Source organism: Leptopilina heterotoma, unplaced genomic scaffold (genome assembly GCF_015476425.1).
Source record: "Leptopilina heterotoma isolate Lh14 unplaced genomic scaffold, ASM1547642v1 Lhet_99, whole genome shotgun sequence".
In the NCBI taxonomy this organism is placed as follows: Eukaryota; Metazoa; Arthropoda; class Insecta; order Hymenoptera; family Figitidae; genus Leptopilina; species Leptopilina heterotoma.
The window spans coordinates 1611014-1744027 of record NW_025111206.1 but is presented as its reverse complement, the minus strand read 5'-3'; the positions used below and the strand labels follow the sequence as shown (position 1 = coordinate 1744027).

At 24.0% G+C, this 133014-nt stretch overlaps 2 protein-coding genes across 12 annotated transcripts; both read right to left on the bottom strand.

Annotated features, from left to right (window-relative positions):
* Positions 1-2388: 2388 nt before the first annotated feature.
* On the bottom strand, positions 2389-63672 carry LOC122512433 (proton channel OtopLc). Of its 10 annotated transcripts, none has more exons than XM_043628243.1 (10): positions 63364-63672; positions 37838-38079; positions 37096-37238; positions 13202-13532; positions 12288-12384; positions 12025-12185; positions 11792-11948; positions 8639-9478; positions 5687-5785; positions 2389-5404 (listed from the first exon to the last, which is right to left on the bottom strand). In XM_043628243.1, the coding sequence occupies exons 2-10, from the start codon at positions 38048-38050 to the stop codon at positions 4710-4712; spliced, it is 2736 nt and encodes a 911-aa protein (XP_043484178.1). In that variant the 5' UTR covers positions 38051-38079; positions 63364-63672; the 3' UTR covers positions 2389-4709. The 10 variants fall into 10 exon arrangements, with proteins under 10 accessions (XP_043484178.1, XP_043484179.1, XP_043484180.1 ...); XM_043628244.1 differs by lacking the exon at positions 63364-63672 and adding an exon at positions 56943-57433; XM_043628245.1 differs by lacking the exon at positions 63364-63672 and adding an exon at positions 43447-43467.
* A 17899-nt stretch (positions 63673-81571) lies between these two features.
* Positions 81572-132343, bottom strand: LOC122512435 (proton channel OtopLc-like). 2 transcript variants are annotated; one of them, XM_043628251.1, is made up of 10 exons: positions 131772-132343; positions 119274-119547; positions 116249-116492; positions 114481-114713; positions 98172-98402; positions 92045-92247; positions 89364-89674; positions 88102-88267; positions 87669-87948; positions 81572-82709 (listed from the first exon to the last, which is right to left on the bottom strand). In XM_043628251.1, exons 3-10 carry the CDS (start codon positions 116333-116335, stop codon positions 82004-82006), a joined length of 2217 nt encoding a protein of 738 aa, XP_043484186.1. In that variant the 5' UTR covers positions 116336-116492; positions 119274-119547; positions 131772-132343; the 3' UTR covers positions 81572-82003. The 2 variants fall into 2 exon arrangements, with proteins under 2 accessions (XP_043484186.1, XP_043484187.1); XM_043628252.1 differs by lacking the exons at positions 114481-114713; positions 116249-116492; positions 119274-119547; positions 131772-132343 and adding an exon at positions 105305-105644.
* Positions 132344-133014: the final 671 nt, after the last annotated feature.

Below are 133014 nucleotides of genomic sequence, written 5' to 3'. Positions count from 1 at the left end.
AACATCACCGCGGATTGCATTAAATGTCAGATCATTGAAATATGTATATATATTATATATATACTTGTAAATATATATATACTCATATATGTACATATAAAAGTTTATATCGCTTTTAGTATTACGCGAAAGTAGATTCTTGTCTATTAAATAACGGTCACACCTTCGCAAAACTTTCATTTGATTGGCTCCCCCATGAAAAGTATTAAAATCCAGTTGAATATTAATCATGACCTTGCTCAATAAACCTGAAGAAAATTATTCAATTCTCTTATAGTTCTAGTTTTGCACAGAGATGGGATTTTTGCATAATAGGAGTTGTAATAATAATAATAATTATATAATAATAATAAGAATAAAAATAGTAATTTTAATAGTAATTATGATTATTTTAATAGTAATTACGATAATTATAATAGTAATTATGATAATTATAATAGTAATTATAATACTAAAGAATAATAACAGGGATCACAGTTAGTTTCATTTTTTTCGCCTAATCTCCTTTTTTATTTCCTTCAATTAATAAAATCCCCTAAATACTTAAAATCAAACACTTTCTCCCCTTTTTCCCTTGTTTTTGAGAAAAACTTATAAAAATAATTGTTATTTATTGTAAATTTGAAAATTTTTTAATTAGGCTTGATGAAACAAATTTTTACTTTTTGAAAACTTTGGAAAAATTTTAGTATTTTGAAACTTAAAAATCTTTTCTTCTTTCTTAAAGTTTTTAAAATTAGGAATTTTTCCATTTTTTTATTATTTACGTACAAACTTTATGGAACTTTCATCAAATTCTACTATTATCAGAAGAAAAATTACTATTTAAAGTATATTTTATTAATTTTTAATCAAATTTACTTCGATTTTAAAATTTACTCTGAAAATAACGATTTTTATTAGCAAGATTTACTATTTTCAATGCTAAAAAATTGGAGAAAAATTATTCAAATTTTCCTCCAACGTAGTACAGTTAGCTATTAAAAATTCTTATTTTTCGAGTAAATTTTACTATTTCTCAAAGTAAATTTTTCTAATTTTCAAAAAAAAATTGTCTTTAAAAATAGTAAAAATTATTCTGGAAATAACAATTTTTAATATTAAATTTTATTATTTTTGAAGGAAATTTTACGAAATCCGAAGTAAATTTGACTAATTTCTTACTGCAATTTATTTCAGATATAGTAAAATTTATGAGATTTTAAAACAAAAATAGAGTTGTAATAGAAAGTTTGATTAAAAATTATTTAAAAAAATTACAGTTTACGGAAAAAGATATCAGAAAAAATCTGATTTAGAAAAAGCTGTAATTATGAGAAAAAATGAAAAAAAATCTTTAAACTAAATTGTATACACTACACTGAACGAAATTTATTTGATTCAAATAAACAATTACTTGTCTATTATTATTAAATAAATATTTACTTGTATCAAATAATTTTTATTTGAGCCAATTAAATTGTATTTGCATAAATACTGAAATTTTATTGGTTCCAATATTATTGGTTTCCAATAAAAATAATAATTTGAATTAAATAAAAATTATTTGAACCAAGTAAATATTTATTTGATAATCGATAAGTAATCGGTTATTTGAATCTAATAATTTTTTTTCAGTGAATAATACAATAAAAAAATAAATTTGAAAATTTCCCTTCTTATTAACTGAAAATTAAAATCCCCTTTTTTACTTAATACTTGAAAAACCTCTGTGATCCCTGTAATAATAAACAATAATAGTAATAATAATAAGAAAAATAATAATAGTGAATATAATAATAAAAATAATAATTAATCACCAGGTACAATGCATTGTAAAGATATATTAAAAATTGTAAATCTTATTAAAAAGATTAATCTTAATTAACAAATATCGAACAATGAACGTTAAGTATAAATGGAATATATTAGTAACAATGTGGCATATAGTTAAATACTTTGGTATTGGGTTTTCAGGATTTAATTAAAAATTCATAATCATTCCCTTTATATACAATATATGGTATTAGTAAATATATAATAAATAATAAAACAAATATATTGTTTTCATGATCAGTCAATATTTCTGTTTGTTTCATAGATATTAAATTAAAAAAATAAATTCAAAAGTTGAAATCAATTTTGAAAGAGGACTCCAAATTCTAATGTCTCTAAAAACTAGAGTAGAAAATAAGCGTATAATTTTGCACTCCTTTATCAATAAAAGAAAAAGACTGCTATTTTTTTGTATAATTACATATACAAATAATTATTATCATTTTTTTTTTTTTTTGATAAAGAATAATCAAAATCTATCGAGTATATTGTGGTCCATTTAACCGTGTTTTATTTTTCTTTTTTTTTTATAGATCTGACTTGGGGAAAATGTTCAACTTCTCCGGTCAGAAAAAATGGTGTAGAAATTTATAGTGTTTTTTGTTTTTAAATTATGAAATCCCATCTCTGGATTTTATTAATTATGTTTAATCGTGTGCGAATCCGCGGCTTTGCTTTGCTAGGCTTAGGGCTACTGTATTATTTTTAAGATATCGGTGTACTTATACAAGAATCTTTTCATACGATACGGGCATATTACAAAGACGTCGTTGCCAAATGAAAACGTCACATTCGTTCGATTGCATTCATACTTTGCACGCACACTCGTATAAGTCTCACATTTGCGAGAATCGTGGAAGGATTTATAGGTGCTTCTTTTTTTTTTTAATGACTCGACCGGATTTCACTGCAGGGTTGATATTGGTAATTTTTTATGTTCTTTTCCCCTTTTTGTGAATGATTTTTTCTTCTTCTTGAAATTGGTCCGGTATGGCAGTGTTTATCTTTCTTTCTTTTTTTTTTTTTGGTAAATGGATTATATAAGTTTTCTACGTTGTCATTCCACTGATAACATTATATTCGCATTTTTCTTTTTTTTAAACACCCTAAGATACACGCAAGTCTCGGGCGTCAGAGCGTCGGTGAAAAGAATATCGAAGAAAGAAAATGGCACGTTTTTCATTTTCACAAACGCTCTGTCCGTATTTTCTTTTTTTTTAAATTATTGATATTTACATCGCATTCAAATCGCGTTCAATCAGATTCATTCGTCTCCATAATATATTTATATATCTATATTTATAATATATATATTTATATATATAATTTATATCGTATATTATATATATATGTCAATAGTGTCATTTCGGATATACGTATTTTAGTAAATACGCTTGTCATCGTAATATTTTTTAATATTTTTTTCCGCGATGTTTGCGCAATTATTTCGTATTCAATAATTAACTTCTCGTTTCTCTGTCATAAATCTAATAATTAAAATATTTAGACTCGAAAGCTATGTAAGTACATAATTGGAGGATGGAGATTACGCAGTTGATGAGAAGGAGGGGTGCACAAAAAATTTGCCTTTTTTAGTCCCTTTTAATCGCAAGGATTTTTTTTTCTTTTGGGACAAATAGTTTAAATATCGATTTTTATTGTGAACGATCGATTTCACTGAAATCCTTAGATACTAATCAATAGTTAGTTTCTTTTTTTTATTTTTTTTTCATGAGTGATGAAATTCATATCTAACGATGTATTTTAACTAACGTATTCTAGAATCTACCTGTTGCACTTCCTCTGCCTACTATATTTAACGATATCTATTATTCATAGTTAGCTTTTTTTTTCTTTAATTAATGACTTGGTTTCTGTCTCTTTATCGGTGATTTATACGCGATCAGTGCTTTTAAAAAAAATAACTACATTTCTCTATACACACTTTTCGTTAAAACTTCTTATTTCTCGTTCCATTTCTCTTCTTTGTGTTTTTAAACTCTTCTTATTGTTTCTTCTTTTTTTCCTCGTCCAATTCAATTCTCAATTTCTTGTCACGCGATGCTACTTTTAAGTAAGACAGTGCGATAAAGTATTTGGAAAAGTAGAAACAATTTTGTACTTTGCGATGCGCAGTGAACACAGAATTGCTGGACAAAAAGTAAAATGTACTTTAAAGGAGTGTAATATTCACTCATTTTTTTTGGGGGTCGCATAAATGCATATTTTTTATACAACTTGTCATTAGTCGGCAAGGTGTGATCACAAAATTCTTTTTCTTTTGAATAAACTTAGAGAAAAATGATGGCCTCGTCCTTTCATCGAGGACTGTAATGACTTTAATGCAGTCTTTCTCGATGTAGGACGTGGTTCGTATAAAAGTAGAAAACACGACAATAGCATAAAATTTACTAGTGATGTTTGCGTGAAAGTAAATGCGCGCTACTCTCAAGTGCTACTTTTATTTTTTTAAAAGTGTTTGAAACTCGGATTATTTCACCCGTAATCGCCTTGAAATTTTCATTTTTTTCTGCTTCAGTGATGGTTTTAATCACTATTTTTTTTTGGGGGAAGCGCTCAGCCGTTATCTCGCTGACTGAAAGAATATTTTGAAATGTAATCGTAAACTTTCAGTCCCTTTATTTTCCAAGGGCTTCTTCGTTCGTTGTAGCTTAGCGAGTCGAGACTTTCCTCCTTCGCAACAAAAATTTCTTTTCCGAAAATGAAACTCTGAACGAGTTCAGAACGAATTCGTTCTTTCTTTCAATTTTTTTCTTTTTTTGGAAATCTCTTTCCTACTCTTCCCGCATGGAATGAATCCAGTGTGACTCGTATTTATCAATAAACGAACGATTGATTCTCATCACAATGTCGTTGTTCTTTTCTTTTGTAGTTTACTCGAGACGTGCCTTGTAACTGGTCTTCCAAATTTCAGCAAGCGTCACAGCACTGTGGAACCTATGGAAAATGCAGAGTGGCAATGTGACCCTCTGCACAATTGCCCAAGCAAGATAGCCATAGAAGTCAAGTTGAACTGGATTGAGATTAACTTTATGCGCTTCGAATGAATAAATGACCCACATGGTAACGTTGCACATCAACAGGAAGGTGACAATCTGTCGACCGGGTTTGCTTCTGTCGTGCTCCGGTAAATGAACTCTCCTACGTGAGACGTCGGAAATGAAGAGCATTTGAAGTACCACCTGTGCCACAGCGAGAAGACCAGTTATCATTACAAGGAGATTTGGTTCATGAGTGAATGCAGAGAGTGAGCCAGCTATTACGCTAAATGCTGCGTAAATAAAGAGACCGAACGCTGAAACTCGAAGTAAAATATCATTCAAATCACTCTGCTCCTCGGCTTTAAATTTCAAACTCTGCACGCGAATAAATCCAATGATAATAGCTATAATCGAGAGTGCCATTAAGAGACAATGCGAAGCGTCTGCCAGATAGATTGCCAACAGTCCCATTCCAGGATTACGAATCAGTACAAAGAAGCAGATCAGACAGATCAATGAACCCACTAAGAGTAGCAATCCAAAGAAGAGTCCCTTGCTGGCACCAACGCAATCCACTCGACCATGTCCTAAATATAAATTTTACAAAAATAAGACATTTAAAGGATATATTATCAGCAAGTGAAAAAAAAAATTTACGAAACCTACCCAGATAACAATTTGAAAATTATTTTCTTTTCAAAATTACGAAAAATACGATTCGTACTAGAAATTTACCCGTCTATGTAAAATGGTAATAAATGGGAATAAATTTCAAAGAGTATAATTCTTGTTACTTGGGCAAGGTTTCTGAAAATTAGGGATTTTGAGTAATTTCGACTTCTTTCTGATCTGAAGCCGTTTTTACTGACCATTCCGAACAGTAGGCTTCCCCGTAGTGGTCCGATTGGTTTCTTCACTCTCGTTTACGGACGGAACGATTTCACAATCGCTTGGTGGTTCATCTCCTTCTGGAGGGAAATGGGTAAGAGAGAGGTTGATAATAAGACTGGTCGTGTGAGTAGGGTGCGCGTTATTTAAAAGGATTGATCAATACGGGGGGGCCTACTGTATTTTTAGAGAAAATTATCTCTTTCTTAGCTACAGAAAGATATTCGTTATCATAGAAAGACCCGAAATTTTATTTAATATTATCAAAATATGTCTAGTTATATTAGGATGGTTTTTATTTTGATGAGAAATTTGAAATTTGTTACCACTGCCTTCGGTGAATTTGTTATTATACTGAAAGTAATTTTTGTTCATTACTATGACTAATTTTTATTAGTTTACGACCTAATCTTTTTGCCCCTAATTTTAAAAAATCTTTAAATTAACACGAAAAAAATCCTATTAACAAAATAATTGCAAAACAAATTTTTTATGGTTGTTTTTTACTCTTGGCAATTATTTTCGATTAGAAAAAAGTTTTAGTTGAATTACTGCTCCAAAACATTGTCGTTTTTGCCCCGAATTTTCAAACATTTTCAATTTAATAAAAAAAAATTGCTCTTATCAAAATAATTGCCAAACAAAAATTGCACCAAATTTTTTATGTTCGTTTTTTACTCTAAGCGAATATTTTCGATTGAAAACAAAAGTTTTGCCCGGAATTTTCATAAAACTGCAATTTATTAACAAAAAATTGTTGTTAGCAAAATAATTGCAAACCAAATTTTTTATGGTTGTTTTTTACTCTTGACAATTATTTTCGATTGGAAAAAAAGTTTTAGTTCAATTGCTGTCCTAAAACATTGTCGTTTTTGCCCCGAATTTTTAAAAATCTTCAATTTAATAAAAAAAAAAATTGCTCTTATCAAAATAATTGCAAAATAAAAATTGCATCAAATTTTTTATTATCCTTTTTACTCTCGGCAATTATTCTTGATTGGAAAAGAAGTTTATTTTAGTTGCTATTCCGGAGAATTTTCGTTTCTTGCTTTGAATTTTCAAAAATTTTTAATTTAACACTAAAAAATTCTATTAACAAAATAATTGCAAAATAAAAATTGCAACAAATTTTTTATGTTCGTTTTCTACTCTTGGCGATTAATTTCGATTGGAAACAAAAGTTTTAGCTCATTTCCTGTGTCGCAAAATTGTCATTTTTTGACCCAAATTTTCAAAAATCTATAATTTATTAACAAAAAATTGCTGTTAACAAAATAATTGTAAAACAAAAATTGCATCAAATTTTTTATGATTGTTTTTTACTCTTGGCAATTATTTTCGATTAGAAAAAAATTAGTGTTGTTCCGGAATATTGTCGTTTTTTGCCCTAAATTTACAAAAATCTTCAATTTACTTTAGAAAAAAATTGTAATTATTAAACTAATTGCAAGACAAAATAATTTTTTATTAGTTTGGTAACAAGTTCTTTTTTAAATTTTGATTTTTTGAAAATTGAAGGCGATAAGCGAGGATGTTTTAGGGCAATTAGTCTAACAATTTTTTTTACCCTTCAAAGTGATTGTAAAGTGTAAAAAACATTTGTAAAATATTTGGTCTCGTAATTCAATTTGTCATATGTCTTTCTTTTTGGTTGTGATTTTGTTTTTCTTTTACTTCAATAGAAGATGTGATATAAAATCTGAATAATTTATTACTAATATTATTAATAAATTATTTTTACTCTAATTACTAGAATTCATCATCCGAATAATTTATTTTTAATGTGTAAAAAAATATTCGATTCAAATAAATGATTAATTGACAATTACCACACAGTTTTTCTGAGATTCTTAAAATGAGACAAAAAACGAATAAAAATGTTGCTTCACAACACTTTTAATTCTTTTTTTGCCTCAATCTGATATCCTTAGAATAACTGTGACAAATAAATATTTGCTTGTATTTGATCATTTTTATTTATTGGCAATTAAATGGTATTCTTTTCAAATACAATTTAACATTGTTGATTTAAATAGAAATTATTTGATTCAGGTAAATGGTTTGTCAATAGACAAGTAATCGGTTATTTAAATCAAATATTTTTTTCTCTGGATTAAAAAATTAATTAAATTAAATATTAAAATTTATCAAGAGAAATATTTACTTCTTTTGTATTTGAATGCAATTTAGGTCATATTATTGAAGTGAAAAAAAGATTTTTCGTTTTGAAGTACTTTGCGTACTTCAACATTCATAAATTTCTTTCAGTGTAATTTTGGTTCAAGATAAAAATTGCGTGGAATTATACTGTAAAAAAATTTATTTGATTCAAAATGAAAATAAATTATCAAAATTAATTATTTACTTGAATCAAATAATTTTTATTTGAGTCAATTGAATGGTTCAATTCATATTTGCTTCAAATACTGAAATTATTGGTTCAAGTGCTATTTAATTGATTTAAATAAAAATTATTTTATTCAAGTAAATATTTATTGACAAGTAATCGGTTATTTGAATCAAATACATTTTTTTTCAGTGTATGAACTTGTTATTAAATTCCGGACGGCGAGTAAAAATTTCCATTTCGTAAAATAAAAACTGTTCCAATATAGATCGTTTTCGTTAAAGAATTAACGATAAATGATTTATAAAAAAATACTATAATAAACTGTATTTAGTTTATTATTAGACAAATAAAGACTATCTAGTAGACTGTCTGATAGATTATCTAGTAGACTGTCTGATAGATTATCTAGTAGACTATCTAGTAAACTATCTAGCAGATTATTTAGTTTGCTATCTAGTAGATTATCTTGTAGACTATCTCGCATTAGAATGTAAGCTCTATCTAATTGTGAACTATTTACAAGGGCAGCGATTTGCAATTATTTACAAGATTACATTTATTTATATAGTGAATCGTAACAAACCTGCGTGAGCAAGAGCAACAGCCCTTCGTGAGAGCATTGCTTCCAAGCGACGTTCGAGATCAGCTTCGGCCTGTCGTGGCCAACGTGGATGACGACCGATGTGCTTCCACATAACGTAGATGACAGCGGCGCCAATAAGACTGTACTCAATGATAAACGGATACAAATAGGGCGCAGCATCCTGAACCGTGGTTCCCATAATGCTAACACGTTCGCAAGCATTTTTATTCGAAAAATTGGCAGTTAGTGCCTCGGCATAAATTCCAAAATTCGATCCCCAGTATGTGGTCTCATTACTCGAATTACTGGGAAGACTTGGATTGACATCGTAAGCCTGTGGAATGTTATTCTTATTGATGGACTGCATTGAGTCGAATAATCCAGGGACTAAATGAGAAAGTGTTGTGCTTGATAGAGTGCTTGTGCTTGTTGTCGTGGTTGACGGTGTAGTTTCCCTCCAAGTGTTATTCTTAGCTGGTGTCAAGGTTGTCAGTAATGTTGATAAGGTGGTTGCAGCTGTTGTTGGTTCTCGGGTGGTTGTTGTGGGGAATGGTGTTGTTGATGTTGTTGTGCTGGTAGTGGTTGTCGATGGATTTGCCGTGGACGATGTTCGCCAAGGTGTTGTTGTTGTTGTCGTAGCCGTTGTTACAGCACGCGCCACTGCTCTTGCCGTTGTTCTCGCAACTCGTCCCAATGACGATACAGTTGTTCTCACGGCTCTGATTGCTGTCGGTGGTTTCACGGTCGTTGAATAGGACAATTTTCGCAGTTGAGCCATGTCTCGTGGTTCAATGCCGAGAATTGCGTCGGCATTCCTTATTGTGTGCTCGCTGATGCTGGCTATAATTTCAGAAGATTATAATTCAATAATGGTAGAAGTAGAAAATTAAATAGAAAAAGAAGAAAGAGAAAAGGGAGAAGAAGAAAAATTAAATAGAACAAGTGCAGGGTTGACACAGGTCAGGGAAAAGTCAGGGATTTTTATTAAAGTACTGGAAAAAATTTAATTTTGCAGAAGATACAAATAATTGCAGAAATTAAATTATTTCCAAAAGTAATCAAATTCTTCTCCAAAATTCAATTTCTTCAGAAATTTTAATACAATTCTTTGCAAATTTTCAATTATTTTCTAGAAATTCAAAAATTAAAAAAAATTCTCATCAAAATTTCAATTATCTTTATAAATACTAAAATTCTTCCCCAAAATTCAATTTTATTCAAAAATTTAAAAAAAATTCTCGTCAGAATTTCAATTATCTTTATAAATAACAAAATTCTTCTCCAAAATTCAATTATTTTCAAAAATATTGATAAAATTCTTTGAAAAATTTCAATTATTTTCTAAAAATTAAAAAAAATTCTCTTCAAAATTTCAATTATCTTTATAAATACTAAAATTCTTGTTCAAAATTCAATTATTTTCTAAAAATTAAAAAATTAAAAAAATTTCTTGTCAAAATTTCAATTATCTTTATAAGTAATAAAATTCTTCTCCAAAATTCAATTATTTTCAAAAATTTTATTAAAATTCTTTACAAATTTTCAACTATCTTCTAAAAATTAAAAAATTAAAAAAATTTCTCCTTAAAATTTCAATTATCTTTATAGGTAATAAAATTCTTCTCCAAAATTCAATTATTTTCAAAAATTTTATTAAAATTCTTTACAAATTTTCAATTATTTTCTAAAAATTAAAAAATTAAAAAAAATTCTCGTCAAAATTTCAATTATCTTTATAAGTAATAAAATTCTTCTCCAAAATTCAATTATTTTCAAAAATTTTATTAAAATTCTTTACAAATTTTCAACTATCTTCTAAAAATTAAAAAATTAAAAAAATTTCTCCTTAAAATTTCAATTATCTTTATAGGTAATAAAATTCTTCTCCAAAATTCAATTATTTTCAAAAATTTTATTAAAATTCTTTACAAATTTTCAATTATTTTCTAAAAATTAAAAAAAATTCTCGTCAAAATTTCAATTATCTTTATAAGTAATAAAATTCTTCTCCAAAATTCCATTATTTTCAAAAATTTTATCATAATTTTTTGCAAAATTTCAATTATTTTCTAAAAATTAAAAAATTACAAACATTTTTGTCAAAATTTCAACTATTTTTATAAATTCTAAATTTCTTCTTCAAAATTAAATTTTTTTCAAAAATTTTAATAAAATTCTTTGCAATATTTCAATTATTGTCAAAAAATTAAAAAAAAATTCTCGTCAAAGTTTCAATTATCTTTATAAATAATAAAATTCTTCTCCAAAATTTAATTATTTTCAAAAATTTTAATAAAAATCTTTGCAAAAATTTCAATTATTAATAAATAAATAATAAAAAGTTTTACAGAGATTTAATTATCTTCATGAATAATAAAACATTCTTGATAGAAGTTAAAATTTTAGATAATAATTGAATATTAAAAGAATATTAAAATCATTATTAATATGATTTTTTAAAAATAATTGATAATTGAATTCTTATAAAGAATTTTAATAAAATTTTTAAAAATAATTGAATGCTTGCAACGAATTAAAAAAAAAATTTTTTAAATAATTGAAATCCTGTAAAGAATTTTATTATTTATGAAAACAATTGAATTCCGGCAACGAATTTTATTTCACATTTTCTAAATAATTGAATTCTATTGAGAACTTTTATTAAAATAGTTAATTGTAAATGTAATATTAATTGAATGCTTGCAATGAATTTTATTAAAATTCTTGTAAATAATTAAATTTTTTCTTTAAAAATTTTTATTGAAGATTAAATTTTTATAAAATATGAAAATATCAAACGCTCCGAGTCAAAGACTCGGATTGATCAATATCTTCATGTTCTATATTAATATTCTTATAAGCTGTTGGATTTCAAAAAGGTTTGAATTGAAAATTTTTGAAAATTCCTAATTCCTATGGAAAAATAATAATGATTAAATATTTATTAAAAAAAAATTTATTGATATTTTCGAATAATTTTATAATTTAAGAAATTTGTAAATAAATGTAATAGAGTAGGTTTTTTTAGTATACAGTTATTTTTAGAGTGAATTTGAATATTTTTTAGGGTCAGGAAGAAAGTCAAAATTTTGTCTGTATGTCAGGGAAAAACAAAATTAATTTTTTGTGGTAACCCTGAAGTGTTTTACATACCCAAAAGTCCAATTTCTTTTCTGCCCAAACTCTTGTGATAGACTGTGATATCCTTTAGAGTCTCCAAAACAAGGGTTCGTATCCAAACGCAGACATTTGTCGCAACAACGTGCATGAGTCCAAAACGTGCAATTACTTTAAATCGATGAATATTGAGCTGTTGAGAAAAAAAATTGTTATTCCACCGGAAGAAATTGATATGATTTCAAAAAGAGAGAATGAACATAAAATACCCTGGAATTCATGAAAATGAAGTACATTTGCATGAAGGTGAAAATCATCTGTAGAACGGGATTCACTCCCTTAAGAATTTGATAACATGGCGAAGTTGGTAAAACTTCGAAGAACGTTCCAAATTCCAATCCATTGTAAACCATTGTTCCCAAACCGAATGCTGAAACAAAAATTGAATTTAGATTTTTTCACATCTCTTTTTTTTTATTTTATTGGAGGATTTGAAATATCGATTTCAATTTAAATTTGATATTGAAATTACCAATTGCGCCCATCCTGAGGAAAAAGCTACCGTGACTTTGATCATTCTGTGTGGTTTTACGCTTTCGTGTAACCACCGCAGCTTCCACATCAGGATCCTGAAATAAATGCTCTTGAGTTTTGTTGAAAGTAGAAAATCGAATTTGACATAGAATTTACGTGCTTCTTGGTATTTCTTGAATTTTAAAACAATGGAAATTGAATTCGATCCAAGAAGTAAAATTAGAATCTTATTCATGATTGTTATTATTAATATTTGTATCATTGAAAGCTGATTTCTTGAAATAGTACAGGGAGACGTTTTTTTTTTTTATAAGAAAAGAAAATAAACGTTTTTTTCCCCTCTCGAAAGAATAATAATTGGTGCGGATATTTTGGTTGGAATCGGTGAAAAAATATACAGAGAAATTGAAAATATTTGAATTCCAACTGAGTTTAAAGACCGGGATTATTTATTTTGTTTTCCAAGCAGTATATCTGATTCAAAAGAGTAGTTAATCCCCCAGACGAAACCATAAGTGGTAAACTAAGTTTAATTACGTCATGTCTAGAAATTACTGTTCTTTAGAGATTCGGACTGATTAAAAAAATTAGCTTCAGTGGCAGTACAGTAAATTTAAAAATTTATTTTTTCTTTTTGTTTTTTTATTATTTTTTAGGTCTCTGAAGTTAGCGTCAATGCTGAGGGTGAAAAAGAATTTTTTTCGCGAAAGCAAAAAGAATCAAACAATTGTTTAAAAGTAAATTGTTTTTAAATTAAAAAAAGTGCCTTAAATTTACTTTCTACGTGCATGAAAAAAATGGAAATAAGTCCAAAATCTAAATAATTGTTTTCGACGCTGAGAGTCGACGCTAACTTCAGAAATTATTTTTTATTTGTCAATTTCTATTTAATTATTATTTACTATTAATTACCTTCTTTTTCTTGTCCTTTTGTCCTTTTTGCTCCTTGACCTTTTTGTCTTTCTTTTTCTTATCTTTGTCTTTTGTTTCTTTAGTTGCTTTTGGCGGTCTTGGCGGTGGTGGAGGTGTTTCCACACCCCTGGAGCAGCAAGCACTTTCCTGAAGAAGGAAGCAGAACACGTAGAGCAGAAAGAGGATGCTGACTCCATAAAGGTATGTGAAGAATCCTTCATAATAATACGTTGGTATTCGGTAAGTGACAACATCGCTTATTACGTAGGCAATGCACACAACTACTAAAAGTTTTGCGTATATAAAGCTCATGATGATAAAAAGGGACGTTCTGAAACAGATAAACAAAAAAATACAACGTACAGTTAAAGAAAAAGATCAATTTGATATTTAAAAGTTAAATTGAAAGAACTCTACAATTTACAAAAATTATTTTTCTAAAAACTTCATAGATTGATATTTTATTTATAATTATTTTTGATATTTTATCAATAATACAAAAAATGTATTTTTGATGTTTTATCAAAATAAAAAAATATAATTTTGATAGTTAAAAAGTAGTCAAAAAGATGAAAAAAAATTGTCGAAATAAAATCAGTTGGTATTAATTTAGAACAGATTTTTGGTACTACCTAAATCTTAATTTGTTTTATTTTAATTTTTAATACGTAAAATCAACTTTAATTATTCAAAAAACCTTTGTTCCAATATGATAATTTTTTTTATAGTGGAATAATCGCAGGGATCACAGTTAGTCCTCTCTTCTCTTTTCTTATCGCCTTAAATTATTAAAATCTTCTAAAACATATAATGAAAAATGTTTCTGCAAATTTTAGTTTTTTGAGACTTAAAAATCATTTTTATATTATTTCTCAATTCTCAGAGTATTTATATTTAGAAATTTTTTCATACAAGTTAACAAATTGTAATATTTTCAATATAAATTTTTCTAAAATTCAAAGTATTTTTTACTGATTTTCAATAAAATTTACTTCTATTATAAAATTTTTGTATAAAAATTATTTAAATATATATATTATATATATTTATTATTTAAATTTTCCTCCAACGTAGTACAGTTAGCTAGTAAAAATTCTTATTTTTAGAGTAAATTTTACTATTTTTGAAGTAAATTTTTCTAATTTTTAAAAAAAATTGTCTTTAAAAATAGTAAAAGTTATTTTGGAAATAACAGTTTTTAATATCTATTAAATTTTATTATTTTTCAACTCGGAAATTTTACCAAGTCCGAAGTAAATTTTACTAATTTTCTACTGCAATTTACTTCGGATATAGTTAAATTTAAAGAATTTGTAAATAAAAATATAGTTCTAATAAATAATTCGATTATAAATTTCAAAAAATTACAGACTACAGAAAAAGATGAAAAAAAATATAACAGAAAAAATTTAACAAGAAAATCTGATTTAAAAAAGGTGTAATTAAGAGGAAAAGTAAAAAAATCGTTCAAATAAATTGTAGGTATTTTAATATAATAATAAAATTAATTTGAAAATTCTCCTTTTTTTAAAACTAAATCCTCTTTTTTACCTAATATTTTATTTGTATAAACAATTTATTGTTTATTGGATATTTATTGGGTTTAGTTTTTAAAAAAAGGAGAATTTTCAAATTAATTTTATTATTGTATTTATAATGTATACAATTTATTTGAACGATTTTTTACTTTTTCTCTTAATTACAGATTTTTTAAATCAGATTTTTTTTGTTAAATTTTTTCTGTTTTTTTTTTTTTTTTTTGTAGTCTGAAATTTTTTTTTTAACCTAATATTACTTGAAAAAAACACTGTGATCCCTGTAATAGTCAATATCATTTTCAATTTTTTTAAAAAATCATGGGAAACTTGATAGAATAGAATGCTAGTTTTCCTGGATGATAAAAGAATTTTCTGGTAAATTTTCTTCTCTGTCAGTTTTTCACTTTACTTTCTTTTTATTAAAAATATGAATTTTTCAAGTTTTCGTTTTGGATTAAAAAAATCAAAAGAAAAAAAATAAAAGAGAAAGAGAAGTAAGAGTAGAGAAAATTTTCCAGATCCTTTCACTTAATTTCGGTTAAATTTTCTTTTTTTCTTGACTATTTTGTTTTTATTAAATTCTTACCGTTTTTTCTTGGCAATTGTCACCCTACTATTTCGCCTTCTCGGGAAAGTCCCGGCTTTCTTTTCATTTCCATCAACAAACGGAACAATTTCTACTTCCATTTTGAGTTTAAGTTGTGGTAACTTGTCACAAATTAATATTTATTCGCACACATTTTAAACCTTTTCCTCAAATTACTTCCTCATGGAGGAAGTATTTTTTTTAGTCTATAAAATTATATTATTTTTCTTTTTTTTTTTTTAGTTTAGAGTTTCATTTGAATTTTATTTCAAAAAATATTCACATAATTTAGAAAACTGAATTAACACATTTATTAAAAATCCTACATCACTTAAAAAAATGATAAAATTGATAAAAAAAATGATAAATCGATAACGAAATGGAAATGATAAAAATCAGCTATCCACTAGAATTATTTAACGTTATAATCATTCAAGATGAAGTTTTCTCTTTCGTGCTTTAAAGCAGACTGACGTTTCCGTGTGTTAGGCAGAATTCTATTTTTGAATATTTCTTACTAAAAACTTCCTCCAACTGGAGGAAGTACAGATGGTGTATTATTTAAGAAAAACAGGGTGTGTCCGTGGTTAGAGAAACAAATAAAAGAAATAAATTTGTAAATTAATAAAACACGTGAAATTAAAATTTTCAGTTTTTATATATATTTTTTTTATAGAATTTCTGTAAATACATTTTGTTTAAATTTAAACTTATTTAATATTTTTCTTTTTATTGAAAATTCAACAGCTTTATATATATAAAATTCAGATGAACTTTTGATATTTAATTTTATGATTGACCTTAATAATGTTTATAAAAGTATTTATCTTTGTAACTATTTTTATGAGAAATACTTAAATTTCACTATTGAGATTTTTTTATGAAAAGTAAATTTAGTTAAAGGTTGATTTATTTATTTAAATTACTTAATTTAATGAATTATTTCGTCTTTTTTACTTTGATTATTGTCTCATATTTAATATTATATTATTAATATTTTATTATTATTATTATTATTATTATTATTATTATTATTATTATTATTATTATCTATTATTTTTTTATTGTTATATACATTTTTTTCTGTCGATGCGATGTTTTAATAATTTAAAATTTTTTCGGTTTATTAAGAAGATGAGTTATAAAATTCATTACTGCTGAGAAGTTGTCGACTATATTTAAATATAAAATTTATATTTGAGTCATAAAATAAGCAATTTGTACTGAATTTAATTAATATTTCTCGTTGGTTATTCACGTATGGTATTAATTGAGTATATTTAATATTTAATTAGTGTTCAGGATATAAAATAAACTATTTGTCAATTTCTACCGAATTTTATTAATATTTCTCGTTAGTTATTCACGTAATTAATTGTCTGTATTTTGCAGTGTAGATGACTGATATGGTGATTTTATATTAAAGATCGTCTTTCAAATATCGACTTTGGAGATGCAATACCGCATGATGCATCTTTGTCAACAGGAGCTTAAAACCCTTTTGTTCTTGGTGGCATTTTAGGGGTTGAAGCGCAGACTTTATTGTGTCTCACACGAGCTTGTACACTCGACTCAAACATTTTTTTCTCCTACTCTCTTTCTCTCTCTCTGTTTCTCTGATAAAAAATTGCTCCTCCTATGGATAAATATTGTGAAGCTTCAGCACATTTTTCTTTCGTGGGAAAAAATAAAATTTTTCCCATTTTTTCCCTTCACTCAATTTACGAATTCATGGTAACAATAGAATTTGATTAACTTTTTTCCCCCGAATGTTTATCTCTGTTTCTCTCTCTCTCTCTCTCTCCTTTTTTTATGCGATTACATTATTCCAGACAGATTATTTTTTGTTCGTCCTTTATATATGAAATATTTTTTCGAACTCACAAATACTATAATTGGTTTCGTGTCTTCTTTTATATTGTGGTAAATTAATATTGTTGAGAAGAGTGGACTTTATTTTTTTTTCTCTCGATAAGAAGCGTTATTTGAAGATTGAGAATTTATTTGCGTTGTGCGTTTTATTCTTACACGGTGAAAATATAATATTCTTGAAATAATAATTCTTATTTTAGAATTATTTCTTTGGAATTATTTCTTATTTTAGAATTATTTGTTAAGAATTGTTTCCTATTTTAAAATAATTTTTTATTTTGAGAATTTATTGTATTTTAAATTAAGTGAAGAGACTATTCTGTGTAAGAAGATTCATTTATTGTAATCAAATTTTCCTGTGGATATTTTTTCCTATTCTTCTATTGAGAACGTGAAAATGTTCTTAAATAACTCGTTTCTTTGATCATTAAACGTTTTTACTCAATGGAAAATAGAGTTCTATTTCTATGGAAACTTAGATATTTTCCTAAAGTTTTTTTTCATTGCGACGAAATTTTCAGTTTCAAACAGAAAACTTAAAAATTACGATGATTAGTTAAATAAATAAATGAATTGTCAGTATTTTATAAATAAAATTAAAACATTAAAAAATACATATTTTTAACTGAAAGGAAAATTTACAATTTCTGATTTTGTCAACAGACAAAAATTTATTTGATTAAAATATAAATAATTTACTAGAATTTGTTATTTAAATCAATTAAATGGTATTTGAACGAATAATTTTAGTATTTGAAGCAAATCTGAATTGAACCATTCAATTGACTCAAATAAACTTCTTTCAGTGAATAAAGAAAAATTAATTTAATTATATTAAATCCTATTGAATTTTTTTTTTGATAGTATTTAATATTTTTAATGAATATTAAATATATTTAAATCAATTAAATACTATTTGCTACAAACAGAGAATTTATTGGTTCGAATTCATTTGAAATTGTAAAAATTATTTATTTCAAGAAAATATTTGTTAATAGTCAAGTAATCAAATATTTGATAAAAATAACATTTTTTTATGTGGATAAAATCTAATAAATCAATGAAATCAAATTTAATAAAATTAGATAATTTTCTAATTAATTACTAATAAACTTTTAAAAAAATGGTTTTAGATAATGGTTTCTAATGATGTGATCGTGATTAATAAGTCATTGATTAAAGCGAGTCTTGAAGATGAAAGAATCCGGAGTGAAATCTCGGAAAGTGTCCTAGTCAGCTTTATTCGTTCTCGGGCAGGAAAGCATCACAAGTAGAAAGAGTAGTGCATAGCACAGACTCCGAGCGGTCCAGGCTGACTGGTCGATATCTCGAAGTACCTACTTTCAGCTCCTGCTTCACTCCCTCCTTTTTATCTATATATATTTCATATAGTGGTTGAATACTCGACTCTCTATTCCTCTCTATTTTTTCCTCATCATTGTCTTTCTTTCTCTCTCTCTCTTTCTCTTCTATTGTATTATTTGCATTTTTGTCCTGCGGGAATAAACGTTCTTTTCAATTTCTTCTCTATCTCGATAACACACTATCTTCTGGATCGTTGAATTTTTTTTAGTGTCACAATCGATTTTCATATTGAGGCTTTAGTTTTTTTTATATTTATTTTCTATTTTTTCAAATTCACTCGAAGGATTAGTTCTGTTTTAATTGAATTAATAATCGTTTGTCCCGATTTATTCTTTTTTTCGTAAAATGGATGATAACCATTTGCCTTTTGATTTTTTCGAATTTATTTGATCGATTTATTCTTTTATTTTAGTATTTTATTTATTTATTGTTTTATTTATTTACTATTTGACTTTTTTATATTTTTGGAAAATTTTTAATTTATTTGATTGATTAATTCTTTTTTAATTGAAATGATAACTTTTTTCTGTTTAGTTTTTTTACATTTATTTGGTCGATTAATTCTTTTTTGATTAAATTACAATATCAGATTCGAAAAAAATATAAATGATTATAAAATTATGTAAAAAATGATTCAAAATTAATTTTATTTGAGGATAAAAAATTGCTCTATTGAGTATTTAAAAATTGTTCTCTAATATTTTAGTAGACATTTGGGAATTTAGTAGGAATTTACGATTTTTCGATGGTAAATATTGAAATTTGATACTATTGAAATCAATTATTAAATTATTATTAAATTAATTACAACTATTAAAATTAATTTTAATTAATTTAAAAAAAATTTTTTTTATTTGTTATTTTATCTATTTTATATTTTGTTCTGTATACAATTATTTCAATTCACAATTTTTGAGATGAATTTAATTATGTAAATTAAATGAAACTCAATTCGTTGCACTTTTATGATTATTCTGGATGTTAATTTTTATCACTGTTTCATTTTTAATATTTTATTATTTTTATGATTTTTATTATTGTATGAATATTTTGTACTAAGTTGGCATAATGCTCTTCTTTTCAATACCATGAAAAATTAAATGGTAAAAAAGTGTCTTCTCTCGTTAAAATATTTCTTGTGGAAATTCACTCATTTTTTTGTTTGTTTTTATCACTCGTTAACACTTTTCATCCCGACTTCTAAAGTCAACTACTGTGTATCAACTTGGTAACATTATAGATCAGGCTTCAGTGAACATTTCACGAGTGATGTTGTTGGATGAGAAGACCTTCGAAGTTTACGATCGAAAGTCTTGTGTGTGCTTGTCAAAAGCAACAACTAACGATCCTTCGCAGTCAAGGGTTGAATTGCAACTGCATATTGAATGTGATCATGTCTAACGACGCTTTCCATGCTTAGGCGTGGGGTCGTGACAACATTACTGCGTCTGCGAATGTAATTCGAGAAGACACTGCTTTACAGAAGTTTCACGCACACTTTACACATTTTGTTATATGTACACGAATGCAGAAGCATTTGCACTCCACTCTTTCATCTAGATCAATAACGTGAAATTAACACTGAGCTAACAATTCTTCAATGTGCTTTTAAATTATCTGTCTATTGACTCTTGTTCTTTCATTTTTGTTTAGAATTTATCAATTTTAATTTTTAATCTTCCTGAAATCTCTTAAATCTAATACCTTTTATAAAAGTTAATAATTGAGATTTATACTCCAAGCAACAGCGACGAAAAAATTTATTTCACTCAACAGGGTTGTCACAGGTCAGGGAATTTAGGGAAAAGTCAGGGATTTTTATTAAAAGTATAGGAAAAAATTAGATTTTTAGAATTCATAAAAAAATTTCTGAATTTTGGTGTCTTTTTTGTTTGACTCGTAAATTAATAAATTACCTCGAATTCTATTACAAAACTTTCAATTTTTCTATTTTCGACAACAATTTTTTTTTAAATAACTTAATTCTTCAAGAACTATCATAAAATTATTACTTGTAAACAATTTAATGGATAATTTTACTTTAATATTTCAAAATAAATTGAATTTAAAAAGAGTTAAGTACATTTACAATTTTCATAAATAGATGAACTTCAAAAAGTTTTTATTTGAAATTTTATAAAATTTTAATTTTGAATGAACTTAATTATAAATTTTATATAATTTCAATTTTGAATGAATTTAATTGTAAATTTTATGTAATTTCAATTTTGAATTAATTTAAGTATAAATTTTATAAAATTTTAATTTTGAATGAATTTAAGTATAAATTTTATAAAATTTTAATTTTGAATGAATTTAATTATAAATTTGATAGAATTTCAATTTTTAATGAATTTAATTAGAAATTTTAAAAAACTTAAATTTCTGAAAAATTTTAATAATTCAAATCTTTTGAAATTGGTTAAATTTCTTAATACATATTAAATTAATTATTAAAAATATTAGATTTATAAAAGAATTTTAGTTAAATTCACTAAAAAGAAATTGAATTTTTGAAAAGTTATAAATCAGTGCTGAAATTCAATTATATTCAAAAGTAATAAAATTCTTCGCAGAAATTCAATTATGTTCAAAATTTATTTTAAATTCTTGTCAAATTTTCAATTATCTTTATAAATCAAAAAATTCTTTTTAGAAATTCAATTATTTTCAAAAATTTTAATAAAATTCTGGGAAAAATTTCAAATATCTTTATAAACAGCAAAATTCTTCGCCAAAATTCAATTATTATCAAAATTTTTAATAAAATTCTTGGAAAAATTTCAATTATCTTTATAAATAGCAAAATTCTTCGCCTAAATTCAATTATTATCAACATTTTTAATAAATTTCTTCGCAATAATTCCATTATTTTCATAAATATTAAAAAATTTTACAGAGATTTAATCATTTTCATAAATAATTATAATCCTTTTTTGGAATTCAATTATTTTCAATAAATAATAAAATTCATCGCAGAATTTAAATTTTGTTTAATTCGGTTTTACGAATAATTTTTAATTTTTAATAATTTTAAATTTTTTACCAAAGGATGGAGACTATTAAATAAGTAAAGTGTTTTTGAAGAGCCCAAAAATAGTGAAGCCAAATGCCATAAAAAAGAAGAAAAAATGTTGAATTTTAAGAAACTCGGTTTTTCGAATTTTTGATAATTTTAGATTTTTTACCAAAGGGTGGAGACTATTAACAGGGTGTTTAACGGTCAGGGAAGTCAGGGAATGTCAGAGAATTTCATTGAAAGTCAGGGAAATTCTAAAAATTTATACAAAAATTAAAATCTTTGTGAATAAAAAATTTTTTTAATCTAACAAAACTTAGAAGATTTTTATTATCGTTTGTTTTTATAATTAGATATTAATTTTTATTTTTTTTAATGTCAGGGGAAAAGTCAAAATTTTGTCTGTAAATCAGGGAAAAACAAAATTAAATTTTTGTGGCAACCCTGAAATAACCAATTACTTATCTATTATCAAATAAATGTTTATTTAAATCAAATAATTTTTATTTAAATGAAATAAATTGTATTTGAATCAATAAATTATGTATTTGAAGCAAATACTATTTATTTGATTTGAATAAAAATTATTTGATTTGGGTAAAAAATTATTTGATTTGAGTAAAAAATTATTTGATTTAAGTAAAATATTTATTTGATAATATACATATTACAGTTATTTTAAAAGTATTTCAATATTCATTCTTCATAGGGTTTTGTTATTTCTAATTGTTGGAAAAAGAGAAAATATTTATATTTCCTAGGTCAACTGTGTTTGAATGTAGATTTTAGGGAATATTCTTGTAGAAAAAATGCATTGTATGTATAATGTAGGTAGTTCCAGGTTCTATGAGTGTGCTTGCATTTCAAGATATGTTCTATGCTTTTGCCATGTTTGACTACACTTCAGAAACGTGCTAACGAAGTATCTCAAATATGGAAACGCGACTCAAATACAAGTCTCTTACCCTGCTTTCGTTTCTTCTTCAGAAACTTGTTTTCGCGTTAACTGTCTTTTTAAACCATTTCGAGTAATTTTATTTCATAATTTCCATTTTTCACGCTGTTAGATATGAATTTTTTTTAGAGATTTTTATCTATTGTAAGATACGTTTATGGTGAGAAGAAAAAGATCGATTTGGCACTTTTTCCCGAAAGGTATATTTTTTCCTCTTCTATTTATTATTGTTTAATTTGGTAATTATTGTTTGAATCCCATTTAATGAAGTTAGGATAATCTCTCTAATCGTGAATCAGCAAAAATTAAATGGTATTTGCTTCAAATACTAAAAATTTGTTAGTTTAAATTTATATGATTAAAAAAAAAATTAGTTCATTCAAGGAAATATTTATTTAATTTTAGGTAAATCGGTTATTTGCATTAAAGATACGTTTATGGTGAGAAGAAAAATTTCTTTTCTTTTCATTGTATTTTTATTAATGTTAATTAGTGGAGAAAAATTATTTTTTACAAAAAATCTTGTCAGACAAGCTTTTAAAATCTAATTAAAAATTTAGAGAGTATTCAATTGATTGTTGTGAAATTATTTAAATTTTCGTACTCATGTGTTCTTGAAATACTTACACTCCGTCATAATTAATGCCTTATAATATAATTATTAAACTTTCTGAATCAAAACTGAAATTCTTGATATTAGGAACTTTGATAATTTCTTGATTATGTGAATTTTAATTGACACTTGACAAAACTCCATTTTCTGCAAGTGTGTTTCATGTAATTAGGAAAACAATTTTTTGTCTAATTGAAACCAATATTCCGTTTGTAATTTACCCTCATATTTAATTTTTGTATAATTTTTATTACTTATTTTTATTTATTATTTTATTTTTCTTTATTTTTTTTTTTAATTTGTAATTTTATTTTATTAGTGAAACCTGTAAGTAATTTTGGACTATTTTTGTTATCTCCAGGGTTGAATTTATTATTATAAGGGTAAATTTTATTCGTATTTCCTAAAGTCAGGTACAAATTAGCAGAATTTACTTCGTTCGTAAAAATTAGTCAAATTTTCTTCGTCGTAAAATTTAATTCGGAAATAGTAAAAGTTTTCAGCGAATGTGATTAGAAATTTTAGAATTTTACTATTTTCGAAAGTGAATTGTAGTAAAAATTAGTAAAATTTGCTTCGTCGCAGTAAAATTTAGTCTGGAAATTTATTTATTAAACAGAACGAGTCCATTCGTAAATTTTTATTGTATTTCCAAAAGTAAATTACAGTAAAAATTAGTAAAATTTACTTCGTTGTAGTAAAATTTAATTTGGAATAGTAAAACTTTCCAGCGAAAGTGAGTAAAATTTTCAGAATTTTTCTGTTTCCCAAAGTAAAAATTAGTAAAATTTAGTCCGGAAGCAGTACATTTTTCGAAAGTAAGTAGAATTTTTACAATTTTGCTGTTTCCCAAAGTAAAATTTAATCCGGAAACAGTAAATTTTTCTATTTTCAGAATAAATTTTACTTGTATTTCCAAAGTTAATTTACAGTAAAAATCATTAAAATTTGCTTCGTCGTAGTAAAATTTAATTTGGAAATATGGTAAAAGTTTCCAGCGAAAGTGAGCGTAGAAATTTTAGAATTTCACTATTTTCGAAAGTAAAATTTGCTTGTGAAGTAAAGATAGTAGGTAAATTAAGTCCGAAAATAGTAAGTTTCCAACGGAAGTGAGTAGATTTTGGTATAATTTGGTAAAAAATAAGTTTGCTCACACTTTTTTCCGAGAGTAAACCCTTCGTAAGTTATAAATTTCAAGGATTCGAAATTCTATTTCCTTAATTTACATCTTCCGTGTATCGTTTTCCATATTTTCCTCCAATATTTTCAAATTTAAAAAAAACCAGTTTCTAGCACCAGGACTTTTTTAGTTTTCATCCCAAGTTAATCCTCTGATTGTGGTATTTTTTCATAAAGTTTGAAATTTATTTTGTTAGAATTTGTTGAAAAATTGTGAAGTATATATATAAAATGAGAAAATATATACAGAGAGGATGGAGCTTACTTTTTAGCGGGGGTGGATCGCACGTTCTTGAGCTCCATCTCTTTATTCGCGGCATTATTCTTCTCGGCGTTGTCCTGTGAATTGGGTGGCGCATTTTGTGGATTAAGTGGTCTTGTTACCGGAAGTGTCGCCGTGTTGTCGCTGGTGGCCGACGCCTCCACCTCGACGGTGGCCACTTTACAATCGCCGCCACCAACCATCGCGATCACGGGCCACGATTATATTGCCAAGTACTCCACCTAAAGCTATACAAGAATCCTGATAGTTGCTTGAAAATCCCGTGGAGAAGATGAGATGTGAGGGTGTTTGGGGGATCGGGGCATTAGGGCGAAGCAAAATGCTTCACTCCAATGTCGACGACCGGCGCGCGCTGCTCATCCCGCCATTTTGGTGAACCCAAAACTCTCTCTCTCTCTCGCTCTTTTTAATCTCCCGCCCTTGTAACTTCGCTCAATACGCTTTTATAAAACTCTATATCCGAAACATGTCAACTTCATCAACAAAATTCCTGCTCAATTTTTTTTTTCTCTGAACATTTTTTTATTGGTATACTTCGATTCTAATCAAGATGATAACAAATAAAAATGGTAAACAAAGATGAGGAACACAAATGAAGATGTTGATAGGAACCACTGTTTGTTATATGAACTGCGTTTGATTCGCTGAATCGATTCATTCACTGAACTGATTAGAATCGGAATAGAAAGATACTAATTTTTGCTAAAGAGGAAGGTTTACTAATGGTACTAGAAATGAAGAATGATTCTAATGATAAAAATGATGTTCAATGGTGCAAAGAGAAGAATTATACCATTTCTATGATATGATGGTGACTAAAGGAATCTTGGGTTCGATTTTTAAATTAAGAGATTTTTTCACAAGAGATTTTATTCCTTCCGAAAAGTCCAATTTGGACCAATTCAAAAGACCGATTCTTCATATTGGGAACCATTGGGAAGAATAACTTTGGCAATCGTTATGATGGCTTTCGGTGACGTTTGCACATGAAAAGCACCAGTCACCGAGACAGACAAGAGAGTTGAGATGAAAGAGTCTCGCCACTCTTTGGTCACCCCTCTTTCATACGCCCTGTTTTTTTTCCTACTCACATCCCTTGGACTTTTACACTTGTGTGCAAAAAGTGAAGAGATCAGAGGGAGATTTTTTTTTTTTTTTGGGCGCGGGGAAAAAAGAATGGTCCTAAATGGAAAAAGGATGTTGCATGATGATTATGAATCACAAGAAAATCCCGCGCACTTTCTCGAACAAGGCTCATTAAACATTTGAGGGAATCATAAGCACTTTGATTTTGTTTTTTGATGAACGGTTTTCTCACCTGGTCGGAGGTTCTCGCGGTGACTGCACCCGGGTTCAGCAGTCGAGGGTGTAATACTGAGAGATGGGAGACGAGAAAAACATGGTGGGGTTAAAAGAAGGGCGGAAACAGGAGAGGAGGATCAAGAAGACTGATTTTGAAAGAGAGAGAAAGAGAGACGGAGAGAGTAAGAGAGCAAGAGAGAGAGAGAGGGAGAATTGTGTGGCGTCTGTCGGCATCACTATACCTGAATGACTTGGGAATCGCGATTGACAAAAGAGGGAGGGCAATTTTGACGAGATCGCCGATCACCCTTTAGAAGCAGTGACGGAGATCCACTACGTTATCGGAACACGATGAAATAGGGTTGAATCACGATCACCGCCCCCAGCATCCCGGAGACTGAGGCTGGCCGGGAGGTCTCTTCCCGGGCAGCAGCAGCTTCTTGCACAAGCGCACAAGTCACCCCAATGCTTTTCGACGTGTATTTCGTTTAGGTTTATATCGTTGCATTTCTCGGATTCAGGGGATGCCGCCGATCGTGTTTCCAATTTTGTGAATTCAACGCTTCTTTCTTAGATTTGCTGTTAATGAGATGAGAGGAGAAAAGATATTCATCTTATTTCAGTGGATGAATGAAACATGGGTTTTTGGGGGATTAGATGCCAGATTTTTGATGATTTGGAATATTGCGCTGATCTCTTGATCCTGAGGGGATGATTTGTTTCGATTATTTAGATTGTTGAATGATGTTGGTTGTTTGCATTTTGATTATTGGGCATTTTTGTTCGGGGGTTTTTGTTTGGATCTTAATTTTTATTTTGATTACTTTTGGACTTTGGTATTATTTTGACGGTTGATTATTCAGATTATTGATTATTTGTATTGTTGATTATTTGCATTTTGATTGTTAAGCATTTCTATACTCTTTTCTTTATTTCATTTTTGTCGGGAAATTTTCTTTGGATCTTCATTCTCATTCTGATTTTTGTTTTGGATTGTTGAATTATTTTGATGGTTGATTATTTAGATTGTTGATTATTTGGATTGTAATTACTTGGATTATTTAGATTGTTGATTTTTATGATTGTTGATTTGATTCCTTGCGTCATGAATTCAGCTTTAAAAATCATCTGTCATCGAGACTCAGTGTTAGTTGTTGTTCTTCGAACTTTTATAAATCTAGAAATTTTGATACCAGTTGTTGGATATAATTGTTTATATTTTTAAACCTGTAGGTATCATTCTTAAATCTTTGGGTATAATTTTTAAAGTTTTGACAGTAATATAAAAAATCTGAAACCGTTTACTTAAAATTATGCTTTAAAAATTGTGGGATCAAGGGTCTGTACTGGTTGTAATTGTTTTGACAGTAATATCAAAAATTTGAAACCGTTTACTTAAAATTATGCTTTAAAAATTGTGGTATCAAGGGTCTGTACTGGTTGTAATTTTTAGATCTTTGATGAATGTAGAACTTTTAGGCCGAATTTTTATGTTTGGTTATAATTTTCAAACTTTTGGTTACAATGTTTTAAATCTTTGTCTGTAACTTTTAAATTTTTGGTTATAATTTTTAATTATTGGTTGGGATTTTTAAACTAATGTCTGTAATTCTTAAAGCTTCTGTTGTAATTTTTAAAACCTTGGTTACAATTTTTACATCTTTGACTTTAATTTTTAAATCTTCGGTTATTGTTCTTAAACCTTCGGTCATAGTTTTTATACTTTGAGTTTTTATTCCTGAATCTTTAGATATTCTTAAATCTTCAGGTATTATTCTTAAATCTTTAGATGTTCTTAAATCTTCAGGTATTATTCTTAAACCTTCAAGTATTCTTAAATCTTTAGGTAATATTCTTAAATCTTCAAGTATTCTTAAATCTTAAGGTATAATTCTTAAATCTTTAGCTATTATTCTTGAATCTTTAAACCTAATATTAAAAATCTTGAAACGTTTACATCATAAATTTATCCAACATACATAGAGCATAATTTTTGTCTAACAAAGCTGTATTCCTTGCATCATAATTTCAACTTCAAAAATTGTCTGAAATCAACTATTGATTCCAGTTCTTAGATCATTGATTAAGTGTCATAATTTTTCTAAGCATATCAAATTGAGACAAAAAACGAATCAAAACGTTGCTTCGCAACATTTTTGATTCGTTTTTTGTCTCAATTTGATATCCTTAGAAAAACTGTGTTAAAATTTTAGGTCTATTCTTAGACATGTTTGGTTAGAATCCTTAAATTTTATTTATTATTGTTCTTAAATATTTGACTGTCAATCGTCACTTTCACATCTAATTGAGACCTCAAGTTTCAATCAAAATCTCAAACTTGATTATCCATTAAAGAAACAATCGTTTGATTTGTTTGGCGAGAGAGTATCAATATCAATTCCGTTAGATACATTAGGACTGTTGACACAAAGGATTCATGAACGATTAGACAAGATTTAACATAAAGTACATAATCCCCTGTATAACTACAGAATGTTTGTACTTTAGCTTCTGAAAATAGAAATTCTTTTGTATTAAAATAGAAATTAAAATACGAATTAAAATATGCCGGAAAAATTAAATTCTTGAATTAGAATTTCTAGTATTCACGATTTAGATCTTTGGAAATCTAATTCTTTTGCAATTACATCAAGTTGATAGAAAATTATCGAGTTTATATTGTCTGTAGCATCTAGTTTACAGCATCAAAATTATCAAGTTTATTGTTTATAGCATCTAGTTTATCATCATGTTTAATGATATAGAATCTAGTTAACCATCAAGTTTATCATCTAGTTTCTCTTGAATCGATTCTTTATCTTTCATTTTGACCTGAAAATCGAGTAAATTGAAAAGAATCCTAATCAGCTCGAAGAAGAAGAAGAAGAAGAAGAAGATTTTTGTATAATAGGTTGTACCGATCTTGGAACGTGATTGAGGTCAAGTATCGGTCCAGGCGCATTCAAGTCGACGTGCACTTGCACCGACGGGGAAGACGTTCGTAAAATGGGGAGGGGGGGGGGTGGTGGTTGCGAGTCGTATGATGAGAGTGAGAGAGAGGGACATAAAGGGGGCAAACTGCTCCGTGGTTCTGCGACCCACTGACCCGCTCGATAACGCTGTGCCACCCAGGTCACTGACCTTTCTCTCGCACAAAATTCACACAACGACGACGAGGACGACGACGATGATGACGACTACGACGACGACGCGGCCCGTTTCTGGGTTCGATGTTCCAAATTGTACGTATATACACATGTATATAAATTCTCCTCTCTCGTGTTGAACAGTGAGAATGTTGAGTCGAAGGCTCACAACCTCTCGTGGCCTTTAGGAGACCGTGACCGGGGCAGGTGTTGTTATTTTTCGCAGACCCAAGAATTCCAAGAGCTTCCACTTTGAAAGATAAACACTTCCTCCTCCTGTTTATTATTTCGAAAACTTTTCCCTCGTAAATGACATTTATTTTTTCATTCAGATTTGGAAATTCTTTTTTTTTTGAGATTTTATTCGAAATTTTATTTAATCTTCGCGAATGCATTTTATTTATAAACAATTATTTTAGCAGTCTTTAGCTAAATCAAACATTGTTATAAATTCTACTTTTTATTATTATTTTTATTTTTCTATTTTTTACTATTACTATTTTTTTATTATTACTATTATTATTTGAAGGTGTGTCATTGTCCGGAAGTATTCGAGTTAGGATAGTGTTTTGCTATTTGAAATTGAAATCCTCTAGAGATGAAGTTACATGAAATTACCTATAATCATAACATTGAGTAGGGAAATAATTTGTGATTTGCGATTTACTTTATATCTGGAGACATGAAATTGATGTTATGATGAATATCTGTCAGTATCATATTCCCAAGGATTGCAACAACAAAAAGCGAGTATCACGCACGTCGAGTATTGATTTCGACCTCGCTGGAAGTGCTGCCGCGATTTTACGTCCTCGGAACTAAATTCCTTTGCTAAAAGGGAGAGGGAAATTGGACAATTCTATAACTTAAATTTTTTTTCTTGCCGTATTTAGTATAAATTTGTACTTTTTTGAAATTCTTTTCCAATTCGATTATTGTTATTGTTCTATACTCTCGGGGAGAATTTTAAAGATATTTTGACCACTCCTTTTTGCGAGCTTATGGGACGATGTCGAAAGTAGAGTAGAATTTTTCTTTAAATATTTTTAAATATAAAAATTCAGGGAAAATATGTTTAGTTTTTTTATTTTTGGAAATGTTTGTTTAATATAAAGAGGAAAAATATTGTCACTGACAGTGACATGTATTCGAGTTTTGTTTTCTAAATGGAAAGGAGGTGGAAGTAGGCAACTGTTTTTAGTTTCTTTGTTTATTAATTCAACGAGATTTTTTCTGATTCTTTTTTTTCTACGCGAACGCATTGTTGTAGGAATATATATTAATTAGCAATTTTAATTAACTAGAAAAAATTAATTAGCAAAAAATTTCTATATTATTTTTATATTTAAATTATTATCATATTTATACTATTTTCATATTTATATTTTTGTTTATTACTACTCTGAAAAAATTTGTTTGATTCAAATCAACGATTACTTGAATATTATCAAACAAACATTTATTTGTATGAAATAATTTTTATCTATAGGTATCACATTTTTAAATTTAAATTTAAATTTTATTTAATTTAAATAAAAATGATTTGATTCAAATAAATAATTATTTGATAACAGTCAAGTAATGAACTATTTGAATCAAATAAATTTTATTCATGCCTTTTGTGTTTGAACGTGTTTTTTAAATTTACACTGAAAAAAAAAAGAATTTATAGAATTCTTATAATCGATTACTTGTCTATTATCAAATAAATATTTACTCAAATCAAATCATTTTTATGTAATTCAATTAAATGATATTTGCTTCAAATATTGAAATAATTGGTTCAAGTTTATTTGATTTAAATAAAAATTATTTGATTTAAGTTTGACTTTTTATTTGATTATTTCTTTGATCATTTATTTGGTTTTTAAGAAAAATTTATAAAAATTGTCGTTTGTTCTAAGTTTGAAAAATTTTTAGTTATGCTTGAAGAAAAAAATTAATACTTTTTGCAAACATTGGAAAAATTTTAGTTTTTTGAAACTTAAAAATCGTTTTAAATTATTTCTCATAATTTTTAAACTTAGGATTTTTTTTGTACTATTTTTAAAATAAATTTTACTAAACTCAAAGCATATGTGACTAATTTTTATTACAATTTACTTCTATTATAAAATTTACTCTGGAAATAATTTTTAATTGCAAAATTTACTATTTTCAATGTTAATTGTTTTATAAAAATTATTCAAATTTTCCTCCAACATTGTAGTATTAGCTATTAAATATTCTTATTTTTAGAGAAAATTTACTTAATATGTAGTAAAATTTATGAAATTTAAAAACAAAAATAGAGTTGTAATAAAAAATTTGATTAAAATTTTTTGAAATATCAATAATTGACAGAAAAAATTTGATTGAAAAAAAGCTCTAATTAAGAGAAAATAGTAAAAAAAAATCTTTAAAATAAATTGTACTCGCTTTAATACGGTAATAAAATTAATTTTAAAATTACCCTTTTTCAAAACTGAATCCCAATTTTGAAAATTAAAATCCTTTTTTTACCTAATATTACATGAAAACAAAATCACTGTAATCCCTTTATGTAGAATTAAAATTTTTTGTTTAAAAATCTATTTTATAATATTATAAGTTATTGTTCTTTTTTTAAATAAATGTTTTTATATATCAGTCAGGAAAAGTAGGAATATGCCATTAATGAAATGAAGTATTTAAACAAGTGGCAGGTGACATCGAGTGCTCATAAATCTCCGGAGAAACGTCCTTGAGCAATTACTACGCGAATGATGCTCTAGTTTTAAAAAGCTTGTGAGTTAAGCAGGTCACTCATTGAAAAAGATCCTTATTAATATTTCTAACTTTCGAATATTCATATTTAATTCTTTGTTTTCATATTAATATATAATATGAAGACAAAGAACTGAAACTTGAATAAAAAAATTATTTTCTCAGGGTGCCTACTAACCGGGAGATTCGGGAAAATCGGAAAATAGCCGGAAATTTAATTTGACCAGGAAAAACCGAGAATAAGCCAGGAATTTTATGCCAAGCCGGGAATTTTTTCATCAAATTAAAAAAAGTTTTATTATTTTAATTTCTTTTTAAAAAATCGCTTTTTATTTCAATTTTTATAGATATTTATACTGTTCTCTAAATTTGAATTAGTTAAAAAGAATTAATTTGATAGTAAAAAATCAGTCACTGATTCAAAAAGAAACTCTAATAAAAATTTTTGAAGCCTTTTGTAGATTTACTTACGTTTGAAATAAAATAAATTTAAATTTGATGAAAAAACGATTCGGGAAAATATTTTTTAATCTGAAAAAAATATACAGTTTTGATATAAAGTATTTTTATGTGCAGAAATTTATAGTAGGTACATGGTACTTTATAGTCTATAGAAATTTAGATTTCATATTAAAAATACTCTAAAAAAAAATTACTCATTTCTTCCATAAAAGATATATTCTGATGCATTCCATTAGCTTCATTTGATGGTTAACCTCCTTTGATAAGGCATATCATTAAACTACTAAAAGAGATATTTTATCTCTCCTTCAAAGCTTTCGATTCCCAAAGTAGATTCACAACTTTGAATATCCTAGTTATTTTGATTTGAACTTTAAAAGAATCACTTAATGCACTTTGTAAAAAGATACGGTGAAATAATGTTGCACTTTCATAATATTCTTGTTGTAGGAACATAAAACTTTTGTAGAATGTTAGAAGCATGACAAGCGTCCTCGCAATGTCGCGTGCTTTTCTCGGTATTTTAAATTACACTCAGTTGCAGAATGTTATAACAATAAATATAATCTTTTGTTAACAAGAACTTTATAGGTTTTCTTTAAATTCTTTCTTTTAGTAGGACAAATATTTATGAGAGATTTAATTAAATTCGTTGTTTAATTATTCTTCGTTTTTTTCAAGAATAATTTGTAATTTTACAAATTACATTTTTTTTATCCAATTATTAATTGTATTATAATTTTTTCATTTGAATAAAAGAAGAGAATTTGATTGAAATAACAAGTGTTCGATAAGAAATAAATATTTGATGATGGTTGTGTTATTTGAATTTCTTTTCAGTCATATAATAGATTTCGTGACATTTCGGTTGGAAAAAATAATTGAAGAAAAGCCGGTGAACTTTTTCCTTTCTCCTGCTAAATATAACATGAATCGTGTCAATAGATTTTGTTTAACCGAATCGATTAGGTTTTTCTTGGAGGTTGTTTATTGTGAACAAAATTTTAACAAGCTTGATTGAATATACTGTTTACAATATAGTTGAGGATATTGACCTTTCCACTCTCTAAATCTAGGAATATGTGAAATTTCACTTATTAAAAGTTGTAAGTCGTTCTCTTGTATTATATTTTTATTTGCACTTATTGGACTTTGGAGAAACAAAATTTTTGTTTCTCAACGTTTTTGATTCGTTTTCTGTCTCAATTTGATAACCTTAGAAAAACTGTGAAGCGACTTACAAGTTATAAATTTTGGTAGGTGAAATTTTAATTTTTGTTTAATTCAAATAATAAATATAGTAAAAAAAATTATCTGGTTGTAATACAGTTTTTTTAAAGATATCAAATTGAGACGAAAAACGAATCAAACCATTGCATCGCAACAATTTTGATACGTTTTTTTGCCTCAATTTTATATTCTTAAAAAAACTGAATAATTAGAATTTTGGTTATTTTATTTAGAATTCTAATTAGGGCTATATTTAATATTGTACTTCTGGTTAGTTTAATAAGATTTGTTGTTAATTTAACCAAAAATTCTAGTTAATTTATATAGTTCTAAATTATTTAATCAGAATCCTGGTTAGCTTAATCAGAATTGTAGTTAATTTAATCAGAATTCTAGTTAATTTAACCAGACTTTTGGTTAGCTTAATTAGAATGTAGTGTGAAGTATATTTGACACTATATTCTATAGGAAAAACATATTTTACCTGGAACAGCGATAATTTTCTTTAGACTAGCGAAAGTCTTAACTGAAACAACTAAAATTTTCGCTAATATAATAAAATTTGTAGTTATTCCAGACAAAATATTTTTTTTTTGCGTGTAGTTAAACTTACAAAAATTCCTATTTTAGTTAATTAGAATTATCTGGTTAATCTAACTAGGAAAAAAGTAAGGGTTTTTTTTAAAAAATTTCACTTTCAGTTAAACCGACCAGAATTCTGATTAAATTAACTAAAATTCTGGTTAAATTTAGAGGAATAATTGAGGGTCCCAATCAAAGAACCGGTTATAATTTTTTTAAGCTCAAAATCATTGCCCTGTATGAAAAAGTTAAACTGTTTTCAATCCCAATTTTTTTAAAAACATTTTGGTAATCTTTATACAAATACGAAATGTTTTCAAGAAATTGAAATTTTACAGAGTGTCTAACGTTCAGGGAAATTATAGGAAAGTCAAGAAAAAGTCAGGGAATGTCAGAGCATTTCATTAAAAGCCAGGGAAATTTCTAAAAATTTATACAAAAATAAAAATTTTTGTGAATAAAAAATTATTTTAATCTAACAAAACTTAGAAGATTTTTATTATCGTTTGTTTTTGTTGAATTTTAAAGTAATTCGGTGTTTCGAATTTTTGATAAATTTTGATAATTTTAGATTTTTTACCAAAGGGTGGAGATTATTAAATAAGTAAAATGTTTTTCAAGAGCCCAAAAATTAATGAAGATAAATGCTATAAAAGAGATGAAAAAATGTTGAATTCTAAGAAATTCGGTTTTTCGAATTTTTGATAAATTTTGATAATTTTAGATTTTTTACCAAAGGGTGGAGATTATTAAATAAGTAAAGTGTTTTTTAAGAGCACAAAAATAATGAAGATAAATGCCATAAAAGAGATAAAAAAATGTTGAATTTTAAGAAATTCGGTTTTTCGAATTTTTGATAAATTTTGATAATTTTAGATTTTTTACCAAAGGGTGGAGATTATTAAATAAGTAAAGTGTTTTTTAAGAGCACAAAAATAATGAAGTTAAATGCCATAAAAGAGATAAAAAAATGTTGAATTTTAAGAAATTCAGGTTTTTGAATTTTTGATAATTTTCGATAATTTTCGATTTTTTACCAAAGAGTCGAGACTATTAAATAAGTAAAGTATTTTCCAAAAGCACAAAAATAATGAAGCTTAATCCCATAAAAGAGAAGAAAAAATGTTGAATTTTAAGAAAATCGGATTTTTGAATTTTTTCGAATTTTTGATAATTTTAGATTTTTTACCAGAGAGTCGAGACTATTAAATAAGTAAAATGTTTTTCAAGAGCCCAAAAATAATGAAGATAAATGCTATAAAAGAGATGAAAAAATGTTGAATTCTAAGAAATTCGGTTTTTCGAATTTTTTATAAATTTTGATAATTTTAGATTTTTTACCAAAGGGTGGAGATTATTAAATAAGTAAAGTGTTTTTTAAGAGCACAAAAATAATGAAGATAAATGCCATAAAAGAGATAAAAAAATGTTGAATTTTAAGAAATTCGTTTTTTCGAATTTTTGATAAATTTTGATAATTTTAGATTTTTTACCAAAGGGTGGAGATTATTAAATAAGTAAAGTGTTTTTTAAGAGCACAAAAATAATGAAGTTAAATGCCATAAAAGAGATAAAAAAATGTTGAATTTTAAGAAATTCGGTTTTTTGAATTTTTGATAATTTTTAATAATTTTAGATTTTTTACTAAACGGTGGAGACTATTAACATGGTGTCTGACGGTCAGGGAAATCAGAGAATGTCAGAGAATTTTATTTAAAGGCAGGGGAATTTCTAAAAATTTTTGTGAATAAAAAATTATTTTAATCTAACAAAATTTAGAAGATTTTTATTATCGTTTGTTTCTATCATTAGATATTAATTTTTTTTTAAATATGTCAGTTACCATATTTTTGTCTAAAGAAAGCAGAAATAAAATAAGTAAAAAGTCAGGGAATTATTTTCTCAATCCTTGTTAGTCACCCTGTTTTAAATCCTTTTTTTATTTAGAGATCGAGAATTTTGAGTTTCAAAAACTTATAACCGGTTTTTTGATTGGGACTCTCAATTAAACCAGAATATTTTTTAGTGTAGTTTTAGTTAATTTTATGTCGAAGATAATTATTTCAAATTAAGAACAGGAAACACTTTGTAATAATTATGATTCGTTTTATTTATAACAAAATTTGTTTATACTTTTTAAATCTAAGTTAGTAAAAAGTTATGCTTATTAAATGATGAAAAGTTGTCCACCTTTAGTAAATGATAATAAGTGATAATTTTACTATCAATTAGTGAAATTCGACTAATTGTTAGTAAGATGCCACTAACAATAAGTAGATTTGTTTTATTAAGAGTTCACAAAACAGTTCTGCTAATTCATTTAGTTAATCAGTTGACTAGCAATTAGTGATTTTCTACTAAAATATTAATAAATATTCAATAACAATTGGTCATATTTTATTTTTACTAATTCAGATTTAGAGAGTAAAAATATAGCATCTTCTAATTTATCATCAAATTTTGAAGATTATTTTGGCTTTTCTTCGGCTGTCAGTAAATTCACTAATTTTCTTAGTAATTTTACAAGAAATAACTGAATCATTACACAGAAAAAACGGTAATCTAGTTTTAAGAAGCTCCTACTTAAATAGGAGCCAAGAATATTCTCCACTTAAATTAAGTGGCCTCACTTAATAATTAATTTAAGTAGGGAATATTCTTGTAGTAGGCGCTTCTTAAAATTAGATTATCGTTTTTTCTGTGTTCAGATTTAGAGAGTAGAGAGTAAGAAATCATCAGACGTTTCAACATCAACATTAATGTCCTCTTCAGTGATATAAAATCAAAAAAAATTATCCACAATGTTTCCTGTTAATAATTTAAAAATAATACAACTGGATGAAATTTAAAAATTTTGAAAGTTTTGATTGAAATTTAAATTTAAAATCAAGTTTGATTCTGAACATACATTTCTTTTCTCAGTCTACAAATGGAATGTTAATATATCACAAAGATTTGTTGTTAAATAATATGTGAAAACTCTCGTGCTGTTAAATGTTTTTCAAGAGGATACTCACTTGGCATTCTTTGGCAATGTGCCAGATGTGGGAAGTGTGTGCGTAGGCGTAAAACAAAGGGGTTGGTTATTCGCATTTTGTGGTACTAGGGGTTGTCTGGCGTGCGCCGGTGACGTGTGAGAACCATAACCGTCGGAATTTAGCTGAAAAAGACAAAATAAAAAAAAAGAGATTTTAGTCTCAAAAGGTTCAGAAACATTAACTCCTCAACGTCGTCGTCGTCCCTTTTCTGTTTAATATACACGTACACAATGTTGTATACTTGCACCTCAAAGGACCGTCTTTTTTTCCAATTTTCTCAAGTCACTGACTTTTTTCATCATATACTTTTTTTTTATTCTCTTTTTTTTGAATTAGCCATAAAGTTGTTCTTTTCATTCTAGTAGGCACTTGAAGTAAATTTGATTTTCTCTTTTTTTTACAAAATGTTTATTGTTTCATTTTCTCGGAGGGAATTGAAATTTATTTTCAAGCAGAAAACTTTTCTGAAAAGAAAAAAGAACAACTGTTGTTTTTTTTTTCTTTTCGAAAAAATTTTTCCAAAATAGTAAATTGTAATTTTTTTGAATAGTATTTTGAAATTCCAAACTACATCTTGAACGAAAGATTATAATCTTTTTGAACAAAAGATTATAATCTTTTGTTCAAAATTTGGAATTTTTTTCGAGACGTATTTTTTTTCTTTTTGTGGAGAGAAAAATTGGAAAAAAAAAATTTTTTTAAGTGACTTTAGAGATTTTACCTTGACAACGGTGCCGATTAATGAGTCAGGTGGCATTTCTGGTGGGTCAGGGATAACGCCGGGATTCGTGTGGGCTGGATAATCGTTGTGCAAGTGTGCTTCCTTAACAGGAGTGCCACTTCCGTCGAGACGTTCCATATCCAAACTGTCCGTTGGTGTTGGTTGCGAGAGCAAACGCTCCTTCATCTCGTGAAGATAAGGACAACGTTGCATCTCTTCAATATCACGGACTTTTTGTTGTTCTAAAAAAAATAGAAAATCGTGAAAATTTATTTACTTACTAACAAAATAAACAAGATTTATTTCTGTGCATTGTATTTTCATTAGAAAATTATTTTGGCGTTACATTTATTTAAATTTATTTATTAAATAATAGGTATTGTGAAAATATTATTTTTATTACTATTTATTATTATTATTATTATTACTATTTCTTTACTAAATTATTATTTATTATTTATTTATTTGGTAAAAAACAATTAATCGGTTATTTGAATAAAACTAGTTTGAATGAAATTAATTATTTTTTCAGTGACATTTAGTGGAAACTATTCCTGTAAAAAAATATAAATTTTACAAAACAGAATATTTTGTTCTTTTATTGTATTATTTTGTTTATTTCAAAATTGAGCTCTTTAGCTATTTATTTATCGGCTGATTATATTTTTGAAAAACTGTGTTTTAAAAATATTTTTTATTTTAAATATCGAATAGGCAAGTGAGTAGTTATTTTTCGATTAATACTTATTTGAAATTTATAAGCTATATAGCAGGTTATAAATTATGAATGCCTAAAACTTCCTCTTATCTTCTCACTTAAAGCCCCTATGAAAGAGGTCCTTTCAGATTTCAGAGTGCCTCTGAGTCTTGAAACTTGTTAGCGAGTGTAGAAGATTTATATTAGTTTTTAGATATAAAATGAAACTTTTTCATTTTCCTGTAATAAGTTATTAAATATTTCACACAGTTTCCGGTTTCTATATCTATATATTATATTATTAAATTAGATTAATATTTATTAATGTAAAAATATTTTTTTCGGAGGAAGAAGTTTAATTTATAGTAATGATAATAAAAATAAAAATAATATGAATAATTGTAATAATAATTATTATTATTAATTTTTTGTGAATAATATTTTTTTCATTAATAATTTTTACTATTATTATTTAGTCAGTAATTTAGTTACTCATTTATGGTACTAAGGACCGAGGAAATAATAATAATAATAATAATAATAATCATAATAAATAAAATATGGTTGATACTAAAAATAGAAAAAAATAAGAATAATGAAAATAGCAATATAATAAAAATTTATTATAAAACATTATCTATAAAATATTTGAGTTTATTTTTCTCGCATAGAAAAATATTGCATAATTTTATCGTTTTTCGTTAAGCAACAATGTACACTTATTTCATTCCTCGCAGACTCTCGCACCATAAATGAAAACTAGTTTGAAAATAATAAGTAGAACAGCTGAATCATTGATTAAACTTGAAAAACTGGTGCACACATTTATGACACTTTATATATCCCCTATTGTAAATATCATTTTTATTTTACTCTTTCATTCATTCATTCACTCATTATTGTCCTTGAAAGTTACTATTGCGTGCTATATATAACAGGGAACTCAGGGAAGTAAATATTTACTGTAAACAAACACGTGAAATTTTTGCTCTATTCTTATTTTAATGTTTTTTAATTTTAATATAATTATATCGAGAATTTATCGTAATATTTCCACTTTATTTATATTATATATCTTCGATATTATGAAATTTTTTTCGCTTGTTTTATTTTGTGCATAGGAAATTTCAAATTAAACTATTTTCAATATTTTTTCAATATTTAATTTTGTTTTTCATTGAATCGTTTTTTAATTATGTGGTCAATAAATAATTTGAATTTGTTGTTTTTTACTAATTAAAGAATGAGGATTTGTATACTAATTACAGTTATAATGATTTTATTAATTTTTCGTGAAAAGAACTACTAATTTTCTAGGAGAAAATTAGTAAAAAGTTGTAGTAGAAAATTACTAAAATTTGTAATAGAAAATTATAGTAAAATTTATAGTAGAATATTAGTAAAATTTTCAGTTGAAAATCAATAAGATTTATAGTAGAAAATAAATAATATTTATAGTGGAAGATTACTAAAATTTATAGTAGAAAATTAATATAATTTGTAGTGGAAAATTACTAATATTTATAGTAGAAAATTAATAAAATTCATAGTAGAAAATTACTAAAGTTTTTAGTGAAAAATTACTAAAATTTATAGTAGAAAATTTCTAACGTTTGTAGTGGAAAATTAATTACGAAAATTTATAGTAGAAAATTATTAAAATTTGTAGAAGAAAATAACTAAAATTTGTAGAAGAAAATAACTAAAATTTGTAGAAGAAAATTAGTAAAATTTGTAGAAGAAAATTAGTAAAAATTGTAGAAGAAAATTATTAAAATTTTTGTAAGAAAATTAGTAAAATTTGTAGTAGAAAATTATTTACATTTGAAGTAGAAAATTACTAAAATTTATAGTAAAATATCTATTAGTTGAAATAGTGAAAATTTACTATTTCAATAAATAAACATTTTGCCTTAAAATTAGTATTTTTTTCACTAAAAATTAGTAAAATTCTTACTAGTTAATTGGTGAACGAAGTTTCACTAATCGTTAATGAGTAGAAAACTACTAATTCAGATTTAGAGTGTTGTTTATTATATTTAAATTTATTTTTAAACTAAAATTTCTTGTACCATTTAGAGAATTCCTGGTTTTTGATTCTGAAAACCAGGACTTTAACCATGTTTTCACGCGCTTCGATTTGCTGACAGGTACCACTTCCTCCCCCATTTCATTTCTTGACAATACTGACAATATTTTTGCAAAAAAAAAGCAATTATTTTTATTTTTCAAAAATTTTTTTTTTTATTTTGATATGAAATTAATAAATATTTCGCTTTCACGGAATTTTTGATTATAATCGAAAAATAAGACTTGAGCGAGAAAATTAAACGGCACCCAAGAATCACGATCAGTTTGATACTGTCTTCGACACCACGAGACATCGTGAACCTGCTTCTCTCACTCTCTCCCCATAGAAGAGATCACCAAAGAAGGCGTCGCGATTGGCAATCACGTGGTCACGTTCCCGTATCTTTCCGTTCGAATATATTTTATTCAAAGAAATCGATACGAGACTTGAAAGCAAATGAGACTAATAAAGGAGGAATCGAATCAAATTTTTCTCTTTCTTCCTCTTCTTCTTATCTCTTGTGTAGGTTTTTTTGATATATGGTTTTTATTTAAGAATTGATTGAATTTTTACAAAAGGAATAATTAGCTGTGAAAAATTGTGCTTTATTCGATTTTGATGTCAAGTTAGAAAAGTGAATTAGCAAAAATTATGAAAAGAGAGAAAAATTTCGTTGCGGAATTATTTATTTTCTGAAAAGAATGTGACTTTTGATGGAAATTTTCTTTGCGGGGTATTAAAAGAATTGGGTATTGAATTAATTAGCTTGAATGAACTCTATCGATTTCTTATAAGAACAAGTTCGTTTTAAGAAGTGTTCTTTAATTTATTATCAATTTCTTCGTTGGCGCCTTTTTTGTTCCATCGTTTTTTTTATCGAGTGATATTAAAAGTGAACCAGTAGAGCTTGGTCCGGAGTATTTCAAAAGTATATTCGTTAAATTAATTATGAATAAGGAATCATTATTTAAATTATTTTTTAAAAATATATTTTCAAGAATGTACTTTTAGAAACGTTTTTTTAAAAATGCACTTTTAAAAATGTATTTTTAGGAATGTATTTTTAAAAATATTGTATGTTTAAAAATGTTTTTAACAATATATTTTTAACAAGTGAAGTTTTGATTACTACAATTTTTAGAATACAGTGGAACTCGAGTCGTTGAGACATGTTGGGACTCATGAATATTTCAAAAATGTTATTTGACAAAATTATTAAAAATAATTGTCATTTGACATAAAATTAATTTCATATAAATATTTTTAATGAAATTCATTTGACATAAAGTACTTTAGACGTGAAACTCATTTAAAATAAATTACATTAGACATGAAATTCATTAGACATGAAATTCATTTGACATGAAATTCATTAGGAATAAATGTCATTTGATATACCATTCATTTAGCATAAAATTTCTATTTAGCATAAAATTCCCATTTAACATAAAAATCACTTGACATAAATATCATTTAACATAAATTATAATTGACATAAATTTCATTTGACATTAAATTCATTTGACGTAAAATTATTAATTAAATAATGTTTAACATAAATGTTAGTAGACATAGAATTCTTTTGATGTAAATTTTATTTTGACCATAAAATTCATTTTGCAATAATTCAGTTTGACATAAACTTCATTTGATGTAAAAAGTTATTTGATATAAAATTTATTTAACACAAAAATTACTTCACATAGATTTGATTTTTTAAAAAATTCATTTGACATAAATTTTATGTGACGTAAAATTCTTTTGAAATAAAGTTTGTTTTGAAATAAAATTCATTTGACATAGTTTATTTGACATAAAAGTTATTTAACATAATTCTTATTTAACATAAAATTCCCTTGACATAAATTTCATTTGACGTAAAAGTCATTTAATGTAAACTTTCATTTGACATAAAAATCACTTTATACATAAATTTAATTTGACATAAAATTCATTGGAAGTGTAATAATTATTTTATTTCTTTTTGGATGCCACTTTTTTAAAATTTCATTTGTCATAAATTCACTGCACATAAATTTAATTTAACGTAAAAATCACTTGATTTAAATTTCATTTGACATAAAAATCACTTGATGTAAATTATGTTTTACAAAGAATTCATTTGACATAAAATTCATTTGGTATAAAAGTAAAGGTGCGAATTTTAAATGTAACCAGTTACACATTATCAAGAAAATTGTGATTGGCAAATTTTTTGAATTCGCGCCAATTGAATTTTGAATTTTATGTCAAATGAAATTTAATGTTAAATAGTTTAGAGTCAAATAAGATTTCTGGAATATTCATGCGTTTCGATATGTTCTTCTGCTTTAATAATCGAAGGTCTAGTGAAGAATAATTTTATTTGCCATTCTTTGTTTTATCTCACTTTGTTTATTTAAAGTGAGTGTTGTTGTTGATTATTTTTTAGAATGAGTTCCTTTAACTCTTGCTCTAATAAGTATTTTTCGACTAATCAGGAAAACTGTTGTCTAGGCTCTTCTTAAAGCCCTATTTCGCATTTGGGGAAAACTATAATAATTTCTGCACGAATCATATTAAGAAATGGTGAATAAATTCGAATTTTTAATTAACGTGTGTACAGTTTTAATTAACATACTTTTTTATTGTACTTAAAAAAAAAATTTCCAATCCAGTTAATTAAAATATCAACAAAGTTGATTGATATTTCGATTAATCAGTCAACTTGATTGATATTTTTGATTATTAAATCAACTTGATTGATATTTCGATTAATCAATTAACTTGGTTGATAATTCGATTAATTGAATTGAAAATTAATTTTCATTGGGCGAGGGAAGTTTTGATATGAAAACTGACCTATCAAAATCGAGTTGAGATGACGGTTGCGTCGCGACGTTTACTGGCGGTCCAACATTTTCCCGTTGCTTTCCTATTCTTATACACATATATGCATATCTACAGGAGCCTATATTTAGAAAATCGCGAGGCGGTAAGGGTAGGCTTTAATCACGATCCACATGCTCGACACATATCGCGAGAGAGGAAAAGAAAGAGAGAGAGAGTAAGTCTTTTCTATTCACATATCACCTCTATATGAACGACAAAGTGATCACGCGTTCACCACACCATATGGACCAGTCTCTATTTATTCATATGCGCGATTATGTAGAACACAGCTATATTAGGAATTACTTCGTAGAATTGTAATTTTTCATTATTTCCAGTGAGGTAAAAATATGCATTGATATTTAAATTTCTTTCTCTGTCTTTTTTAGTTCAATTTCGGAAGAGACAAATTTACACGAGTTCAAATGTTGCCTTAATTTTAGATTAATAAATTTTATGAGGTAAAATTTATTGTCTTTTTTGGATTTTAAGTTCAAAATTAGTCTGAATTGAAAAACGTTTAAGATTCTAAATTTGTTAGACTTCTAAATTTTTCAGGGTTGTCACAAGTCAGGAAAATCAGGCAATTCAGGGAAAAGTCAGGAAAAGTAAAATTGACCAGGGAAATGTCATGGATTTTTATTAAAGTACTGAAAAAAATTGAATTTTGAAGATGGTACAAATGATTGCAGAAATTCAATTAATAAAATAAAATAATAATAAAATAATAATAATAATTAATAAAATTAATAAAATTCTTCTCCAAAATTCAATTATTTTCAAAATTTTTAATAAAATTCTTATCAAGATTTCAATTATTTTCAAAAATTTTCCTCAATTCAATGATCTTCAATATATATACTATTTTAATAAAATTTTTCAAAAGAATTCAATTATTTAAAAAAGTGTTAATAAAATTCTATGCTAACATTGAATAATTATCATAAATAATATAAATTTCATAAAAATTCAACTATTTACAATTTTTTTTAAATTAATTATTAATTAGTTTTATTAGTTTTATTTTTTTTTTTACACAGATTCAATTATTTATATTTTTATGAAAAATAAAACTTATCATAGAATTCAAATTTTTTTAATACAATTAAAAATATGAATTTTTTATACTTTTAACTGACAATTCTGAAGAATTATTTTTTTTTTGTAAGTTTAATTAAAATTTTTTTTTGAAATTATTTCAAGTTTTTATCTTCTAAATATTTAATTGAAGAATTTCCGAATAATCGAAATTTTGTAAAATTGAATTGTAAACAAATGGATTTGAAAATTCTCGAGGAACTTTTGCAAAAAGTATTAAAAATAATTAATAATTGAATTCTTTTGAAAAATTTTAATAATATTTTTGAAAATAATTATATTTTTTTGAAGAATTTACTTAAAATGATATTAAAAATAATTGAAATCCTGTGAAGAATTTTATTATTTAGGAGAATAATGTTGAATTCTTGTACAGAATTTTTATTACATTTTTTAAAATAATTTAGATCTTTTGAAAAATTTTATAATTTATGAAAATAATTGAATTCTTGCAACGAATTTTATTAAATTTTTTCCAAATAATTAAAATTCTGTAAATAATTGAATTAATTATGAAAATAATTGAATTCTTGCAACGAATTTTATTACATTATTTTTAAATACCGTCAACCGGGGCTATTTTGTGCACCAAATAGCTTTTTTTTGATTCAAAGATTTATTTAAATTCAGAATTAAGAGAATAAAGAAAATCAACTTTTGATATATGTTGTGGACATCCTTCTGAAGGTTTCCTATAAATTTTGCAAAGAAAAAAATTTTTTTGTCTTAGTTATAGTCATTGAAAGTCGTGAACACAATAACTCCCGGGATGGGGCTATTTTGTGCATCGAACTTTGTTTTTCTATAATGTTGCGTAAACAATTTTTTTAATCGTTTCTGCTTCATGAAATCTTTTGTGTATATATTTGAGAGTAAATTAAAAAAAGAATGACCTAGTAAAATTTTTTTTGTAGATATATTATACAAAAAATGTAAAATAAAGCACTAAAATTTTGCTAAAATCTGGATTTACTAAAAATTAACAATCTTTTTTTAAATTGTATATTACACAGATAGTAAATAAAATTTTTTTCTTTTTTAATATATATTTTATAATAATATACTAATATAATTATAAAATGATCGTTTAAACACTTATAAATAACTTTAAAACATCATTTCAATAGGAGCTTTTTTAATGGTTTTGAATGATATTTTTAAAAAACTTGAAATAAATATTTTTAAGGTTAAATAGATAACAATTTAATATCTAATATGATTTTAAAGTAATTTTAAGAGAAACGGGGGTAATAGTTTTAAAACTAATTTGAAAAACTTATAAATATTAATTAAAGTTCATTTTTTGAGGTTACGTTGTGCAACGGTAGAGCTTTTAATCGTTTTAATGATTTTAATTAACGTATTTACAGTTTTTTGACAGAAAAGTAAGACAAAAATGTATAAAAATGATAAACAGAATCTTCTTTACTTACTAAATAAAATATTTATGAAAAATATTTGATTTTTTTAAGTGCACAAAATAGCCCCATGGAATCCTGGTTTTTCAGTTTTTTCCACTTTTCTCTTAAAATAATGAATAAAAAGTTAGCGCATTACGTATGTATCATCACAACACAATTGAAAACAAATATCTAACACAGTTTATGAGACACATTAAAACTCTAGAAGATCTGGTATAATTTTGCCGAACTTTCAAAATTTTTTAAACAAATTTTCCGTTTTTAGGAATTTTTTTTTCTTAATTGCCAAAGAATTAAATAATAACATTTAGTGCTCTCTATTGTCATGTAATCAAACTTTTATTTTACAAAATAGCAGATTAAAATAATTCATTTTAATAATTTTTTTCATTAAAAAACTCGCGTGCACAAAATAGCCCCAGTTGACGGTAATTGAATTCTTTTAAAAAATTTTATTAAAATAGTAGATGTTGAAAGTAATTGAATTTCAGCGAAGAATTTTATTATTTGTGGATTGTAATTTATTTAATTCTTACAAAAAATTTTTGAAAATAATTACATTTTTCGAGTAATTTATTTAAAATTGTTTTAAAAATAATTTTAATCCTATGAACAATTTTATTATTTATGAAAATAATTGAATTACTATAACGGATTTTATTTATTTATTTATTTATTTCAAAACATACATGGGTCCAAACGAACCCTTTCGTACATTTTATTGCATTTTTTTTTAAAATAATAAATTAAATTCTTGCTAAGGACTTTATTAAAATTTTTGTAATTTTATTTTATTTTATTTTAAAATATGTCTTTTTTTTATTTTAAGCCTGATTTCAACTGATTTTAAGACTAAAAATTGTCAAATTTTTATTTTGAGTCCAAAAAAATAGTTGTATGTAAGAAAAAATACTTTTGAGTTGTAAGTGCTGTAAGTCTGCTTTTCCAGTGTAATTTTTCAATTATTTTAAAAATTTTTAATGAACTATTCACAAATGAAAAATGAGGAAAATTAAATATCAATTTTGTTAATAATTTATTTCATCTGCAAAAGAAAAAGATTTCGTTTTATGAACATAGTTTTAAAGTACTTACAGTTAAAAAGCGTTTTTTCTTAAATTCAACTCATTTTTGAGTTTAAAATAAAAATAAGAAAACTTTAGTTCTTAAAATGAGTTTTCAATTCTGAAATTAAGTTAGACTAACTACTATTAATTATTTTAGCTGAAATGCAACTAAAAATATAAGACACATTTTTTGCAGTGTTTGTAACAATTAATAAAGTTAAAAATTAAGAAAATAACAAAGAATCGTTGTTGATTTGATCATTCAAAATTATAGAGACAATTTTTTATTACATTTTCTAATCTGATCAGAAAAATTTAAGTTTGAAAGTAAATTAGAAAAAAGTAAAAGTTTATCCCTAAATATTCGTCATTTTGAAAGAAAATACAAGAGAATATAAATTTTTCCTTCAATATACAAAATTATTTTGTTGGCTGCATGTGAAAAATGTTGCTATTTTTATCCAATAAATGACCATTTTTTTTTTGAAAATATAAAATAGTTGGAAAAACTTTATACCACTATTGTCTATGGTATGATATATATTTTCCTCTTTTTATGAATAAATTTTATTGATTGAAGTTTTGCGGAAAAATAATAAAAAAAAAATTTTTTTGCTACTCGACAAAACATATTGAACTGTAGGTGATGTACGTGAATAAATTACTTCCTTTTTTCTTTCATAATCCGATGCGCTTCAATTATTGGCTGTATTGTCAAGTTCTGAATGCGATCAATGTAAATATGTTTTTTTTCTTCTTTGTCAATTTATCGAAATAAATTTACATTAAATTTAAGGCGAATTATTTAAATTGAAATTTGTTATTTATGTTTATGGAATAATAATTTTCAAAATTTGACTGTCGATAATTCTCGTATTTCAATTTAAAATTATTGATTGCACTGTAAAAACCGAGGTAAAAACAGTCATGTACTTGAAGATCCGAAGTGCATAGAAAAAAATTAGCATAATTTTAGGTTCTAATTGATTTTTACTCTAGTTTTAAGCTTTGAAATTGGATACTTTTTAATCATTTTGTTTTTAAGTAGTAAACGCCTTCGGACTTTGTGTTTTCTTTGTTTTTCTCCACTCAGCCACTTATTCATTTCTCTCGACAAAGATTCCAAATATATTTTCCATCTTAAAGTAAAAAATCTAAATTTGTTATCCGTATTTACTTTGGACCAGATGGAAATGTTTGTTTAAAAGCAGAAAGAGGGAAGTAGATTTTATTAAGAAAATTTCTCAAGTTGAATTGCGGATACGGTTGATTGAATAGCAGAAAAAAAACCATGTAAAGGGGTTATGATGTTATAAACAGAGTTACACTTCACGAGAGAAATCTAAAAATAGACTCATATTTCCCTATATATTTTTCTTATGTGGAGCATTCCAGGTAAAATTTTCATTAAAAATTTTATTTGTTTGGAACAATTTTTTTCGAATTTAATATGAAAAATAGGAAAAATGTACTTTTTTATTTTGTTATTGGATGAAAATTGTGAAAATTGTGGTTTTTGTAAATTCAACTTCTTCAGAGGCCTCAGATATATTATACTTAATTAATTAATTAAATTAAACTTACTACATTTTCATACAATAAGAAAATAAAAAAATACTTCGAAAAAAAGAATTCGAAACATTCCAAACAAAGAAAATTTTTTTATTGAACACCTGAAATATCAGACCCAATATGTATAGTTCAATTTTTTTAAATTGTAATTTCATTTTTTTTTTTAATAATTAATATTTCCAAATGGAGAATTTTTCTCAAAATCCAAAAGTAAAATTAATTTTCTTCTCAAAAAAAAAAATGCCAATGATCATTGGTATTTACTGAATCCGTAGGAATTTATTGCAATTTAGGTTAGTCTGCATTTAAAAGACTTGAAAAAACTTTAGGTATATCCTAAACGATGTCAGAGAAATACTTTTATAGTGATTCCACGCGATTAAAGTATTTTATCCCGGATCAAAAAGGAGTGGTTTTCTGAAATTGTCAGCATAGATGCGAAACTTTAATGCCATCTATGTATATATATGCGAGTGAGCTTGATTCCTCTTTTCAACGGAGCTTTCAAGGGATTAAAGTATATATAAGGAGAAAAAGGGGCAACGTTCGCCAACCGTTTTAAATTTGTATATTATATATTTCCTTTATTTTGCGTGGAATATATTTATTTTTTTCCCTATAAAATTGCACCATTTTAGCCTGTTTCAAAATAGGGAAAATTTGATTTTGATCCTTTTTTCTTTGGCTTATAAGAATTTTCTCTATACTTCAGAGGATTTTATATATGGTTTGGAAAACGTAACTTTGAAATTTTTTCATACATACTAACAACTTTATAGTAACTTTTACTATTTATGAAGTAAGCCTCAAACTTTATGGAATTTCCATCAAATTGCAGAATTTTCAAAATAAATTTGACTAAATTCGGCACATTTTACTGATTTTAAAAAAAAAAATATTTCTATTTTAAAATTTACTCTGAAAATAACGATTTTTAGAAGAAAAATCTACTATTTTCAATGTTAATTTTTGTGGAAAAATTATTCAAATTTTCCTGCAACATAGTAGAATTAGCTCCTAAAAATTCTTAGTTTTAGAGTAAATTTTACTATTTCTTAAGTAAATTTTTGTAATTTTTATAAAAAATTGTCTTTCAGAATAGTAATATAAAAGTTATATTCTACAAATAACAATTTTCTACTTTGAATTTTATTATTTTTTAAGGAAATTTTACTATTTTTTTTACTGAAATTTACTGAAGATGTAGTAAAATTTATGAAATTTTAAAACAAAAATAGAGTTGTAATAAAAAATTTGCTTAAAAATTTAAAAAATATCAATAATTAACAGAGAAATTTGATTTAAAAAAACTCTAATTAAGAGAAAATACAAAAAAAAATTTTTTTTTAAAGTAAATCCTATTCGCTATAAAACAGTAATAAAATTAATTTAAAAATTCCCCTTTTTTAAAACTGAATCCCCATTTTGAAAATTAGTGACAATCAGTGACTGACTTTTTGCTTTTGAATCAGTTAAAAATAACTGGTTGTCAGTAAAAAAAATGACTGACTTTCAGTAAAAAATAACTGAAAAATTAGTTAAACTTAACTAATTGAATCAGTTTATAAAAATCTACTGAAACATCTGTTATATTTTTGACTGACAATCAGTTATTTTTAACATGATTCAAATTTAGAGAGAATATTAAATTTTATTATTTTCGTAGGCAATTTTACCAAGTGTCTGAAGTAAAATTTATAGAATTTTAAAATAAAAATAGAGTTCTAGTAAAAAATTTAATTAAAAAGTTTAAAAAAATTACAGACTACGGAAAAAGATAAAAAAAAATATCAAAAATTAAGGGAAAAAATTTAATTAAAAAATCTGATTTAAGAAAGCTGTGATTTAGAGAAAAAGTAAAAAAATCTTTAAAATAAATTGTATACGCTATAATACAAAAATAAAATTATTTTGAAAATTCTCCCTTTTTTGAACTAAATCCCCTTTTTATTTAGTTGATTCAACCAAACTATCATTGTTTCAAAATAAATGTTTTTTCGAGTGTACCGAAAAATAGGAATATAGAATATTTTCAGTTAGAACAGTTTGAGAATATTTTAAAATAAATCCATAGGAAACAGGAAAAGGAGTTTATAATAGATGCTAAATATTCTTAAATTCAGAATAAATTTGTAACTTATTAAAAGTTTAGTACTTTTTAGAGGTACCTTTAGAATTTTTACTACGAAATTAAAATCTTAATTTAAAAATATTCTTTAATTGTAAAATTTCAATAAATATTTCGTAAAGATTGGAGAAGAAAATACCTCTCGAATTCAGTAGTAAAGAAAAATGTTGAGTAGGTCACGATCAGACGTTATTGTCAGAAGTCTGACCACAGCGAGGATTTACCACTGACGATAAAGAATTACTACTATTTCTCCTGAATTATTTTAGGTTAGGTCAAGTATACAATTCTACATAATACAAGAACTGTAAAAATTTCTCTCCCCAATTTCAGAAAATAGAAAAGAAAAAAAATTTATTTACATTATGTAAAATTCCCTTTTATAAAAAATAATTTTCTTCCCCAAATATCAGAAAGAGAGAGAGAGAGTATCAGGAGAAGTTTCTTCTTTTGAGGTTAAGGACGTGTAGGTTCATTGACTCAAGTGTTTACAACACGCGATGTTTAGTATTGCATGAAATCGTGATGAATATTGCTCGTCTGAGAATAGAAAAAAAGTGCAGGACAAAAAAAAATTATTGGATATTGTGTTATTAAAAAAGATATTGATCAGGAAATTAATTCCCTTGTCGTCATTTTGTCGTCATAATAATTATGGTTAAAGGAAGTAGTCACGGAATCAATGGGGGAGGCAACGGTCGAAGACCCCGAAATCTCGCGAGGCGCACATACGAGAAAGAACGACTAGACTGCGTGGCGTAGCCATAGTGAACATCGGCGTGGCGACCACCTGTGAGCGTCCTAGCGCCGGCGTCGAACTCCCATCGATCACCCTACATTTTTAATTTCTGACAAATTATATTTTAGAAAAAAAAGGTTTAAAAAAAATGAAAAACACGTCCTAATTTATTCCTCGGGAAATTTCAGGTTTTTAAATTTCTCGATAACTTTGTAATTGCTCTTTGCACTTTTTGCTTGAGGGATTTGATATTTTTAAATTAAAAGGAATGTTTTTAATAAGTTGCTTTTTAATTTAAGTTTCTTTACTCAGTGGGAAAAATATACGATTGACGTAAGATTGGACTTGAGTTTAAATATTTTGTGTGGAAAATTTTGATAGTTAGGAGATAAATTTAATTATCTATATTTTACTCCAAAAAAAAAAATTTTCTATTTCTGTTTAAGGAAAATCCCTTTATGAGTTATTATCTAATTTCCTTTTGCAAAGTCAGATTATTTTGTTCGTTTTTTAAATTTAATAAATAAAATTAGCAAATTTTACGCGCGGAACGTGTAATATTTATTTTATTATTATTATGCGAAATACAAAATTTTTTATTTTTAAATTTGAATTTTTAAATAATTTCAGATTCAAACTTAAAATAAATTCAATCATTAACTTATTTACTAATTAATTATTCTTGTTTATTAATTTCTGAAATTTTAATAAAATTCTTCGTAAGAATTCAATTATTTTTATAAATAGTACATTTTTTTGCAAAAATTCAACTATTTTTAAACAAAATTTAATAATATTTCTCGAAAAAATTCAATTATTTTCTAAATTTTTAATAAATCCTTCGAAACAATTCAATTATTTCTTTAAATAGTAAAATCTTTGTAAAAATTCAAGTATTTTCAAAGAAATCTCACGAAGGAATTCAATTTTTTTATTAATTCGTTATAAAAAATTTTAATAGAATTCAATTATAATAGTAAAATTATATTTATAACAATAGTAAACTGCCTTATAAAAATTAAATTATTTTCAAAAAAAAATTCAATTTTTTTCTTAATTTGTTATAAACTTTTTCAAAAGAATTCAATTATTTTATAATATTTTAATAAATTCTTAGAAACATTAATAAAATTTCGTAAAATAATTCAATTTTTTGTAAATTTTTAATAATTATTTCTCAAAAAAATTCAATTCTTTTCTAAAATTTTAATAAATTCTTTCAAAAAATTTAATTATATTTGTATAAATAGTAAAATTCTTTGCTAAAATTCAATTATTTTAAAAAAAAAATCTTTCAAAGGAATTTAATTATTATTTATAATACATTTTTATTAAAATTTCATTATCGAATTCAATTATTTTTAAAAATTTTGATAAAATCATTCAAAGGAATTCAATTATTGTCAAAAGTGTTGATAAAATTCTTCAAAGGAATTGAATTATTAATTCAATTTTTTTTAATTTTTAATAAATCCTTCCAAACGATTCAATTATATTCACATAAATAGTAAAATTCTTCGCAAAAATTCAATTTTTTTCAAAAAAATTCCACGAAAGAATATTCAATGTTTTCTTAATTCGTTAAAAAATATTTCAAAAGAATTCAATTATTTTAAAAAATTTTCTAAAATTTTAATAAAATTTAATAATTAAATGTTTAATTTAAATTATTTACAGAAACGATTATTTAAAAAACTTGAAAGAAATTATTCATAAAATTCAATTATTTTCAAAATTTTTAATAAAAATTATTAAAAAAAATTCAAAGAAATTCTTCAAAAAGAATTTAATTAGAATTTTCGAAAATTTTATCAAAATTCTTTGCGAGAATTAAATTATTTTCCTAAAGAATAAAATTCTTTGAAGGAATTAAATTATTATTACATTTTTCGATAAAATCCTTTGCGACAATTCGATGATTTTCAAAACATTAATTTTAAAATTGAAAATATTTCAAGTAAAAAAAAAATTAGAATATTTTGTTTTTTCTGCTTTAAGGTAAAACAGGAAATTTTTTTTATTTTAGAAAAATTAAAATATAGTGAGAGTTATTATATAAATAATAAATAATGAGGGTTAAAATATATGTTTATATTAATCATGTTTTTAAAAATATTTTATTCTGAAATAGAAGAAAAAGAATAAAGTTTTTTCTGTCAGATTTTGGAGCATAAAAATTTTTCGTTTATTTTTAGGACGCAATTAACCGGATAAAAGTTATTTGTGTCAATAACAACTGTTATAAATATCTTCTTTCCGGTGAATTTAACATATTTAGTGTAATTGTAGTCAACAAGTATTGTTTACAACAATTTATCCATTTAGTTTGACATTGAGATTCGCTTTAATAAACTACGTTAGTTGAATTTTATATATGTAGAAATTTTTTGGAGTTTGATTAATTTTAACTTATTTGTTTGGTTATTTAAATACTATTAATAGAAATTATTAACTAATTATTATTAACTAATTGTTTAGGAAATAAGGAAATTTTGTCAATTTTGTAATTAGATTGGCAATTTTATTGAACTTAGAAATTCGAAATTTGTATTTTAATTTTAAATTATACAGACAATGGATATTTGTCGAAAATATAATTATAAAATTTTTTCCGAGGGAAATAGATGGAAGATACGATAAACAGTATATAGAAGAGTCTGAATTTATTTGAAATGATATTGACAGTGGCCTTTTCTTTTAGCCACTTTATGAGGGTATAACCTCCGGAGGTAATGACCTCCTTTTTGCCTCGCTTTACTGTCTCAAGGTAAAGAAAACTAGACGCATTTGAATTAAAGAAGCTTTATCAGTTTCGTATGTCACGATAATAGTAAATATTTCCAGTACATCAAATTTCTATTTCTATTTGTTATTTATCATTTATTTATTAATTATTTACTTATTTATTAAATACATTAGTAAGTTATTTATTCAAATTAGTTTCTTTTTATTTTTCGTTAATTTTACATTAGTAAAATTTTTCATTAGTTTTATTTTTTATCAATCACATACCACAGGAGGAAAGTTCATCTAAAATTGTGGAAGGTTGATTAAAATGAGGAGGCTAAAACAAAAACGAAAACGTGTCTAAATATAAATGATAATGGTGAATTGATTTTTAATTAATTTTTTAACTTAAAAATACGATTTTTTAGAAATTGAAAAGATTTTTCAAATTTGATTTACATTTTTTATTTAAAGAATTTTGTTTAGATTTTGATTTTATACTCGGGTAATAATATTTTGTGTAATAAAAACTCACGTAATGAACTGCAATTTATTATTTTAGTGAAATATATAATTTTTTTTTTTTTGAAAATCGATAAAATTATTGGTGAATTATTTATTAAAGGTGTGTTTTATTTTTGTTACAGAAATAAGTGTATTTGTGTCTGTGGATATCTCGACTGTTGAACTTTCGATCAACGAACGCCAGTGCCATTCTTCGCGTGCAGTTTATACCCAGGTAAATAAAGATCTCAATTTCAAATCAATACTGACGTTAACGTGATGATCTTTGACTGGCTCCTTGCCAATCAGCGAAAGTGAGTAAATACAGTTTCCTATGTATATGTAAAGTTCACTGTTACTATGGAGAAAATTTGCTCTCCATTTCAGTGTTTAATTAGCAATTTATAAAAAATTAATGAACGTCGTTCCCTTTTGACTGTTACTACATCGCTTGGTAACAGGTATTTTTCTCTTATTATTCTCATGGGGTAAAATGGTTCACAATGATTTTTCTATTACTTTTTAGTTTATTTTTTCTCTATTTTTTTATTTAATATTTTTTTCATTTATTATTTTATTTTCTTTACTATTTTTCGTTTATTTATTATTTTCAGTTTTATATATTTTTCTTATTGTCTAGACATTTTTCTATTTTGCTTTAATTGAAATAGAATTTTTTTCGAAATGAACCAAAAGTAATTGCTAAAAAGGCCCTCGTTAAGGTTCTATATAAAGAGGGGCAAATTGGGGCAATTGCTTCTTGGAAAATAGTTCACTTAAATTAAATTGAAAGCACGAAATAGTATTGCCCTGCAGGTGTAGATATGTAATAATATAATTGTTGAATTTGAATTTTGTTTAACATCAACAGAAAGTAATTAAATATTAATAAATTTAATTAATTCACAACTTAAATTAATAAATTATTCAAAATTCATGAAATACAATAAAAATTTATAATTTATAAAAGAAATTATTCTTTAATTTGTTTAATTATGTTTAATTAATCAACTTATTATTGATTAAATTAATTAATTATTTAAATTAGTTATCTAATTAAATAAATTAATTCAGTCAATTAGTAAAAATAAATTCAACAAATTAGCCTCCCTTAATTTTAGTAAATAGAAATGTTTACTAATTTGAATTAGCGATTGACGTTTTGCTTTTAAATTAGTAATTTTTAGTAATAAATAGTAATTTCTAGTAATTAAAATTTTTTTTTGCTTTTAAATTAGTAAATTTTACTAGTAATTAGTAATTTTTACTAATTTAAAAGTAAAATTTACTAATTCAATATCAAAAAGTCAGACACTAATTTAACATTTTTTAGTAAACATTTTTAATAATTTAAATTTACAGAGAAGAATAATTATTATTTAAAAATAATTATTTAATTTAATTAACCAATTAAATTTATTGACTTCAATTAATTTACTATAATTAAAATAATTACTTAAAATTTACATATAAATTTAGCATCTGATTGGCTATTAACAGTTTCTTAAGAAAAATAGATAAAAATTACGACAATAAGAAAATTATTAATATTCATAGAAAATTTATGAACAAATTAAAAAATAATTTTCGATTTAAATTTTTGTATGTATTTTAGAATATTTATAACTTTTTGTTACATTTAGCATTAGTTATAAATTTATTACGACATTTATCCTTAACTATAATTTAAAATAAATTTATTATTATTATAAATACACTGAAAAAAATGTATTTGATTTTAATAACCGATTAATTAACTATTATCAATTAAATATTTACTTGAATCAAATAATATTTATTGGAGTCAATTAAATGATATTTGAACCATTAATTTCAGTATTTAAAGTAAATATGAATTGCACCATTTAATTGACTCCAATAAATATTATTTGATTCAATTAAATATTTAATTGATAATAGTCAATTAATCGGTTATTTGAATCAAATAAATATTTTTTCCAGTGTAATAATATTATCATGCTATGTTTATTATTATTTATAATAATAGCAATAATATTTATAATAATAATAATAATAATAATAATATTAATAATAAATGAGAGCATTAATTAGGATAGGAAGGGAAATAATTATAATTAATAATTAAATTTTTAAGAATTTAATTATTAAATTGAAAAATTACCCTCATTTTTTAGTTTTATTGTTATTTTTATTTTACTAAGCAAAAATTTAGAACACAAAATTCTCACCTGCATTGTAATTTTTGTTTGTATCGTTTTGCGGTGTTAAATAATTTTCCCCTTTGAAACTTTTTTTTTATATTTTTCGTCCTAAACACTTGGTTGATTTTTTCACTTTCGTTAATTTTTGCATTAATTTTGTTCTCTTTGTAATTTTTTTGAAGGAAAATGTCTTCGTTATTTTTGCATTGGATAATCACTTTCGTTTCAAATTCATTAATTATTTTTACTGTGACTATTGGATTGTGAAAAAATGATTGATTTTTGTTTTTAAAAGCACACGCGATCTTTCCGGGAACTCGCGAGAGAATAATCGCCTTACAGCTTCACGATGAGTATTTGATCTTTCTTCTGTATCCTTTCTCTCATAATTGGAGTCACACGGTCGAAGTTTAAGCTTCCTTGAGAATCGAATGTACTCACACGTTATTCAATTGTAGGCGAGTCATTATAATATTTTTCGATTTATCCTTTTAATAATTCCAGTCGATTATTGGTTAGTTTGCTTTCTTTCTTTTTTTGGATTTTTTAATTTTAGACTTTATTTTATGGTATTTATTATTTTTTTTGAAAAATATTTATTAACTGAATTATAATATTACTGACTGAATTATTATAATTCTGTTCATTTTATTTCCCTAAAATTTTGAACGTTCAAATCAATTCAATTCGATTTAAATATTTTTAAAAATTATTATATACTAAAATAATTGAAAAATAATGTAAATTAATTATTTAATTACGTACTCTTTAAATTTGAATTAATAAAAAATTAAAAATGCTTACTAATTTTAAATAGTGACTGAATTTTTGCTTTTGAATTAGTAAATTTGACTGATAAATAGTAATTTCTACTTATTTATTAATAAAATTTACTAATTCACTTTTTGCTTTTGAATTAGGAAATTTTTCTACTAAATAGTAATTTCTACTAATTTATTAGTAAAATGTACTATTTCAAAAATAAAAAATCAGTCACTAATATAAAGTAGTAAACATTTTTACTAATTTAAATATAGAGAGTAGAAATTAATTTTTTATAGAAAAATACTAATTATACGAAGTAACAAAAATATTGCCCTTCATTTGAACGTTCGAAACTTTATAGAAACATTTAATTTTGTAATTTTCTTGTAAATAAAGTCACAATTTATTAAATAATTATAAACTAAAAACATTTTAAAAGAAACACAAAAAAACTTCACTTGGAGCAGATTTAAATTTCATTAGCGACATGTTTACCTGTCTTAGTTAAAACTTTTGCTATTCCAGAGAAACTTATCGCTGTTTCAAAAAAAACATTTTTTTGTCGAGATTTCGCGAAAAAAATTCATTAGCATATTTTTTAAAAAATACTCTCGAAAATAGTTTTTAAAAAAGCTTCTTAAAATTGTTTTTTTTTTAATTTTTAAATTAATTTTTTGAAAAACTCACTTTTAATTATAAATAAATTTGCAAAGAATTTAAACTATTTCTTTAATGTGTTAAAAGCACTGTACCGCCAATGGATAAATCACAATTTTAAATCAAGAGTGTGCGTCCTTTGTCTCTTGAACTCTTCTCCTCTGGTTGTCATGGAGCAAAATATATATTGAAAGCGACGCACAGGTGGAAAATTGTATTTTTCACTTTTCTTTTTTTGTCAAATATAATGCGCGACAGTATTTTTCTTTTTGACAAAAAACAATTTTAAAGTGTATACTTTATTCTCGCTGTTGTTTTTGACAAACTGACGTCTCGCGTTGAAAGGCGCGAAAGAAAAAGCTCGCGGATTTTGAGCGTCGCAATGCTTGCCAACCCCTTGAGTTGAGCGTCAGTTCCCCTCGTCTCCGATCCACCCCCCCCTCTCTTTCGTGGTATATAACCCCCATCATTTTCCATCCCCCATAATATACATAAACATACATAGGATGTGTACATATATATGTATGAATACACGTATATGGTTGTCCCTCGCGTCCAGAAAGCTATAGTTCAATGCCATAGAAATTGAGCGCGCAGCAATAGTGTCCAATTTGTCCACACTTGAATTTTCCTACAGGTCTTCGATCAATTTTCCAATTTATGAAAATAATTTATTATTTTATATTGATAAATACTCTTTAAATTTTAATTAGAAAAAATGTTTACTGCTTTGAATTAGTGACTGACTTTTTGCTTTTTAATTATTAAATTTTAGTAATAAATTGGTAGAAATTATTCTTTATTAGTAAAAGTTACTAATTATTTAAAATTGGCTAATTTATTAGTAGAAATTAGAAAAAATGTTTACTGCTTTGAATTAGTAAAAATGTTTGCTAATTTGCATCAGTGATTGACTTTTTTGCTTTTTAATTAGTAAATTTTAGTAATAAATTAGTAGAAATTATTCTTTATTAGTAAAAGTTACTAATTATTTAAAATAACTGATTAATTAGTAGAGATTAGAAAAAATGTATATTACTTTGAATTAGTGACTGACTCTTTGCTTTTGAATTTGTAAATTTTGCTAATAAATAATAATTTCTACTAATTTATTAGTAAAAATTTACAAATTTAAAAGTATAAAGTCAGTCATTAATTTTAATTAGTAAACATTTTTACTAATTCAAATTTTGAGAGTATATTTATAAATTAGCTTAAAACTTAAATATTTTTTTAAAATTAATTTGAATAATTACTCATTTTGACAATTTGGAAATTTTAGTAAAAGTTATTAATTACTATTGTTATTATTTTTTATCATAACTAGCAACAATTCGCGCTAAAGCGCGCGGCTAACTTCTTATTACCTTTTCAAAATAAAATTAACAATTTTAAAAATAATAGAATTTAAAAATTTTCTAATTTAAATTTTTGTTGAAAACACTAAAAAATTTAATTTTTGAGAAATTACAAATAATTGCAGAAATTCAATTATTTTCAAAAAAAAAAAAAAATTAAATTCTTATAAAATTCAACTATGTTCAAAATTTGAAAAAAAAAATTCCCGTAAATATCCCAATTATCTTTATAAATAACAAAATTCTTTTCCTAAGTTCAATTATTTTCATAAATGTCAAAAAAATTCTTGTCCTAATTTCAATTATATTCAAAAAATTTTCTAGTTTCGATTATTTTCAATATCTTCTATTTTAATAAAATTTTCCAAAAAGAATTCAATTATTTAAAAAAAATTTTAATAAAATTGTATGCAAACATTTAATTATTTTCATAAATAATAAAAATTTCTCAGGAATCTAATTATTTTTATAAATAATAAAATTTTCTTTAAGGAATTCAATTATTTTTATAAGAAATAATTTCACTTTTAGGTTATGTCAAAATGACTAAAATTTTTCGTAACTATAACTTCATTAGTTAAATTTGACTATTTTTACAGTTATTTATTTACTTAATTAGTTATTCTTACTAAAAAATATTTTTTACTGATAATTAGTTAATGCTAACATTAAATCAATTAAAAATTTTACGAACAATAAATTATTTTTTGACTAATTCAGATTTAGAGAGTCGTAATTATTTTCATTAATAATGAAAATTTGTTTATCAATTTAGTAATAGCAGATTGTAACTAATTTCAGAAAATTAGTTCTCAAATTTTTAATGCAGTTTCTTATTTTAAATCACTTTTTTTTAGAAATCAAATGGCACTAAATGTTAAATGAATATTTAGTTTGTAGTTAAAATTATCCTCAAATCAATATTATCTGCTACATTTTTCAGACATTATTTAGTTTTACAGACTTACAATTAGTTTTTTTAGTCAAAGTTCAAACTAAAAATTAAATTTATTTTTAAAACACAAAATAGAATGAGAAAAATTTTTAAGAGTAAATGTTAATAAACAAAATAAACTATCTAAATACAACTGTTTAAATCTGAATTAGTTAAAAATATCTAATTCTTACAATTAGTAAAATCGTGGCTGATTTTTTGTTTTAAAAATTAGAGAAAAATAACTAATTATTAGAAAATTGCTAATTATTAGTAAGTATTTGTTAATTATTAGTAAATAATTGTTAATTGTTAGTAAATATTTGCTAATTATTACTAAGAAATATTTTTTACTATAAAATAGAATAGAAATTAGTTAAATGACAAAATTTTGATTTGGTAATTAAGTATTATTTTATCAAAAAAATTTGCAATTATTGAGACAGATTTTCTTTTCGTTTCTTTATTTTTAGTCTGAAAAGAGACATGAATGCTTAAATAGTATCGAATTGTGAAGGACAAGAGTCGAGCCTGTTGCACATAGATATTCTCAACACGCATAAGATCGATAAAGCACCCGCGGAAATTTCATTGGAAAGTTGTGGACGTTGTCGCGTCGAGTAAAATCAACTCTATGTATATATAAGCTTTTACATTTGAAAGGGATCGAAAGCCAAGCCAAAAATCTCATAAAATTGGCGTCGATCCCGTATACAATTCAGCAATGCTAAATCACTATCGCAAATATTCGCCAGTCTTACTGGATTTAAAGATTAGAAGATTTTCCCTATTTCTCTCACACTCTCTCTCTCCCTTGAAAAATAAATAAATAAAATGAATTCGTCGATAGGTTTCGAGATGATAAAATTCAGAAAATTGTTTTTTTGATTATATTTTTAAGGTTTTGTTTATTGTATGAAAAATAGAAATTGGATGAAGGGCTTCATTTTGAATGTTGTTTCTTTGTTACTGGAAGAGAATCAGGGAAGAAAGTGTTTAGTTGGATCAGCGAAATTTTTTTGTTGGAAAATTGAATAATTTTTTTGGTATTTGTCTCTTTTTAAAATTTTATGTTTAAGATTGTATTTTTAAAAATTTTTTTTTGTGTTTTTTATATTTTTTTACTTTTTTATATTTCCTGTTGTTCATACTCATTGTTTTTTTATACTTTTTGTATTTTATGCTTTTCTTATTTTATAATTTTTGTATTTTTTACTTTTTGTATTTTACACTTTCGATATTTTATACTTTTTGTATTTTATACTTTTTGGTTTTTGTAGTTTTTGTTAATACTTTTCTTTAATAATACTTTTTGTTTTTTCATAATTTTTTTTCCCTATTTTCTGGCTTTTTCCAAACTTAAGGTGAAGAAAATAACATTTCCAGGTGGAGAGGGATTTTTATTTAATTTAATTTCTCCCATTTCAAAAATTTTATTTTGAATAGGAAATATTTTCAAGGCTTTTTTGCTTCGCCAATGAAAATTTAAATGAGAAAGGAAAATAATTTGGTTGCCTCAATTAAAATGTTTCTTAATTCCACAAAAATTCAGTTAATTTTGTTTAATAAAGTTTCAAAAAATATTTTGTTCATTCGAACAATTCTTTATTGGTTTGTTTAATAAATTTTGGGTTTTTTTCTAACTTTTTAAAAAATTATTATTTTTTCTTGTTTTTCTTGATTCAAAGAAAATTTGATTAAATAAATCGAATACTTTTTTTTACAAAATTTGTACAATAATTTGGATTTATTTTCCATTCTTTTGTTTTTAATATTTATTGCAAATAAACATTTAAATATTCTCATTAATATTTATTTTCAATAAATATTTATATCAAATAAATCAAAAATTATTAAATAAATATTTATTTGTAATAAATATTTACTATAATCAAATCAAATATAAATATTTAAATCGAAGAAATGGAAAATCATTAAATAAATATTTTAATATTCTAATTTAATATTTATTTCAAATAAATATTAAATCTTTTCTGAAGAATTTTTTTCCTCTGTTCCCTTATTCGAAAGCAGTTAATAAATTTTATTGTTTCACTCTTCGTAATTAATTTTCTGTTCGTCTGTAAATTATTTATTCGTTTGTTTACTAATAGTTTTGTAGAAACTGCAACATTGGGCTATTTTAGAAATAAATGAGTTTAGTTATTCAACCACAGGTGGTTGTTAATAGAGGTTTGAAAATTTTTAATTAGTAAACTTCAACAGCCACAATCGTTAAACTTTAATTTATTGGTAAATAACCATAAAACTAGTTTGCACTTTTAAGTAAACCATTAATTATTACAATTTGCAAATTTAGTTCAAATATTTCGGTACAATGCAAATTTTTTTATACAAAAAAAAACGAGGACTGTTTATTAAAAATTCGTCAACATTCAGAAAAAAATTTTTTTTTTAAGAATTGAAAAATTAATTAGAATTATGGAAAAATGGAGAACTAAATCTGCTGGGGGTGGAAATAATTTAATTTAGTAAAATATTTCATTTTTAAAAAAATATATTTAACGAGAGAGCGAGGAATATATAGCTAGTATTTAAATTAATATAAATTAAGAATTTAGGGAAAATAAGAAAAAAAAGTGCAAGCAACAACATTGTGGCATTGTTTTTGTATATATGACTGACGCGCCCGCGTGCATTGAGAGAAAAACCGGTCAGTGCCGGCAAACAAAAAGAAATGTCTTATTTTTTTCTAAATGAAAAATGAACTCACCTTCTTTGTTTGAAGAATGAAGAGATGATTTATCCAATTTCCGACATCGATAAAATAATTATTTTCCCTTTGGAAATTTGAAATATCTATACTTCACGTTATCGTAAGCACAAAACAACCTCGTGTCCAGGAGAGAGCGAGTCCCTCAATCCTTCGTATAATGGCTCCGCAAAGAGGGCGCTACTATCGCGAAGAATAACTCAATTATTCAAAATGTATAATGCAAGGAACTTATATGCGAATTGATAATGCCGGTGTTCGTATACACTTGTATTTTAATCAAGAGAAATGAATGTGTATTTGTATGCTATAGAATATTTTGTGAAAAACTTTTTGAGGGAGAGAGAAAGAGAGAGAGATGTAAACATGAGTGTGAGGCATGCGCATCAATAAAGGAATGGTCAAAATATATGTGTGTGTGTAAAAGCCCTTGCGAAAATGGGGTTGTACGCTCTCTCTCGTACTATACGAGATCCATGGCTGTAATGGCGGCAGTTCATGGGGAAGAGAAACAACCCCCATGCCATGGGAAAGACGATCAATACCGTAGTCGCTTTTCCGCGCTTCCATAGGGGGGTGGTTCACCCCCTCTCAAGTTGGCGTTCGGTTTTAGCACTAGCGATGGGCTCGAACTCTCCATAAGCGTGAATTGCAGATTTTTCATTTGTTTCTTTGTTTTTCGAATTTTTGTTTCGTGCTTTCTAAATCTGAATCAGTAAAATTCAACGGGAGATCAGTGAAATTTTACTGAGAATCGGTGATTCTGTTCTCATGATTTCAGTCAGTGAAATTTAACTGGAAATCAGTTGAAAATTATTGATTATAATGAATATCAGTCATTTTTAAATGGTGTATATTGAGGTTTTTAGTCCATTTTTTTAATTGTCCAGTCAGTCAAAATTAATTCCTATTTCAATGATTTTTAACTTATTTTTAGTGGGATTTTACTAATTTTAATAGTGAGAGATTTTACTGATTTTAATAGTTACTGAAAATCAGTAAAATTTCACTGATTTAGATTTCGTGCTCCCTAAATATGAATCAGTGAAATTCAACGGAAAATCAGTTGAATCAGAATTCTCACGATTTTAATCCGTGAAATTAACCTGGAAATCTGTTAAAAATTTGCTGAATCAGTTAAATTTTACTGAAAATCAGTTATCAATTACCGTATTAAAAAAATTTTAATGGAAATTAGTTAAAAGTTACTGAATCTGTAAAATTTGACTGAAAATTATAGTTGAAAATTATTGAATTAGTAAAATTTTAATAAAAATAAGTTAAAAATGATTTAAATATCAGTCATTTTTCAATGACGCATATTGAGGTTTTTAGTCATTTTTTAATTGGCCAGTTAGTGATAACTCCTATTTCAATAATTTTTAACTTGTTTTTAGCGAAATTTGACTGATTTTAATAGTGAGAGTTGAGTCACTGAAAATCAGTCAAATTTTACAGACTTAGATTTAGAGATTAAGACAAATTTTAAATTAGAATTTTTATAACAAAATATTAATTAAATCTGAATCAGTTAAAATTGTAACTTATTTCAATTAGTTACTGAACTTTTTTAATTTTAAATCATTTTAGATTTACTTATTTATCAGGAAAAATTTGTTTTTACTGGTAAATCAGTAAAATGAGTATAATTTTACTTAATTAAAATAAGAATCACTCTATTTTCAAAATGTAAATGAGTGAAATTTAACTGGCAAACAGTTAAAAATTACTGAATCAGTAAAATTTTAATAAAAATCAGTTTAATAAGTAATAAAATTTTCACAGGAATTCAATTAAATAAATACAAAATTTCATAAAATTTTTCGAAAATATCAATTAATTAAAAAGGTTTTTATAAAACTCGTCGCAAGACTTCAATTACTAAAAAAAATTTAACAAAATTCTTTCCAAGAATTCAATTATTTTTATAAATATAATAAAATTCTTCACCGAAATTCAATTATTTTTATAAACTTGAATAAAATTCGTGGCAAGAATTTAATTATTTATATAAATAATAAAATTCTTCACAGAAAATCAGTTATTTTTATAAACTTGAATAAAATTCGTTTGAAGAATTAAATTTTTTCAAAAATAATAAAATTCTTCGCAGAAATTCAATTATGTTCAAAAATTAAACAAAAATTCTTGTCAAAATTTCAAGTATTTTTATAAATTATAAATAATTCTTCTCCGAAGTTCAATTATTTTAGAAAAATTTTAATAAAATTCTTGGAAAAATTTTACAGGAATTTAATTATTTACAAAATTTTTAATAAATTCAATTACTTAAAATACAAAAAAAATAAAATTTTTCAAAAAATATCAATTAATTAAAAAGATTTTTATAAAATTCGTCGCAAGACTTCGATTATTAAAAAAAAAAATTAACAAAGTTCATTCAAGAATTGAATTATTTTTATAAATAATAAAATTCTTTACAGAAATTTAGTTATTTTTATAAACTTGAATAAAATTCGTTTGAAGAATTAAATTATTTTAATTCTTTTTAGGAATTCAAGTATTTTCATAAATAATACAACTCATTGCAGGATTTTAATTATTTTTGATACAATATTTTAATCGAATTCCTCGAAAAATGTAATTATTCTTAAAAATTTTATTAAAATTTGTCAAAAGAATTCAATATGTTTAAAAATTTGTTGGTAAAATTCTTTATAAGAATTCAAATATTCAATTATTCAATAAATTATTTAGTTTTTAATTTAAATAATTGAATTCTTCTAGAATTTTCTAATAAAAATTGATTTAAAAATGAATTACCGAATAATAGATTTATTATTTATGAAAATAATTGAATTCTTGCAACGAATTTTATTACATTTTTTTTAAATAATTGAATTTTTTGAGAAATTTTACTACTTGTATACATAATTGAATTCTTGTGAAAGATTTTATTAGGATTTTTGTAAAAAATTAACTTTTGTTTGAAAAATTTTATGGCAATTTAAATTATTACAAAATATGAAGAAAACGATCAGTCCGATTCGAAGACTAGGAGTGATCGCCTTCTTCATGTTTTGTAATAACATTTTTATAAGTTGTTGAATTTCAAAAAGGTTTGAAGAATTTTAATTCCAACGGAAAAATAATAATGATTATAAATATTTATTTAGAAAAGTAGTTATTGATGTTTTCGAAGAATTTTACAATTAAAGAAATTTTAAATAAATTTAATAGAACATTTTTTTGAGTACCTAATAATTTTTAGAGTGAATCAGAATATTTTTTAGGGTCAGAAAAAAAAGTGAAAGTTTTGTCTGGAAATCAGGGAAAAGTCAGGGAATAATAAAATTAAATATTTGTGGCAACTCTGTTCAAGAAAACTCGTCCCCTGAATTGAAATCAGTGAAATTTTCACTGATTCAGATTTAGAGTGAATGAAGCAAAGGAGAATTGTAATTAAAAATAGTTAAAACATTGTGATTAAAGAGAAATCTAATTAAAAATAATGTAGGTTTAAGTGCAGAGTTGAATTTATAATTAGAAACTGATTAAAGTTTAAAATTGTGTTTAGAAATAAATAAGGGGAGAGTTATTATTCTCTCTCTCTCTCTCTCTCGAATCCTTGAGTAGGTGTGAAAAAAAAATGAAAATAAAAGTGTCAACCACATCCTGGAATATTCAGTGACCTTTTGTCTTTGTTTGGCTTCGTCTGTATTTCATTGCCTGAGCTTTTAAGTTCTGGGGTAACTTTCCGCTATAATATAAGAATTCTTCCACCCTTTTTTTTCAAAGGATGTCTTGTTGGGTGAGTTCTGCCGACCCTTAAGTCAGATCTACCCTGTAATTATAGGGATTGCCTCATACTACATAGTAGTTGTGTAAGAACTGAACAGACTGCGTGGCTCGACTAAACGACATCTGAGCCCCCCACACTCCTTCTTCCTTTCAACATTAGATGATAGACGCTCACGTTATCGTCAAGTACTTTTAACCCTACGAAAAAAAATTTGTTTCCCCTTTTCTCTCTTTCTTTATTCTTTAATATGACCTCTTCAGTTTTCATCAGTGCAAGAGCAGATTGTTTGAAATGCCCGATTAATTCGTCTTGTTAAGGGACAAAAATTGCTTTATTGATTCTTGATAATTATTGTTCCGTGATGGCTTTACGGATTCATGTATGTCTCGTAATTAATATCTCGTGTACTCTCTAAATCTGAATCAGTGAAATTTGACTGGGAATTTGTTTTTTTTTTTTGTTAATCAAAAAAGTTACTTTTTTAAATAAAATTCATCATTCGGATCGAGACCAGTTTATTTCTCAAGGAAAAATTAATTTATATTTTAAAGCATGGTTACCACAAAGCCTGGAAATTCTGGAAAATCTGGAAAAGGTATGGAAAACCTAGAAATAGTATGGAATTTAAAAAAATTCTAGCAATAGTTTGGGACCAGTAAACAATTTTTGTACTAATAATTGTTAACAAACAGAAGATAAAGTTCGCTCAAAATATAATTTTTCATCTTCTGCTGATCATCGGCTGTGGTTACTTTTTATAAATTGTGAATTAAATTAATTTTTATGACTCAGATATTAATTGGAATTGTTTTAGCAATAGTTTGGGACCAGTAACAAATTTTATGACTAAAAATTGTTAGTAAACTAAAGATAAAGTTCGCTCAAAAATAATTATTCATCTTCTGCTGATTGGCGGCTGTGGTTACTTTTTATAAATTGTGAATTTAAGTAATTTTTATGACCCAGATATTAATTGGAATTGTTCTAGTGATAAGTTAGGACCAGTAAAAAATTTTATGACTAAAAATTGTCAGTAAACTGAAGATAAAGTTCGCTCAAAAAATAATTTTTCATCTTCTGCTGATTGTCGGCTGTGGTTACTTTTTATAAATTGTGGATTAAATTAATTTTTATGACCCAGGTATTAATTGGACTTCTTTTAGCAATAGTTTGGGACCAGTAACAAATTTTATGACTAAAAATTGTTAGTAAACTAAAGATAAAGTTCGCTCAAAAATAATTATTCATCTTCTGCTGATTATCGACTGTGGTTTCTTTTTATGAATTGGGAATTAAATTAATTTTTATAGCCCAGATATTAATTGGAATTGTTCTAGTGATAAGTTAGGACAAGTAAGAAAATTTATGACTAAAAATTGTTAGTACACAGTAGATAAAGTTCGCTTAAAAATAATTTTTCATCTTCTGCTGATTATCGGCTGTGGTTACTTTTTATAAATTGTGAATTAAATTAATTTTTATGACCCAGAAATTAATTGGAATTGTTTTAGCAATAGTTTGGGACCAGTAACAAATTTTATGACTAAAAATTGTTAGTAAACTAAAGATAAAGTTCGCTCAAAAATAATTATTCATCTTCTGCTGATCATCGGCTGTGGTTACTTTTTATAAATTGTGAATTAAATTAATTTTTATGACCCAGATATTAATTGGAATTGTTTAAGTGATAAGTTTGGAATATTGTAAAGAAATGGATTTGAAAATTGTCATGATTTTATCAATTTGCCATCTTTAAGTATTATTTTTTATTTTTGGTCCGTAAAGTCCGTATTTTTGAATACTTTTATACTGGTTCGAGCCCTGCTAACATTTGTTTTTTATTTATAGAAGAAAAATATGAATGTTTTTTAGAATTGTTTTTATAGATAAATTTAAAAGCAGATGAGACGATTATTTAGCAGCTAAACTTCTGATGATGAAATATGATGTAAATACAGAGTTTAGATACATACACACCTATCTCGCTGGTTTGATGTAAACATAACTATAGCAAGTGAATAAGGGTCAGTTCGTTCGCACGCTCGATTATGTAACACTTGTGTAACATGTTACAACTTTATACTTTTTCTACTTTAATTTTTAATTACTCAAAATTAGCTAACAAATTAATTTAGATACCAATTTATCATTTTTTGAAGGTTATTTAGAAAATTTCTTCAAACTGACATGTTTGCGATAATTTTTTTTATCAAATTTGTATGTCAAGTGTTTTGGTTTTAGATGCTGTATAAGATTTTATTATTAATTCTTTGTAAATTTTTTCTACATTAAATCGTTCGTCTTCTAAATTCTTTAAATTGACTTTTTTAAATTCTTTTGTTTTTTAAATTGTTTTCTAAATTCTTGTAAATTGGTTTCGAAATTGAACTTTAAGAAAAAGAATGGCAGTCACAATTCATTTTTAAAAAATATATTTTTCTCTCTTGACAAAAATTATTTATTTTTTATGCAAAAAAAAAAAGAACTGAGCTTGCAATACTAATTATAGGTTCGTTTCATCTAAAACCTATGATGAAAAAGACGGAATATATTTCCCGCGAGGGTTAATCGAGGTCGAGAGGCAGAAAACTGTCCCAGTTTTTCAGTGACTCTCACGGTTCCATATTTTCATCTCGAATTTTATTTCTAAAGAGGTTTTCTGTAGATTTTTACTTCTTCCTTTTTTCTGAAATTGTCGAAAATTTCAAAAATTTTCCCTTCTAAAATAAATATTTGGGTAGAAACATTAATTCTGACTGAGAAACAAAATCTATTTTTTATTGTTTTCATTCTTCTAAAATTCTACATTTCTAATTTCATTTAATTAATTTAATTATGAATACCTACAAGTTTTATTTTTTAAAAAGTAAATATTAAAAACTAAAAATCAAATGTACAGGGAATTTGCAAAAAAAATATAGAATTTATGTTGATTTGCGTCTGTCTCGACATTTAATGGAATGTGGTTTACTCCGTAAAAACAGATATCTTAATGCTCATGTAAAATGAAGAAAGTAAACTGTGTTTCTGATAAAATGACACGAACGAAATATCTAAAGAACTATTATTTCCTTAGTCATGCACTCCAGAAAGTGAAAGCTCTATAATACAGTTTACTTCCGAAAGATGAGATTTATGGGCCACCTGCCAGTTGACCTTGGACTCGTGAAAGGTCAACTCTTTTAAAATACTGTTAAACGAACTTTAAAATGAAAGGTCATTGGATCTCGTCTACTCTTAAATGCAAATATTCACAATTCCCTCCATTAATTAATAATCAAATGTTACTTATTCTAAAATGGGATAATTTCAAATCTCAAAAAAAACTAAATAAATAAATAAATAAATAATAATACTAATAATAAAATAATAGTAAAATAATAGTAAAAAATAAATAGTAATAAACTAAATTGAATAAAAAACAAATTAAATTAAATAAATATTATAAAACTCATCGCAAAATTTCAATTATTTTCAAAAATGTTTCTCAACTGAATGATTTTTAAAATCTACTATTTTAATAAAATTTTCCAAAAGAATTCAATTATTTAAAAATAAATTTAATGAAATTCTACGTAAACCTTTAATTATTTTCATAAAAAAATAAAACTTCCACAGGGATTCGATTATTTTCGTAAATAATAAAATTTTTTTTGTAAATATAATAAAACTCATTGTAGAATTTCAATTATTTTAAATACAATTTCAATCGAATTCGTCGAAAACATTCTTAAAAATTTTATTCAAATTTGTCATAAGAAATCAGGTATTTAAAAATTTATAGATAAAATTCTTTATGAAAATTCATTTTTAAGAAACATGCAATTATCCAATAAATTGTTATTTTTGTATTTAAATAATTAAATTCTAGCAGAATTTTCTCATAAACATTGATTTTAAAATGGATTTCAGTTAAAATTTTAGATTATAATTGAATTTTAAAAGCATTAGAGCGTAAATTTTTAGAAATAATTAAATTTTAAAAAAAATTTCAGATTAAAATCTTTAAAAATTTGAATTTTTATATTTTTAACTAACAATTGCGTGGAATTAATATTTTTTGAGAAACTTTAATTGTGGATTTTTTTTCTAATTATTTAAAGTTTTTTTTATCTAATATATATTTAATTGAAGAATTTACGAATAATTGAAATTTTGTAAATTTGTAAATTCAAGTTCGTAAAAGTTACAAATTATTGCAAAAATTCAATTATTTTCAAGAGTAATAATATTCTTCGCAAAAATTAAATATTGTTCAAAAGTAATAAAATTCTTCTTAGGGATTCAATTATTTTCACAAATAATAAAACTTATTGCAGAATTTCAATTATTTTTAATACAATTTTAATCGAATTTCTCGATAAATGTAATTATTCTTAAAAATTTTCTTCAAATTCGTCGAAGGAATTTTATTATTTAAAAATTTGTCCATAAAATTGTTTATGAGAATTCAATTTTAAGAAACAATCAATTGTTTAATAAATTTTTAATTTTTGTATTTAAATAATTAAATTGTAGTAGAATTTTCTAATAAAAATTGATTTAAAAAGGAATTTCAGTTAAAATTTTAGATAATAATTGAATATTATAAAAGCAATATAGCGTGAATTTTTAAAAATAACTGAATTTTGAAATTAATATTTTTGAAAAAGTTTAATTGAATTTTTTAAATATTATTTCAAGTTTTTGTTTTCTAATATTTATTTAGTTAAAGAATTTACAAATAATTGAAATTTTGTAAAATTGAATATTGTAAACAAATGGATTTGAAAATCGATAAAGAACTTTTTCGAAAATTATTAAAAATAATCGATTTAAAGAAGAATTTTAGTTAAAAATTATTGAAAATAATAATTTTTTTTTATCCCTGAGTTAATTATATTTTTAATAACAATTAAGACGTCCTTAATTTTTAAGTAAGGGAAATGTAATAAATTGAACTAATATTAATTAATATTGGAGCGATAATTGTAGAATCTGCATGTATATATCTTACCGCTAATTATTGTTTTCATTGGACTTTATATTCAGGTTAATTAGCCATTAGTTACGTAAATATTTAATCAGAGTTATCATTGTAATGGTATATTCAGTGACAATTAGCAAGACCCAGAATTATATTTTAATTATAAAAAAAAAATTTGATATTAAAAAAACTTTTTCTTCTGTGTTTACAATTTTTCGATCATTAACTTCTAACATCTGTAGCTTTCAATTTTTTTTAATTTGAATAACATAAAAAATTTTTTATTAAATATTTTTATTTATATTACGTTTTGGTTTTTCTGTTTCTTTTATGTTTATGTTTTTTTTGCTTTTATTTTACCCAAACTTTTCAAACTTGATAATGGTGAAAAATATTTGAAAAATTAATTTTTTTTTTCAAAAAGACAAAAGAGGAAAATGGGAAATAAAAAAGACCATTTCGACGATTATTGCAGACGAGTGTATTGCAATTTGTGAGGTACAAATAGTATAAAGGGTATAAGAATACAAACATTGCGTAGGAACTAGAGTAGAAGTACAGCATAGAAAAAGTACAGCATAGAGACGTGACATAGAGCTCATTTTGCAAATTGATCATAATAATAGATTTCCCCCAACCCACGTTTTTTTTTCTTTTATTTAAAAAAAAGATGAAGCTCTCGTGTCAAAATTTCCATGAAATTATGTTTTTAGACGATTTCAAGATTTTAATAATTATTTTTATAAGAAAACTTCTTTTTTTTTATAAGAAAAATATATTTTTCATTTTATATCACTCTCTTTGTTAATTTTATTCTCGGAGTATAGAAAAAAAATATTGCAAAATTAAAATCTATATATGTAAGTGTAAATTAAATAGAGAAAAAATTAACGAGAACAAAAATATAAAATCTAACAAATAAACGAATAAAATTTTTTCTACTATCTAGTGTAAATAATAATATAAAATATAGAAGTAAAATATATTTTTTTAGAGACTTTTACACTATTTATAAATATGGAACTATGTCTTAAATTTATAATTATATATTTATCGCACTTAATTATAATTTTTAAATTACAAAATTATAAATTATTATACAATTTAAAGAAATTAGCAATTGCATCCAAATTAACGATTAAATTTAACAATTGTATAAAGTAACAAATATTGCAAATAAAACAGAGAATAAGTTAAAAAAATTGAAAATGATTTTAAAAAAAGAAAGGAAAATCGAAATTAAAATTTTCTAAGGAATACACTAAAGAATACACTTTAGAAAATTAGTATTCTGAAAGAAAATAATTAGGAAATTTTATAAAAGAATTTTTTACGGACAATATGTATTAGAAATCAGATAGTCGAATTTTAGTAAAAAAAATTCTATTTTTTAAAAAAGCTATGGAATTTAAAATTTTTTATACTAAAACTTCATTTTTAGTCATATTGTAAAATACTTTTATATAAAATTTTGGTAATTATTTACTTTCTTTAGATAATATTCAGAATATAAGAAAAGTGGAAAATTAATTAATTGTGGAAAATTGAAAAAAGGATCAATTTTGACACGAGTTGCGCAGTTTTGACAGTCTAAGGACATTTTGTCCTTAAATTGCTATATATTATAATAAATATTACAATAGAACAACGCAATAATAAATATATATATTAATTTGTTTATATATATATGTATGTTGTATATATATTTCATATATAATAATTTTTAATAATAATAATCATAATAATAATGCGAAGAAACATGTCGACACGACTATAATCTAGAAACACTGAGATTATCCTTTTTGTTTTCGTATTTACAGTCGTTTTTTTTTCTTAATTTATTCAAATATGAATTTTTTATTTATTTATTTATTTATTCTTTTTAATTCTTTGGTTTACTAAATGGGTTCTCTAAGTTAAAAATCTAACTCACTCTTTTATTTCTTTACAATATTCAGTCGAATGAATCTCGCAGCCTCATAATATTTTAACACTCATGATCTAATAATACCGACTGTTGAGCATTATATTTTACATAATAATATCTTAAATTTCAAGTCGATTGCTGAATTATTATTTTTCCGATAGTTTCTCTCTTTTTCTCTCATTACTGATCGATTTTTGATTCCCCTTTTTTTTCTCTTTTTTTGTTACATTAGGACTCTTGACGGAATCATTTGAGGACTTAATGATATGATTAAACATTGTACTCTATATCCATTCTATCTTTTCGTTTTTATAATAATTGCTGAAATTATTCCAAGAGATTTTGCACACATAGACACATTTTCTGAGTAATTTTTTTCTTCAAGAATTGTATTCGATATTATAATTTGTTTCTAGTGAAGAATATTTCTATTTTCTGATGAGAAAAAAAATATCTTCGGTATTGTTTTATCCTCACGGAATAAATGCTTTGCTTGAATGTTCTACAAAATAGGAAATTTTTTTAAGAGTTTTACTTCACGTAGCGAAATTTTTAGTTGTTTTAGTTAAAACTTTAGCTATTCTAGAGAAACATATCGCTGATCTAGATAAAGATTTTTTCTATGTTTTTGATGAAATTTTAATTTTCGAAAATTTCTGTTTCTGTAAAAATCCAAATAAATTCAAAATCTTTCCAAAACCGTAAAAATCGAAATAAGTTGCATTTGCATTACTAAAATAAATTTGGTATTTTCAAAAAAGTGCAACTATTCTTGGAATAGTTTTAAAAAAAATGCAATTTTTTCAACTTTTCTTCCAAATATTGCAATAAAATTCCAAATTTATTTTGGTAATGCAGATGCAACTTATTTCGATTTTTATAGTTTGGAAAATAACTATAGACAAATGTTTCAAAAATTATTTTTGAATAATTTTTTTAAGATAATTAAATTTTTGAAATAATTAAGAAATTTTTAAATAATTGAATTTTTGTAAAATTTTGATTGATTGACTTTTCCTGTGAAAACATATAAATAGCTTTAAATTTTGTTTGAAAAAATGATTTAATTTTTGAATAATTAAATATAAAAATAAGTTAAAGATAAGGGGAGAAAATAATTAAATTTCTATGACAATATTGAATTAAATAATTTTTTCGACTTTTTTTTTTTGTATTTTTAATCGACTAAAAGCGACTTTTATACTATCCAAGTTCCGAGGCATGTTTTTTATGAAAAAGAAATTTCTAAAATTACAAAAATCTATTTTTTTTCATTCTTTAATGTCAAGGACAGTGAAAATAAAACTCAGAGAAAATTGAATTGTATAATTAATAGGTTTAATAATTTATTTCACTCGTATTTCTTAGTCTGGCAAATATTTCATTTAGAAATTTAATCGTGAGAAATCTATCTCAAATGAGATTAATTTTCTTGTAAAACATTTGGAATTTTCAAAAATTTATTTATATGGTTTTAGAAATATTTATGGAATTGTATATTATAAATATTTTTCTCCTCTCATTTTGTTATGCGTGTGTTATGCTGGAAAGCTAAGAAATATCTCACACATCTCAGACCTCCTACACTCTTGTTGCAATCCCAACAATCGCTATAAATACTTGTCTCGGGCGACTCTTCCTAGAAATTATCGCAATAAATCTGCGGCTTCTTTATTGAACTTGGTTTTAAGTGGAAAATTACTAAAGGCAACAAAAAATTGCTAATAGACTAATTTTTGTTAAAAAGAATTATTTTTCTTCATGTAGATTATTATTTTCGATAAATTTTTAATTTTAATTGTTTTTTTTAAAGAAAAGGTAAAGAAAAATATATTTTTGATAAAGAAATTATTTTTTATTACCTGAATTATTATTTTCGTAAACGTTTTTATTTTTTGGAAGAAGAAGTAGAAGAAGAATAATGAAGAAAAATAATTTCTTTATCAAGAATTATAGTTTTAATGAACAAATATTTTTTTCTTAATGTAAATTATTATTTTCATAATTATTTTTTCTGAGAAGAAAAATTTATTTGAAGAAAAATTTTATTTTTCTTTATTAGAAGAAAAATAATTATTTTTATAAACGTTTTTTTTTCTTTTTGACATCCAAATAATGGGTGATATGTGTATTTTTTCTGTATATGGGGATTTTATAATATTAAATTTGTATTTGAAAGTAATTTTTTTTTACTAAGAGAGAAAAATTGCGACCATTCACCAAGTGATATTTAATAAGCCTCGCAGAGAAGCAGAAATTAATTTACATATCTACAAGCATTACCATATGTAACAGTATCTAACGTTCATATGCTTTCAAAGTGTTAACGAATTAATTGTGCGTTCAATGGAAAAGTGAGAATTAAATTACAAGAGTTATTAGATACGAAAAGTTTTTTTTTTTTTTTATAAAAAATGATTCTTTTCCTTTCTTTCTTTGCATAAATAACCATAATTATTTAACTTTAATATTTCATCTATTTTACAACCAATATCAATCAAGAATACTTTCAATTTACTGACTGGCAAATGTCAAAAGTAAATTACCAGAGAGACGTAAAAATATTTTAAAAGTTCAATAAAATTCTGACATGAAAGAAGCGATATTGCAAAATTAAGGCACAATTATTTATGCAACAATAAAAAGTAAAATGTTGTTGGTTGTAATATTTTTAGTTCGTTTCGCCTTTTTTGGAATTGTGTATTTTTTATTCATTTATTTATTAAATAAGGAAACATTTAATTTTTGATTAAATTCAATATTTAAATAAATATTTACAGATAAATAAATTGCAAATTATTTTGTAATTATTTTATTTTTTATTATTTATATAATTTTATTATTTTACTCATTTTTTTATTTTCTTATTTTCATATTTTTTTTATTTTCTTATTTTTTTCATTTTCATCTTTCTTAAATTGGTTTTTCTACACAAAAAATATAAATTAGATTTATTTATTATACCTATTATTATAATAAATAAATGAATTATCAAATAATTTTTTGAATTTTTAAAATCTTTGAAACTCAAATTGTTTTTTTTTATGTAAAATGAAAACGCTTCTTTCAAGTTCAATTTTATTGTTAAATTTTTCATTAATAATTAATGATTAAAAAAAATAGGTTTCATTTTGTTTTTGGACTTTTTTTCTTTAATTCGCGCACAACACATTGAAAAAATCACAAATTAGAAGTTTTGTACTATGTGGAAGACGGATGTCCGTGAATGTGTTTTCAATTTGTTTGCAATAATTTTTAAATTGTTTTGATGAAAAAACGTGATAACAGGATATTCTCTAAGTATAAAACGAGAAAAAATATTTCATTGATTTTTGTAAAAAAAAGAACTAGAAGAAAGTATAGAATTTTTTATTACTTTTGTGCCAATAAAATTTTTTTCTCCAATTTTCTATCGCAGTCAATTTTTATTATTCTCTTTAAAAATTCAGTGTATGCTATCGTTCACTCAAGATTTTTTTCTCTTTTCTTTCTTTTTTTTTGTTTTTTTTTGTTTTATCCACTATACAACATTCTAGCAACTAATTTCCATAAAAAATCGTGTCGAAACTATTCTGTTCAACTAACTCGGTTGTAAAGTTGTACTCAAGTTTTAATATAAACCCGCAATATCGAACTAAGTGGCTACGTTGATCCCAAAATTGTAAAAATTTTTTTTGTATATTTTTTTATTTTTGGTAAATACGTTATAAAAAGTCTTCTTGTAATTTTTATTATGTCCAGGTAGAAATAATGAATATTGTTTACAGAATGAAAATTTTTTAATTTTAATGTGTAAATGGTATTAAAATTTTTACCTGGATAATAAAGACAAAATCTAGGCCCCCTAAAATGTCTTTTAAAAAGACATTGTGCGTGTTTAGTGATAAAAAAAAATTAAATTGTTTTTTTTTTGTTTAGTCAAAATACTCTACTTTTTCTAAATCTAAAAACAACTGGAGACCCTGTTTTTAAATTTTTTTTCTTTTATTCGCGGAAGTGGAGGTAATAAACTGTGTTTCTATTTTGGGTTACGAAGCATCACTATTCAGTTACTTTGTAATGTTATTAATACAGCTGATGATTGGATTATTTTTTTTATATAAAAAGAATGTGGTCCACTTGTTATTTATTTATTTTTTTAAAACTAAATTATTTTTATTTTTCACTAGGGTTGTATCTCTACCTAAAATCAATCATTTTCGCCCCTTTTCCATTTATTTTAAAGAAAAATTTCTAAAAAATTGTCATTTTTTGTAAATTGGAAAATTTTTAGTTATTTTTTATATTAATTTTTTTTATAAAAATTATTCAAATTTATCTAATTTTTTATAATAAAATTGCCTTTAAAAATGGTATAAGTTAAAACAAATATTTAAAATAAATTGCATTCCTGGTACTAAAAGAAATTTTATAGAAAATATTTAATGCTACAAAAAATTTCTAAAATTATTGTAATATTTAATTTAATATTAAAATTAATTCATAAATTACAATTAGATTATTAAGTATTATTATTAATATTATTATTATTAATATGTAATTAGTAATTAATTATTGTAAGTTTTAAATAGAATGAAAAATTAGTTTTATCTAACAAAAATTTTAAATTTTTATCCAATTTTAAATTTTTACTTAATTATTTTATAATTTTTTCTTACAATTAAAATTTTTTTTCTCTTGGTAATTTTTACTAAGTCTTACAAATTATACTTTTAATGGAAAAATTTAATTAAATATTAAATTTAATTCATAAATTAAAATTAATCATTCATATAGAAGAGTAATTAATTATTTCATTAAATTGAAATTCGTATAAATAAAAAATTGTTCCCATAATACCTGAGATATCTTTTATTTTAGATTCTCTATTACACTGTATATTTAAAAAAAAAATTAAAAGTGCTCTATCGAGTGTCTTAAAGATGATATTAAAGCCAATTTTCATTATTATTTTTGATATAATTGTATTAAAAATATAAAAATAGAATCTAAGGGAAGTATTGTGAATAAATTCTAATATTTTTTCTTAAAATATCACATTTAATTTATCGACTCATCTATTTTTATTGTAGAAAATACTGCAGAGTTTTTTAATGTTTTATTTCACATTTTTTTGTTTCGGCTAAGTAAAACATGTATAGAAATTATTTATCCGAGTCTTTTTGTTTTAAAAATAAATTCAAAAAATTGTTCCATTTAAGTTTTATTTTGAAATAAAAATTTAAACTCAAGTTTTTTATTCTTTACTTTGATTCGAAACCCTTTTTTTCAAATTTGACAATTTTATTGTCAAATTTTGTTGTTTACTTTGATTTCAAATAGGAAGTATTTTTGCAATTTTTTAAGAAGATAAATTATTCGTTTATTAGAGGGAGAATTTTTCTTTTTAACATGTAAGATTATTTTCTTTTTAAATATTCCATATCGCCAGCTGTATTCGATAACATTTTAAAATCTAAGCAACAACTCGGATAAAGGAGACGTTAAAACATCACGTATCCAATAAAAAATTGGATTTTTTTTCTTTTTGGTTTCTATCTGAATAATCAGGTAAAGCAATTTCGGATCATAATGTGACCCACAGAAAAAAATTAAAGTGTAATTTTTGCAGACATTTTTTTTCGCAAATATTACACTAATAATTATTTTCAGGTGGACGTACACAAAGAAACTTTTTTAAAAACATATTTTTCACGATCATTTTCAAGAATATATCGATACTTCCAAACTATGAAAAAAAATCTCTTTCACATTGCTTCTCTAAAAGAACAGAACTGTATTTTTTCTCCTAACTTCGCTATATTTTTTTTATACATTTTTATTCGCAAATGTTTTATATTTCGAAAGAAAAAAATGGGGACGCATGAATAGGCTTGAATTCCGTAAAAGTCAGTTTTTTTTAAAAAAAGGTTCGTGAAGTTCGTAATTTGATCGAGAAAAGTCGAAAAGTTTGTAAACTGTACGATATAATTTGGAGAATTTTAGAGAAATTACAAATAATGATTGCAGAAATTCAATTATTTTCAAAAGTAATAAAAATTTCTAGGTAATTCAATTATTTACAAATTTTTTAAAAATTTCTTCGCAATAATTCAATTACGTTCAAAAAATTTAAAAAATGCTCGTAAAAAAGGCAATTATTTTCAAAAGTAATAAAATTCGTATCAGAAATTCAATTATTTTCGAAAATTTGAATAAAAATCCTTAGCAAATTTTAATTCTTTTAATAAATAAAAAAATTCTTGTCAAAATTTCAATTATTTTAAAAACATTTCTTCAATTCAATGATTTTCAATATCTACTATTTTAATAAAATTTCCAAAAAGAATTCAATTATTTAAAAAAAAAAATTGATAAAACTCTACGCAAACATTCAATTATTTTTATTAATAATAATAATTTCACAGAAAATTCAATTATTAAAAGAAAAATTTGCTAACATTTTTACGAAAAAATCAATTATTGGCAGGAATTTTTATAAAATTCTTTGCAAAATTCAATTTTTCATGAAATTGTATAATTTTTAAAAAATTTTAATAAAATTCTTGGCAAATTTCAATTATCTTAATAAATAATAAAATTCTTCTCCAAAATTCAGTTATTTTCAAAACATTTCTTCAATTCAATGATTTTAAATATCTACTATTTTATAAAAATTTTCCAAAAGAATTCAATTATTTAAAAAAAAATTGATAAAACTACGCAAACATTTAATTATTTTCAATAATAATAAAAATTTTACAGAAAATTCAATTATTTAAAAAAAAATTTGCTAACATTTTTTCAAAAAAATCAATTATTTTCAGGAATTTTTATAAAATTCAATTATTTAAAGAAAAATTTGCATCCATTTCTTCGAAAAAATCAATTATTGAATAAACTTTTAGAAAATTCTTTTTAAGATAAGTATAAAAATTCTTTTCAGGGAAGCAATTATTTTCTTAAATATTAAAAATTTTTCACACGAATTTAATTATTTACATATTTTTTTATAAATTTCTTTGCAATCATTTAATTATTTTCATAAATAATAAAAAAAATTTTCCAAAATTTCAATTATTTTCGCAAATATTAAATTTTTTTTAGGAATTCAATTATTTTCATAAATAACAAAATTCTTTACAGGAATTCAATAATTTTGAATAAAATTTGAATAAAATTTCTCAAAAGAATTCAATTATTTCCATTAATAATAAAATTCTTTGCAGAAATTCAATTATTTTCATAAATAATAACATTCTTTCTATAAATTCAATTACTTTTATAAATAATAAAATTCTTCGCAAAAATTCAATTATTTTCATAAAATAATAAAATTTATTGATAAAATTCTATGTGAATTCAATTTTAAGAAACATGCAATTCTACAAAAACTATTATCTATGTTTGTATTTAAATAATTGAATTTTGTAGAATTTTCAAATAAAACATGAAGAAATTTATCACTCGGAGTTGAAGACTCGGAGTTATCCATATCTTCATGTTTTATAGTTATGAAAAATTTAATTTATAGTTTTAAGTAAAATGTTCTTTTATTTTACTCGAACTCGTTATATTTTTGTCAGTAATTGGTCCGTGATTTTTCATTTTTGGTCCGTAAAGTCCGTATTTTTAAATACTTTCACTGGTTCGACCCCTGACTTTCAAGAAAACTGTGCGATAAATAATGAAAAATCGTGGAAAATTTTTGACTCTTTCATGCGTCCCCAAAGAAATGCATTAAAGAACAAGTGATTTCACAGTTTTTCTAAGGATATCAAATTGAGACTAAAAAACGTAGCAAAAGTATTGCGAAATTTGATATCCTCAGAAAAACATTGATTTTAGGAAAAAATACAGTTCAATTACTTTAGAGGATCCTCGTGAAAGACGTTGGTTTAGGATGAATGTGTCGATATTCGCGATCTTGAAGAATAATTGGAGTACTAATTCTACGTAATTGATTACGTAAACGTCTTCGATTACATTGAGTTGACCCCTTGCGTCACATATAAGTTGGTTTCACTTTATAAGCTCTTTTCCAAATTTCACAGAGACAAACTGTACTGTGAAATCGATAGAATATCGCCAATGGCATTGACACGTGTGTGATTATTGTCCATGCCCAGAGACCATAAAAATGAAGTTGCACGGGATGTGATTCGGCGCGTGATTTTTCCAATGTATTCACTGCCCACATTGCCAAATTGGTCACCAATAAAAATGTGACAATTTGCCTTGCCGGCTTACGTCTTATATTCTCAGCAGTGGCAACTGATCTTCTCGATGCATCGAGAATAAATATTGTTTGACATGTCGTTTGAAGAACACTCGCCAATGCCGTGACAAGAATGAGAATTGTATCCTTGTCGGGAGTGAAGTGACTGCCAATTATTGTGAATGTTGAATAGATAAACATTCCCGTTTGTGCACCGACAAGGAGAATATTGTCCAATTCGAGATTTCGACCACCGTCGTAACGTAATTTGCGAATTTGACACATTCCAATGAGTGTGGCCAATGTTGAAAGTCCGTAGAGTGTTAATTCGCAGATATTCACTTCCATGACTGCAAAGTTGACATGTTCGGGACGTGAGATCAGAACGAAGAAGAGAATTAGGGAGATTATCGTCATCACGAGAATTAGGATCCCAAAGAATAGTCCTTTGTGAGCTTGAGCACAATCGACGCTGTAGTGATAGGGCGATTTTCTAAATTGGAGAAAGGAGAGAGAAATTTATTTTTTGCTGTCGTTTTTTTTTCGGAGAGAATTTAATAGATGAGGGTTGCCACAGGTCAGGGAAATTACACACAGAGAAAAATTTTATTTAAATTTTTATTATTTTATCTTAGTTAAATAAACGTATATATGTCTCAGAGACAATTAGGCTATTGATTTGATTTACATAAAAATTATATTCGACGTAAATAAAACTTTTATTTGAACCAAATAACATTTTATTATAATAAATTATAATTTATATAATTACATAATATAATTTATATAATTATATAATATAATTTATATAATTATAAATAAAACTTTTATTTGAACCAAATAAATTTTTATTTAAACCAAATAACATTTATTTGAAACAAGTAAACGTCTAGTTGGCTCTGAATCAAATATATATTTTTTCTGGATGCAGGGAATTCAGGGAAAAGTCAGGGAAAGTTAAATTGGTCAGGGAAAAATTAGGGATTTTTATTAAAAGTACTGGAAAAAAAATTAAATTTTTATAATTCATAAGAAAATACTGATTTTTTGTGCCTTTTTTGTTCGACTCATAAACTATGAACTTACCACGAATTCAAATACAAAACATTCTATTTTTACCATTTCTGCCAATAATTTCATTTTAAATAACTTAATTCTTGAAGAACTATGTATCATAATATTATTACTCATAAACTAATTGAGCCTCCCAATTCAAGAACTCGCCCGACGCTCGGATGAACACTCTAACGCCAGTCAAACGTTAAGAAAAGTTACAAAAATTAAAATTTGAAATTTTGATTTTTCAGAAGCACTACCTTGTAGGAAATTGAATAGCGCATCTTTTTTTCCTTTGAATTTTTTTCGTAGGATGAATATTGTCGGAAATAATGACGAAAAATGGTAAAATTTTGTTTTTCAAATTTCATTGCTTTTTAAAACATAAATCATCGTATCTTCGACAATTATTGTCGAATTGACTTCAAATTTGGTATGCAAGTCTATTTGGGTTCTGGGAAAACGATAAAATGATCCGAATGTAAAAATTTCCTAATTGTTCACTAATTTGTTAATGTAAATAAAGGCTTGTCAATTTTAGGTTAACTTACCTTCGTCGACAAAAAGTCTGCGGTGAACTTTCGAATTGAAAAAACTTCCAGTGAGACATTTGTTTATTAGTATATAAGGAAGTTTTTTGGAAAATATTAGATTGATTTAGTAAAAAATGTGGAAAATATTAAGGTTTAAAGACAGCGCGGAGAGCGCGACATCGAGTCGCGGCGTGCAAATATCACTAAACACCAACTTTATAGGACGTCAGTTGTTGAATTTGTTCTTATTACCTCGGTTATTACTCAGTACTTTAAAAAAAGCATTAAATAAATTATTGGGATATAATTATAACGCTATGTTTAACATTATAACAAACATAAAAATTCTATAAATAATAAAGAACTAGCAACAATTCGCGCGGCTAACTTTTTACTACATTTTATAAATAAAATTAGCAATTTTAAAAATAATAGAATTTGAAAACTTTCTAATTTAAATTTTTGTTGAAAACACTAAAAAAATTCAATTTTGGAGAAATTACAAATAATTGCAGAAATTCAACTATTTTCAAAAAAAAAAAAAAAATAATAAAATTCTTCTTATAAAATTCAACTATGTACAAAATTTGAAAAAAAAATTTTGTAAAAATCCCGATTACCTTTATAAATAACAAAATTCTTTTCCAAAGTTTAATTATTTTCCTAAATGTCAGAGAAATTCTTGTCCTAATTTCAATTATTTTCAAAAATTTTTCTAATTTCAATTATTTTCAATATCTACTATTTTTTATAAAATTTCCCAAAAAATTCAATTATTTAAAAAAATTTTTAATAAAATTGCATATAAACATTTGATTATTTTTAGAAATAATACAAATTTCACAGGAATTCAATTATTATTGTTATAAATAATAAATTTTTTTTAAGCAATTCAATTATTTTTATAAAAAACAATTTAAAATTCTAGAAAATAATAAGAATACCTTCAAAGAATTTTTTTATTTAGGAAAATAACGGAATTCTCGCAAAGAATTTTATAAAAATTTTAAAAAATCCTAATTAAATTCTTTTGAAGAATTTCTTTGAATTTTTTTTTAAACTAATGGAGTTTCTTTAATAATTATTATTAATAATTAATTATAATAATTAATATTAATAATTAATTAATAATAATAATAATAATTAATAATAATAATAATAATAATAATAATAATCTATTATTTTTAAAATTGCTAATTTTATTTATAAAATGTAGTAAAAAGTTAGCCGCGCGAATTGTTGCTAGTTCTTTATTATTTATAGAATTTTTATGTTTGTTATAATGTTAAACATAGCGTTATAATTATATCCCAATAATTTATTTAATGCTTTTTTTAAAGTACTGAGTAATAACCGAGGTAATAAGAACAAATTCAACAACTGACGTCCTATAAAGTTGGTGTTTAGTGATATTTGCACGCCGCGACTCGATGTCGCGCTCTCCGCGCTGTCTTTAAACCTTAATATTTTCCACATTTTTTACTAAATCAATCTAATATTTTCCAAAAAACTTCCTTATATACTAATAAACAAATGTCTCACTGGAAGTTTTTTCAATTCGAAAGTTCACCGCAGACTTTTTGTCGACGAAGGTAAGTTAACCTAAAATTGACAAGCCTTTATTTACATTAACAAATTAGTGAACAATTAGGAAATTTTTACATTCTGATCATTTTATCGTTTTCCCAGAACCCAAATAGACTTGCATACCAAATTTGAAGTCAATTCGACAATAATTGTCGAAGATACGATGATTTATGTTTTAAAAAGCAATGAAATTTGAAAAACAAAATTTTACCATTTTTCGTCATTATTTCCGACAATATTCATCCTACGAAAAAAATTCAAAGGAAAAAAGATGCGCTATTCAATTTCCTACAAGGTAGTGCTTCTGAAAAATCAAAATTTCAAATTTTAATTTTTGTAACTTTTCTTAACGTTTGACTGGCGTTAGAGTGTTCATCCGAGCGTCGGGCGAGTTCTTGAATTGGGAGGCTCAATTAATATATAATTTTACTTGAAAATTAAAAAAGGAATTGAATTTTAAAACAGTTGCGATTACAATTTTCCTTAAAAAATGAAATTCAAAAGGTTTTAAATTGAAATTTTAGAAAATTTCAATTTTTGAAGAATTTAATTCAAAATTTCAAAGAACTTAGTTTTTTGAAAAATTTGAATAATTCAAATTCTTCTGAAGTCTCAAATAATTACAGAAATTCAATTATTTTCAAATGTAATAAAATTCTTTGCAACAATTCAATTATGTTCAAAAATTTTTTTAAATTCTAAAAAAAATTTCAATTTTCTTTGTAAATAATAAAATTCTTCTCCAAAATTCAATTATTTTCAAAAATTTTCAAAAAATTCTCTGCAAAATTTCAATTATTTCCTATAAATTTCTTCAATTCCATGATTATCATAATCTACTATTTTAATAAAATTTCACAAAAAAATTCAATTATTTTCATAAATAATAAAAATTTCACAGTAATTCAAATATTTACAAATTTTTTTATAAATTTCTTCGCAATAAATAAAGTTTAAAATTTTTTTTTAAATTCCCTTAAAAATTTCAATTATTTTTAAAAGTAATAAAATTCTTGTCAAATTTCAATTATCTTAATAAATAATAAAATTCTTCTTTAAAATTAAATTATATTAAAAAAATGTTTCAGTTCTGGTCATAATTTTAATTATCTTCATAAGAAACGAAATTAAAAAATTTCAATAAAATGTTTTGAAAATAATTGAAATTATTATCTACTATGTTAATAAAATTTTCCAAAAGAATTAAATTATTTTCAAGAAATTTTGATAAAATTTTATCCACAAATTTAATTACATATTTTCATAAATAATACAAAATTAATAGAAAATTCAATTATTTAAAGAGAAAATTTTATACATTTTTTCGAAAAATCAATTATTCGACAAAATTTTATAAAATTCTTCGCAATAATTCAATTATTTTCATAAGTATTAAAATTCATAATCAGGAATTTAATTTTTTTCAATCAATTATCTTGATAAATAACAAAATTCTTTGCAGAAATTCCATTATTTTTAGGAATTTTAATAAATTTTATTGAAAAATTCAATTATTTTCAAAAATGATAAAATCCTTTACAGAAATTTAATTTTTGAAAACATTCTCTTCATGATTTCAATTATTTTTATAAATAGCAAAATTCAAATATGTAAAAAAATGTAATAAAATTCTACGTAAATATTTAATTATTTTTTTAAATAGTAAACATGTTTTTAGGAATTCAATTATTTTTATAAATAATAAAACTCCACACAGAATTTTAATTATTTTTAATACAATTTGAATTGAATTCCTCGAAAATTGCAATTGTTCTTAAAATTTGTATTAATAGTTGTCAATTTTAAAAAACATTCAATTACTCTATAATCTATTTATTTTTGTATTTGAATAATTGATTTCTCGCAGAATTTTCTAATAAAAGTTGATGTAAAAATTAATTTTAGTTAGGTTTTTAGATAATAATTGAATATTAGAAGAATTATAGGACAAATTTTTAGAAATAATTGAATTTTTGAAAAGGTTTTTAAATGAAAATCTTTGAAAGTTTAAATTTTTCATACTTTTAATTAACAATTTTGTAGAACTATTTTTTTTTAAGAAGTTAAAACATCTATTGATGTTTTCGAATAATTTTATAATTAAAGAAATTCGCAAATAAATGTATTAAAAATAATTTTTTTTTAATATCTAATTTAAAGTGAATCAAAATATTCTTTAGACTCAGAGAAAAAGTCAAAATTTTGTCTGGAAATCAGGGGAAAACAAAATTAAATTTTTGTGACAACCCTGTAAGAATAATTTTTATTTTTTGTACCTGTATGCATGGGTGTGTTGTGTTGATAGAGTCGTGGGACTCGATGGATTTGATGCTTTTGCTATGTTTTTCCACATGACGTACAAAATTGCTGCGCAAATCAAACTGTATTCGATTGTGCAAGGAAAAAGGAAAGGACTCGCGTCTTGTACCAATAGACCCATAATATTGTCCCTTCTGCATTCGAATATATTGTGAGGTCCTTTCAATCCTCTTGTGACTCTCAAACGATCCACGTAATGCCCGTGATTGTGACCCATGTGAAAACTTCCTTTCGCTCCTTTAAATATGTGCAAACAATTAATTTTTATTTTTAACAGGAACTTTATGCTTGAGCATAAAAGCGTAAATTTCAAAAATGTTTTGAGAGTCAAAATCAGCTTGTTGAAAAGCATAAGGTTCTTGTCTTTATAAATAGTAAATTGTTCCTTACCTATTCGATGAGAAATTCTTAGTGAATTATTTTCAGGATTGTAAAAAGTTAGAATCTCGTGTTTCGTTTCTTGCACTAAAACATTGAGCCATACGGAGAGATTCGTTCCGATCATGTGCATCAGTCCAAAACGTGCTATCACTCTATGTCGATAGACTTTCATTTGCTGAAATTTGAAAAAAAATCGGTTATTATTGGAATTATTTTTAGATTATAATCACAGAAAATCAAAAGTGGATTATTTTAATCTTTTTTCGGGTGAAAATTTAAACTGCAAGACTTTTTAATGCTTTTACTGTGGGGTTAATTTTCTTCATGTCAAAAATATGTTTCTAATTCAGAACCAAATTTGTAACCAATTCGATAAAATAATCCTCCAATTATTTTAATCTTTGAATGAATTATTTGAAAATTGAAACCTCAACGGACTATTTGCTGTAATGCTTTAATCTTGTAATGATTATTTTAATCCACTTTTCTGTTAAAATAATATCGAATAATTTTCTATGTGTTTAAATTTAGGAATTTATTATTTATTTCACTAGAACTGAATTGCAATTGATTTTTTATTGGTTAATCTTTCGAGTGTCAGAAAATATTTTGAGATTTTTGTTTTTGTTGAAGGATGTAAAAGGTTGTCAAAATATTGTTTAAAGTGGCATTGGCCATATAGGCAAAAAGCAACCCGGTGGAGTAATTTCTTCCACTACACTGTCAGGATATTCACCCTTCTATTTCATTAATCCCTGTGGTTACTCTTCTGATGTAATAATGCTTCCAGTAACACATTAGGTTCACCACAATATACAGAGCTACCCTCGGATTTTTTTCCACTCAACTCGAGATACAAATTGTTTGATCATGAAAAACCTCGGGGTTTCTCTTGTTTTAATAAAAAAAATAAAATAAAAGAGAGAATGGAGAAAAAACCACCAATTTCCCAATTGAAAATTTTAATATTCAAATTAAGCAAATATTATCTTAGTATTTTCATGTTTTCCTTTATTTTGCGAATTTTCACTAGTTTCCTTTTTTGAAATTGAAAATTTTTTTTACTATTTTGGAATTAACTGATAAAAGCTGTAGATGTAAAAATTTAGAGTTGCAATGAAATAAAAAGTTGTTACTATGAAATTAAAAATTGTAACTAAGAAATTAAAAATGATAACTATTTTGAAAGTAAATGTTGTAACTGTTTTGAAAGTAAAACTTGTAACTGTTTAGAAAGTGGAACTTGTAACTATTTTGAAAGTAGAACTTACTTTGTTGTTTAAAAAGATAAAGTACATTTGGATGAAAATAAAAGCCATTCGACTGGCCGGGGTGACGGCGAGCATAATATTGTGGCATTTTGTGTTGCGTTCGAGTTCGAAATATTGTCCGAATTCAAGACCCGAATAGATCATTGAACCTATTCCAAAAGCCACGGCTCCCATTCGGAGATAAAAACTACCATAATGCTGTGCAGGTCGAGAGGCAATATGAGGGCATGATGTGTCGACCGTGTCACTGTCCACCCCACCACCACTCGACGATCGTGACGAGTCCAAATCCGAAATATCTTTTTGCTTCTCTAAAATAGAAAACATTTTTAAATCTTTAAATCATAATTTTCATTCCGTTCAGTATTCTTTCTAAATTCATCACAGAAAAAATTAAATCTTATTTTGATCATAATACAGGGTTGACACTGATCAGGAAAGTTAGGAAATAGTCAGGGAAAATAGAATTGGTCAGGGAAATCAGGGAAAAGACAGGAATTTTTATTAAAAGTACTGCAAAAAATTAAATTTTTAGAATTCATAAGAAAATTCTGAATTTTCGTGACTTTTTTGTTGGCTTCATAAACTATGCAATTACCACGAATTCTGATACAAAATCTTCAATTTTTTCTATTTCTGACAACAATTTCTATTTTAAAAAATTTTTTTTTTTAAACTTAATTCTTGAACAACTATCATAGAATTATTACTTATAAATTGTTTAATGAATAATTTTACTTAAATATTTCAAAATTAATTGAATTTTAAAAGCTTTTACGATTTTCATAAATAAATAAACTTCAAAAGGTTTTAATTTAGAATTTTATATAATTTCAATTTTGATTGAATTTAATACAGAAATTCAATTTTTTTCAAAAATAATAAAAATTTCACAGTAATTAAATTATTTACAAATTTTTTAATTAATTTCTTTGCAATAAATCAATTAGGTTCGCTAATTTTTTAAAATTCTCTCAAAAATTTCAATTATTTTTAAAAGTAATAAAATTCTTCTCTGAAATTCAATTATTTTCAAACATTTTAATGAAATTCTTGTCAAATTTCAATTATCTTAATAAATAATAAAATTCTTCTCCAAAATTCAATTATTTAAAAAAATTTTTTTAAATTCTGGTCAATATTTTAATTATTTTTATAAGTAACAGAATTAAAAAATTTCAACAAAATTCTTGTCAAAATTTCAAATATTTTAAAAACATTTCTTCAATTCAATGATTTTCAATATCTATTATGTTAATAACATTTTCCAAAAGAATTCAATTATTTTTAAAAAATTTTGATAAAATTCTACCTAAAGATTCAATTACCTATTTTCATAAATAATAAAAAATTAACAGAAAATTCAATTATTTAAAGAAAAATTTTCATACATTTTTTCGAGAAAATCAATTATTGAACAAAATTTTATAAAATTCTTCTCTTCATGATTTCAATTATTTTTATAAATAATAGAATTCTTTTTCGAAATTCAATTCGTGAAAATTTTAATTATTTTTAAAAGTAATATAAAATTTTTTTCAAAAATTCAATTGGTTTCAAATTTTTTTTTAAATTCTTCTAAAAATTTCAATTTAGAATTCTTAAAATTATCTTTACAAATAGAAAAATTCTTCTCAGAAATTCAATTATTTAAAAAATTTTTAATATAGTTCTTGGCAAAATTTTAATTATTTTAAAAAATCTTCTGAATTCAATCATTTTCAATATCTAATATTTTTTAAAAATTTCTTAACGAATTTAATTATAAATAAAAATAAATAAAAATGTCACAGAAAATTCAATTATTTAAAGATGAATTTGGTAACATTTAAAAAAAACAATTATGTTTAGGAATTTTAATAAAATTCTTTGCAAACTTCAATTATTCATAAAATTATTTATTTTTCTATTGAATATTCTATTCTATATATATTCTATTGAATATTAGAAGCATTATAGTATGAATTTTTAGAAATAATTGATTTTTGAAAAGAATTCAAATTAAAATCTTTAAAAATTTGTATTTTTCATACTTTTATCTAACAATTCTGTATAATTAATTTTTTTGAAAAAGTTTAATTGAAGTTTCTTTTAAATTATTTTAAGTTTTTATTTTCTAATATATTTAATTGAAGAATTTGCGAATAATCGAAATCTCGAAAAATTGAATGGTAAAGAAATGTATTTGAAAATTTTTAATAAGAAGTTTTTCAAAAATTATTAAAAATAAATAAAATAATTGATTTAAAGACATCGATCACTTCGAATCGAAGACTCAAAGTTATAGATTTTTTCATGTTTTATACGAATATTTTTATAATAATATTTTTATTTGAAAATTTGAATTCTCATCGAAAAATGATAATTATTAAATATTTATTTAAAACTGAAGTTGTTGATGTTTTCGAATAATTTTACAATTAAAGAAATTCGAAAATAAATAGTTGTATTTTTTTTTAGTATTTAATTGTTTTTACAGTGAATCAAAATATTTTTTTGTGTCAGGGAAAAAGTGAAAATTTTGTCTGTAAATCAGGGAACAAAATTAAATTTTTGTGGCAACCCTGTAATACTGAAATTAATGAATGTTTTAAAGTATTTTTTAAAATAAAATTTCTTTTTACAGTGATACATACTTTTCTTGAAATTGAAATTTTCCTTTAGAAGTACATTTTACTTACTTTGCTTGGGTCTTCCATCTTTGTGCATCATAATGCACATGTAAAAAAGGAAGAGCATACTTCCGATGTAGAGGTAGAGGTAGAAAGATTCGTAGAACGATGGAGGAATGTAGGTGGAAATTACTTCCGACATGGGAAAGGCAATGCCCATTACAACCAGTAGTTTTCCATAGAGAGCACTAAGGGTCGTTGCTAATGCGTAGCTACAAGAAATTTTTCAAAAAAAAAAAGAAAAGAAATGGAAAGTATTATTCATTAATTTAGAATTTAGAAAAAGAAAAATTGATTTAACCAATCCATTCGTGTAAAATGTTAGATTATACATTATTTGACAGATTGATTTATGGATAGAAAATTAGTGACCGCAGAGGAATCATGTAGTCTATCATTATCCAATTAGAACATTCTCCCGTGAAATATTAAATTTGAACGGTGTCTATCGCAAATATATGTATATACACATGATAAGAATTGGCTCAATTACATTCAATCGTGTTTGTCGACTATACTGTGTGTTTAATCTGTCAAAGTGGCTTCGTAATTGTAACGGATGACCGACGGGACAAAGTCGAGGAACACGTGAAATTTACATGATGCTTAATTGAACTTTTCACACTATCCCTCGATAAAAAGGGGTTTTCTCTCTTTATTTTCTTTCAATTATGGATAATCTCTATTTATAACGGTTCACTGAATTTTTTGTCCAAACTGTTGTTCTCTTATAAAGAAAATTTTATATTCTTTTTTTAAGTTTCATATATTTGCGATGTAGTTTTGATAGATTAAAAAGTTAAAAATCACACGTGTGTTGTTTATGATTCTACAAGTTTTTTTCTCTCTAATTCTGAATTATAGTGAAATTTTACTTCCTATAGAGATAAGCATACCACTAAATTCAAAAAGTTTATTTTTTTTAATTATTGGTATCAATGATTTTTTCTTTTAATAAATTAGGTAAAATAGGGGATTTTTATTTTCAAACAGGAGATTCAGTTTAAAAAGAGGGGAATTTTTAAATTAATTTTGTTATTGGGGGCCGTACACATAATACGTCACGAGATTTTTGACCATTTTTAACCCTCCCTCCCCCTATGTAACACTTCGTCACAAATCTTGAACCCCCCCTTCCCCCTACGTCACGTCACACACGTAAATTTCACTGTAAATTTTATACATTGGACAATATATATTATATCTTACACTCTAAATTATTGAGTCAGTTAATAATACCTGATTTAGAAGCAAAAACTGATGTTTCAATACAATTGTTTTTGATTGATTCAATTAGTCACGTTTAACTAAATACATAGCACCGAAACTTTCCTAAAAATTTACTAAAGATTTACTCGCAAGCTTCGAAATATTTAAATGCAAAGCTAAGTAAAAATTGTGTAAAGATTTAAATATCCCACTTCAATTCAAATGTTCAGGAAATTTACTATTAAATAAGTGAAGAATTTTTTAAAAGCACAAAAATAATTAAGCTAAATTCCATAAAAGAAAGGAAAAAATGTTGAATTTTAAGAAATTTGAATTTTTGAAGTTTTGATAATTTTCGATAATTTTTGATTTTTTACCAAAAAGTCGAGACTGTTAAATAAGTAAAGTATTTTCCAAAAGCACAAAAATAATGAAGCTAAATCCCATAAAAAAAAGAAAAAAATATTGAATTTTAAGAAATTTGGATTTTTGAATTTTTGATAATTTTCGATAATTTTTTATTTTTCACCAAAGAGTCGAGACTGTTAAATAAGTAAAATATTTTCCAAAAGCACAAAAATAATAAAGCTAAATCCCATAAAAGATAGGAAAAAATATTGAATTTTAAGAAATTTGGATTTTTGAATTTTTGGTAATTTTCGATAATTTTTGATTTTTCACCAAAGAGTCGAGACTATTAAATAAGTAAAGTATTTTCCAAAAGCACAAAAATAATGAAGCTAAATCCCATAAAAAAGAGGAAAAAATGTTGAATTTTAAGAAATTTGGATTTTTGAATTTTTGATAATTTTCGATAATTTTTGATTTTTCACCAAAGAGTCGAGACTATTAAATAAGTAAAATATTTTCCAAAAGCACAAAAATAATGAAGCTAAATCTCATAAAAAAGAGGAATAAATGTTGAATTTTAAGAAATTCGGATTTTTGAATTTTTGATAATTTTCGATAATTTTTGAGTTTTCACCAAAGAGTCGAGACTATTAAATAAGTAAAATATTTTCCAAAAGCACAAAAATAATGAAGCTAAATCCCATAAAAGAGAGGGAAAAATATTGAATTTTAAGAAATTCGGATTTTTGAATTTTTGATAGTTTTCGATAATTTTTGATTTTTCACCAAAGAATCGAGACTATTACATAAGTAAAGTATTTTCCAAAAGCACAAAAATAATGAAGCTAAATCCCATAAAAGAGAGGGAAAAATATTGAATTTTAAGAAATTCGGATTTTTGAATTTTGATAATTTCGATAATTTTTGATTTTTCACCAAAGAGTCGAGACTATTAAATAAGTAAAATATTTTCCAAAAGCACAAAAATAATGAAGCTAAATCCCATAAAAAAGGGGAAAAAATGTTGAATTTTAAGAAATTTGGATTTTTGAATTTTTGATAATTTTCGATAATTTTTGATTTTTCACCAAAGAGTCGAGACTATTAAATAAGTAAAGTATTTTTTAAAAGCACAAAAATAATGAAGCTAAATCCCATAAAAAAGGGGAAAAAATGTTGAATTTTAAGAAATTCGGATTTTTGAATTTTTGATAATTTTCGATAATTTTTGAGTTTTCACCAAAGAGTCGAGACTATTAAATAAGTAAAATATTTTCCAAAAGCACAAAAATAATGAAGCTAAATCCCATAAAAGAGAGGAAAAAATATTGAATTTTAAGAAATTTGGATTTTTGAATTTTTGATAATTTTCGATAATTTTTGAGTTTTCACCAAAGAGTCGAGACTATTAAATAAGTAAAGTATTTTCCAAAAGCACAAAAATAATGAAGCTAAATCCCATAAAAAAGGGGAAAAAATGTTGAATTTTAAGAAATTCGGATTTTTGAATTTTTGATAATTTTCGATAATTTTTGATTTTTCACCAAAGAGTCGAGACTATTAAATAAGTAAAATATTTTCCAAAAGCACAAAAATAATGAAGCTAAATCCCATAAAAGAGAGGGAAAAATATTGAATTTTAAGAAATTCGGATTTTTGAATTTTTGATAGTTTTCGATAATTTTTGATTTTTCACCAAAGAATCGAGACTATTACATAAGTAAAGTATTTTCCAAAAGCACAAAAATAATGAAGCTAAATCCCATAAAAGAGAGGGAAAAATATTGAATTTTAAGAAATTCGGATTTTTGAATTTTGATAATTTCGATAATTTTTGATTTTTCACCAAAGAGTCGAGACTATTAAATAAGTAAAATATTTTCCAAAAGCACAAAAATAATGAAGCTAAATCCCATAAAAAAGGGGAAAAAATGTTGAATTTTAAGAAATTTGGATTTTTGAATTTTTGATAATTTTCGATAATTTTTGATTTTTCACCAAAGAGTCGAGACTATTAAATAAGTAAAGTATTTTTTAAAAGCACAAAAATAATGAAGCTAAATCCCATAAAAAAGGGGAAAAAATGTTGAATTTTAAGAAATTCGGATTTTTGAATTTTTGATAATTTTCGATAATTTTTGAGTTTTCACCAAAGAGTCGAGACTATTAAATAAGTAAAATATTTTCCAAAAGCACAAAAATAATGAAGCTAAATCCCATAAAAGAGAGGAAAAAATATTGAATTTTAAGAAATTTGGATTTTTGAATTTTTGATAATTTTCGATAATTTTTGAGTTTTCACCAAAGAGTCGAGACTATTAAATAAGTAAAGTATTTTCCAAAAGCACAAAAATAATGAAGCTAAATCCCATAAAAAAGGGGAAAAAATGTTGAATTTTAAGAAATTCGGATTTTTGAATTTTTGATAATTTTCGATAATTTTTGATTTTTCACCAAAGAGTCGAGACTATTAAATAAGTAAAATATTTTCCAAAAGCACAAAAATAATGAAGCTAAATCCCATAAAAAAAAGAAAAAAATATTAAATTTTAAGAAATTTGGATTTTTGAATTTTTGATAATTTTCGATAATTTTTTATTTTTCACCAAAGAGTCGAGACTGTTAAATAAGTAAAATATTTTCCAAAAGCACAAAAATAATGAAGCTAAATCCCATAAAAAAAGAAAAAAATATTGAATTTTAAGAAATTTGGATTTTTGAATTTTTTATAATTTTCGATAATTTTTGATTTTTCATCAAAGAGTCGAGACTGTTAAATAAGTAAAGTATTTTCCAAAAGCACAAAAATAATGAAGCTAAATCCCATAAAAAAGAGGAAAAAATGTTGAATTTTAAGAAATTTGGATTTTTGAATTTTTGATAATTTTCGATAATTTTTTATTTTTCACCAAAGAGTCGAGACTATTAAATAAGTAAAATATTTTCCAAAAGCACAAAAATAATGAAGCTAAATCCCATAAAAAAGAGGAAAAAATGTTGAATTTTAAGAAATTCGGATTTTTGAATTTTTGATAATTTTCGATAATTTTTGAGTTTTCACCAAAGAGTCGAGACTATTAAATAAGTAAAATATTTTCCAAAAGCACAAAAATAATGAAGCTAAATCCTATAAAAGAGAGGGAAAAATATTGAATTTTAAGAAATTTGGATTTTTGAATTTTTGATAATTTTCGATAATTTTTTATTTTTCACCAAAGAGTCGAGACTGTTAAATAAGTAAAATATTTTCCAAAAGCACAAAAATAATGAAGCTAAATCCCATAAAAAAAAGAAAAAAATATTGAATTTTAAGAAATTTGGATTTTTGAATTTTTGATAATTTTCGATAATTTTTGATTTTTCACCAAAGAGTCGAGACTATTAAATAAGTAAAATATTTTCCAAAAGCACAAAAATAATGAAGCTAAATCCCATAAAAAAGAGGAAAAAATGTTGAATTTTAAGAAATTCGGATTTTTGAATTTTTGATAATTTTCGATAATTTTTGAGTTTTCACCAAAGAGTCGAGACTATTAAATAAGTAAAATATTTTCCAAAAGCACAAAAATAATGAAGCTAAATCCCATAAAAGAGTGGGAAAAATATTGAATTTTAAGAAATTCGGATTTTTGAATTTTTGATAATTTTCGATAATTTTTTATTTTTCACCAAAGAGTCGAGACTATTAAATAAGTAAAATATTTTCCAAAAGCACAAAAATAATGAAGCTAAATCCCATAAAAAATGGAAAAAAATGTTGAATTTTAAGAAATTTAGATTTTTGAATTTTTGATAATTTTCGATAATTTTAGATTTTTATCATATTTTATCATATTATAAATAATATACCAATAGATCTTAAATAGATACATAATAGATATTAAATAGTTTTAAGCATTTTCAACTTGTTTTATTTCGAAAAAGTGACATTGTCACATATTATTTCTTATAATCTTTGAATTTAAAAGATTTTGACGTAACACATGAGTTCACCTCCCCCCCTCCTCCATGTCACACTTAGTCAAAATTCTCAGACCCGCTCTTTCCCCCTAGCTGCGTGACGTATTATGTGTACGGCCCCTAAGATTATTTTAAAAAATTTTTTTTGTTTATTGTTGATATTTTTTTATCTTTTTCCGCAGTCCGTAAATTTCTTTATATTTTTAATCAAACTTTTTATTACAACTCTATTTCTGTTGTGAAGTAAATTACAGTAAGAAATTAGTAAGATTTACTTTAGACTTGGTACAATTTCCTTCAAAAATATTAAAATTTATTATTAAAAATTATTTTTAGAATAACTTTGACTATTTTTAAAGACGATTTTTAGTAAAAATTAGAAAAATCTACTTCGGAAATGGTTAAAATTTACTTTGTAATTAAAAATGTTTGATAGTTAATTGTGCTATGTTGGAGGAAAATTTGAATAATTTTTATACAAAGATTTAAATTGTTTGTTTGTTTTGTTTTATTAGAAGAGGATTTTTTCTCTAAATATATGAGATTACTTTTTTTATCTGGATGTCAATTTGTGAATTAAAAATGTTTGGAATTTGGAATATATTAGTGAACATACCATCCCAGATTTTTGTAATTCCGATCATCTGTGACGTCGATATATGTGGGTGCCAGTGGGTAGCAAACGGTAGATATCGGTTGAGTTGAACATGGTAAAGCCAAAGGGTATTGGGGTAGGCGATTAGTTCTCGAAGGTGAACTGCTGCTGTGAGTAGATAAGGTTTCTGGCGAGACAATAACTGCAGATGGAGATGCTGGAGATGGCAGTGTAGCCGGTATTCCCGGCCAACTAAATAAGAACAGATAATGTTTTTTTTTAATTTCTGTTAAAAACTTGCCTTTTGTTTTTGAAATATCTTTACCAATTTTTGATTTCAACACTCTTAATTAGCAAAATTTCAAAAAAATTCCATAATTAAAAAAAATTGAATAAAAGTCTACGCAAACCTTCAATTATTTTCATAAATAATAAAAAATTTTACAGCAATTCAATTATTTACAAATTTTTATAAATTTCTTTGCAATAATTCAATTATTTTCATAAATAATAAAATTTGTACTCAAATATTTTCGTAAATAATTAAATTCTTTTTAGGAATTTAATTATTTTCGTAAGTTATAAAATTCTTTTTAGGAATTCAATTATTTTCATAAATAATAAAATTTGTACTCAAATATTTTCGTAAATAATTAAATTCTTTTTAGGAATTTAATTATTTTCGTAAGTTATAAAATTCTTTTTAGGAATTCAATTATTTTCATAAATAATAAAATTTGTATTCAATTATTTTCGTAAATAATAAAATTATTTTTAGGAATTCAATTGTTTTCATAGATAATAAAACTCATTGCAGAATTTCAATTATTTTTAAAGCAATTTTAATCGAATTCCTTCAAAAATGTAATTATTCTTAAAAATTTGATTAAAATTCGTCGAAAGAATTCAATTATTTAAAAATTTATTGAAAAAATTCTTTATGAGAATTTAATTTTAAGAAACATTAAATTAATAAATTATTCATTTATTTTTGTATTTAAATAATTGAATTCTCTTAGAATTTACTAATAAAAATTGTTTTAAAAATGAATTTCAGTTAAAATTTTAGATTATAATTAAATATTAAAATCATTATAACGTAAATTTTTAGAAATAATTGAATTTTGAAAAGGTTTCAAAATGAAATCTTTGAAGATCTAAATTTTTTTATGTTTTTAACTAACAATTCTGTAGAATTCATTTTTTTGAAAAAGTTTAATTGAATTTTTATTGAAATTATTTAAAGTTTTTATTTTCTAATATATATTTAATTGGAGAATTTACGAATAATTGAAATTTTCACTGATTCGAGCCCTGATTTAAGATAGTTATCTTATAATTAATTTGTTATTAACTTATAATTAATTATAAATTTATAATTTGTTAAAGTTAATTTATAATTAATTTGCTGTAACTTAAAATATGTATACCGTTTATTAAATAATCGTTTCGAGTATGGAAGAATTGATGAATATTAATAGTATTATTATAATAATAATATTATTCAATATTATTATATATTATTAAAATTTTCATAAATTATAATTTATTCTGTTTGTTTCGTGTTTTTATTTACGTAAACATTTTCGAATAGTTGTCGACAATAGAAACTGTAGTTTGATTGTTTGAGAATATTAAGTGAATGCATTTTGGTTGAAGAGCTTTCAATCTGCATTTAAAATCGATTACTTCCATATATTCAAGAGTGCCTGTTCACCTCATTTAAGGTCAAGCTGTCGTTCAAATATTGACATGCCTCTTTTGACACTGGTTGCAGGAAGTGGCACATTTTTTCTGACAAGTTTATTAAATAATGTCGCATTATTATGTGTAAGGAGAAAAACATTTTCAATTTTCTTCTGTTTTTGTTTTTAATAATTAATATTAACGTTTTAATACACTTATAATAGCCTGTAATACCATATTACTTTTGTTTTTCATACAATTTTTTATAATTTTTTCTATTATTTATAAATTATGACGAAAAATTCATAAATTTTCTATTATTTAAAATTATTCTTATTTTTTTCTGCATATTTTGAATTTTATATTTGTAAAATATTTTTATTATTATTATTAGTATTATTAGTATTATTGTTATTATTTTTATATTATTATTATGAAAATTCACTTTTTGAGTAACTTTGTGGCTAATGGAATATTTTGCAATAATAGTTAATTTCCAATTAAAATTAAGTTCGACATTATTAAATTAATAATGAACATTGTTAACTTGAAAGTATATCGAATTACAGCGAATTACGATTAAATCGTAATTTTTATCTAAATTTTGGCATCAATTTGAACCATTTTGGTATCAATTTGTTGGAATTTGATATTTTCGGTAAACCACTGATGTCTTTAATTATTAATTAATTTTAATTGTTTTCTCTTATTTTACATAAATATTTCGAGCCATCTATATTTCGATTAATATTGAAAATTTTACTGTCTGCGGTATTGTTTTGTGAGACAATAATTATGGTATTCGATTTCGCATTGCGGTTTCTAATCCAAATTGCATTGTTTTGCTGATAAGACGACTGAATTATACAAGGACAATTGAAGTACTTTAAAATTAATATTCTATTCTAATTTATTAATATAGTATCATGCAATTTAATAAAATAATATTAATAATATATATTAGTAATATATTTTAATAATTAATATTAATAATAACATAATATTTATTTATTTTTTTTATTTTATATACATTTCTGCAGTCCAATAAAGAAGCTTATTAATTATTAATATAATAGGTATAATAATTAATAATTAATAATAATCAATTATTAAAGAATATTAATATTCTACTCTTTAAATTCGAATTCATGAAAATATTAACTAATTTAAAATTTTTAATTAATGACTGACTTTCTGCTTTTGAATTAGTAAAATTTACTAATTAATTAAAAATTAGGAAATTACTAATTCACTAATTTAATAGTAAATTTTATTAGTTCAAAAGCAAAAAGTAAGTCACTAATTAAAATTAGTAAAAAAAATTTAATTATTCAAGTTTAGAGAGTAATTTCATTTTTACTTACATGATTAAGAAAAATCAAAGAAACGAATTCAACTGCATTATTGTATTAAATTGGCAACAATTTTTGGTATATTTTTTTTTAAATTTTTCTTTATCGTTTTTATTGTGTGGCAAAACAAAAATGAATCAAAGCGAAGAATTTGAGAGAGAAAATATTTCATTTGATTGAAAACAGAAATTAATTTACAAAAATTGTAATCGGAATACAGAATTTTTTGTTGAAAATCGATGAAGTGATCGCTCTTTGAAGTCGAGAAAAAATAAAGTAGAAGAAAAAAATTTGAAATATCAGAAAAAAGTGCATGGCATTTGATTGAAAATATGTACAACTCTCTAAATCTGAATTAGTTGAAAATAACTAATTATTAGTAAAATCGTGGCTTTAAAAAAACGTAACTAATTATTAGTAGATAATGACTACTCTCTAAATCTGAATATGTGAAATTTCACTTATTGTACGTTATAAGTCGTCTTCTCGATCAATAAGTGCATATACACTTATAAATAAGTGAATTTTTCACTTATTCTGAGTGAAATTTCACTTATTATAAGTGTATATGCACTTATTGATCGAGAAGACGACTTATAACGTTCAAATATGTGAATTTTCACATATTCAGATTTAGAGAGTAATTATTAGTAAATAAATAACTACAAAAATAGTCAAATTTCGCGATTGAATTAGTTACAAAAAATTTGAGTTATTTTTACTTAACATAAAAGTGAATTTAACTAATAATTAGTTATTATTAACTATTTAATTAGTCAAATATTGCTATTTGAACCAGTGACTGACTTTTTCATATCAAATTTTAAATTCGATTTTAAATTTCCTAATAGTTGAATAAAGAAATTATTTTTGAAAATTTTAATAAAACTCTTCTTACAAAGAATTAGAAAATTTTCTATAAAATTTTTTGACACATTTAAATTATTTCAAACATTATTCGAAAGTATTTTGCGAGAATTCAGTTATTTTCACAAATAATAAAATTCAAATATTTGTAATATCTATTATTTTATTCATATTTATTTAGATAAACGAAATTTTTATATTTTAATACAATTTCTCAAAAGAATTCAATTATTATTGAAAATTTTAAGAAAATTCAAAGCGAAAATTGAAATAATATGAATAATAAAACTTTCACTGTACTTCACTTATTTGAAATAAATTTAAGGAATTTTTTTTCTTGAAAGAAATCAAGTATTTAAATATTTTAATAAAATTCTTCGTAAAAAATTAATTATATTCTAAATTTTTGACATTTGTTTATAATAGTTAAATTATTATTTTCGTAAATAATAAAATTCATCCGAAAAATTCAATTATTTTTAACCCAATTTTAATTAAATTATTCGAAATATTTGAATTATTCTTTTTAATTTTTAAAAAATGAAAAAAGGAATTCAATTATTTTTACAAATTATAAAATTTTTCCCAGTAATTTTAATTATTTAAGGGGAGGGTACACACCCTATATTTTTAACTATATTAAAGAAATAATTTAAATATTTAACAAAATTATTTTTGAAGTAATTTTCCGTGAGGAATTCAAAATGGTCATAAAATACAATAGGGCAGAAAATATTTTGCCCTTTTTGAATTTTCATTTTTCTTAAAAATTGGTGAATTTTGAAATCCATAGGTAATTTTGTAGAAAATATGTTTTTGCATCAACAAAAGAATTTCCAAATAAAAAAAATTGATTTTCATAATTTTTATAGCATTTTTTTGAAAAAAAATCTGTTTTTAGGCTAAAAATGCTAAAAAATACAATTATTTTTCATTTTTTTTTAAAAGAAAATCCATTCGTTTATTTTTCGAACTAATTTCAGATAATAATTTTTATATATCAAAAATAAAAATACAAAAAAAATTGGGATAAAATTGTGATCTGAAATTAGTAAGAAAAATAAAAATTCAAATAGTGTCAAAATATTTTCTGACCGATTTTATTTTATGACCATTGAATTCCTTACAAAAAAAAATACTATTAAAATAATTTTGTTGAATATTTAAATTATTTCTTTAATATAGTTAAAAATATAGGTGTACCCTCCCCTTATGAAAATTTAATAAAATTCGTTACAAGAATTCAATTATTTTCATAAATATAATACAATTCGTTGCAGAAATTTATTTATTGTTATATAAATAAATAAAAATAGCAGCTACTTTTTCAAACAAATTATTAAGTGCGAAGCTTGAAATTATTTATTTTTAACTAATTCAAACAGAAAAATTAGTTTACTAAAAAAGAAACAAAAAGAAAATTCTCTAAATTGATAAAGTAAATATTAAATAAAGGGAAATGTATTGAAAACGTAAATTTTTTCTCTCTCTATCTCTCTTTATTCTATCGAAGTGTATATAACGGAATTTGCGATCGATTGACGATTAACGACCACAGTAAATAGGGTCTACGTTCTCCGTCAATTTATACGGTTCGTGCAACCATTTTCCTCTCCTCTACCCATGGGACGAGGGTCAAGGTAGCGTGAACATATCAAGAGAGGACATTGCAAAAGAGAAAGAGGAGAAAAAAAAATGACGAACCCAAGAGAAGATGGAGAGTTTCATCTCGAGACTCTAGCATTTTAAAATAATCACGTAGTTTTTGAGGAGTATGCATGAGTAGGTAAGGGTGTGGAGGGGACTCAAGAAGGGTTGATTCAGTGGCTGAGTGGCGTTCTCTCATTGTGCTGAGCGAATCTATCCCTGGCTGCTTGAAAAAAAAGAGAATCTTAAGTCTATGCCGTGACCCTCACTTCTTCTTCGTAAAGTCACTGCCCGTTTTTTCCATCATGATGATGTTCTCATCATCATGATATAGTATTAATTATTGTTAATACTATCACTACTCTCTAAATTTAAATTCAGAGATTTTAACTGATTTAAAAACAAAAAGCGAGGCAAAAAGTCAGCCATTAATTCAAATAGCTAATATTTCTATTTTCTATTGATGTTTAGTTAAAAATAATTGATCTTTCTGTAGATTTTTTTCCACTGATTCAATTAGTCAAGTTTAACCAAACTTTTCCCTTATTTTTTTTTTGTTTACTGATTATCAGTTATTTTTAACTTATTCAGAAGCAAAAAGACTGCACTATTAACTTAAAAGTATCAAATTGCAACGAATTGATACCAAAAATGTGGATCAAATAAAAAATTGAACCAAATTTTTGGCATCATGTTGATCTTTTTTTAGCATCAATTTGATACTTTCAAGAAAAGTGTGTGTCAGTTAAAATTATGGTTATAGATTCAAATTTAGAGAGAAGTATTAATTTTTGTTAATACTATCACTAGTTTTCATTTGTTTAGTCCCTTTCGACGCTTGTACAATGTGTACAACTTGGAAACGTTGAAAATTAATTCGAAAATCAATACCGTTAGATAGTTGATGAAAGTTTGGAATTCGAATGTAGAGGAAAAGTTTTGTTATCCGAAGGGAATACTTGTTTTCAAAGGTTGTAGATTTTATCGCTTTGCGCTAGTTTAACAGCTTCTCTTTCTCTCTTTGAGAGCAAAGTTGTACACCAATTGGGGGAGAAACGAAATGACAGTCTTAATTATAAAAGAAGTAATCTAACATACCGTGTATAAATGAGTGGTACAGATGTTACGAATGTTTGGAGAGAAAATGTAGATCAAGATAGAGAATTTTATTTCCCATTCAGTAGATTTTTCTCATTTCTGTACTTTTCTGTATTTTTTGCTTTCGTTAAACATTTTTTTTTTCTAAATTCAAAGTAATTGTTTATAAATTATTCTTTTTCGTTAGGTATTTATTTTATTTCAAGAGTTTTTCTATGAATAGCAGATTGAGACAAACAACATATCAAAATTATTGCGATGCAACAATTGAGACAAAAAACGTAGCAAAATTGTTTCGATGCAACAATTTTGATACGTTTTTTGTCTCAATTTAACATCCTCAGAAAAATTAAGAGAGAAAATGTTGATTTCTTTTTGTAAATTTCGGCTTTTGGGTAATATTTAGGGAAATGTTTTGAAATGTATGTAAAACGAATGGTATGAGGGGGAATGAGATAATTGTTGGGAAGAAAAAGTTTTGTGGAATTTTAGAAGTGTTTGTACCTGAGAGATGTTTCTTTAATTAGCATCTCCGTGACCTTGGCTCGTAATTTTTTCATCCGTTTTTAACACAATTTTCGGTCGATGGTTCCTCACTAGCGGATGACATAATCATCGCCCTCCAACTTCTAACACGACACTCAGGAACCCCACATTACTGACTGAGTTGCATTTCATCAGAAGAGACACACAATCTGATCACATGTATGTCCTATATCGTGATTACGTATCACACTTAGTACTCGATTTCTATATTTCAAAATTATTTCCCTTTTTCCCTATTTGAAGAAAATTAGCCATCAGATTTCGAAAATTGAAGCTAAATATTCGCTATTCGTTTTTCTGAACTGTTTTCACCAGAAAAGAAATACATTTTTTTTATCAGTTCTGTTAAAGAGTTATTTTCTTTGTTTTAATATTTTTTGTTTTGGGTTTTTTTTTGGTGAAAAGTTAAAATTTACAGATTGGAAATATTTTCTGTATAGGAACGTGAAAAATGGGTAAAAAGAAAATATTATTCGCTTTTGTACGATGAATATTCTATTTCGTTAGTCGTGTCGTGAAAAAAAGTTGTGAGTCAATTTGAATATCAGATTTCAGGAAAAGTTTTAATTTTATCTAAACGTCGTTTCAAACTTTACTTCTATTTACTTTTCATTTACATTGATGTAAATAAAGTTGTGGCGTGTGAAGCTTATGTGCTGGTGTGTATAGAGTAGAACTGTGTAAAATTGAAGCAAAAAAAAAAAAGAATATAAATTCGATTAGAACTGTTTTACTTCGGATCGAAGAGAATCGGGATTACAAATAGTAATTTGCTAAATTGGCAGATTCCTGAGTTAGCAATATTAGCTGCACTAACATTATAAATTTCGTTTTCACTTTTCCGGTCTGACATTTCTAACATAGCAAATAGTAATTCGTATTCCTCGCTTCAGGGCAATTCCAAATAAAAATTATGGTTTTTATTATGATTGATAATTACAAATATTATTATTAATAGTTTTTTCTAAAAAAAAACAAAAATTCTAATACAAAACCATCAATTTTTTCCATTTCTGACAATAATTTCTTTTTAAATAAATTAATTCTTAAAGAACTATCATAAAATTATAACTTAGAAATTATTTAATGAATAATTTTATTTATACATTTCAAAATTAATTGAATTTTAAAATAGTTTCGTTTACAATTTTCATAAATAGATGAACTTGAAAAGATTTTAATTTCACATTTGATAAAATTTTAATTTTTAATGAATTTTATTAGAAATTGTAAAGAACTTACATTTTTGGAAAAATTTTCAAAATTTAAATAATTCTGAAATTAGTTAAATTTTTTAATATATATATTTAATTAATTTTCAAAAATAATGAATTTATTCAGGAATTTTAGTTAAAAACGCTAAAGAATTTGTCTTTTTGGAGAAGTTTCAAATAATTGCAAAAATTAAATTATTTTCAAAAATAATAAAATTCTTCTTAGTAATTCAATTATATTAAAAAATTTAAAGAAATTCGCGTCAATATTTCAATTCTCTTTATAAATAATAAAATTCTTCTTCGAAAATCAATTATTTTAAAAAAATTTAAATAAAATTCTTGGCAAAATTTCAATTATTTGAAAAAATTTTCCTAAATTCAATGATATTTAATATCTACTATTTTAATAAAATTTTCCGAAAGAAGTCAATTATTTCAACAAAAAAAAATTATTACAATTCTACGCAAAAGTTTAATTATTTTCATAAATAATAAAATAATTTCAAAAGAATTCTATTATTTCCAAATTGTTTATAAATTTCTTTGCAATAATTTCCTTATTTTCAAAGAAATCAAATTCATCGCAGTATATTTCAATTATTTTTAGTACAGTTTTAATCAAATACCTTGAAAAATGTAATTATTTTTAAAAATTTTATTAAAATTCGTCGAAAGAATTTAATTATTTAAAAATTTTTTTGATAAAATTTCTTTATGAAAATTCATATAATTAGGAAACATTCAATTTATTCAATATAAATTTTTATATTTAAATAATTGAATTGTAGTAGAATTTTCTAATAAAAATGAATTTAAGTAAATTTCCATTAAAAATTAAAATTTTACAAAATAATTGAATTTTTTTTAAATTATTGTAAATAATTGATTTAAAGAAGAATTTTAGTTCAAAAATTCTAGAAAATAATAATTGAATTGAAATGATGAAAATAATTTTGAAGAAGTTACAGTAAAAATATTTATCACTCCGAGTCTTATAAATTGTTGAATTTAAAAAATATTTAAATTTGAATGTTTAGAAAATTTTAATTCATATGGAAAAAAATAATGATTAAATATTTTTTTAAAAAAGAAATTATTGCTGTTTTCAAATAATTTTACATTTAAAGAAATTCGTAAATAAATGTAATGGAATTTTTTTTTGAGTATCTAATCATTTTTAGAGTGAATCGCAGAATATTCTTTAGGGAAAAAGTGAAAATTTTGCCTGGAAATCAGGGAATTATTATTATTATTTAGAACACGTTTTAAAATTATTATCAGTAGCATTTTTTGGATCATAATCAAGATGTTGTTGATTTTGATTTAATGTTTGATTGGAAAAAATTAAAGAAATATGTTTTCCATTGAAACAACAAATGAAAAATCTTGAAAAAGAATTTCACTTTCTTTTATAGCCACTTGAGACTGAAAACTTTTAATTCTTCATTTATCCTTCGAATTGGAATTCAGAGTTGGAAATAATTTCCTGGCGCAAGAACATTTCAATTATTTATGACTATCGTTGTTTCCTTAAAAGTTTTTCTTTTTTCTTTTTTGGAAAGAAATAAACTTTTCCCGTGAAGAAAACTTTGTATAATTTTCTACTGTTTCGAGAGACAGTAAGAGAGAGTGAGAGAGAGAACAAGAACTTTTGAAAACTTATAAGATTATCTCTTGTGTAATTACAGGGGTAATGAGAAATTTTATAAACTTTCGTAGACAGTGAAAATACGCGATTAAGATGAGAATGCTGTATTATTAAAATGTCGCCACGCCCTTCTTAAATTGTTAATTATTTTTGAGAAGAAACTCTATTAATAGGTGAATTTTAAGAAAAATTTCAGTATTGTTCATTATTGTATCGTTATTATAATTATCATAAAAAAATGTTTTTTATATTTCATTTTTTTTGTTTGTCCTGTGCATTACTTGAATAAAGTAATTAAGACTTTTTTAATTTTGATTTAAATTTTTTAAAAACTAATTCTTGTCGAAGCAAAATTTTAATTAACAAAATAAAAATCTGTTTATTTTCAGAAACGAAGAGAGGCAATCAGACTTCAAAATTGAAAATACATGTGATTTTCAACTCATCAAATTCGCGATTGGAAAATTGTTGTGTTAAATTCGAAAGCAAATATCAATCGAGATCAACTTCCGGATGTGGGATATAAAGGCCTCGCAATCTAAGGTAGGAATTTATTAAAAAATTTATATTCGGAAAATATATTTATGTTTAAAAATTTAAATATTACGTAAACAAATTTAAAAACTATGTAAACAAATTTTTTGATAGTCGAAGCCGATACGGAAACTAATTTCAAAAATATATTTATGTTTAAAATTTTTAAATTACGTGAATAAATTTCGCGAATGTCGAAAGCTGATACGAGAACTAATTTTAAAAATATATTTGCTTGAGAATTTAAAAATTTCGTAAACAAATTCCGTGAAACGTAGTGTCGGAGCCGATAGAAGAAAATTAATTTTAAACCCTTAGTTCTTTCCTACTCATATTTTTTTCGAAAAAAGTATTTTTTAAATTTTATTTTACATGAAAAATTTCATAAATTCACGTTCCATTCAAAATTAATGGATTCCTCAAGTTCCTTTTTGTCCCATTTTTCTTTTTTATAGTAATCCCTTTAGATATATACTCTAAAACATTTTATATGAAAACGCATTGTAGCTATATAGACTAAATAGAAGTTGAATAGAGCGACCTAAATAAAGAAATTTAAGGTTAAAAAAGAATTTCAGGTAAAGAAAATTTAAGTCGAACAAAATAAGCCGATTCTAGTGAAGAGAGAGAGAGCTTTTCAAGTATTAGGGATAGATGAGGATTTTTAGGGAGGAAAAAAGAGGCGATTGAGGATTTTTTCCCTCTCTCTTATATATATTGCGCGCAAGGGTTCTAGAAATTTTTGCAAGGTTCACCGGAAACGAAGGACGTGCGAAATCTATAACGAAGTGACAGACCAGTGTTATCATTCGGCTGTCGAATTCGCGCTCGATATCCGCCGGAAGTAATTGGATTTTGGCTGCTACTGCTGCTGCCACTACCCTCTCATATCTTCCAGTACCAACCAACATTTACGAGTCGTTTATTTTTAAATTAAATCTCTTTTCCACAATGGATGCAATTTTCAATTTTTTTTTTCCCCGCGTCAATTCTTCATCGTTCGGGCTATTTATTTTTTATTCGTGATTCTACTTTTTTTTGAGATTATATTTTCGGTGAAAATTTGTTTGTTATTTGATTTTCTTTTTGTAGGATTGTACTTTGGTTGGGTGTGGGTAGTATTTACTAATATTGAATATTCATATTTATAATGCAGTGCAAGGGAAATTTATTTTATTCAAATTATCGACTACTTGTCTACTATCAAATAAATATTTAATTGAATCCAATAAGTTTTTATTTTAAACAATAATTTCAATATTTGAATCAATAATTTCAGTATTTAAATAATTATAATTTTGGATTTGTAAGAATCCAAAATGAAATGAATTTTATTAATGAATTTTATTTCTAATAAAAATAAATCAGGATTGCCACAGGTCAGGGAATTCAGGGAAAAGTCAGGAAAAGTAGAATTGGTCAGGGAAATCAGGGGAAATTTAGGGATTTTTAGTAAAAGTACTGGAAAAAATTCAATTTTTAAAATTCAGAAGAAAAGTATGAATTTAGATGTTTTTTTGTTTGATAATAATTTCTTTCTAAATAACTTAATTCTTGAAGACCTAAAAACCATAAATATCATTAAACTATTAATCATAAATTATTTAATTAATAATTTTACTTCAATATTTCGAAATTAATGGAATTTTAAAAGAGTTTACAATTTTCATAAATAGTTCAACTTTCAATAGGTTCTAATTTTAAATTTTACAAAATTTCAATTTTGAATGACTTTAATTAGAAATTTTAATGATCTAAAAATTTAAAAAAATTTAACAATTCAAACCCTTTTGAAATTAGTTACATTTTTAAATATATATTTAATTAATTTATTAAAAATAATAGATTTATAGAAGAATTTTAGTTAACGATAGAAAAAATTGAATTTTGAAAAAGTTTTAAATGATTGCAGAAATTCAATTATTTTGAAAAAGTAATAAAATTTTCCAAAAGAATTCAATTGTTTAAAAAAAATCTTAATAAAATTCTACGCAAACATTTAATTATTTTCATAAATAATTTATTATTAAATTTTACAGAAATTCAATTATATTTACAATTTTTTTTAGAAATTTCTTCTCAATAATTCAATTATTTTCATAAAAAAAAGTTTTTACATGGATTCAATTATTTTCGTAAATAATAAAGCTCAACGCAGAATTTCAATTATTTTTAATACAATTTTAATTCCAATTCTATTGAAATTAGTTGAATTTTTTAATTTGTGATTAATATTATTTCCAAAATTTTAACGCAATTCTTAGAAAGAAATCAATTATCTTGATAAATATCAAAATTTTTTCTAAAAATCCAATTGCTTTCAAGAATTTTAATAAAATTCTTTGCAAAATTCAATTATTTTCAAGAGTAATAAAATTCTTTTCAGAAATTAAATTATTTTCAAAAATAAAAAAAAAAATTCCACTAGTCAGGGAAATTAGGCAATTCAGGGAAAGGTCAGGGATTTTTATTGAAGTACTGGAAAAAATTGAATTTTTGAGATTTTACAAATAATTGCAGAAAATCAATTATTTTTAAAAGTAATAAAATTCTTCGCAAGAAATTCAATTATGTCCAAAAATTTTTTTAAATTATTGTCAAAATTTCAATTATTTTTAAAAATAATAAAATTCTTCTTCAAAATGCAATTATTTTCAAACATTTTAATAAAATTCTTGGCCAAATTTCAATAATTTTCAATAATTTTCCTTAATTCAATGATTTTCAATATCTACTACAAACATTAAATTATTTTCATAAATAATAAAAATTTCACATAAATTCAACTATTTACCAATTTTTTTTATAAATTCCTTCGCAATAATTCAACTATTTTTATAATAATACTAAAAATGTTTTTAGGAACTCAATTATTTTTATAAAGAATAAAACTCATCGCAGGATATTAATTATTTTTGATAGAATTTTAATCGAATTCCTCGATAAATGTAATTATTTAGAGTCATTCCATTATATTTCGACTAAAGTCGTTGCCGACTAATTTTAAAAAATTGTAATATTTTGCAGGAATGATTTTAAAGATATTAGGATCACCGAACAAAAAGAATTTTTTAAATATTTTTTATATTTATTGTAAAATAAGCATCTAAAGTATATGAAGTCGTAAAAACTGACACTTTTTCATCTAATAGAAAATATTAAAGAAAACACATAATTTACTATAAAAACGTAAAAAAATTATTAGAATTTATTAAGAATGAATTATTTTATTATTATAAATTGATAGAAACAATTATTAATAAGAAATATTAAATAAAAAATAATTTTAAAGTTTACATGGAAAATAACCTATTTTTGCAAATTTCATTCACTAAATATGAGAAAGAGAAATCATTAAATTGGATAAAACCTTATGAAATATAAAGTACCTGTGATTAACTTTTAGTTTTTCTTATCACTTTCTTCCTGTTTTCTTCACAAATATTAAAAATAAGCAATTAAAACTGGCACTTTGCTTATTTTCACGATTTTAAAATGCAAATAACTTCTGCCCAGAAAAATGAAAAATTACGAAAATTGGGCAATAATTATTTGATCACTAGATACACTTACTGGAAAAAGATTTTCTTTGGTCCCGAAGCTATTTCTCGAATTAATTAACTTTAAACTTTTTACTATTTTTATCAGGTTAATACATGTGTTTTTTAAAGGACGAAGTTAGCTCTTCTTGTTTAATCGTTTTGAACCAACTTCAGTTTTAAAGAAATCACATGTATTAACCTGATAAAAATAGTAAAAAGTTTAAAGTTAATTAATTCGAGAAATAGCTTCGGGACCAAAGAAAATCTTTTTCCAGTAAGTGTATCTAGTGATCAAATAATTATTGCCCAATTTTCGTAATTTTTCATTTTTCTGGGCAGAAGTTATTTGCATTTTAAAATCGTGAAAATAAGCAAAGTGCCAGTTTTAATTGCTTATTTTTTAATATTTGTGAAGAAAACAGGAAGAAAGTGATAAGAAAAACTAAAAGTTAATCACAGGTACTTTATATTTCATAAGGTTTTATCCAATTTAATGATTTCTCTTTCTCATATTTAGTGAATGAAATTTGCAAAAATAGGTTATTTTCCATGTAAACTTTAAAATTATTTTTTATTTAATATTTCTTATTAATAATTGTTTCTATCAATTTATAATAATAAAATAATTCATTCTTAATAAATTCTAATAATTTTTTTACGTTTTTATAGTAAATTATGTGTTTTCTTTAATATTTTCTATTAGATGAAAAAGTGTCAGTTTTTACGACTTCATATACTTTAGATGCTTATTTTACAATAAATATAAAAAATATTTAAAAAATTCTTTTTGTTCGGTGATCCTAATATCTTTAAAATCATTCCTGCAAAATATTACAATTTTTTAAAATTAGTCGGCAACGACTTTAGTCGAAATATAATGGAATGACTCTTAAAAAAATTTTATTAATATTCGTCAAAAGAATTCAATTATTTAAAAATTTGTTTATAAAATTCTTTACGAGAATTTAATTTTAAGAAACATTCAATTATTCAATAAAATATTTTCTTTTGTTCTTAAATAATTGAATTCTAGTAAAATTTTCTAATAAAAATTAATTTAAAAATGAATTTCAGTTAAAATTTTAGATTATTATAAATGAATATTAAAAGCATTGTAAAGTGAATTTTAAGAAATAATTTAATTTTGAAAAGGTTTCAAATTAAAATTTTTGAAAATCTGAATTTACCTCTATCATACTTTTCACTATGAATTTTGTAGAATTAATTTTTTTTGAAATTATTGGGAGTTTTCATTTTTTTTTAAATATATTTAATTGAAGAATTTCCGAATTATCGATTTATTTAATTTATGAAAATAATTGAATTCTTGCAACGAATTTTATTTAATTTTTTTTTTAAATAATTGAATTGAATTTTAACAAAAATTCAATTATTCAATAAATTATTTATTTTTGAATTTAAATAATTGAATTTTCGTAGAATTTTCTAATAAAAATTGATTTAAAAATGAAGTTTCGAATAATCGATTTATTATTTATTAAAATAATTGAATTCTTACAACGAATTTTATTTACATTTTTTTGAAAATTTATTTAATTCTTTTGAGAAATTTTACTACTTGTAAAAGTATTTGAATTCTTGCGAAAGATTTTATTAGAATTTTTGTAAATAATTGAATTTTTTTTTATTGAATTTTTTATTTTTTAATTAAAAAAAAGGTAATTTAATTTATTATAAAACATGAAGAAGTCGATCTCTCCGAGTCGAAGACACGGAGTTATCGATTTCTTAATGTTTTATACAAATATTTTTTTATGTTTTTAAATTTCAAAAAGGTTCGAATTTGAATGTTTTGAAAAATTTGAATTCCTACGGAAAAATAATAATGATTTTTAAATATTTATTTAAAAATGATGTTATTGATGTTTTCGAATAATTTTTTACAATTAAAGAAATTTGTAAATAAATGTTACAGAAAATTTTCCTGAGTATCTAATAATTTTTAAGAGTGAATCAGAATATTCTTTATGATCAAGGAAAAAGTGAAAATTTTGTCTAGAAATCAGGGAAAAGTTAGGGAAAAAGAAAATAAAATTTCTGCGGCCATCCTGTAAATGATATGGAATATTTATATTTATATTGTATGAAATGAATGTGGATAATGAGTGAGTGGAGAAAAGGGTACGGAGGATTGTTTTTCTGTAACGAAAGTGTTGTTGTTTATATACTTACAGAGGTATCGGTTTTTCTTTATCTGCACTAATTACGGGAGGGTCTGGCGTTGCGAGAGCAGCTTCGAGAGCAGCTGTTTCCTCTTCCTCGCGAAGTTCCTCTGATGCTTCTTCCGGTATAGTCGATATGTCCTCCATTAGCGGTAGATCGATTCTGTTGTCCTCTATATGATTCCCCAGAATCGAATTCCCATTGTCCGGTCGTACCACTTCTTCGATGTCCGAGTCAATGCCCTATTTATGTCGACACTTTTAATTAAAATATTCAATACTCGATTGCTCTAATATTATAACTGTTGCAGTATTTATTCTGAAGTGAAAAATTCATTTTTCAATAATATATTTAAAGTTATCTTTTATTTATAAAATGAAAAAATTTGCTAAAGCGAAGAGATATATTGATTCGTATTAACACGATTTCTGAATTGTTATTTATTTATTCATGGGGAGTTAAATTTATGAGTAAAAAATAAAAAAAATACACCTAGGAAAATGGTATACTTGACTCAGAACATCCTAAAGTTTTTATTTGCTTCGAATAAATTTTATTTGGTTCAAATAAATTTTATTTGCTTCGAATAAATTTTATTTGGTTCAAATAAATTTTAGTTGGTTCAAATAAATTTTACTTGGTTCAAATACACTTTATTTGGTGCAAATAAATTTTACTTGGTTTAAATACATTTTATTTGGTTCAAATAAATTTTAGTTGGTTCAAATAAATTTTAGTTGGTTCAAAAAAATTTGAATTGCTTAAAAAAAATTGTATTCAGTTCATTTAAAAGTAGAATAATATTTTAACAATTTGGTGGAAACTGTTTTTTTTTTGAAAAATGATAAATTACATTTTTTATTGTTCTATTTTACATATTTTCATTCCGTATGATAGAAATGTTTGTGAGTTTGAAAGATGTTTGGTTAACAATATACAAGTTTATAGTCAGATAAGTTGTACTATTTCTGTCTTTCAGAACTTTGAAGGTATAGAAAAGAAACTTTGAAGAAAGGAAAGAGTTGCTTTTTCTCTGGATCAGTGAACTGCATTGTGATAAAGAAAGCTGAGTTAAAAATGCTTTTTGCGAAAAAGGTGAATGAAAATACGCCTGTCATAGTGCCTCAGGGGGAAAGAACATTAAGGGTTAGCTTAAGGTTAATTTAGGTCAAGAGGAAAAATATTTCTCCTTCTATTAAAAATTTTAGCTTCTGTATTCGGTACTTATTCAGTATTATTCCGTTCTTATTCTTATTTAATATTTATTCATAGTATTATTCGATGAAATTAAAATTCTTTTGAAATTAGTTACACTTTTTAATATACATTTAATTAGTTACAAAAAATAATGTAAAAAAAAATAAAAAATCAATGTTAAAAATTAGTGGAAGAATTTTAGTTACAAACACTAAAAAAATAAAATTTTGGAGAAGTTACAAATGATTTTAAATAAAACTATTTTGACGTTTTACGGTTTTTTTCCTTTGGTATCGTGTTCGGTATTTATTCGATATTCTTCGGTATTCATTTTCTTTGGTATTTTATTTAATCTTCGATATTTACTCTTTGGTATTTTATTATTGTCTATAGTTTTCGAAATTTTATCTTCGTTTTTAGTATTTTATTGTTTGAGAGGTTTTTTTTCTCTCTACTACTGCTAAAGTGTATTAGAACTATATATATATATATATATATATATATATATATATATATATATATATATATATATATATATATATATATATATGTATACAATATTGTACTCTCAATATTATACCTGTGCAAAATCCATGTAGAAGGAATCCCTGGAGTCGGAGCTGCCTCTACGTAGCCTGAGGCTGAGATCCGGCGAACTCTCACCCATCTTTCTTATCTCACTCTCTTTCTCGACTCGACCCGACGCTTCGACCCTTTGTCTTTCACGAACTCCTTTCCTCCGCGAATGGGGAATTTTCTAAAGAGGGTGTCCCTGCTGCATACACGTTGGATGGACTTGCATCAGGGTGCTTTAGGGAATTGCCCTTAAATGACAAATCGTTTCGTGCTTTAGCATACAAAAAAAAGGGATAAATATTTTTCTTCTTTAAAAAAATACAATGTTCATGCTTTTTTTTGTAGATAATTTTTCAATTTATTGAATTTTTATATTTAGGGAGCTTTTCTAAAATTTTATAGGATTCGCACTTATGTACTAAAATCTATTTACACTAAAAACTATTTACACGCTTCGCACTTATCTATACTAAAACCTACTATTTAAAATTTTTTTAACATTATGCTACTATTTTGGTCCTTTTTTAGATTTCAGCCACTAAAAGCTACTATTTCAATTTTTTTGTTGTTGAAAATTTCCACAACTTTAAATTTGTTAATACTAGAAATTAAGAGAAAATTCTCAACAATTATAATCAAATTCTTTAAAAAGATTCAATTATTTTCAAAAAATAGTCGAAATTCAATAATTTTCATAAAATTTCGCAAAACAGTTCAATTATTTAAAAAAAAATTAATAAAATTCATCCAAAAATTAATTATTTTCATAAATAATAAAATTCTCACGGGAATTCAATTAATTTAAAATAGAATTTTCAAAAAAATTTTAAAAAAATGAACTATTTAACCAAATTTTTTAAACAATTCTTTGCAATAATTTAATTACTTTCACAAATAATAAAATTTTTCATAGAAATTCAATTATTTAAAAAAAATTTAGATAAAATTCTAAGCAAGAATTTAATTATTTTCCTAAATAACAAAATGAAAAAATCAATTATTGAATAAAATAACATTTTTCATAAAAATTCAATTATTTAAAAAAATGTTTCATAAAAGTTTAAACAAGAATTCAATTATTTTCATAAATAATAAAACTCATCGAAGAATTTCAATTATTTTCATAAATAAAATTTCCCACAAGAATTCAATTAAATATTTAAAATAAAATTTTCATAATATTTATTATATTTCTTATACTTCTTTAGAAAAATTAAATTATTTTCAATATAATCTCAATAGAATTCCTCGAAAAATATAATTTTCAATTTTCGAAAATTTTAATTGAATTCTGTGAAATAATTCAATTATTTTCAATTATTTTCATAAATTTTTTGCCGAAAATTCCATTATTTTCAAAAGTTTTAATAAATTTTTTCCGCAAAAATTCAATTATTTTTATTCGTAATAAAATTCTTAACAGGAAATTAAGTTATTGTTAAAACAATTTTAATAAAATTTCATAAGAGAATTCAACTAGAAATATTTAATAATTCTTTAAAATGTGGTTAAAATTCTTCGAAAGAATTCAATTATTTAAAAATTTGTTGATAAAATTCTTTGTGTGAATATAATTTTAAGAAATTTTCAATTAATTAATTATTTAAAACAATGTTTATAAAATTCTTATAAAGAATTTAATTATTATCAAAAATAACAAAATTTTCCACAGAAATTTAATTTTTTTAAAACATTTTAGTCCAATTTTTCGCAATAATTACTTTCATTAATAATAAAATTCTGACCAGGAATTCAATTATTTTTGAAAATTTTAATAAAATTTTTTTTAGGAATTCAATTATTTTCGTAAATAATAAAATTCATCGCAGGATTTCAATTATTTTTAAAAAAATTTTACAGGAATTGCTCGAAAAATGTACCTAATTATTCTTAAAAATATAATTTTAATTCCTCGAAAAAATCAATTATTAAAAAAAAATGTTTTCCTGAAATTCTTTGGAAGAATTCAATTATTTACAAAACTATTAAAATTTTTCACAGAAATTCAATTATTTTTTAACTATTTTAATAAAATTATTTAAATGAAATCAATTATTTCAATTACAATTTTAATTTAATTTATTTGAAATAATTCAATTACTTTTTTTAGATTTTAATAAAATTCTTTCTAAGAATTCAATTATTAACATAAATAATTCTTCGAAAGAATTCAATACGTAATTAAATTTTATTAAAATGTTTCAAAATTGTTCTCGAAAATTCAATTATTTTGAAACATTTCAATAAAATTCTTTGCAAAATTTAATTATTTAAAAAGTAAACAATATTCATCACAAGAATTCATTTATTTTTAAAAGTAATAAATTTCTTCTTGTAAATTAAATTATTTAAAAAAATTCTAAGAAAATCAGTCAGTTACTAATTCAAATTAGTAAAAATTTTTACTGATTCATATTTAGAGAGTATGGTCTTTTAGAAAATAGATTTTTAAAATAAAAAATAGGAAACAAAAATTTACTGACTGAATTTACGGATTTTTGATTGAATGATTAATTAAGATTGAAGAGAAAAAAAATTTGTCAATACTGTTGAAGTAGTAGAAGTGTAGAATAATTACGATTTTGAGAACAAAAATTAGATTTAGAAATCTGAATCGCTGATGGAATCATTTTAATTTGAAAATAAATGTATCAGACCTTAATCAACTTTCTTATTCATGAATATAGAGCATAATCATAATGAAGTTGATATTTTTCAAGGTGCGAAGAGTAAATCTTTTTAGTATTCTCTAAAAATACTCAACAGTTATTTTAAGCTAATGGCCTCTAAAGCTTAAAAAGTTTCGATGAAAGTTTTAAAAGCTCGAAAATTCGCTCAAAATTCCGTTAAATATAAACACAAGACTTTTAAATATATATACTTGAAAAGCTCCCGTGAATCCCATTATTGGTCAGGTAAATTTTTTTTTATAGAGTATAAATTTTAAAAGCTTATTTTGTATGTAAAGTATAAGAAAAAGTAGAGGAAGAAGAAAAAGAGAAAATCTTACATATATTTTTTTACAATACCTTCCCAGGAACATTTGTCCTGTACAAGGGATTCCGTTTCCAATATGCTGATATGATGATGCTACTTTACCATCGCATTTGAGTTCTCGAATTATTATTATTATAATATAGATATAGAAGGACACAATCCATGTTGTCGTTCAGCATCGCTCAAAATATACCATTTCGATTCTTGGGACCCTTTTTCCTTGTCGGCGTAGATTTTATGAGTCGTATTCGCCACCAAATGTTCCCCCATCGAACAATCTCCCCTTCTCGCAATGTCTAGAAACTTCTGCAGACAAAGAAAAAGGAACTTGATGTTGGTGCATTAGAATATAGTGTCACGGAAATGGAGAGTTGGACAAAGAGAATTCTAAATTAGACTTGATTCAATTGCGCCTGATACTCTTCCTTTTCTTTTTTTCTTTTGCTATTTCAATTTTTTAGTTTTTTGGAAAAAAATTTTGAAGTTATTTTTTTTGTTTTGAATTTTTAAATTATCATCTGTACAATTTTTCTAAAATTGAATTTGTAATTTATTAATTTCAATTAGGGACTGAATTTTTGCTTTTGAAATTTGAATTAGTAAATTTTACTAATAAATTGGTAGAAATTACTAATTATTAGTAGAATTTACTAATAGAAAATCAAAAAGTCAGTAATTAGTTAAAAATAGTAAACATTTTTACTAATTCAAATTTAGAAAGATAAGAATAATTTGATTATTTTAATAATTATTAAGAAATTAACTATAATAATTTGAATGTTCTTTCATTCATTCATTTTTTCTGTCCCTCACACTCTGAAGTTGTCTTTTGTTTATACTTTTGTTTTTTATTATCCTTAGATTGTATATTACATTATTATGTTACAATTATTTTTATCTCATAATTAATTCAACATTTTAATGACAAATAGAAATCATCATAATTTTTTTCACTTTTTTTCATTAAAACACTAAAATTTTGTTAAATATTATGGTTTGTCAAATTGAAATTATTTTTATTCTTTACTTCTAAACAAAATTAGAAAATTGTTAAACAACTGTGATTAAGAAATAGAAAATTGATTTATTTTGCATTATTTTTCTTTATGAATCACAATTTTTTTAACAAAATTAATATTTTGTTTTAGAAAAAGAAGAAAAATATTTGAACAATTTATATTTTTAATCTTATTTTTGGAACAGGATTTTCCACAGAAATTAAGACATTCAAAAATTTCGAATTCAAACCTTTTTTAAATTAAACAACTTATAAAAGTATTTGTTATAAAATATGAAGATATCGATTGCTCCGAGTCGAAGACTCGGAGTGATCGATTTCTTCATGTTTTATAATAATTAAAGATGACCGAGAGATAAAACCATTATTTTATAATATAAGAATATTGTTACTGTAATTTTATCAAAATTATTTTCATCATTTTAATTCAATTATTATTTTCTAGAATTTAAAATTATTTTTTATGAAAATAATTAAATTCCTTAAAAAAATTTTATTATTTATGAAAATAATTGAATTCGTGTGGAATTTTTATTATTTGTGAAAATAATTAAATGTTTGCATACAATTTTATTAAAAAATTTTTTTAATAATTGAATTCTTTTTGGAAAATTTTATTAAAACAGTAGATATTGAAAATCATTGAAATTAGAAAAATGCATTTTATATTTTGAAAATAATTGAAATTAGAAAAATGCATTTTATTTTTGAAAATAATTGAAATTTGGACAAGAATTTTTTTGACATTATGAAAATAATTGAACTTTAAAGAAAAATTCTGTTATTTATAAAGATAATTGGGATTTTTACGAGAATTTTTTTTCAAATTTTGAACATAGTTAAATTTAATAAGAAGAATTTAAATATTTTTTTGAAAATAATTGAATTTCTGCAATTATTTGTAATTTCCCTAAAATTGAATTTTTTTTTAGTGTTTTCAACAATTTCTAAATTTTTTTATTAAAATTGTCTTACAAATAATAAAATTGATATCTTGAGAAGAAATTTATTGAAATGTTTAATTTATATTCTTCGAAAGATAATTCAATTATTTTCGAAATTATTGATATAGGTAAAATTCTTTATAAAAATTCAATTTTTTTTCAATATAATCTTCTCAATGCAATTAATTTATTTTCAATAGTTTTAATAAATTATTTCAGCGTATGTTCAATTATTTTTATACGAAATAAAATTCTTAACAGGAAATTAAATTATTGTTGAAACAATTTTAATAAAATTTTTTGAGAGAATTCAACTCGAAAAATTCAATTATTCTTAAAAATGTGGTTAAAATTTTTCGAAAGAATTCAATTATTTAAAAATTTGTTGATAAAATTCTTTATGTGAATTTAATCTTATGAAATAATTAATTATTCAATAAATTATTTATTTTTGTATTTAAATAATTGAATTCTCCTTGAATTTTCGAATAAGAATTGATTTAAAAATTAATTTCACTTAAAATTTTAGATAATAATTAAATTTTAGAATTGTTGTGTAGAAATTTTTAGAGGTAATTAATTTTCAAAAGATTTTTAATTGCAAATGTATGAAAATTTTAGTTGTTTTAAAACTGTAATAATATTCGATTTTTTATTTTTAAAAATGATTAATTTATTATTTTTTTTAAAAATAATTTAAGTTTTGAATAATTTTATTTAAGATTTAAAAAACAGAAAGATTGAAATTTGGAAAAATTTCATTTGTAACTTCTAAAAGTAGTTTAATTTGAAAAAGATGTTTTACTTAAAAAATATTTAAAATATTTTAATTGAGTTATTTTTAAAATTTTAATACATTTTTAATAAAATTTCTCTAAAGAATTCAACTATTTTTCATATAATTTTAATTTATATTTATATCGATATCTTCAATTATTATTTATATACAAAATTTTTCGAAACAATTTAATTATTATCTTTCCACACAATTTTAATTTAAAAATGTATTGAGAAATAATTGATTTTGTTAACGAGAAATTTTTATTTAAATTACATGGAAAGTATTTGAATTCTAGTAAAAAATTTCATTACTTTAAAAATATTTGAATTCTTGTGAAGAAATTTATTAATATTTTAAATTAAATTCTTCGAAAGCAATTTCAATTATTTTCAAAAATTTTTGATAAAGTTCTCTATAAGAATTGAATTGTATTCAATAATACAATCTGAATTAAATTCCTCGAAAGAACTTAACTATTTTCACAAATTTTCAATAAAATTTAATTTATATTTTAAATGTTAAATTTAAAAAAGTTACAAATATTTTTATATTTTTTATACGAATGTAGATTGGTGAACGTATCATCAATTAATTGAATACTTTCGTTATTTATTTTAACGGAATACTATTGACCGTTTTTGTTGAGAGTACTTGTCTGACCGTGACGGCTGTTACTACTTCAGTAGCGTTCATTTCCAGATTGAAAAACATTTTTGATTTATCTACTTTTTACATTTAGTTAAATATACTAAATTTTTAAATCGTTAGATTCCAAATAACTTTAAATTTTCAAGTTCTGAGAGTAAAATATTGTGCCTGACCAAATGATTGATATTACTACTGTGAGAGTAGATTAAGTAAAATAAACCCATTTTGAATTGTTTTCTTTTCGTTCTATATTTCTAATTTATTTTTTTATTAATCACTGGTAAAAATGGGTCGTCATTGTTATCATTAGAGACTATAGAAAATTTTTTAAAGTTAGTTAATTTTAGCTTTTTCTTTTGTTCTATTTTGGAGAGAGTAACTTTTTTTGTCTGACTGTTACTGTCTGTTGCTACTGTTTCTAAAATTCCATGCTGTGAAAGACTGCACGTTGTCCTATTGTTTTTGTTTTCTACTTTGTAACATTTTCCACTAGCTCTCGCTCACTCTTCCTCTTTTATAAAAAAAAATGAAAAGAAAAAAAAATTCAAAGGAAAGTTCACAAACAATAATTTTGAAACTAGAAATAAAAATCTAGCCATTGTTTCACTTTTTAGACATGTTATACATTATACGCTTATACGAGAATTATTAAAAAAAAGAAAATGGGAAAAAAAATGTCAATGCTTTGTCACCCGAAAAATCTGGGATTATACAAAAAGCCTTTCATCTCTCTCTCACGAATATATGAAAAAAAAGTGGTGGAAAAAAAAATTTAATCCTTACTTTTTAACGAAGGACGGAAAATTGACGAATTTTGTAAAACAGGAAAACAGAGATTCTCTTAGAGAGAATTCTCTCACTTTTTTTTTGTCTTTTTCTCTTTATCTTCCTTTCTCTATCTTTCTCTACTGTATTTGAGGGATGAAGCGTTTAAAAAGCTGCGAGAGTGCTCTTTAACGTTTCAATTGCCAGCAGCCGGGGCGTGGTTTTTGGGGATATAAACTACGTACTCAAAACTCAGTAAACAAATATCTCGCCACGGAATATTATGTAACGTATATATATAGTCAAATTGTCAACTTTGCGTGAAATGAACATTTTTACTTTCACGTTTATGACTCGAGTATTCATGATAACATGTATTCTCGTGTTCTACAGAATATAAACGATAAATGGCATAGATATCGTGTGCACTGCGATAAAAAAGAAAATAAATTTCAAAAGACGCGGCATTTTTTTTTATAATGATTTATTTATTTCAAAATCAGGTAAAAGGAAACTTGGGAAATAAATTTATTTGATTCAAATAAATGATTACTTGTCTATTGTCAAATGAATATTTATGCTTGCATCAAAGAATTTTTGTTTAAATTTTTATTTAAGTATATTTTTATTTGGAATTTATTTAATTTTATATATTTGAAATTTATTTAATTTTATTAAAATTTTTATTTAATTTATTTTTTAGTTGAAGTAACATTTTTAGTATTTGAACCAATAATTTCAGTATTTAAACGCACTGTTTTTCAAAGAACATCAAATTGAGACAAAAAAAAGTATCAAAATTGTTGCGAGGCAACAATTTTGATACTTTTTTTTTGTCTCAATTTGATGTCCTTTGAAAAACAGTGCAAATAATTTCAGTATTTGCAAATTCAATTTAATTTTCGTATATTAAATTTAAATATTATTGAAATAAAATTTACTAGACACAAAAAAATATTAATAATAGCCAAATAATCGTTTGTTTGAGTCAAATAAATTTTTCTATACAGAAATTATTGATTCAAGTAAATTTTTTTTAGTGTATGAAAGTTTTTAAAAATTTTGTACACCACTTAGATATTTTTGGCTATAAATACATCTCTGTATTAATTGCTTTTCAAAGAATAATAATAATAAAAAAATAATAATAATTGTTACGAAATACAATGAAAAAAAATTATTTGATTACTTGTTTATTTTATTAAATAAGTATTTATGCTTGTATCAAATAATTGTTATTTAAATTATGTTGAAAATTAATGAAATCCTGAGAGGAAATTTATTAAAATTTTTAATTAAATTATTTGAAAGACAATTCAATTATTTTCGGTAAGTTTTATAAAATTCTTTATAAAAATTCAATTATTTTCCATACAATTTCAATAAAATTCTACAAAAATTTAATTTTTGTTATCAAAAATTGTAATTGAATTTCTCGAAAAATTAAATTTTTAATTTTCAAAATTTTTTTAAAATTTTCATAGAAGAATAAAATTCTTTACAGAAATTTAATGATTTTTAAAAGTTTGAATAAATTGTTTTCGCAAAATTTTAAATTATGTTGAAAATAATTGAAATCTTGAGAGGAAATTTATTAAAATTTTTAATTAAATTATTTGAAAGACGCAATTCAATTATTTACGGTAATTTTGATAAAATTCTTTATAAAAATTCAATTATTTTTAATGCACTCTTTATAGAATTTCTTATAAAATTTAATAATTACTTTTCAAAATTTAAATGAGAAGAAATTATAATTAAAATTTTTAATTAAATTCTTGGAAAGAATTCAATTATTTTTAAAACAATTTTAATAAAATTTCTGAAGAGAATTCCGCTCGAAAAATTCAATTCTTCTTAAAAATTTGATTAAAATTCTTGGAAGGAATTCAGTTATTTTTAAAAATTTTGATAAAATTCTTTATGTGATTTTAATTTTAAAAAATATTCAATTATTCAATAAATTATTTATTTTTGTATTTAAATAATTGAATTGTCCTAGAATTTTGTAATGAGAATTGATGTAAAAATTAATTTTATTTAAAATTATAGATAATAATAGAATAGTAGAAGCGTTGTATTAGAAATTTGTAGAAATAATTAATTTTTAAAAAGTAAATTATAATTTATATTTAAATAAAATAAATTTTATTGGAAGCAATATTTTTAGTATTTGAACTAATAATTTCAGTGCTTAAAAGACAAATTTTTTTAAATACATCTCTGTAATATTTTTGATCCTTTTTTTGTCTCAATTTTATATTCTTTGAAAAACTGCAAATAATTTCAGCATTTATAGCTAATTTCGATTTTATTGATTTAAATAAAATTTACATGATACGAAAAAACATTGGTAATAGACAATAATCGTTTATTTGAATCAAATAATTTTTTTATACAGACATTGTTGATTCAAGTAAATTTTTTTTCAGTTTTGGAAAGTTTTTTAAAATATTATAAATTTACAAAGGTATTTTTAACTAACAATACATCTCTGAATTAATTAATTTTGAAAGAATAATTATGAAATAATTGTTACGAAACACACTGAATAAAAAATTATTCGATTGATATAAATGATTACTTGACTATTATTATCCATTAATTATTTATTTGAATCAAATAATTATTACTGGAGTCAATTAAATGATATTTGCTTCAAATACTATAATTATTACTTAAAATGCCATTTTATTCATTTAAATAATAATTTATTTAAAAATTATTTGATTCAATTATTTTATTTTGATATTGTGTTATTTTTTGAAAATACACAAGTAATCTTTTATTTGAATCAAATAAATTTTTGTTCAGTTTAAAATATACAAATAATAATAATTAATCCAACCATAAAAATAGCCTCGTAAATTTAGTGAATAATTAAAAAAATGTATTTTACCGAAATTTTTTCAAGTAAATAATTCAGACTCTACTGTTAATTAAAAATCATATATAGGTATATAACTGCGTGAATTGAATTGGAAAAAAAATTGAGTATCCCTTTAATAACGGAAGGTGAAGTAATAAATTTAAAAATAGTTTTCGTGTGTGTGAAAATTGTCGGTTCACAAATGAGACATTCCGGTATTATATTGTTGATTAGTATCGCGTGTGCGGTTTCGTGACTAAATGTAATTGTATGTTTTTACGCTAAATCCGTGTTTTGGACTTTACGCGCGGAAGTCAATTCTTAGAGGGTTGGAATTTATGGAGTCGGATTTGCAGGTGACAAATTAAGTCGGGAATTGAAAATAGATTGCTTCATTCACTTTTCGGTATTAAATTATAATAATTTGAATATATATTTGACTCAAAACAATGAAATGTTAATTTTGTGTTTAATAAACTGGGCGAAAAATTAAGATGCGAACCAAGAGAATATATTTTTTAATTTCAAGTTTTTTTTATGTAATTCAATTTATTTTATTATTAATTCTATCAAATTACTCTCAAAATATAAATTAGTTAAAAATAACTAATTACCTATCAGTAAAATCATGTCAGACATTTTTTACTTTAGCAATTAGTAAAAAATGACTATTTATTTAGTTGTTGATAAATAAATCAATAATTACAAAAATAGTCAAATTTTAGTATTTTACTAATTGCATAGTTACCAAAAATTTCAGTTATTTTTACATTAAAAGTAAATTTAACTAATAATTAGTTATAATTGACTAATTCAAAATTTAGAGTATATTATATAATTACAAATATATTATATAATATTATTATTAAAATAATATTAATAATAGTAATATCAGTATAGTAATTGTTACCATTATTATTGGTATTTTTATTATTTATAATAATAAGAAAGATTATAAATTTGTATTATTATATACTTCACACATATATATTTGTATTTTATTTGTTAATTTTTACCTCAATTAATTATTGTTGAGTTATAAAAGAACGAATTACTAATTTCTTAATCTAACTAATCAACTTTGTAAAAGTTTCTTTCGTTATAATTACAAATTGCAAAGTTTTAATGCATTTTACAAACAACGCTTTCATTCATTAAGCAAATGCATCTTGACTGCACTTTCATATACTTGCTGTACATAAATTATTATTATTCTGGTCTTTACTGAAAAATGTATTGTCAACAATTTCTATTAAACAAATTGCATTTACGAAACAGATTAGTTATATTGTAAATAATTTTTTAAAATATATAATCATAGAAAAATTAATTAATTTTAAACAATTTTAAAATTAAAGATAATTCTTCTATTAAATATTTCAGTACATGATTAAATGCGTATACTTTAAAATTAAAAAGCAAATTAATTAAATTATGAAATTTTTTTATTACCTACAGTTAATATATTATGATGTAATTAAATTATAAAATAAAAAATAAAGTTAAAAATACCGAAACAAATGAATAAAATAATAATAATAATAATAATAATAATAATAAAAGTGCTTTACGAATATAAAATTCAAAATACGCAGAAATAGAAGTTGGCTTACTTAGTTCATACTTTACCTACTTTAGAGAATGCTACACCATCTTTGCAGTAGATAGAGTATTATAAAGTCAGACAACACATTTTAGTCATTTTTAATTCTTCTGTCGCGAAGTTTTAATTATTATTAATTCTCTAAAATATAAAAAATAAAATATAAATCTAAAATATAAATATAAATTCTTTTTCAGTAGATAAAGTATCATAAAGTCAGACAACGTTTTTTCTTAATTTTTTATTTCTCTGTGAGGAAGTTTTAATTATTATTAATTCTCTAAAATAAAATGAAATAAAATATAAATTATTTGCAGTAGGTAAAGTATTATAAAGTCAGACAACGCATTTTAGTAATTTTTAATTCTTCTGCTGGGAAGTTTTAATTATTTTTAATTTTCTAAAATATAAAAAATATAAATTCTTTGCAGTAGATAAAGTATTATAAAGTCAGGCAACGTTTTTTCTTAATTTTTTATTTCTCTGTGAGGAAGTTTTAATTATTATTAATTCTCTAAAATAAAATAAAATAAAAATATAAATTGTTTGCAGTAGATAAAGTATTATAAAGTCAGACAACGCATTTTATTAATTTTTAATTCTTCTGTAAGGAAGTTTTAATTATTTTTAATTTTCTGAAATATAAATCTAAAATATAAATATAAATTCTTTTTCAGTAGATAAAGTATCATAAAGTCAGACAACTTTTTTTCTTAATTTTTTATTTCTCTGTGAGGAAGTTTTAATTATTATTAATTCTCTAAAATAAAAAGAAATAAAATATAAATTCTTTTTTAGTAGATAAAGTATTATAAAGTCAGACAACGCTTTTTCTTAATTTTTTATTCCTCTGTGAGGAAGTTTTAATTATTATTAATTCTCTAAAATAAAATGAAATAAAATATAAATTCTTTTTCAGTAGATAAAGTATTATAAAGTCAGACAACGCATTTTAGTAATTTTTAATTCTTCTGCTGGGAAGTTTTAATTATTTTTAATTTTCGAAAATATAAAAAATATAAATATAAATTTTTTGCAGTAGATAAAGTATTATAAAGTCAGACAACGCTTTTTCTTAATTTTTTATTTCTCTGTGAGGAAGTTTTAATTATTATTAATTCTCTAAAATAAAATGAAATAAAATATAAATTCTTTTTTAGTAGATAAAGTATTATCAGGTCAGACAACGCATTTTATTAATTTTTAATTCTTCTGCTGGAAAGTTTTAATTATTTTTTATTTTCTAAAATATAAAAAATATAAATATAAATTCTTTGCAGTAGATAAAGTATTATAAAGTCAGACAACGTTTTTTCTTAATTTTTTATTTCTCTGTGAGGAAGTTTTAATTATTATTAATTCTCTAAAATAAAATGAAATAAAATATAAATTATTTGCAGTAGGTAAAGTATTATAAAGTCAGACAACGCATTTTAGTAATTTTTAATTCTTCTGCTGGGAAGTTTTAATTATTTTTAATTTTCTAAAATATAAAAAATATAAATTCTTTGCAGTAGATAAAGTATTATAAAGTCAGGCAACGCTTTTTCTTAATTTTTTATTCCTCTGTGAGGAAGTTTTAATTATTATTAATTCTCTAAAATAAAATGAAATAAAATATAAATTCTTTTTCAGTAGATAAAGTATTATAAAGACAGACAACGAATTTTATAAATTTTTAATTCTTTTGCATGGAAGTTTTTGTTATTTTTAATTTTCTAAAATATAAAAAATAAAATATAAATCCAAATTATTTGTAGTAGATAAAGTATTATAAAGTCAGACAGCGCTTTTACTTAAATTTTTACTCTTCTGTAGGAAAGTTTTAATTACTATTAAATCTCTAAAACATAAATGAAAGTAAATAATTAATATAACGGATTCAAAAATAACTAGTAATAATTGTAAAAATAAGTTTTGTTTAAAAGAACAATAATTCAAATTTCAGTTTCATTAGGAAAAGAAAAAATTGAAAATAAATTTTATTAAACAAATAATAATTAGGGGAACATAGTCTAGGTCGGCCACCTTTTTGACTTTTGTTTATAACTTTTTTTTAAAAATGAATTTGGACAATTGAAGTATATGGTTGGAAAGTCCTGTTTAATAGGAACATTTTTTCTGTACAAAGTAAATTGACAGGTTTAAAAATGAAAAAGTTATAAAGATTTAAAAAAAAAAAAATTTGTAGTCCAGGTTGGCCATTACAGTCAAGGTCGGCCATGTTTAAAATTCAAAGGGCATTAATCGTTAAAAAATAAAATGACATGTTTAGAGTTACGGAAAATTGATTCTTTATTGTTTACAGTTTGTAACTTAATGAAATAACAAAATAATAACAATAAACAATATAAAAAAATAAATATAAATAAAAAAAATTTTTGCACTAAAATATTAATAAAATTAAATAAAAATATTAATAAGATGATCAATTATATTATGAGTTATACAGAATTGCAGTTTTTGCAAATGAAGTAGCTCGTCCTCAACTTTGCGCATTTTAAACACATAGTGGCCGACCTTGACAGTAAGTAACATTACCGAATTGTTGTAACCATAAAGAAATACGTTTCGGGATTCGATTTTTTACTTTGTTTTCCTTTCAACCATGAGTCCCACAAATTTTCTGCATACTTGCCTTGACGATTCAATTTGTTTTTTATCTTTTATTAATGGTTTTTCACATTATGCACAAAACTTTTTTTGAGCTTTTTTTGTACCGACGTCACAGAAAACACAATTTTCGATTTTCCGAAAATGTAATTGAACAAAAAGTTAGGTTTCACTAAGACAAGCTTCGACAAAAATGCGCGTAGGTGGCGCTAGTGAACTTGACAAAAAAACGCGAGTGGCCTACCTAGACAGTAGGCCAACCTTGACTACATTCCCCTATAAATTGAATTTTATTAGAAAATAGTAATTAGAAATTAATTTTTATTAACGCTGAATAAAAATTTATTTGATTCAAATAATCGATTACTTGTCTATTGTTAAACAAATAATTACTTGTGTAAAATAATTTTTATTTGAATAAATTAAATTGTATTTGCTTCAAATACTGAAACTATTGGTTCAAAGATGATTTACTTGAATTAAATAAAAATTATTTGAATCAAGTAAATATTTATTTGCGGTAATAGACAAGAAATTCGGTTATTTGAATCAAACAATTTTTTTTCAGTGTAGAGAGATAATAATTAGAAATTGAATTTTATTAGAGAAATAATAATTAGTGGTTGAATTTTGTCAGTGAAATAATAATTAGAAATTGAATTTTATTAGAGAAATAATAATTAGAAATTGAATTTTATTGGAAAAATAATTAGAAATTGAATTTTATTCGAGAAATAATAATTAGAAATTGAATTCTATTGGAGAAATAATTAGAAATTGAATTTTATTGCAGAAATAATAAGAAATTGAATTTTATTAGTGAAATGATAATTAGAAGTTGAATGTCTTTAAAAACAAAAAACTGAACTTCATTCGAAAGAAAAAAAGTGAAAAATGAATTTTTTTTTAGAGAAATAGTAGTTAAAAGAAATTAAATTGAACTTCATTCGAAAGTCAAAAATAAGAAAATATTTTTTTCAGGAAAACTGTAAATCGTTACATGAATGATTTCGTAACTTAAAAATTTTTTCAAATTAACAATTAGATTTTGGATTTTTTTTATCACAATTTTCTTTTGATTTTGAGCGCAATTTTAGTTTCAGTTTTCAAATTAAGTGTCTGTACCAAAAAAGAAAAGAGTATCAAATGCTCATTTTTATCTTGTAATTTTCGACAATAAATGACATTTATTCACCGTCTTTGTAATACAAAAAATATATTTTGAATTTTCGGATTAATTTTTGTTTTATTTAAATTTTTGTTTTTTTTAATGATAAATAATTACGGACCAGATATTTGGTTTCCTGTTGAGCGTCAATGTCATCGTCTCGTGCGCCCAAAGATGTTGCGACGTCGGGTCGTTCCGCCCTACGCTACTAACGACTACGGGGCAGAAATAGTAAACACACTTGGCCTCACAGACACAGTGCCATAAAATGACACATGAAAATAAAGTGTAAAAAAAAGAGAACAACACCTTCTTTACAACACAAACTCGTCAATTTTAGAGGGAAAGTAAAATTAAATTTAGAATTTTTTTTTTATAATAAGATATATTTCACGTGTATTTATTATATAAGAGGAAAGTTAAAATTTCTTTAACCGGGTTTTTATTTTATTTACCGCGAATTTAAAATAAGGCATGTTAAATTTTGCCGGCGCGGCGTGTTTTGAATTTTGTTTTTTATTTTATTTTTTTTTTTTTGAAATGTGATTGAAATGTAATAAAAAAAATAATCGTGGATCGTAACAACCGGGTTAAACTTGTTGAATGAGTTCGTCGGCTCTCAAAGCGCAAGGTTTGCGATCAATCGTACGACGAGACAGAATTTTTGCACCCCCGAAGGGCGCTCCAGCATCGACATGCTGAAGGCAAGAAATGGCCCGGGCGTCGCGACGTCAGCGCTCACCCCATTCACGCGGTGATTGCAATCCCAGGGACGGGTTCGTTTAGGGCGTCTTTCCGATTTCCTGAAAACCCTATTCTGATTACTATCAATCGATAAGGTGTTTACACCTTGATAAACCTAATTCCTCATCATTTTAATTACCTCAATTTAATTCATGGGGAAATTTTCGAAATTCAATCATTTGTTTGTGAATTTTTTCATTTTTATTGCGTGATGCTGTATTTGTAAATGAATAGATAAATAATTGACTTTAGAACTAATTTTCTAAATAGATTAATGAATAATTGACTTTAGAATTAATTCGCAAATAAATAACTATGACTTTAGAATCAATTCGTAAATGATTAAAAAAAATAATTAACTTTGGAATTAATTCGTAAATAAATGAAAAATTAGAGAATTGAAGTAAAACATTTTTTAATTTAAGGTACGATTATAGAAAAAGAAATATTTGTTGCAAGAAAAATAATTTTTGTTACAAATATTTCAGGGAAATATTTTTGTTGCGAATAATGCAAGTAAAAATTATAATTATTGCAAGAAAAATAATATTTTGTGAATATTAGAAGAAAAAGTTAAATTTGAAGAAAAGTAATTTTTGTAGCGATTATTGCAGGGAAAA

Bases quoted from the DNA above. Each gene is read 5' to 3' on its own strand.
- LOC122512433 (XM_043628241.1), bottom strand. From the start codon at position 40,703: ATGGGGGAGGAAGTGGTACCTGTCAGCAAATCGAAGCGCGTGAAAACA. The intron at 13,533-37,095 runs GTGAGTATCCTC...TATCTGTTTCAG, and splicing joins ACATTGCCAAAGAATGCCAA to AACGTCCCTTTTTATCATCA. The intron at 12,385-13,201 runs GTAATTAATAGT...CATTTATTTCAG, and splicing joins AAAAGGACAAGAAAAAGAAG to GATCCTGATGTGGAAGCTGC.
- LOC122512435 (XM_043628251.1), bottom strand. From the start codon at position 116,335: ATGGGTGAGAGTTCGCCGGATCTCAGCCTCAGGCTACGTAGAGGCAGC. The intron at 92,248-98,171 runs GTATGTTCACTA...AATTTCTTGTAG, and splicing joins AATTACAAAAATCTGGGATG to CTACGCATTAGCAACGACCC. The intron at 88,268-89,363 runs GTAAGTTCTACT...TTCAAATTTCAG, and splicing joins TTATCTTTTTAAACAACAAA to CAAATGAAAGTCTATCGACA.